Below are 117520 nucleotides of genomic sequence, written 5' to 3'. Positions count from 1 at the left end.
GAGGAAAGGGGGTTACTTTCATGTTTCACCCTCACATTCACACATATACACGCACACAAACTTCAAGGAAGTGTGGGGAAGACTTTGGCTCCCAGAACATCCTCCTCATGGACCTGTTGTTAACAACAACAATAAACTGAGAGACTGGCAATCATCACAGTGTTAACCCAAGAGCATAATGAAAGAAACTCACAGTGTAGTTAAAATAGTGTGAAAATATATTTTTTCCTTCTACTCCCCCTACAAATTGATACACATTTTGTAGAATCCACGAGATAGTATTTTTGGTGCAAGATTTCATTTAATGCTTGTTCTTTAGTCAGCAGAAGTGGTTGTACTTAGAAGAAATGAACAAGCCATCTTTGACTTGTTTCTAAACATCTTTTTTTTTCATAAAGGGAAAATGATTTCATGATCATCAATGTTAGAGTCATAGTCTTCAGCCTTTTCAGGTCTTTAAAACATTTTAATCCAGACAGGCATTTGGGAACTACTATTATGCCCACTGCTGCTGCTTCTCCTCCACCATTTACTTCATTATAGAAGTGGTGATGATGTTATGTAGATTCACTTTAGAATATGCTGCAACTCAGTACTCAATTCTCAAGTCATCTTAGAGGGTATCTACCATCTTTAAATTTGAGGATATAAGAGATAGTGGATATAAAACATCTTCACACCCCTGTTAAAATGCCAGGTTTATGAAATGTTTATAAAAATTAAGACAGATTAAATAACTTCAGTTTTTTCTCTACCTTTAATATAATATATAAGCTATACAATTCAACTGAAAAACAAACTGGAAAGATAACAAAAAAATGGACACCGTCTTTTAAGTAGGAAGGTGGCTGTGTGCAGAATTAACCAATCATACTCAAACTGATGTTAAATAGTAATTAATACACACTTGCCATCAATTAAAGTGACTCTGATCAGCCTATATAAGTTCTGTTGTGGTAGTAGAATTTGTCTGACATTACTCAGTTGCTTCTTGCAGCAAAAGCCATGGTCTGCAAATACGGTAGCTTACAAAGCAAAATAGAGCTGGAAGGGACCTTGGAAGTCTTCTATCCAACCCCCTACTCAAGCAGGAGACACTACAATTTCAAGCAAGTGATTGTCCAGTCTCTTGTTAAAAACCTCCAGTGATAAAGCAACCACAACCTCTGAAGGCAAGCTGATCCTCTGGTTATTTTTCTCACTGTTAGGAAGTTTCTCCTTAATTCCAGGTTGCTTGTCTCCTTGATTAGTTTCTATCCATTGTATTTTTGTCTTGCCTTCTGATGCTGTGGAAAATAAGTTGACCCCTTCTTCTTTTTGGCAATCCCTCAAATACTGCAATTATTGCTATCATGTCACCCCTAGTCTTTCTTTTCTCTAGACTAGCCATATCCATTCTTCATATGTTTTAGTCTCCAGGCCTTTAATCATCTTAGTTGCTCTTATCTGCACTTTTTCCAAAGTCTAATTTTTTTTGTAATGTGATGACCAAAACTGGATGCAGTATTCCAGGCGTGGTCTTAATTGAGGTTTCATAAAGTGGTACTAATACTTCATGTGATTTTGATTCTGTGTCTCTGTTTATACAACGAAGATTATTATTATTATTATTTATTAAAGAGTTTTACAGATAAATTTTAAACATAAAACCCATCCCTCCCCCACCCCCACCCAATTTCCCCTCCTCCCCCTCCCCCCCGACTTCCCAGAGCATAATACAGGGTATTGACCCTAACAATCTTAAACTATAATATGCTAACTATAATAACACTTTAAATCCTATCGCACTTTAACTCTCCTTAAAAATAACTAAATAATAATAAATCTTATAAATCTAATACTTATTCAAATGCTAAATGAAACTTTTTAGTCCCATATTTATTCTGAATGTAATCAATCCATCTTCTCCATTCCAAGATATATCTTTGTTGCGAATGGTCTTTCAAATACGCTGAAATTTTTGCCATTTCTGCCAGGTTCAAAACTTTTAAAGTCCATTCTTCTATAGTAGGCAAATCCTCCTTCTTCCAATATTGCGCTACCAAAAGTATTGCCGCCATTATTAAATTCAACATCAATTTAGTTTCTATAGCAGTACAGTCTATAGTAATACCCAGCAAAAATAATTGTGGAGAAAACTTTATCTTTTTCTTAAATATCTTCTGCATATTCCACCAAATTTTAATCCAAAAAGCTTTAACTTTTTTACAAGCCCACCATATATGATAATACGTTGCATCATCACAACCACACCTCCAGCATTTAAGCTGATAATTTGGATACATACATGCCAATTTCTTAGGATCTAAATGCCATCTATAAAACATCTTATAAAAATTCTCTCTTAAATTTCGTGCCTGTGTAAATTTTACATTTCTGACCCAGATTGTTTCCCAAGTATCCATCGTTATTGATTCTTGAATATTCTGGGCCCATTTTATCATACAATCTTTAACAAGTTCCGTTTCTGAGTCTATTTCTATCAATGCATTATATATCTTTCTTATATGTGCAGGACTTTGATCTCTAATTTGTTTACCCAAATTTTCATCTACTATGGAAATACCAATTTTTTGATCCTGTTTCCATCTAGCTTGTAACTGCCCATACTGAAACCAAGTTTGTACTATCTTCTTCTTTTAAAATATTAAATGGCTTTAATTGCCATACATTTCTTTCCAATCTAAGAATTTCTTTATATGTAATCACATCATGCTTAAATCCCACATTTATATTTTCTATCGCATGTTTACGTATTGCCCAAATTTGAATTTTAAAATTCAACTTATAACGATATTTTTTTCCAAACTCGCAACAGGGCATATCTTAATATATGTGTCTTAAAAACATTATCCACTTTTTTGTCATACAGTAAATAAGCATGCCAACCATATAACAAATCATATCCTTCAATATTCAATAATCTCCCTTGTGTTAAGTTAAACCAATTACTAATTGATGATAATGCTGCAGCCTCGTAGTATAATTTAAAATTGGGCATTTTAAGACCACCTCTTTCACGTACATCTTGCATTATCTTAAGTTTAACTCTCAGTCTCTTCCCTGCCCAAATAAATTTATTAATACCTCTCTGCCATTCCTCCAAATTTGAGTCTTTTTTAAGTATAGGTATCATTTGAAACAAGAATAAAAATTTAGGTAAAAAATTCATTTTCACAGCTGCAATTCTTCCCAATAAGGACAGTTGTAATTTTTTCCAACTATCTAGTTCTTTTTGTATTTTTAACCATAACAATTCATAATTATTTTTGTATAATTTTGCATTTGAAACTGAAAGATATACCCCCAAGTATTTAATCTTCTTAACTATTTCAAATCCCGTTAGTTTTCCTAAAACTTCCTTTTGTTCTGTAGTCATATTTTTAGACAATATTTTAGTTTTTTGCCTATTTACCTTAAATCCAGAAACTTGTCCATATTGTAAAATTATTTCCATTAAATCTACAACCGATTGAGTTGGTTGGATTAATGTAATGACCAAGTCATCCGCAAACGCTTTCAATCTATAATCTTGATCTTTAATTTTAATTCCCTTTATTTTCTTTGAATCACGTATCTTGATCAACAATATTTCCAATGTTAAAACAAACAATAATGGCGACAGCGGACAACCCTGTCTTGTACCCTTTTCAATTTTACAAGCTTCTGTTAAACTACCATTGTTTATTATTTGAGCTGTTTGTTTTTGATATATTGCCCTAATAGGTTGTAAAAACTTATCACCAGACTCCATCTTCTCCAAAACTTTAAATAAAAATGGCCAATTCAATTGATCAAATGCTTTTTCAGCATCCAAAAAACTCAGCACTGCAGGGACTTGATTATTTCTTTCCAAATATTCTAATAAATTTACAATATGTCTCACATTATTTTTAATTTGCCTACCACTTATAAATCCTGTTTAATCAGAGTAAATCATTTGCTGCATAACCTTCATTAATCTATTTGCTAAAATCTTTGCAAATATTTTATAATCATTATTTAAAAGCGATATAGGCCTATAATTTTTAAGTTGAACAAGATCTTGATCTTCCTTCGGAATCAAAGTTATAAATGCTGTTTTCCACGATGGAGGCACTTCTCCTCCAGATTGAATTGTTCTAAATAATTCTTTTAAAGGCTCCACCATTTCTGATTGTAATTTTTTATAATAAATAGCTGTTAAACCATCTGTACTGGGTGCCTTACCCACTTTTAATTGTTTAATTGCTAAAATAATTTGTTCAGCAGTTATCAATTGATTCATCCCTTCCCATTGCTCTTGTGTAAGTATTGGGATATTCACATCTTGTAAATAACTATCCATATCTAAACCTTGCTTTATATCCCTAGCATATAATTTAGAATAAAATTCAACAAAAGCTTTTTTAATAAGATTTTGCTGAAACATCTCTTTACCCTTATATTCTATCTTATCAATATTACGTGATCTTTGTTTTTCCTTAATAAATAAGCTAACCACCTACCCAGCATATTAGCATTGTTAAAAGTATTATGTTTGGCATATCATAAATTAGTTGCTACTTGATCTGCCATTAACATATCAAACTGTCCTGTTAGCAAATTAATTACTTCTTTCAACCTCTTATCAAATGGGTTCAAAATAAGAGCTTTCTCTTTCAACTTTATTTCCTCCTCTATTTCTTTACGCTTATATTCCAATCTATATCTATGTTTATTATTCAAATATATTAACACTCCTCTCATATAACCTTTACTTGCATCCCAGACCATTTCAATGGGAGTACCCTTATGCATATTCATAGTAAAAAATTCTCGCATATGCTTTTTACATTCTACCACATTTTCTTCATATCTAAACAAATTTTCATTTAACCTCCATGATCTTCTATCCCCCTTGCCCTTGTCCAATTCCATCCAAACTGGACTATGATCTGATAGAGTTCTTGGGCATATCTTAATCTTCTTAATCCTAGAAAAGAAATCATTAGTAGTTAATACAAAATCAATCCTAGAAAAAGATTGATGTCTATCAGAAAAAAAAGTTAAATCCTTTTCTTCCAAATTTCGTTCTCTCCAGACATCTCTCAATTCCAAGTCATCTTTCAAATCAAAAAAAGATTTTGGCAATCTAGCGTGGCTTGGAGTATTTTTAAAAGATCCTTTTTTATCTTTCTGAGTATCCAGCACTCCATTCCAATCTCCCATTAAAATACACGATTTATAATCCCATTGAATTATTTTGTTATGTAACAGTTTATAAAATTCTCCTTGCTGTTGATTAGGTGCATATAGTCCAATTAAAAGTGTTTTCTTCCCTTCTATTAATAGTTCAATTATAATATATCTTCCTTGTTTATCTGCTTCAATTAAATTAGCTGTTAAGTCTTTCTTTACATAAATAACTACTCCATTTTTCTTCTCTGGAGCAGATGCAATAATTTGTATACCCAGTCTAGAATTTATCAAATATTTTTGATCAGATGCGTGAATATGCGTTTCTTGCAAACATATAACATCATTTTTAAATTGTTTCAAATACTGAAATACTTTCTTTCTCTTTTGTGGTGAATTTAATTCATTAACATTCCAAGTTAGAAACTTTGTCGCCATCTTTTGCGATTTGAAGCTTTCGGAGCGTTTCTTGCAAATCCACAAGCATCTGCCTCTTTGGTCTAGTTCCTCCCACTGCTTCACTAGAAGTAGATTCCTGACTTGTAGTTATAGAACACTGTTTCTGTTGTTGTTGTTGTTGTTCCTTACATCTAGATGCAGCCCGTGTCACTCTTTGAGTCTTAGATTCGTCTAATAAAACCAGGGGTTGCACGGTTTGCGAAATTTGCTGTATTTCTTGTAACTGTCGCTCTCCTTCTTCTTTTCCTCTTTTAACTTCTGAAGATGGCAGTGAACCTGCTTTCAATACATTAGAATAAAATTCACATGCCTTCAGGACTGTATTAAGACGATATCTTACTCCAGCATAATTCACCACAATCCCCATTGGTATCTCCCATCTGAACTGAAGCTGTTGTTTTTTTAATTCATCTGCCAGAAAAACAAAATCTTTCCTTTTTCTCAAAATTCTTGGGGGAATCTCTTTCAGAATCAAAACCTCTTGATTAGCCACTTTAAATCTATTATTGTAAAAAGCTTGAATGATCTCATTTCTGATCTTTCTCTTTGTAAAATACACAACCACATCTCTTGGCAGTTTCCTTTGCCTAGCAATCCAAGAATTAACACGGAATACTTTATCTATCTCCACAAAAATATCTTCCGGTTGAATTCCCAAAATAGGCGCCAGAGCATCCACCAACATCTCCTCCAGATTTTCCTGTGGATTTTCTTTTAAACCTCTTATCCTCGGCAAACTCCATGTCTCTATATTGTATCATCACTACATCATCAATTTTATCCATTTTATTCTCAACTTAACACATTTTAGCCTCCAGCATCAGATTATTTTGTTTCACTTCTTCCACACGTTCATCCAGACTCTCCATACAACCTGAGAGCCCCTGAAATGCCAACAGAATATCCTCCCATATTTCCTTATTTTTCTCTTCAATAAGTTCTGCCACCTGCTCAGATACTTTTTCAGACTGAAGTTTTAAAGCATCTTTTAAAGAATCTTGTAAATCTTTTAAAGTCAATACAGGTGCAGCAGCTGCAGAAGATGACATCAAAGATTGAATTCCAGATTGCTGAACAGGCAATGCCCCCGGACATTTAGAAACCGGAATTCTAGGCGGTTTGGAAGCCATTTTAACACCTAATTAACTTTCGTTACACACTTTCACTTTTCTGCCCCACTTGCTATTGTAGTTTAACTATTAAATATCCAAGTCTTATAATCACTTTTAAACAGCTCCAAAGTTTAACAAAATCTTTTAAAGTTTTGAGAATCCACTTTGCATATTCCTCAATATCCAAACAATCACTTTCACTTTGAGAAAAAAACACCAACCAAACACTTTCAATTCTTGTTACAAAAAAAATCATTCAGGCGCCATCTTCCCCTTCTTTTTTAAAACCATCGTTGAAACAGGAAAAAAGTTGAAGTTCCAGAGTTAAAGTCTTATACTTGCTATTTATACAGCTCCCGCATCCGCTCTGCCTGCTTCAGTTACTCAAGATAACAATCAAACCCAGCAGGAGTGGATTCAGCGTCTTGTTCTGCTTATAGCAAAGAAGTCCTCCCGATCCAGAGTATCTCCGGGCTTCGGGGGACCTCCCACCCTTCAAGCCCCAGAATAAATAAATAAATATAACCAAGATTTTTTAGCTTGTTTTTTTTGCTGCTGCTGGCTCATATTTAAGTAATTGTCCAGTAGAACTCCAAGGTCCCTCTCAGTTACTGTTTTTGAGCCAGGTTTCATCTGATTGGTATTTGTAGCTTTGGTTTTTTTATTCAAGTCTGTCAAGATCCATTTGGACCCTGAACTTGTCTTCTAGGGTGTTGGCTATTCCTGCCAGCTTAGTGTCATCTGCAAATTTGATGAGTCCTCCTACTATTATCTCATCTAAGTCATTTATGAAGATATTGAAGAGTACTGGGCTTAAGATAGAACCTTGTGGTACCCAACTACTTACTTCCCCTCATGTAGATGTAGTACCATTAAGGACGACTCATTGAGTATGCTTTGTCAGCCAGTTACAAATCCATCTGGTGGTGGTGCTGTCTATCACACATTTTTCTAGCTTACCAAGAAGTAGGTTGTGGTCTACTTTGTCACATGCCTTACTGAAGTCTAAATATACTATGTCCACAGCATTTTGCTGGTCTACTAATTTAGTCACTTTGTTAAAGGATGAAATAAGATTATTTATTTATTTATTTATTTATTTATTTATTAGTTTTTATAAACCGCCCTTCTCCCGAGGGACTCGGGGCGGTGTACAGAGGAAGGGAAGGTATACAGACCGAACAATAAAATAATAAGAAACACTAATGAACACAAACTGGGACCCCAATTAACGCTATCATGCCAGGCCAGCCTGCTGGAACAAAAAAGTTTTTAAGTCGCGACGGAAGGTACGGAGGTCAGGGGCCATCCGGATTTCGGTAGGTAAGGTGTTCCAGAGGGCTGGCGCACCCACTGAGAATGCCCTCCCCCTGGGGGCCACCAGCCGACATTCCTTGAGCGGTGGCACCCTGAGGAGGCCCTCTCTGTGGGAGCGCACAGGACGGTGGGGTGCTGACATCGGCAGAAGGTGCTCCCGTAGGTAGTCCGGACCCATGCCATGTAGGGCTTTGAATGTCATTGTTAGCACCTTGAACTTCACACGGAAGGCAACCGGAAGCCAGTGCAGCGCACGGAGGAGAGGTGTGATATGGGAGTATCGGGAGGCTCCCAAGAGTGTCCGCGCCGCCGCACTTTGCACCAGTTGAAGCTTCCGAGTGGATCTCAAGGGCAGCCCCATGTAGAGAGCGTTACAATAGTCTAGGCGAGATGTCACAAGGGCATGGGTGACTGTACGTAAGGAATCCAGGTCTAGATAAGGCCGTAGTTGGCGAACTAGTCGAACCCGGGAGAAGGCCCCCTTGGTCACAGCTCCAATGTGGTCTTCCAGGGAGAGCTGCGAGTCTAGGAGGACACCCAGGTTGCGGGCCCTATCAGCAGGGGGAAGTAACTTGTCCCCAATGTTAAGCAGTGGGACGTTCTGACTCTCCTGGCTTGCCGGTACGTACAGCCATTCAGTCTTGTCCGGGTTCAGTTGAAGCCTGTTTCTCCCCATCCATTCCCGGACCGCTTTCAGGCAGCGGGACATCACGTCTAGGGCATCACTGATATTGTTAGGAGTTGAGATAAAAAGCTGGGTGTCATCAGCATACTGATGGTACCCTACTCCAAAACTGCGAATGATCTCACCCAGCGGTTTCATGTAGATGTTGAACAGGAGAGGCGAGAGGACCGACCCCTGAGGGACTCCGCAAGCGAGAGGCCTCGGGGTCGACCTCTGTCCCCCTGTCAGCACCGACTGCGAGCGACCCTGGAGAAAGGAGGAGAACCAACGTAGAACCGTGCCTCCCACTCCCAGTCCCCTGAGGCGTCGCAGCAAGATACCATGGTCGATGGTATCGAAAGCCGCCGAGAGGTCTAATAAGACTAGGACAGAGGAATGGCCCCTGTCCCGGGCTCTCCAGAGATCATTCATCAGAGCGACCAATGCCGTCTCCGTGCTGTAGCCCGGCCTGAAACCCGATTGGTACGGGTCTAGATAAACCGCTTCATCCAGGATCTGAGGAAGTTGGTGCGCCACCACGCTCTCAACAACCTTCGCAAGGAAGCGAAGATTGGAGACTGGACGAAAGTTATTCAAAGAGGATGGGTCCAAGGTGGGCTTCTTGAGGAGAGGTCTCACCACCGCCTCCTTCAAGGCGGTGGGGAAGTGACCCTCACTCAGAGAAGCAGAGATGACCGCTAGGAACCAGCCTCGTGTCGCCTCTCGAGCTGTATAGGCCAGCCAGGAAGGGCACGGGTCCAGTAAGCATGTGGAGGAGCTCAACCTTCTCATAATCCTGTCCACTTCCTTAGGAGTTACAGGATCAAATTCTTCCCAGATGACGTCGACAAGACTGTCCATGTCTTGTTCTTCCATCTCAGCCCAGTTGGAGTCCAGACCAGTTCGAATCCGAGCGATTTTATCCAGCAGATATTGACCAAATTCCTCGGCTCGACCCTGCAAGGGTTCCTCCCTCACCTCTTGGTTTAATAGGGAGCGAGTCACCCTGAACAAGGCAGCCGGGCGATTATCTGCGGACGCGATGAGTGTAGCATGATCTGTTTTTAGCAAACCTGTGTTGGCTTCTAATTACAATTTTGTTTCTAGATATTCACAGATCTGTTTTTTATTATTTTTTCCAATATCTTCCCAGTTACTGATTTTAGGCTGATGGTCTGTAGTTTCCTGGGTCTGTTCCCCCCCCTTTTTTTGAAGATGGGAAGCACATCAGTTCTTTTCCAATCCTCAGGTAGAGTTCCCCAATGCTCTGGCCCTGCCAGAACCTGGATCTGAATCCAACTGAAAATCTATAGGGTAACCTGAACAGGTTGTGTATGGAAATCTCCTCCCAATCTGGCAGATTTGGAGTGCTTTTACAAGGAAGAGTGGGCAGATTCCCAAGGCAAGATGTGCCATACTGATGAGCTCCTACCCCAAAAGACTAAATCCTGTCAAAAGGTGTTTCAACAAAATATTAGTTTATGGGTGTGCATACTTATGCAACCACATTATTGTATGTTTTAATTATTTCCCCCTAAAAGATTTCAATTGTTTTTCAATTGAATTCTACAGCTTATGTTACAGTAAAGGTGGAAAGAATTCTGAAGTGATTTAACTTGATCTGATTTTTAAAAAATATTTCAACAGGTGTGTGCGGACTTTTTATATCTATTATATCCATTTATGGATTTCACAATATCCTAGTTCACATGCAACTACAAGCTATAATATGGTTATGTAAATCTGCCTCAAGAAAATCTGAGTTTATTTTTGTAAAAGGAAAGAATTTGAAACTATATTTGGTGGCTTATGATTGCTGCTTCATTTTAGCCATGATTTATGTCAAATTCAGGATCCTAATTTATTCCTGGATTTTTTAAAATCCTACAAAAGATTGTGGGGGAAAATTGAGAAAATGGGAATTGAACAATTTATTATAAATCCCACTTCTGAATGAAATTTACTAGGTCACTCTTGTTTTTCAAGAAATCATGGTTAAAGTATTTGCATAAATGTGATTATGTGGTATTCCTATGAAACTCATAACCTGTAATTTTTTTATTGCCATTTTCTTGTTGATATATTTTCTAAAGGAAATAGAATTCAGCCATATTCTTAACTCTGATTAAAGGACCAGTGAATGTTTTTTGTTAAGTTATGTTTTAGCAAATTTTAATTTTTTGCTAAAATTTATACCAGGGATTGTCAAACATTTGTATTTATAGATATTTGGAATTTTGTCAATGAATGATAGGCTTTAACAATGTAACAGTCAGAAATAGGTCAGCTTGCTAAATCTGGCAGGAGAATCACAACATGGTCATTTGGAAGGAAATTGGTGAGGTTGTTCTCCTTTCTTCCTCTACCACCTTGTCTTTATTTGTCCTTGATTCCTTGATGCAACCATGGGTTGCAACCATATTTCATTTTTTGTAAAATGCTGATAGCATTAATGGGGCAAGGTATTCTGTAAATAAAAATATTATTTTAAAAGTTTTGATGTAAAGGGATTTTTAAACAGAATATCTGATGAAGGGACTCTAGAATAACCCTAGTCTAATTTTTCTTCTGTTTGTTCAATTATTTCTGTCCTTATAAGCGAGCTAAAACAGTATAATTACTGCATGATGGGATCAATTGTTGTGTATGTCAATATGATTGTAGTCCAGAACTAAATAAACTATAATTCCTTTGCTTGCAGTATTTTTTTTTTCTTTCATTCATGGGTCACAGGCATGCCTGAAAATATCAAACTTCAGAATTTAAGCTAAAAATGTAAATTTGACTTATCGTAAGTCTCTGAAAGGACTTCCATCCATCTCTCATTTGTACTGCAAGCAATACCAATCAATATTTGGAACTTGATAGGGGCAGCTAGTTTTAAAACAGCCAGATGAGAGGTAGTGTGACATACAACAAGAAGGGATTTACTTGTCCACTGGAGGTCCACTGGAGTGATGATAGAGAATGCCAAAACCACCTGAATTAGGATAAAGTGTGAGTTAAGAGAAGGATTAGCTTGTAAAAAATCAGATGAGAAAGATTTATTTAAAAAATACCCCACTGAAATCATGAAATAGTTGTGATGGGAATTTCAGCTACACAGATATTTAACAGAATAACAGAGCTGCAAGGGACCTTGTCCAACCACCCAGCTTAAGCAGCCATTTCAGACAAATGGCTGTCAGAACCCATTCCTATTTCATTTCATTTCTATTCTCTCTGATCTAAATCCCACCTTTCCCTGGGTTCCGCCATGCTCCCAAGGGGGAGGGGGGATGTGCCTGCAGGGTTATTACTTTCACTTCCTCTATTTGCCACAATGTAATCCTTTACATTGTTTAATGGATCTGTATCCTCCACCTGCCCGCTGAAATGTAACAACTTGTTTCCTGCGTTATCTCTCTCTGAACTCTGTCTTTTAAATTGTCAGTTAAGAACAAAGGAGGCAATAAGGAATGTAACCTCAATACCTGGTTTATGTCTACGCTCTCAGAGGAAGATGTGAAGAAGCTGCCGACCCTCGCTGCTGTTGTGATTCAGGGTCAGCCTGTGGGTTCGGCATTTGGGTCGGACGACTCAGAGGAGGAGGGGGGTGTTGAAGAGTTTTCTGAGCGGGTTGGAGAGCTTGCTGATGAGAGCCCTCAGCCAGGCCCCTCCCACCTGGTCACGACGGAGACCCAGCTGTGTGAGCCTGACAGCGTGGATGAAGATGACCCACAGCTGGCCCTGTTCAAGGACACCCAATGCAGGAGGCAGTCAATCAGGAGTAAACAGAGGAAGGCAATGGGGCACCTCGGAAGGAGGCAGAGATAAGCCACGCCCTGAACTGTATAAAAGGGGAATGCATGGGAGGGCTGGTTTGCTGAAGGTAACTGCTTGAATAGCTCCTGTTTCATGGTTCGTGTCTTGTTCTGTTTGCTTTTGTGTCCATAAATTTGGCAGGCTTAGTTCCAGCCTCTTGCCTTCTTGTAAAAGGGGTTGTCCCTGCCTTTTCTGCAGGGCCGGTAGCAGGCTGGTACAGAACAGCTGCATGAGCTAGAGACAGGCTGATGTTATCTCCCCGGTTCCCACAACAGACTTAACACTTGGGGATTGGCCATCCCACATCGGGTGATCTATCTATGGGGTGGGGTCTTGCTTGGGGATACTATAATCTACTGTGCTATGTAAGAAATCTCAGATCCTGTCTGTTATGCCTTCTATCAACTGCTCTTAATAAAAGTTCCTATTGGAAGAAATTGTTTCTAAGAGTTCTGCTTACTTAAGATGTGGAGTTGAAGTGGGTCCTGACAGGCTGTCTAATCTCTTCTTTAAAATGTCCAGTAATTGAAAGGAAGGAGGGGAGGGAGGAAGGGAGGGAGGAAGAAAGGAAGGAAGGTATTGGGAATGAAAATGAGGGAGGAAGGAAAGGAGGGGAGGGAGGGAGGATGGAAAGAAGGAAGGAAGGAGATGGGAATGAGAAGGAGGGAGGCAGGGAAGGAGGGGAGAGAGGGAGGAAGGAAGGAGAGTGGGAGGGAGGGAGATTGGAATGAGAGGTAGGGAGGGCCTGAGGGAAGTCCAGTCTTAGTACTTGGCCACTAGCAGCCCTGTGGCCCTTTTGCTATCCCCTGGTGATCTCCCATACTATTGTTGAGGATGCTTTGGTTACAAAGCCAGGTCTCCTCACATGGAGAGGGAGTGGGCCTCCCTCTGATCCATACACTTTGCCCTCCTACACCCACCATGCCTGCACAGGCACCCTGATGTGAGTGACGTTGAGCTAGCCACGCCCATCCAGTGGGCCATGCCCACCAACAGGGCCATGCCACCCACCCCTCCCTGAGGGCATCCTAATGCTGATGCGGCCCTGGCACTTTGCGATAAATAAGTGGGTTTGGGGTTGCGGTTTGGGCACTTGGGCTCATCACTGGTCTACTTTATCAAATGTCTTACTGAAGTCCAAGTAAATTATGCCCATAGTATTTCACTGGTCCACTAATTTAGTCACTTTGTCAAAGAATACAATAAGATTTGTCTGGAATGATCAGTTTTTGACAAACTTGTGTTGGCTTCTGATTATAACTTTGCTTGCCTCTAGGTGTTCATAGATTCATTGCTTGATTATCTTTTTCAGGACCTGCCAAGCTGATAGGTTTAGTTTCCTGGATCCATTTATTTTCTTTTTTTGGAAGGAAAATAAATGTGTCAGATCTTTTCCAGTCCTCAGGTAGTTCCCCAGTATTCCAGGATATTTAGAATAGAATAGAGCTGGAAGGGACCTTGGAGGTCTTCTAGTCCAGCCCCCCACTCAAGCAGAAGAACTATACCATTATTCTATTCTATTCTATTCTATTCTATTCTATTCTATTCTATTCTATTCTATTCTATTCTATTCTATTCTATTCTATTCTTCAATTCAAACTTGATAATGAAGAGTTGATAAAAGCAGTAACACCAGAAGAAGGGTAAAAGTACTTAGGAGTTTTGGAAGCCTCTGATCTGTTGCACAACCAAGTAAAGGAAGCTTTTTTGTTGTTGTTGTTAGCTGCGAAGTCGTGTCCGACCCATCGCGACCCTATGGACAACATTCCTCCAGGCCTTCCTGTCCTCTACCATCTTCTGGAGTCCATTTAAGCTCACGCCTACTGCTTCAGTGACTCCATCCAGCCACCTCATTCTCTGTCGTCCCCTTCTTCTATTGTCCTCGATCTTTCCCAGCATTAGGCTCTTCTCCAGTGAGTCCTTCCTTCTCATTAGGTGGCCAAAGTATTTGAGTTTTAGCTTCAGGATCTGGCCTTCTAAAGAGCAGTCAGGATTGATCTCCTCTAGGACTGACCGGTTTGATCGCCTTGCAGTCCAAGGGACTCGCAGGAGTCTTCTCCAGCACCACAGTTCAAAGGCCTCAATTCTTTGGCGCTCAGCCTTTCTTATGGTCCAACTTTCACTGCCATACATTGCAACTGGGAAGACCATAGCCTTGACTATACGCACTTTTGTTGACAGGGTGATGTCTCTGCTTTTTAGTGTGCTGTCTAGATTTGCCATGGCTTTCCTTCCGAGGAGCAAGCGTCTTTTAATTTCTTGGCTACAGTCCCCATCTGCAGTGATCTTGGAGCCCAGGAAAATAAAATCTGTCACTACCTCCATTTCTTCCCCATCTATTTGCCAGGAATTGAGAGGGCCAGATGCCATGATCTTGGTTTTCTTAATGTTGAGTTTCAACCCAAGTTTTGCACTCTCCTTCTTCACCCGCAACAAGAGGCTCTTTAGTTCTTCTTCACTTTCTGCCATTAGAGTGGTATCATCTGCGTATCTTAGGTTGTTGATATTTCTTCCGGCAATCTTAATTCCAATTTTTGATTCATCTAGCCCTGCCTTTCTCATGATGTGCTCTGCATATAAGTTAAATAGGCAGGGCAACAGTATACAGCCTTGCCGGACTCCTTTCCCAATTTTGAACCAATCAGTGGTTCCATGTCCAGTTCTCACTGTTGCTTCTTGACCCGCATATAGGTTTCTCAAGAGACAAATAAGATGGTCTGGTACTCCCATCTCTTTAAGAACTTGCCACAGTTTGTTATGATCCACACAATCAAAGGCTTTAGCATAGTCAATGAAGCAGAAGTAGATGTTTTTCTGGAACTCCCTAGCTTTCTCCATGATCCAGCGTATGTTGGCAATTTGATCTCTAGTTCCTCTGCCTCTTCGAAATCCTGCCTGTACTTCTGGTAGTTCTCGATCCACATACTGCTGAAGTCTAGCTTGTAGGATTTTAAGCATGACTTTACTAGCATGAGAAATGAGTGCAATGGTGCGATAGTTTGAACATTCTTTGGCACTGCCTTTCTTTGGAATTGGGATGTAAACTGATCTTTTCCAATCCTGTGGCCACTGTTGAGTTTTCCAAATTTGCTGGCAAATTGAGTGTAGCACTTTTACTGCACTGTCTTTTAAGATTTTGAATAGCTCAGCTGGAATACTGTCACCTCCACTAGCTTTGTTGTTGCTCAGCTTTTCTAAGGCCCACTTCACTTCACATTCTACTGTAGGATGTCTGGCTCGAGGTCAGTGACCACCTCATTGTGATTATCTGGGATGTTAAGCTCATTCTTGTATAGTTCTTCTGTGTAATTTTGCCACCTCTTCTTAATCTCTTCTGCCTCTGTTAGGTCCCTGCCATTTTGGTCCTTTATCATGCCCATTTTTGCATTAAACGTTCCCTTCATCTCTCCAATTTTCTTGAAAAGATCTCTGGTCCTCCCTATTCTATTGTTTTCTTCTATTTCTTTGCACTGTTCATTTAAGAAGGCATTCTTATCTCTTCTAGCTATTCTCTGGAATTCTGCATTCAATTGGGCATATCTATGTTTTTCTCCCTTGCCTTTCGCTTCCCTCCTTTCCTCAGCTATTTGCAAAGCTTCCTCAGACAGCCATTTTGCTTTCTTGCATTTCTTTTTCTTTGGGATGGTTTTGGTTGCTACCTGTTGTACAATGTCGCGAACCTCTGTCCATAGTTCTTCAGGCACTCTGTCTATCAGATCTAATTCCTTAAATCTATTTGTCACCTCTACTGTATATTCAACAGGGATATGATTTAATTCATACCTGAGTGGCCTAGTGCTTTTCCCTACTTTCTTCAGTTTAAGCCTAAACTTTGCAAGGAGAAGCTCATGGTCTGAGCCACAGTCAGCTCCTGGTCTTGTTTTTACTGACTGTATAGAGCTTCTCCATCTTTGGCTGCAGAGCATATAGTCAATCTGATTTCTGTGTTGACCGTCTGGTGATGTCCATGTGTAGAGCCGTCTCTTGGGTTGTTGGAAAAGAGTGTTTGCTATGACCATCGTATTCTCTTGACAAAATTCTATCAGCCTGTGCTCTGCTTCATTTTGTACTCCAAGGCCAAACTTGCCTGTTATTCCAGTTATCTTTTGGCTTCCTACTTTAGCATTCCAATCCCCCATGATGATAAGGACATTATTTTTTGGTGTTAGTTCTATAAGGTGCTGTAGGGCTTCATAGAACCGGTCAATTTCATCCTCTTCAGCTCCGGTGGTTGGGGCATAGACTTGGACTACTGTGATATTGAATGGTTTGCCTTGGATTCGAACTGAGATCATTCTGTCATTTTGAGGATTGTATCCCAGTATTGCTTTTCCTACTCTTTTATTGACTATGAAGGCTACTCCATTTCTTCTGAGGGATTCTTGCCCGCAGTAGTATACCTGATGGTCATCTGAATTAAATTCACCCATTCCTGTCCATTTTAGTTCGCTGATACCTAAGATGTCGATGTTCAGTCTTGTCATCTCTTGTTTGACCACGTCCAGCTTTCCTTGATTCATGGATCTTACATTCCAGGTTCCTATGGAGAAAAAATCTTTACAGCATCGGACTTTCCTTTCACCACCAGACACATCCACAGCTGAGCATCCTTTCGGCTTTGGCCCAGTCGCTTCATTCTTTCTGGCGCTACTAGTACTAGCCCTCTGCTCTTCCCCAGTAGCATATTGGACGCCTTCCGACTTGAGGGGCTCATTTTCCAGCATCATATCGTTTTGCCTTTTGGTACTGTCCATAGGGTTTTCATGGCAAAGATACTGGAGTGGGTTGCCATTTCCTTCTCCAGTGGATCACGTTTTGTCAGAACTCTCGGCTATGACCTGTCCGTCTTGGGTGGCCCTGCACGGCATAGCTCATAGCTTCATTGAATTACGCAAGCCCCTTCGCCACGACAAGGCAGTAATCCATGAAGGGGTGAAGGAAGCTACTTCAACAATATAGATAAAGCAATTCCGGAAAATCTTGAATGAATGAACCTTTGTTTTCAAAGTACAACCATGTATACATTGAGATTGGCTGAGCCTCACTTTGTGCCCCCCTCACCACAACTCACAGTGACAACAAATCCACCATCTTGTTGCCATGTGAGCTAAGTGCACAACACACCGGCCTCACAAATCAATCATCAAAGCTAGGTGGAGGTAAAGGCAATTAACATCTGGCAGTGCCTGTAATATGATACTCAACTGGAATAATTGGACTCCGCTAGAACTTGATAACTTTGATTGAAAGACTAGAAAACTAATGACAATGCACCATGCTCTCCATCCAAAAAGTGATATTGATTGATTGCACTTGCCTAGATGTCAGGGTGGCAGAGCAAAAAGCAAAAGAGCTTCTGATGAAGGAGGTGAACGCAGAATATTGAAATGAAACAATAGAGCATCCAGTTTCTAACTGGGGAAAAAAGAAGTCTATACCTGAAGGACATTGAAGGAAAGGTAGATACAAAGCTAACATGGAGATGGTTGGGATCAGGGATGCTGAAGAAAGAAACTGAAAGCTTCCTTTTGGCTGCCCAAGAACAAGCCCTGTAGACCAATTCAATGAAAGCAAATATGTCAGTAACAACAGCAAATGTCACTTATGCAATGAGAAAGATCAAATAGTGGATCATCTTATAAGAGTCTGCAGCAAAATTCTATATAATCAGTGGCTGCAGGCAGTAGGGAGAAAGCAGAGCTGCTTAACTCATTCTTTGCATCAGTCTTCAGACAAAAAGAAATTATAGCCCAACATACCAAAAAAAACTACTGCAAAAGACAAATGAGAAACATAAATTAAAATAAGCAAGAAAATGGTAAGAGAACACCTATCTGACCTTGATGAATATAAATCACCGAGTCCCAACAGATTACATCCCAGAGTTCTGAAGGAGCTGCCAGATGTTATCTCAGAACCATTGCACCATATCCTTCAAAAATCCTGGAGCACCAGGGAAGTACCTGAGGATTGGAAAAGGGCTGATGTGGTTCCCATCTTCAAGAAAGAAAAAAGAACAACAGACTTCCAGTTTGCCATTGCAGCGCCGCAGAAACTGGAAGACAAGCTCCATCTATTGCGTCCAATTTCATCCTGCTGGGGGACACTGGAAAGGATCAAAGGTTGCCCTGTAGGGGCAATGAGCAAGGAGGGGACCCCCACTTGATCGTGGGAGGGCGGTGGCCCTTCCGTTGGATCCAGGGAAGCCCGCCAATATGGTTCATCACTAAGCTGCTGACAGCTGAAGTCAAAATCAGCACCAAGCACCTTTAAAACAATGTAGATGAACCTGAGTGAGATCTGATCTTCTCTCTAAGACTAAGTATTTTTTCCTGTAAAAGCTGTCCAAAGTACTTTTTCCCCTGTGAGGAGAGAGGGAAGGGAATTTCTACCCCACCTTCTAAGAAAAGCGGAGACTAACTACCCAGGGGAAACAGAGCAACTATAAGAACAATTTTAATCTAATTGGATGTATGTGCTTTTGAAACTTGGGGACTTGGGGACTAAAAGTGTTCCTATTCTTACTGGAGATGTTTGTTTTTATTTTAAAAAAGAAATAAGATTTGAAAAACTATCATAAAAACTTTGGACTTAAAAAGCTTTAAACCACATTGGTGACATCTTGTGGCAAAGTATGGTATTACAACTTGTTATTGCCTAAAAGAGACTTGGCTTGAAGCAATAACAGGACATTGATTGTATTTAAGGATTGAATGCAAACACAATTAAGATATGTATAAGCTAAAAATTATTGATAAATGTAACAAAGATGTTTTTACTTAGTTAATAGTAACTATATTAGCCTAATATGAGAAGTAGACATTAAGGGAATAAGAGAGGAAATATCTGATGTTGTAACCTGAGATTTATACTAAAGATTTATGTATGTTATTGAACTATTGATTAACCCAGATCCCACATTGTTTTTTAAATACTTAATAGTAAAATTAGAAAACTAATAAAATATTATAAAAAAGAAAGGAAAAAAACAGACCCAGGAAACTACAGACTAATCACTCTAACATCAATACCTGGGAAGATCCTGGAAAAGATAATAAAAAAACAGATCTGCGAACAACTAGAAGCAACTAGAAGCAAACAACTAGAAGCAAACAACTAGAAGCAAACAACTAGAAGCAAACAAGTGGGTTTGTCAAAAAACAGATCATGCCAAACCAATCTTATTTCATTCTTTGAAAAAATGACTAAATTAGTAGACCAGAGAAACCCTGTGGATATAGTATACTTAGATTTCAGTAAGGCATTTGACAAAGGAGACTACAACCTGCTGTTTACTAAGCTAGAAAAAAGTGGGATAGACAACATCACCACCAGATGGATTTGTACCTGGCTGACAAACCATACTCAATGAGTAGTCCTCAATGGTACTACATCCATATGGGGAGAAGTAAGCAGTGGGGTATCACAAGGCTCCGTCTTAGGCCCAGTATTCTTCAATATCTTCATTAATGACTTAGATGAGGGAATAGAAGGGGAACTCATCAAATTTGCAGATGACACTAAAGTGGCAGGAATAGCCAACACCCCAGAAGACAAGCTCAGGATCCAAAACAATCGTGACAAACTTGAACAATGGGCCCTATCCACCAAAATGAATTTTAATGTTGAGAAAAGGAAAGTTTTACATTTAGGAGGAAAAATCAAAGGTACAAGTGCAGATTAGGTGAGACCTGGCTCAAAAACAGTACCTGTGAGAGGAACCTTAGAGCCCTTGTGGACGATCACTTGACTATGAGCCAGCAGTGTGCAGCAGCAGCCAAAAAAGCTAATACAATCCTGGGTTGTATTAGCCACGGACAGGGGGTGACCATGCTCACACTGCCTCTCTCTCCGGCTGGGCATTCGGGTGGGCCCAGGGGGGATTACGTAGTTGCAATACCGGGACAGACAGGGGGGCGTATGGAGGCGGAAGGACAGAACTTACCTGAGGAAAGGCCCGGCAGGCCACAGCAACGCACGCGGTGGGTGGTGGCTGTGGGGGGTGATGGGTCAGGCTTTTATGGGGAGGTGGGCGGATGTTGGTTTGCTCTGAAGGGGTGGGGTTAAGGTGTAACTGCATGATAAAAGAGCATTGAGGCTGGATGCCTCAACGCTGACTTTATCACAGTTTGTTTTGTGAGAGTTGAAGAATAAACCTTGTCACCCATACCTTTGGTGTGTTCGTGATTCTTCACAGAGGACACTGCCATTTGGACTGCAAGGGCCCCTGCAGTTTTTATGCAATTAATCAATGATGTGCTAAGACAGCATCTATATAAGGGGGTCCTGGTTTACCTAGATGACATCCTTATCTTCACTGAGACTAAAGAGGAACATATTAAGCTAGTCACAGCAGTTCTGAAAAAGTTGTGGGCTGCCCACCTATATGTTAAACTATCGAAATGTGATTTCCACCAGGAAAGAATAGTCTCTGAAGTGGACAATGCAATGTCAAGCAGCATTTGAGAGGCTAAAGAGACTTTTTTCTGCCGAACCTGTCCTGAGACCCCCAGATCCCGATAAACCTTTTGTAATACAAGCAGACACAAGCGATGTGGTGGTGGGAGCTGTATTATTACAGGAAAATGATGAGGGGGCATTGCAACCATGTGCATTAACATCCAGGAAACTCACGGAGACAGAACGTTGGCCCGTATGGGAAAAAGAGGCATATTCTGTGCGGTGGTCATTACTTACATGGCGCCAGTTCCCTGAAGGAAATAAAATCCCCTTCCAAGTCTGGACAGACCACAAAAATTTGGAGGCACTAAAAACACCCAGGAAACTCACTCCTAAGCAAGCCCGCTGGTCCCAACATTTTCACTGATTCCATTTCACCCTCAAACACTTACCGAGGGGGGGAAAGAATTTTTTGACAGATGCATTATCTCGCATGCCCCACGGGTTACTGACTCTAAACCACTCATGCCCGAACAACAACTGGCAGCACCAGTCACCACCAGGGCCCAAGCTAAAATGAAGCCGCGGGTGGATAGCCAAACTGGAATAAAATTCCGAAAGTCTTTGGAAACTGATGAATGGTTCCAGAAAAATAGACATGTGTGCACAATCAAAGATGGACTACCCTGGGTGGGTGAGAAGTTATACATACCTGCCACCCAGAGGATCAATTTCATGCAGCTGCTTTTAACTAAAAGGCAATTTTGGTGGCTATCCATGAAAAAGGACATAGAAAGCTACGTGGGCAGCTGCCAAATTTGTGCGACGGCTAAGAGGCTGCAAGGGAAATCGCCAGGACTGTTAAAACTGGTGGCGAACCCCTCAGCCCCATGGCAAGAAATAGCCATGGATTTTATAGTGGAATTACCAGAAAGCAATGGGAACACTGTAGTCTGGATGGTCACTGACTTGTTTTCCAAACAAGTGCAATTCATTCCCTTTCCAAAAGATCCCCACCACAAAAGCCTTAGCAAAACTTTTCATGCAGCATATTTACAGATTGCATGGGGCACCACAATGCATCATATCTGATAGGGGGGTGCAATTTATGTCGGCATTTTGGAAAAAATGTTTATCCCTTTTAGGAACCACCCAAGGACTGACATCTAGTCATCATCCTCAATCGAACGGTCAATGTGAAAAATCAAACTCAGTACTTGAACAATATTTAAAATGCTTTATTAATTTCCAGCAAACAAACTGGATGGACCTACTACCTTTCGCAGAAGTGGCATATAATAATGCAGTCCACTCCAGCACAGGTTACACTCCATTTCAAATAGCTACCGGTTAAAGTTTCAACCCCATGCCAGAACTAATCCCAAATGAACTGGTAATCCCAGCACTGAAGGAATGGATTGCATAATTACAAAACACCTAGTCAATCATTAGGAAAGCTTTAGACAAAGCTACACAAGCATACAAGACACAGGCGGACAAAAAAAGAGTCGATCCCAAACCATTCAGGGTAGGAGAGATGGTATATTTATCCACAAATTACCTTAAATCACTACAACCCTGTAAAAAACTCGGACCAAAATATATTGGACCTTTTTCAATTAAAAGAATCATAAACCCAGTAACAGTTGAATTAGGACTAACCAAAAATCTTAGGCAGATGCACTCAATTTTTCACTGCAGAGAACAACAGTCACCCCTACAAACAAAAACCCACCACCACCACCACCTCCCATCATGGTGGAAGGAGAACAACACTTCGAGGTGAAGGAAATCCTAGATTCCAGGAAACACCATGGAGCAATTCAATATCTAGTAGCTTGGAAACACCTCCCCTCCTCAGAAAATGAGTGGGTCAATAAACATCACATTAGAGCACCAAAGTTGCTTAAGAAGTTTCATACTGAATATCCTAACAAACCGGGCTAACATTTATATTTTATTTCCTCTACAGGTTGACCTATATTTCTTTTAAGGAGAGCAGATTGTCAGAATCCATTTATATTACATTCCTAAACCCCTATCTGTGCAAATCTAAATCTCACCCCCTTACTGGATTCTGCCATCCCAAGGAGGGTAAGAATTTATTCAGCCTGCCTGTGGGCCATCATCAAAGACCAGGGAAAGAACCTTTGAACTGAGAAGAACAAAGAAAGAGGGAGGGGGATTCTGGTTTGTATCTCCGATTGGAATTTGAAGGGGAGGAATCAAATGTTGTAAATGCATGGAAGATCCCTTTTCCCATGAAAGGTTTTGACACATGAAACTTAACCGATCCAGGACTGACCAAATGGACTGAGGGGATGGGTTTTTACTCAGGGACACTTTAAAAGTATCAATCTGCGACACAGTTTCCAGATCCTGTCTAGATTATCCACTGTCAATCATGTTTTAGTAAAAGTTCCTATTTGGACCATCCTGTCTTCAAGAGTTCTTCTTTCCTAAGATGTGGATTGGGGGAGTGAAGAGATGTCAGATGAATTCATTTCAATGATCTTGGATCGTCAAGATCTATCAAGTATATTTATCCTCCCAGCCTTTCATACTTCCTTCTTGATGAAATTATACAATTTACATTTTGCAGCTAACCTCAAAGAGGGAGGCTGCTGAATGCATCCGGTAGAAAATGGAAAAGGGCATTGCAAGATTCACCATAATGATCCAAGGTTCAAATCCAAAAACCATTTCTTCCAGGCCATTGTCATATTCAGGGCGGCAACCAAAAGCTTGTGGAATCCAAAGCTATAAAAAAAGAACATTTTTTTAAAAAAAATATCTAGATGACACTATCCCTGTGAGATTATGCTGGGAACAATATTTTTCAGCTTGATTCATATAATTTAGCTAAAAATTCAGTTGCAGAATTTTACATTTTATTTCATATTATTTTTGTTCACATTGTCATGTAATCATTTTCCTGGTTTCAAACCATTTTCTTAGGTTTAAAATTATAGACTGAAAAAAGCAATAAAACTTAATATTAATTGGACAAAATAAATAATTTTTAAAATAGCTATGAGAAGGGGACTCATTTAAAACTTATCTGCCAGCTGGCTAATATGGTTGAGTAGCCCCTAGTGCCTATAGATCTGGAGTGTCAAACTGCCAGCCCACGGGCCGGATGCGTCATGCCAAAACCACACCCACCCCATTGCCGGCAATGGAGAAAAAGTCGCAATACGTCACGACACATCACATGACATTGCGAGTTTGACACCCCTGCTATAGACGATAATAAAGGAGATAAAATCTTCTTTTGGGGGGGGAGAAGCATTTAATACAGTAATATGCTTTGCCTAGCAGAACTGTCTGCATTTTGTAATTTCTAGACCACCCTCTTCCTTCTCAATTCCTCTCTCTTTTGATGCTTGTTTGCTAGTTTGTGGGCAGAAATTGAGAGGGCTTTTTATTACACTAATTTGGCTCTTTATTGATTGAAGAGCAAGCAAGTTCAATCTTTGCTTACTCTTTGGAAGAGAAAAAGTTCATCTGGCCTCTGGTGGTTGTGCTCATACAGCTGCTTGACAAGTTACATGAGTAGGAAGAATTTCATCTTCTGATTTCTGCAGACCAACTTAATGTTAAAGACAAAACACACTGAGGGCAATTGTCCCACTATAGAATAAATTGCATTATTTTAAATACTTACTGAGAGATTACACAAGAACAAAAATACAGCAATATTCTTCAAGATAGTTCTTTTGCTGTTGACAGAGAATTTTCTCAGAGTGAATGAGAAATCTGGAGAGGATGGAGGGACTGGAATCTTGCTGTGATCAATGTTTTCATGGAAAGCACAAGTGGAACTGTTCTCAGATGGATAACTATTTCCATAATATATGGATGACAACTCTCCATTTGTTCCATTATAGATTTCTTTGTAGGAAGCTGTAGGGGAGAAATTGCTTCCACTGGACACTGTTAATATTCGCAGAGTTTTAATGTCATCATTACTCTTGTCATGCTCACGATGTATAGATTCAATTATGAAGAGGTTCTGAATGTATTTCTCAATAATAACAAGGACAGAGTAGGGCAAATTGAACCATGTATATGCAGGATGGGACTGAGCAGAGATAATTGCAAGAATAGAACCCCACGAAAGAAGCCAGGAGCCTGAGGCTGTCCCCACCAAGAGATCAGCATCAAGTTTTCTAGCTGGATTTTTAGACACATCCAGTGATTTGTCTTCAAGTCTATAGATTAGAATCGCCACAATACCAGCTGCACACATGAGTGCCAGTACTGTGATGGCATACAAGTAAAACATAGTAAGTGCTAGTTCACTCTTTAATTTTGAACGCCCAATCTGAATAAGATAAACAACTACAACTGCTATTGTTGTAATAAATACTACTAGACCTAAGATGTTGCCTATTGCTTTGCCTTGAAACTTGAATGGCATCTTGTGTGGCTGTAAATATTCAACTTTACGCCCAATGTTTTTCCAGACCACGTACAGCATTGTGGATGCTAAAATGTGATACTCAATATTGAAGGGGTATAAATAATATATTCCTTGGGAAAATATGGAACAGAGGGTGGTGGAGGTACAGTTGCAAAGTGGTGTATGATCATCCAGTTCTATGCAGAAAGAAAAGGAAAAAAAGAATGAAAACATTTCTTATTCAGAGTGCCTAAAATCCCTACTAAGGAAATGCAGGATACAAATACTATTATATTTTAGTACAATATACTAGGAACTTATACAGGCAGTCCTTGAATTACAACAGTTCATTTAGTGACTGTTTGAAGTTACAACCACATGGAAAAAAGTGACTTTTGATCATTTTTCACACTTATGACCACTGCAGCATCCCCATGGTCACATGATCAAAATTCAGATGCATGGTAACTGACTCATAGTTATAATGGTTGCAGTGTCATGTGATCACCTTTTTTGACCTTCTGACAAAGTCAAAGAAAAAGTCAGATTCACTTAAAAACCATGTTACTAAGTTAACAACTGCAGTGATTCACATAACAACTCTGGCAAGAAAGGTTGCAAAATAGAGTACAACTCACTTAACAACTTAACAACCACACTCAATTTAGCAACAGAAATTTTATGCAAAATTGTGGTCATAAGTGAAGAACCACCTGTAATAATAAGTATTACATAGGGACAAATAATATTCATATCTTAAATAAGAAATGGCAACTCTTAATATGATATTTTTCCCAAATTGATATGTTCAGCTGTGACAAAAAGTTAACAGAATAATAAAGTTGGAAGGGACCTTGGAGGTCTTCTAGTCCAGGGCTTTTCAACCTTTTCACCCATTGTACCACTTTTAGGATATGGCAATATCACCTAGCAAGATGTCAAAAACTTGATGACCAAAAAAACATAAAAAGGAAAAAAGTGATAAAGTACAGGTAGTCCTTGACTTACAACAGTTTGCTTAGTGACTGTTCGAAGTTACAACAGCAGTAAAAAAGTGACTTATGACCATTTTTCACACTTATGACCATTTCAGCATTCCCGGGGTCATGTGATTTACATTTGGATGCTTGGCAACAGATTCATATTTATGATGGCTGCAGTGTCTCAAGGTCATGTGATCCCCTTTTGCAACCTTTTGACAAGCAAAGTCAATGGGGAAACTAGATTCACTTAACAATCTTTTATATCAGGGGTGTCAAACTCAATTTCATTGACGGCCACATTAGCATTATGGTTATCATGTGTGGGGGGTTCCTTCCTTCCTTTTTCCCTCCCACCCTGCCTCCCTCCTTCTCATTCCCATCTCCTTCCTTCCTTCCTTTCCTTCCTTTCCTTTCTTCCTACCTTCCTTCCCTCCCTCCCTCCCTCTGTTGTTTTCCTTCCTTCCTTCCTTCCTCCCCTCCTTCTTTCCCTCCTTCTCATTCCCATCTCCTTCCTTCCTTCCTTCCTTCCTTCCTTCCTTCCTTCCTTCCTTCCTTCCTTCCTTCCTTCCCTGATCCTGGCGCTTCTGCTGAGCCCTCACAGCTGATCCATGCTTCTGCATGGCTGTCAGGACTCAGCGGAAATGCCAGGATCAGTGGTGGGCTCCAGCTGATTGGCGCTTCTTTGGGGCTCAGCAGAAGCGCCAGGATCAGTGCTGGGCTCAGCAGAAGTGCCAATGAGCTGTAGCTGCATGTGCCGATCCTGGGGCTTCTACTGAGCCCCCATAGCCCTGCAGAAGCACACACCGATCCTGGAGCTCCTGCCCAGCTCACTCACTTGCCCTTCCCCACAAAACATGTCACTTGCTAAAGAGGCCACCTGCTCATGCGCCCTTCTCCTGAAAACATGCCACTCACTAAAGAGGCTGCTCGCTCATGCGCCCTTCCCCGAAAACACATCACTCGCTGAACAGGCTGCTTGCTCACACGTCCTTCCCCTGAAAACATGCCGCTCACTAAACAGGCCGCTTGTTCGCTCACTCTTCCTCCGAAAACAGTCCACTTGCTCTGTCTCTCCTCACTGCTCCCTCTCCTGCCAAAACCTGTCCCTTTTACACTTCTCTTTTCTCCGCCCTCCTCCTCTTCTCTTCTGGGTGTGCCGGAAGCTCCAATTACCATGTTGCCGTGTGTGTCCATCCTGGGGCTTCTGTCAAGCTCTGCAGTTCCAGCTGATCTCCTCCATGTCTGTGCAGAGCCACTTTAGCTGGTTCCCACCCCCGCTACACTTGGCTAGGGGTTGCATACCACCTGCCAGGTGCTAAAGTACCACTGGTGGTATGCGTACCACCAGTTGAAAAGCCCTGTTCTAGTCCCCTGCTCAAGCAGGAGATTCTATACTATTTCAGACAAATGGTTGTACAGTCTCTTCTTTAAAAACGCCAATGATGGAGCACCCACAACCTTTGAGGGGATCCTGTTCCACTGGTTAATTGTTCTCACTGTCAGGACATTTCTCCTTAGTTGTAGTTTTTTCTCCTTGATTAATTTCCATCCATTGCTTCTTGTGTTGCCTTTTACTGCTTTGGAAAATAGGTTGATCCCCTCTTCTTTCTGGCAGCCCCTCAAAAATTGGAACACTGCTATCATGTCACCCCTAGTCCTTCTATTCACTAGACTAGACATACCAAATTCCTGCAACCATTCATGTATGTTAACCTCTAGCCCTTCTTCGTTTAAGATGCAATTTTCTCTGCACTTTTCCAGAGTCTCTTTTTTTAATATCGTGGTGACTCAAACTGGATGCAGTATTCTAAGTGTGGTCTTACCAAGACATTATAAAGTGGTATTAACACTTCATGTAATCTTGATTCAATCCCTCAGTTAATGCTGCCAAGGATTGCATTTGCTTCTTTGGCTGCCACTGCACACTGCTGGCTCATATTTAAATGATTGTCCATTAGAACTCCAAGATCCCTGCTCACTGTCACTGCTCGAGCAAGGTTCCACATATTCTATACCTGTGTACATTTGTTTTTTCTTGCCTAAGTGTAAAACCTTACTTTTCTCTATACTGAATTTCATTTTATTACATAGGGCCCAGTGCACAAGTCTGTTGAGACCATCTCGATCTTGACCTCTCTTTCGGGGTGTTGACTATTCCTGACAGTTTAGCATCATCTGCAAATTTGATGAGTTCTCTTTGTATTTCTCGTCTAAATAATTTGTGAAAATGTTTAAGAATATTGGGCTTAAAATGGAATTACTTACTTCCCTCCATGTAAATGTAGTTCCATTAAGGACTATATGTTGAATGCGGTTTGTCAGCAAGTTACAAATCCATCTGGTGGTGATGCTGTCTAACCCACATTTTTCTATCTTATCATGTAGTAGGTTGTGGCCTATTTTGTCAAATGCCTTATGAAGTCCAAATAAATTATATTCACAGAATTTCGCTGCTCCACTAGTTTTGTCACTTTGTCAAATAATGAAATAAGATTTGTTTGACATGATCCAATTTTGACAAAGCCATGGTGGCTTCTCCTTATAACTTATAACTTCTCAGAACTATTGCGTGATTATCTTTTCCAGGATTTTCCCAGGTATTGATTGGTCTGTGGTTTCCTGGATCTATTTTTTCCCCTTTTTGAACATGGGGAATCACATCAGCTCTTTTCCAGTCCTCTGATAGTTCTCTGGGGCCCCAGGATCTTTGAAAGATATAGTTCAATGGTTTTGAGATCATGTCTGCCAGCTCCTTCAGTTATCTGTCTAGTCCTGGTGGTTTGAAGTCATCTAGTCCTGGTGGTTTGAAGTCCTCTAGAGTGGACAAGTGTTCTCTTACCATCTCTTACTATTTTAATTTATATTCTTAGTCTGTCTTTTACGTTACATTTTGGTAGGTTGGGCTATTTTTTCCTTTTGCATGGAGACAGATACAAAGAATGAATTAAGCAGCTCTGCTTTCTCCCTGATGCCTGTCACTTCCTTGCCATCTTTCTCCATTAGTGGCAACCACTTTTTTTCTTGACTTTTTTGTTTTTACATGTTGCAAGAAACATTTTTTTATTGCTTTTGACATTTGTTGCAAGTCTTAGTTCATTCTGAGCCTTAGCTTTCCTGACTTCATCTTTGTACATTCAGAATATATGCTGATATTCTGCGTTAGTTATGTGTCCCTCTTTCCATTTTTTTATACTTATCCTTTTTTCTTTCAGTATATCTGAGAGTTCTTTATGTAATCATGCAGGTTTCTTCTTGGATTTCTTATTTTTCTTTTTTAGTGGTATTTTGCTGGATTGTGCTTTTATAATCACATTTCTCAGAATTTCCCAAGCTTCTTGAATTGTTTTCCCCTTTAAGATTTTCATCCATGGAATCCTCCCCAAGGATCATCCCCAAGCTCTCTCTACATTTGCTGAAATCATCAGTTAGGAACCAGGCCACACAAGCAAGTGAAGCTTCATCTGCACATGTGCGGGATCTAGGTAGTGCATGAAACTTCCCCACCACCATGGAAAAAATGTCTTCCACAAAGCCAGTCCCTGGTTTGCAAAAACGTTGGGGACCACTGGTCTAAAACCTAGTTTGATTTTGTTCTATTGTTTTTCCCTGCATTATATTGAATACCAATATGACACAGCCACTCTCCCCCAAAGTTCCTGCAACTTCAACCCGTCTATCATTTCTTCTCTGTTAGTAAGAATTAAGTCCAATATAGCTGACCCTCTAGTTCCCTCCTCTACCTTTTCGATGAGAAAGTTGTCAGCTAAGTTTGTCAGGAGCCTATTTGATCTCCCACCTGATGCAGAGTTTGTCTCCTAGTTGATGTCAGGGTAGTTAAATTCTCCTGTTACTGATGTAGTGTGTTTTCGACAGACATTAGTTAACTGGTTAGTAAAAGGTTCATCTATTTTTTTCCTGCTTGGTTGGGTGGCCTGTAGTATACATCTATGGCAATGGTATTCTTTTTTAATCTATTTTTATTTTCATATTTACCTTTAGTTAGCAGAGTCTATGTACATATTTTTAAAAAGAATTTAATAGAATAAAAAAAGATATTTATAATAAATATTTGTAAGCAATAACAATAATTCCTCAAGGTAATGAATAATCCCTCAACTACTTTAACATCTAGAATCAGAAATAACAGAACAGACGCTAACAGATCAATGTCAATTTATAATATAAAATAAAGTATTCACAGAAGCAGAATTGGAAGAATTGCAAAGGTCTGCTCAGGGCAAAGAAACCAAGGCCTTGCCAGAAGTAAGTCAGACTATAGAGGCAAACCAGGGGGAGTTGGCAGTAGGGGAAACCTGAACAGCTACAGGACCAGGCCCTCTCTCCTCTGCCTCAGAAAGAACAAACCCCTCAAACTAAAAAACTAGAAAAACTGAAAAAAATGAATAATTAAGCATCTAGAACAGCACAAAAACAACAGAATAAGGTTACCTGCAGTGAAGGTTGCCTTTCTTTGAAGCCTATTTCAAAGAAACAGCTGGCAAAAGCATTAAAAGATGCTAATAGTGAAATGACAAATAAATATAAGCACCAGCTCACTGCAAGAAATCAACCAATGTACAGAACAGCTGCAGTAATAACTGAATACCTGGGATGTAAATCCAAAAAGAAGAAAAAAAGCCAAACAGTGCACCACCAAAATGGAAGAACAGGCAAAAAAATAGGATTAGCAAGCTGAGATCAAATACAAGTAAGCTAGAGCAAATGAAGGAAAATAAGCTGAAGAACAAGACTATCAAGTAATACCACTTAGAAACGGAAGATCAAGAAAGCACTGGAAATGATAAAGCAGCAAACAGTAGCTATAGCCAAAAAGATCAGCATATACAAAGCTAGAATTGCAAATTATAGGCAGAATCTCCAATTTCAATCCAATCAGAAACTATTTCTATCAATCCATCCAGTGGTGCGATTCAGCCAGTTTGCACCAGTTCGGCAGAACCGGTAGCTAATTGTTTGTTGCCCAGGCTCAGAATGGACTTCCGGAAGTGGCATCCACACAGAGAACCGGTTGTTCACATATTTGAATCCCACCACCACTGAATCCATCCATGGAGAGACTGGAATGAATCCATGAGCATATGACAAAGAAAAAAAAGTGTGATTTGGAGTGAAGATATAGGATAGTCCAGACAAATATAAGAAGAACAAGCTTGGTTGAAAAAGGTAGATATGAATAAAAAAGAAGATGAAATGAAAGAATTTCCAATAACAGGAGAAATAGTTAAGAAAAGGACAAAGAAGATCAAGAATTGGTCAGCCTCAGATGAAGATAAATTCTATGGATTTTGGTTGAAACATCTGACTAGTCTATACCCACTTGTTGCCAAGCAGTTTAAGAACATACTGCAAGGAGGTGAAATTGTGTAGAAATAACAAGAGTCAGTAGAAACATCAGAGGCGATATGCAAAGACCAATGGCACAATGAAAGACATGGCTGCAAGTCAATGGTGATAGACTGGGAGAGATTAATATCAATAAAGGAATCTTTCAAGAAGATTCACTTTCGCTACTACTGTTTATCATTACATTGATTTTTCTGTGAACATTAGTGAATAACCAAGGCCATGGCTATCAAACATCAAAAACATTTGCCAGACTATCCCACCTCCTTTACATGGATGATCTGAAGCTGTATGGAAAAACAATATCTGAAGTAGAATTGCTGCTCAACACTGTCCATATATGTGCCACACTCACTATAAAACAAGGAAAAATAGTGAAAACTGAAGGAATCAAGATGCCCCATGAAAATAACATTGAGTCTAGATGAAGATGATTACTACAAATACTTGGGTACCCTTCAAGCTGATAATATAAAGCTTACTGAAGTAAAAAAAAGATTAGAGGTGAATAAATCAAGAGAGTGAAGAAGATCTTAAAGTCCAAAATCAATGGAGGAAATACCAGCAAGGTAATCAATATTGGGTAATTCCAGTCATTAGATACACAGCTGGAGTACTGGACTGGGTTCAAGCAGAACTAAAAGCAATGGATAGGAAGATGAGAAAAATAATGACAATGAATCATGCCTTTCATCCTCCTAGTGACATTGACAGACTCTATCTACCAAGGCAAATTGGTGGGTGTGGAATGTTGTAAATACATCAGATGGTTGAAGAAGAAAAAATGGTTTTGGAAGAACATCTGAAAGACAATGAAGAAGATGCACTGGAGTTGGTACACCAGGAAGGCTTACTGACTACTGGAGAGAACAAACTGGCCTACAAGAAAGACCAAATGGAAAACAGAATGGAGGCATGGGAAGACAAAGCACTACATGGCCAGTACATTAAAAAAATAGTGTCAGAGCAAAAATATCCAATGTAGTAAACAATGCTGGACTGTTCTTTGATCTGTCTCATTAGTTGGAGACTCGGAACCATGACAAATAGCATGGAAAGCAGATAACAACAAGACCTGGCAATGGCTAAGAGCAGGAAAATTGAAGAAAGGGACTGAGGGAGTAATTCTGGCTGCACAAGACCAAACCTTAAGGACAAATGCATACAAAGACAGAATTGAGAAGACAGCAAGACAGTAAATGCCACCCCCCATGCAAAGAAACTGAAGAAACGGTAGACTGGTAAGCTGCTGTAAGACGTTTGCACAGACTGACTACAAGCAGCAGCATGACAAAGTAGCAATAATGGCTAATTGGAAGATCTACAGGAGATATCATTTGCCTGAAAGCAAGAACTGGTAGGACCATAAAATAGAGAAAGTCATAGAAAATGACTAAAGTGGTACCAAACAACCATTATACTAATGTATTGTACAGTTCTTAATACAACAAATATTGCAGTAGGCTATGTGCTAAAAAAAGATGAAATGTAGGGTACAATAATTGAAAATGTTTGCATCCCCTACAAATCTGGAACCAAAATGAAAGATGTATATAATGGAATCCATGTCTGTCAAAGCACTCCTCCATCAGCTTTACACATGGCAATGAAGCTGGCTCGATTATGGACCACTGCCCTAGCACGGTAGCTGGTTAGCAAGATCATCATAGACCTAGCAAATCCTTCACAATCAGCAAAATCAGGAAATATATAATATATATACTGTAAAACTCATAATGACTACTAAAGTTCAAGGCAAGATTAAAGATTTTTAAGAGCTGATTTCAACAAACTTAGAAAGAGCTTGAGAAGGATTCCATGGATGAGAATCCTCAAGGGGAAAACAACCTAAGAAGAGCTTGGGAAACTTTGAAAAGTGAGATTATAAAAGCCCAGTCTACCACATTTCCAATGAAAAGGAAAAATCTCAAAAGAAACTAGCATGGCTGCATAAATAACTCTAAAACTGAAAGACAAAAAGTATAAAATGGGAAAGATGGACACATAACTAAAGCAGAACATCAGGAAACAGTCTGAATCTGCAGAAATGTATAGTCAGGAAAGGCTCAAAATGAACTAAGGCTTGGGTAAAAAATAACAACAAAAAAGTTTCTTTCAACATGTAAAAAACAAGAAAAGGAAATGATTGGTTCATTAATGAAAGAACATAACAAGAAGGTGACAAGGAGCAGGGAGAAAACAAAACTGCTTAACTCATTTTTTGCATCTGTCTTTATACAAAAGGGAAAAAAACAGTCCAGGAAAAAAACAGTCCAACCTATCAAAAAAAACCAAAACCAAAACAAAACCCTGTAATATGCAGCTTGGGAATGCAAGTCAAAATAAGCAAGAAAACGGTAACAGAACACTTATCTATCCTAGATTAGTTCAAATCACCAGGAACAGATGGATTATATCCCCAGATTCTGAAGGCACTGACAGATGTGATTTCAGAACCACTGAATCATATCTTTCAAAGATGCTGGAGCACCGGGGAACTACCAAATGACTGGAAAAGGGCTAATGTAATTTCCATCTTCAAAAAGGGGAAAAAATTATCCAGGAAACTACAGGCCTATCAGCCTGACGTCAATACTTGGGGAAATTCTGGAAAAGATAATCAAGCTATGAATCTGTGAACACCTAGAGGTAAACAAAGTTATAACCAGAAGCCAACATAGATTTTTTGAAAAAAACAGATTATTCCAAATCTTATTGCATTCTTTGACAAAGTAAAATTAGTGGACCAGCAATATTCTATGGATATAATTTACTTGGACTTCAGTAAGGTATTTGATAAAATAGATCACAACTTACTACTTGATAAAATATGGGCTAGACAGCATCACCAACAGATGGATTTGTAACTGGCTGACAAACTGCACTAAACATGTAGTCATTAATGGAACTGCATCTACATGGAGGGGAGTATGCAGTGGGGTGCCCTAAGGCTCTGTCTTAGGCTCAGTACTCTTCATCAATGTAATTTATATGAGGGGATAGAAGTGGAATTCATCCAATTTGTAGACACCAAGCTGGCAGCCAACATTCCAGAAGATAGGCTCAAAATACAGAAGGAACTTGACCGACTGAACACTAGGCCCTATCTAACAGAATGAAATTCAATAGTGAGAAAAATAAGATTTTACACTTAGGCAAGAAAAACCAAATGCAAAGGTATAGAATAGGTGGTACTTGGCTAAATAATAGTAACTGCAAGAGGGATCTTCAAGTCCTAGTGGACAATCATTTAATATAAGCCAGCAGTATTCTTCAGCTGCCAAAAAAAGCAACCCAGTTCTAGGCTTCATTAACAGATAGAATCAAGATCACATGAAGTATTAATACCATTCGGTAATGCATTGATAAGACTACATTTGGAATATTGCAGTTTTGTTTGCCTTGTTATAAAAAAATGTTGAGACTCTGGAAAGAGTGCAGAGTGCAGAGAAGAGCAACAAAGATGATTAGGGAACTGGAGGCTAAAACATGGGGAATGGCTGCAGGAATTTGGTATGTCTGATGTAATGAAAAAAGGGGGGTCATGATAGCAGTTTCAATATCTAAGGGGCAGCCACAAAGAAGAGGAGGTTAACCTGTAATGTATTGGGCTTGCTTGTTAACACCACGTGGTAATGGCTGGTAGGTTGCTGGAGCAGGGAGTTAGCTAATGGCTCCCAGCATCTCAGACAGCCCATCTCCAACGCTGCTATTGGTTGCCCCTAGGCGGCAATAGGTTGCTTCAAACCTATTGGCCGTCGCCTAGGGGCCAGGGTATAAATTGCTGCATCTGAGCCCTGTTCTCTAGTTCAGATCCTGCAAGCAATAAACCATGATCTTTGCTGAACTCACTCGCCTCATCTTCATTCCTACACAACAAACCCAGTATACAACACTGGCAATGAAGGTGGGATCCTGCTTCTCCGTCAAAGCTGAAAGTCACTAGGGGAGAGGCAGCATTCACCTGGTGGGAAAAGCAAATTCCCCCCCCCCCTACGGTTGGCTAGCTAAGCCATGCACTCTGTTGTCCCTGGGCAACAGAGAGGCAGGATTCGAAGATGCTGAGATCCAGCCACGAAGACCAGCAGAATGCCCAAGGTTGGAAGGCTGCGAGAATTTGACATCAAGCAAGGATGGCCCTCATACCTGTCCCAGGTCGAGAACTAGCTTTGGGTGAACCAGGTCGCAGAGGACGGACTGAAGGCTGCCACGCTGCTTTGTGTGTGTGACCCAGTGATGTTCGATCTGGCCGAAAACCTGTTTGCGCCCACACCATTGGAATCCATCTACTATGCCGAACTGAAGAGGAAGCTTGGAGAACATTTCCAACCCAAGATATCGGTGATTGCATGGCGCTACACCTTCGAACAACGAATACAGCAGCCGGGAGAGACCACATCCAACTACATTGCAGCCTTGAGGCAGGCCGCATGCCTCTGTCTATTTTCAGACATTAAAGAGCGACTTCGAGACCGGCTCGTCTGCAGCCTCCGCAACTGAGAGCTGCAGCAGAGACTTTTTGCCAGAGAGGTTCTGTTGTTCGCAGATGCCCAGAACAAAGTCATGGTGGACGAAGCTGCTGGTGGAGCCATCTGAATGATCTGGCCTGCCAGAACAATGCAACGTGAAGAAGCCGTCCACCACGAGGACACAGAACTCACCGAGGACTCAAAAGAAGATGCCAAAGTCGACAAGTTGCACAGACAACCCTACCAGCAGCTCCACAGCAGCAAGCGACTACTTACAAGGCAGATCTCTTGCCTAGATGTCCAGGTTGTGGTGGTCGCCACCAATGCTTGGAGTGCAGGTTCCGGACAGCCACATGCCAGGCTTGCAGAAATACTGGCCACATTGCATCAGTTTGCAGAGGTCGCCAGAGGGACCGGCCATCGAATTGCCAGGAGAGGTACCAGGGCCCCGGGGCCGTTCAGCGTGGGGTTTTGCTCAAGCTGTAGAAGTGTTTGCCGTACCGGGGCCTGACGCCACCTTAAACCCAAGTATAGACTTCAGGTGGAGCTGCAAGGGGTCCACTGTAAGATTGAGCTGGACAGAGGCTCTGCCGTTACCATTATTTCTCTGGACACATTTAATTTTGTGTGCAGTCGCAGTAGAAGATGGGCCAAGCTGAGGCCCTCTGACATACTTTTAACAGATTTTCAGAACGCAAAAGTCGCAGTCAAGGGTGAAGCCACCGTGGCCGTTAAATTTAAGGGGTTTTCAGGGCACCTGGATGTTGTCGTAGTAGGGGGCCAGAGAATGAGCCTAAATGGGCTCGATTGGTTTGATGCACTAGGCATCCAAGTAACCGGTATCAACTGGACACTAGTTACGAGCCTAGTGTCAGTTTGCAAGGACTTCGCAGATGTATTTGATTCAGCCCTAGGAACTTACACGGGCCTGCCAATAGCATTCAAACTAGACCCAAACATGGTTCCCATCAGGATAAAGCCTTGCAGGGTCCCCTTTGCCCTCAAGCACAAAATAGACACGGAACTAGACAAGCTTGTGGAACAGGGCGTTTTGCAACCAGTAGATGGTGGGGAGTGAGAAACTCCTATTGTAACACCACTTAAAGCCAACAGGAAAGTCAGAATATGTGCAGATTATAAATGCATAATTAACTGGGCCCTTAAACAGCACACATAACCAATTGCCATGGTGAGCCACATCCTGGCATCTTTGCAGGGTGGCTCCATTTTTGCGAAATTAGATTTGGCGCAGGCCTATCAGCAACTATCTGTTAATGAGGCAAAGGGCGCAGCACAGACAATTGTGACCCACAGGGGGGCTTTCAGAGTAAAGCGCTTGCAATTTGGAGCCAGTGGACATTTTTCAGGGAATCATGGAACGCACACTCAAGGGCATTCCAGGGATTTCCCCTTATTTTGACAACGTGCTTATTGCTGGAGAATCCACAGAGGTGCTAGCAAGGAGGGTCAGAGCCATCCTGCAGAGGCTGCAGGAATCAGGCCTCAAACTAAAAAAGAGCAAATGCAGTATTGGGGTTCCCTCAACTGAATTTTTGGGGTTTCACATTGATGCTAATGGCATCCACCAAGCTGAGTCCAAAGTGAAGGCCATTCAGATGGCACCTAGCCCTAAAACAAAAGGAGAGCTGCAAGCATTCTTGGGCCTCCTCAACTTCTACCAAGTGTTCCTTCCTAACAAGGCCGCAGTGGCTGAGCCGCTTCACAGGCTCTTAGATAAAAAAGCTTCTTGGAAGTGGACCAGCATTCACGAAAAATGTTTTCAGGACCTGAAGGCACTTCTGTTGGTCAGTTCCAATATCACTCATTTCAGGGAGTCTAAACCAGTCTGTTTAACATGTGACGCATCCCCATATGGGGTGGGTGCACTTTTGAGTCACTTAGAGAAAGATGGAACCCAAGTTCCCATTGCATTTTATTCGAGGACATTGTCTTCTGCTGAGCGTAACTATGCTCAAATTGACAAAGAGGCATTGGCCATGGTAGTTGGAGTTAAAAATTTCCATGACTATTATATGGCAGGGACTTCATGGTCTTCACAGACCACAAACCGCTACTGGGGTTATTCACCACAGACAAACAGACACCCCATATATTATCCCCTAGAAGCTGATTCACAAACCCGACAAAGAAATGGGCCATGCAGACGGGCTGAGTAGGCTTCCACTGCCACAAATCGAACCAGATCTGGCCACAGTGGCCCACATATTGTCCATTCAGGACTTGCCAGAGTTTCCCCTCCATGCAGGGGACATAGCTGCAGAAACAGCAGCTGATAAGACACTAAGTAGAGTACTTTTTTGGGTGCACACAGGGTGGCTGGATAAAAGCCTAGGCCCTGAATTTCAGAGTTATATTACTAGAAGACACAAGCTATCAGCTCACAAGGGTTGCATCCTATGGGGGAACAGGGTCATAGTCCCCACCTCTCTAAGAAACAGGGTCTTACAATCACTGCATGAAGGTCATCCAGGTATTGTCCATATGAAAGCTTTGGCTAGAAGCTACTTATGGTGGCCAGGTTTAGACAAGGCCATTGAAGCCCAGGTGCATGGATGTTACACATGCCAACAATCAAGGCCTGAAATGCCACACACTCCAGTTCACAGGTGGGAGGAGACTCACACTCCCTGGTCTAGAATTCACATAGACTTCGCTGGGCCCTTTCAGGGACAGCTCTTCCTTATAGTGATCGACAGCCACTCTAAATGGCTTGAAGTAATTCCAGTTGCTAACATGACTACTGCTAGGACCATCCAGGTGCTTAGGAAACTCTTTGCCACACATCATAGTATCCGACAATGGAACCCAATTTACAGCGGCAGAATTTCAGGCATTCCTGAGAGCAAACCTCATCAGGCACGCAATGTCAGCCCCATTTCACCCTTCTTCTAATGGTCAAGCTGAATGCATGGTCCGGACCACAAAAGAGTCACTGAAGCATATAGTGACTGGGGACTGGCATCACAGATTGGCAGATTTTTTACTTTGCCAGCATTCCACGCCCTGCACAGCTACAGGGAAAAGCCCAGCAGAGCTGCGCTGGGGGAGGCAACTGATCACAAAACTGGACAGGTTGCATCCAGATAGGGTGGCAGCAGAAGCTTCATGCCCAAAACCCCCAAGGGGGCTGCAAGTGGGCAATGAGGTGTGGGCCAGGGACTATGGGCATGGGAATTTGTGGGTGCCTTGAAAAATTACTAAAACTTCAAGCCCCCTCTCTTCTGAAGTGGGGCTGGAGGGCGGGCAAGTTGTACAGCGCCACATTGATCAGCTTAGGAAGCGTTTCCCAGAATGGCCACAAAGTGAGGACTTCATCACAAATCCTTACCAAGGTCCACAAACCGGCAGCCAAGCCGGCCCATGCATAGGAATAAGGAGGGGAGCCCTGACGTGCAACATGGGTCCCCTGATGGAGAAACCCAACCCGATGGCTTCAGCCACTGTGCTAACTCTGCTGAACAAACTGACTCTGGAGTGGGCCATCCTGGAAAGGCCAGCCAGAGAGCACCGAGCCACTCTGAATCACTTGAACTAAGAGACACTGGTCTACTCAGCCTGGTGGGCAAGCTGGTAGGCCAGGATGTGCCTGGGTCCCCCAGGCATTCTGTTCTGTTCCAGCCTACAACCGGCCCAGCAGAAATGTCAGGGACAACCCCTTTGTTATATTCAAGAGGCTGGAATTAAGCCAACCAAATTTATTTACAAAAACTAAACAAAACAGTTCAAAACAGAGTAAAAAATACAGACTGAGACTATATCAGAAGCTCTGCAAACAGTTGCCTTCAGCAACCAGCACCTCCCACACATTCCCCTTTTAAACAACAGTCTCAGGGCGTGGCTTCTCTTTGCCTCCTCCCGAGGTGCCTCATTGCTTTCCTTTGTTCACTTCTGCTTGTCTGCCTCCTGCTTTGAGCATCCTTGAACAAAGCCAGCTGAGGATCGTCTTCATCTAATCTTTCAGGCTCACACAGCTGGGTCTGAGGAGGAACAAGACAGGAGGGGGCCGGCTGAGAGCTCTGCGATGCATCTGCAACCAAAGGCTCTCCAAACCCCTCCTCCTCCTCCTCCTCAGAATTGTCCGATTCAGCTGCTGAAACCACAGGCTGACGCTGAATCACAACACATTCCACAAGGCCACGCAAACCTCCTGCTTATCTGCAAGATTTTGTTCTGAAATAATAAAGCTATAATGTTGTAAGTACTTTATTGTGCTCCTAAGTGGAACCTATTCACACCAATGTTAAGTCTTTGTAAAGTGTATTGCTGTAATTACTTACTATTGTTGCTATAATGTTGTTCATTCTAAGGGGGGAGGGGTGTAATGTATTGGGCTTGCTTGTTAACACCATGTGGTAACGGCTGGTAGGCTGCTGGAGCAGGGAGCTAGCTAATGGCTCCCAGCATCTCAGACAGCCCGTCTCCAACGCTGCTATTAGTTGCCCCTAGCCGGCAATAGGTTGCTTCAAACCTATTGGCCACCGCCTAGGGGCCAGGGTATAAATTGCTGTATCTGCAGCCCTGTTCTCTAGTTCAGATCCTGCAAGCAATAAACCATGATCTTTGCTGAACTCACTCGCCTCGTCTTCATTCCTGTGCAACGAACCCAGTACACAACATAACCTATTCTCCAAAGCTCCTGAAGGCAGGACAAAAAGCAGTGGATGAAAATTAATCAAGGAGAGAACCAACCTAGAATAAAGGAGAAATTTCCTGACACTTAGAACTATTTGCCTCCAGAAGTTATAGGTGCTCCGACACTGGAGGTTTTAAGAAAAAATTGGACAACCGTTTGTCTGACATGCTTGAGCAGGGGCTTGTACTAGAAGACCTCCAAGGTCCCTTCCAACTCTGTTATTCTGTTATATCCTAATAGTTTAAGTGTAAAATACAGAAGTACACACTTGACATGCTTAGTAAAATTAATTTAGTGTAAAACCTATGTGTCAAAGATGATGGCTACATTTTTCTCCACCATTTTCTAGGAATAAGTCCCACTCTATTCAATCAGTTTCTTTTTATTATATACATACAATGGATTCCCACTGGACAATATAAAGAGCAAATACCAGGAACCAATATCAGAAGCAAGGAACTGGACATCTAAAACTATGAATCCAACAGCATTGTGAACCTGCAAACAAATCTCCAGCTCCCAGATTGTATCTGCCCAGCACATCCGGGTCAGGCTGCTAAAATGTAGCTGCAAAATGTTTACTATCAAAAAAATTAAGGGTAAGCAGGTGACTTAGAATTTGTTCAGTGCCAAGTGTCAGTAACCTTGGCATCAAAAAGTAGCAATAGAAATTTAAGATTTTTTTTCTTTTTCAATGGTTTAAGAGTGGAGTAGAAATGGTTTTTCTCCTGCTCCCATTTATACTCTTCAACACCATGCAAAATATGACCCCCAAATTATTTAACACTGTTTCTTCATCTTCTGCAGAGTTGGCTGTTGTATAGTTCTAGGAAACAACTAAGAAAGAAAGGACACAATTAAGGTATCGACTGCAATGCTTCAATTTCAGCCTATTTTCTAAAATTCCTAGTTATAGCACAGTTAAGATACTGGATAGAAATACTTTCCCAAATGTACTAAAATCATTTCTCACCTATTGATATGTTTCCAAATCCAAGAGTAATTAACCTTTCCTTGTGTTCATTAAGTTGATGCTTTGATTCAGCTAATATGCCATTTGTCCACAAAAGCAAATTTGTGAACACTGAGTGAATTACTCCAAACCTAAAAAATAAACAGTGCGAACACGTTATATTATAGACATAATTTTCCAGTATGAAATCTTGATGATACAACACTACATGTTTTAATGTACCTAAGTAAACACACTATACCAACATTGCTCTACCCCACAAATGCATTCCGCTGAAAGAACAGGTTCGGGAAAGTATGTTGAGCTGGTGTCTAGAGTCCAACACCTTCATCAGTAATGGGGGGATGTCTTCTGTTACTCTGAGGCAGCAGCCACTCTTTGTGCTTCTAGAATAGGAGAAGTCTTAGATCACCCTCTCTTCCAACAGAGAGAGAAGAACCAGCACTGATGAGCAACCTGCCCCACTTTACATCAGGGGGAGCTGTGTGGAGAGAGTTTCCTCCTTTAAATTCCTGGGAGTCTACCTCTGTGAAGATCTTACCTGGAAAGTCAATACAACCCAGGTGGCCAAAAAGGCCCAACAGAGACTCCACTTCCTCGGGGTCTTCTGGAAGAACAGGGTAGAACAACAGCTAATGACCTTTTTTTACCGGTCTACTATACACAGCATCCTCTCACACTGTATTGCAGTTTGGTATGCTGGCCTGACAGCCGCGGATAGGAAGATATTACAGAGGGTGGAGAGCACAGCACAAGACATTGTGGGCTGTCCCCTGACACCACTGGATGACATCGCCAGGGCTCACTGCCTTGGAAGAGTGAGGAAAATTCTCAGGGACGACTCACACCCTAGTTGGTACCTCTTTACTCTCCTACCATCGGGTAGGAGATACAGGAGTATAGCCAGCCATACCAACAAGCTGAAGAACAACTTCTATCCATGGGCTGTCAGGCTCTTGAACAGGAAATAACTTTATGTATGATTGACTTGCGAGGCCTGTGTTGTGTGCAATTAGCTCACATGGTGTAATAAGATGGTGGATTTGTTGGCACTGTGAGCTGTGGTGGTGGTGGGGGGCATGAAGGGAGGCTCAGCCAATTTCAATGTATACATGGTTGTACTTTGACAATAAAGGTTCATTCATTCAACAAAGGCTTTTTCTCAGACCTGCAAACCCATATTTCCCACAGAACTTGTTTCCCCATAAGTCAGACCCTTTCAGCTTCATAAATGAAAATGGAACATGAAATATAGTGAAGCTTTCCAAACTAACTCACCAGACAATCTATATTTATTTATTTGATTTGTATACCGCCCTTCTCCCTAAGGACTCAGGGCGGTGAACAGTGACATAAATGTCAAAATGCACAAATACAGAAAATTGAAAATAAATTAAGCCCTACTGCCCAAATCTAGAAGATAAATTAAAACCACAATTAAAATTAACCCCCTCAGACCAGACCGGATTGCTTAAATAGATATGTTTTTAGATCGCGTCAGAAGGAGCGAAGGTCGGGAGCCATCCGGAGCTCAACCGGTAAATGGTTCCATAGGTCAGGCGCGCCCACAGAGAACGCTCTCCCCCTGGGAGCCACCAAGTGGCATTCTCCGAACGGTGGCACCCTTAGAAGGCCCTCTCTGTGGGAGCGTACCGGGCGGAGGGAAGTTGATGCCGGCAGCAGGTGATTCCCAAGGTACTCCGGAACCATGCCATGTAGGGCTTTGAAAACCATTACAAGCACCTTGAATCTCACCCGGAGGATAACTGGGAGCCAATGCAGCTCACAGAGTAGAGGTGTAACATGGGAGTATCGGGAGGCTCCCAATATGACTCTCGCAGCTGCATTCTGTACCAGTTGGAGCCTCCGAGTGGTCCTCAAGGGCAGCCCCATGTATAGAGCATTGCAGTAATCTAAACGAGAGGTAACGAGCGCATGAGTGACTGTGCGCAGGGCATCCCAGTCCAGATAGGGCCGTAATTGGCGCACCAGGCGAACCTGGGCCAAGGCTCCCCTAGTCACAGCTATTATGTGGTCTTCCAAAGAAAGCTGTGAGTCTAGGAGGACTCCCAAGTTACAGGCCCTATCTACGGGGGGTAATAACTTACCCCCTATAGAAAGAGATGGAATGTTCTGAATATGCCGAGATGCTGGTACGTAAAGCCACTCAGTCTTGTTAGGGTTGAGTTGAAGCCTGTTCTTCCCCATCCAGACCCGAACCACTTCCAGGCAACAGGACATCACATCGAGGGCATCACTGAGGTGGTTTGGGGTCGAAATAAAAAGCTGGGTATCATCAGCGTATTAATGATACCCAACTCCAAAACCACGGATGATCTCTCCCAGCGGTTTCATGTAGATGTTGAACAGGAGAGGCGAGAGGACCGACCCCTGAGGTACTCCACAAGTCAGAGGTCTCGAGCTCGACCTCTGCCCCCTGTCAATACCGACTGCGAACGTCCCATGAGATAGGAGGAGAACCACTGGAGAACCGTGCCTCCCACTCCCAATCCTCTGAGACGCTGCAGCAAGATACCATGGTCGATGGTATCGAAAGCCGCTGAGAGATCTAGTAGGACTAGGACAGAGGAACAACCTCTGTCCCGAGCTCTCCAGAGATCATTTACCAGAGCGACCAATGCCATCTCCGTGTTGTGTCCAGGCCTGAAACCCGATTGGTATGGGTCCAGATAGTCAGTTTCTTCCAGAACCGAAGGGAGCTGATGCGCCACCACACTCTCAACAACTTTGGCAAGGAAGCAAAGGTTGGAGACCGGATGAAAGTTGTTTAATATAGCTGGGTCCAAGGTAGGTTTCTTAAGGAGGGGTCTCACCACCGCTTCTTTCAATGCAGAGGGGAATCAACCTTCACTTAAGGAGGCAGATATCACCGCCTGGAGCCAGCTTCGTGTTCCCTCTTGAGCCGAGTAAACCAGCCAAGAAGGGCACGGGTCTAATAAACAAGTGGTGGAGCTCAGCTTCCTCATAATTCTGTCCAATTCCTTTGGGGTCACAGGGTCGAACTCCTCCCAGATAACATCGACAAGACCACCCATGTCCTGATCGTCAGACTCTGCCCAGTTGGAGTCCAAACCTGTCCGAATCCGAGTGATTTTGTCCGAAAGATGTTGGCAAAACTCTTCGGCACGATCCTGTAAGGGATCCTCCCTCACCTCTTGATTAAGGAGGGAGCGAGTTACCCTAAACAGGGCGGCCGGGTGGTTATCTGCGGACGCAATGAGTGTAGCAAAGTAGGTAGACCTCGCTATCCTCATTGCTGTGAGATAAGATCTAGTAAAGGATCTTAATCGTGATCGGTCGTATTCAGATCGGGTGGATCTCCAACGGCTCTCTAGGCCCCGTCTCCGACGTTTCATCTCCCGGAGCTCCACGGAAAACCATGGAGCGAACTGGGATCTGAATCGGGTCAGGGGCCGCAAGGGAACAACTCGGTTAAGTGCATCTGTGGCAGCCTTTTCCCAGGCTTCAACTAAGGCATCAACCGAGCTGTGAGCAAAGGAGGCAGGTGGAGACCCCAGTGCTTCCTGGAACTTCTTAGGGTCCATTAAGCGCCTGGGGCGGAACAATCTTGATGGTTCAACAACTCCACAACGGGGGGTGGCATAGTGGAAGACCAGCCTCAGGAGATGATGATCGGTCCATGACAGGGGTATAATAATTGGAGAACCCCCACCAAGATCATCTAACCACCATCTAGAAAGAAAAACCAAATCAAGTGTGTGTATATTCCAATTGTCAGACCCTCATTTATTATATGCTTTTTCTTTCTATGTTTGGGTCTGCCATTCTGTTGGGAAGAGGGAGGAGGAGGAGGCTGTGCTATTCTGCTGGGAGGGTGGAAGGTATGTGCTTTGATGCATCAGGGTGTAAACGGAAGAAGGAATGTGCCCTGGGCCATCTGTCTTATCTCCATGCTGAGGAGAGGAGAGTGAGAGGCTGAGAGGAAACCAAAACCCTGAGAATGGTGCCTCAGAACTGCACTTATCAATTTGATTCCCATAACAACTTCACACCTGAGGATTGGATAAAATCAAACCAGACATTTGGCTGTTTGGGTGGGATCTGTAAGGGATACTTTAATGTAACATTTCACATAGGAAAATACTAGATCTTGCTTTGCTTTCTTGTTGTCACTACCTCTCAATAAAAGTTCTTCTTGAGATAATGTCTGTCTCAAGAATTCTGCTTTCTTGGGAGGACTAGCTGAGGTAAGACCTTACACCAATACTATTTTTCAGTCTACCTTTGTCCTATATCATTAAATTAACAGTAGAGTGCAATGATCCTCAGAATGTCAAAGTTAAATTTTCATGAGAAAAGGATGGTTAAGAAAAAGGTAGAGGAGGAAGTCCCACAACCAAGGCAACACTCAGATAACACATGTCTTAGTCCGTACCAGGAATGTAAGTTGAGAAAATATCTCAGGTTTGACCTTCCCTAGTTCCCTTTAGAACACAGAAATCAGATTGACTATATGCTCTGCAGCCAAAGATGGAGAAGCTCTATACAGTCAGTAAAAACAAGACCAGGAGCTGACTGTGGCTCAGACCATGAGCTTCTTGTTGCAAAGTTTAGGCTTAAATTAAAGAAAGTAGGGAAAAGCGCTAGGCCAGTCAGGTATGAATTAAATCATATCCCTGTTGAATATACAGTAGAGGTGACAAATAGATTTAAGGAATTAGATCTGATAGACAGAGTGCCTGAAGAACTATGGACAGAGGTTCGCAACATTGTACAAGAGGTAGCAACTAAAACCATCCCAAAGAAAAAGAAATGCAAGAAAGCAAAATGGCTATCTGAGGAAGCTTTGCAAATGGCTGAGAAAAGGAGGGAAGCGAAAGGAAAGGGAGAAAAAGAAAGATATGCCCAATTAAATGCAGAATTCCAAAGAATAGCTAGAAGAGATAAGAATGCCTTCTTAAATGAACAATGCAAAGAAATAGAAGAAAACAATAGAATAGGGAGGACCAGAGATCTTTTCAAGAAAATTGGAGAGATGAAAGGAACGTTTCATGCAAAAATGGGCATGATAAAGGACCAAAATGGCAGGGACCTAACAGAGGCAGAAGAGATTAAGAAGAGGTGGCAAAATTACACAGAAGAACTATACAAGAATGAGCTTAACGTCCCTGATAATCACAATGAGGTGGTCACTGACCTTGAGCCAGACATCCTAGAATGTGAAGTGAAGTGGGCCTTAGAAAAGCTGAGCAACAACAAAGCTAGTGGAGGTGACAGTATCCCAGCTGAGCTATTCAAAATCTTAAAAGACGATGCAGTAAAAGTGCTACACTCAATTTGCCAGCAAATTTGGAAAACTCAACAGTGGCCACAGGATTGGAAAAGATCAGTTTACATTCCAATTCCAAAGAAAGGCAGTGCCAAAGAATGTTCAAACTATCGCACCATTGCACTCATTTCTCATGCTAGTAAAGTTATGCTTAAAATCCTACAAGCTAGACTCCAGCAGTATGTGGATCGAGAACTACCAGAAGTACAGGCAGGATTTCGAAGAGGCAGAGGAACCAGAGATCAAATTGCCAACATATGCTGGATCATGGAGAAAGCTAGAGAGTTCCAGAAAAACATCTACTTCTGCTTCATTGACTATGCTAAAGCCTTTGATTGTGTGGATCATAACAAACTCTGGCAAGTCCTTAAAGAGATGGGCATACCAGACCACCTTATTTGTCTCTTGAGAAATCTATATGCGGGCCAAGAAGCAACAGTGAGAACTGGACACGGAACCACTGATTGGTTCAAAATTGGGAAAGGAGTCCGGCAAGGCTGTATACTGTCGCCTTGCCTATTTAACTTATATGCAGAGCACATCATGAGAAAGGCAGGGCTAGATGAATCAAAAGTTGGAATTAAGATTGCCGGAAGAAACATCAACAACCTAAGATATGCAGATGATACCACTCTAATGGCAGAAAGTGAAGAAGAACTAAAGAGCCTCTTGTTGCGAGTGAAGAAGGAGAGTGCAAAACTTGGGTTGAAACTAAACATTAAGAAAACCAAGATCATGGCATCTGGCCCTCTCAATTCGTGGCAAATAGATGGGGAAGAAATGGAGGTAGTGACAGATTTTATTTTCCTGGGCTCCAAGATCACTGCAGATGGGGACTGTAGCCAAGAAATTAAAAGACGCTTGCTCCTGGGGAGGAAAGCCATGGCAAATCTAGACAGCACACTAAAAAGCAGAGACATCACCCTGTCAACAAAAGTGCGGATAGTCAAGGCTATGATCTTCCCAGTTGCAATGTATGGCAGTGAAAACTGGACCATAAGAAAGGCTGAGCGCCAAAGAATTGAAGCCTTTGAACTATGGTGCTGGAGAAGACTCCTGCGAGTCCCTTGGACTGCAAGGCGATCAAACCGGTCAGTCCTAGAGGAGATCAACCCTGACTGCTCTTTAGAAGGCCAGATCCTGAAGCTAAAACTCAAATACTTTGGCCACCTAATGAGAAGGAAGGACTCCCTGGAGAAGAGCCTAATGCTGGGAAAGATTGAGGGCAATAGAAGAAGGGGACGACAGAGAATGAGGTGGTTGGATGGAGTGACTGAAGCAGTAGGCGTGAGCTTAGATGGACTCCAGAAGATGGTAGAGGACAGGAAGGCCTGGAGGAACATTGTCCATAGGGTCGCGATGGGTCGGACACGACTTCGCAACTAACAACAACAACAACAAGTTCCCTTTAGAATAAAGAGGAGGTCATTCAGAGTTGCATGATTCACCCTGGCAAGCACCTAACACATTTTAATACTATATAGACCAGATATATATTCATCTGCAGATGCAACCAATAAACTTTTTAAAAAACCCTGCCATTTATGTTTTATTTTATTAGTTTATTTGTTTTATTTTACTTATTTTCATGAATATATGGCTACCTATCCCATACAATAACTCTAAGTGTCCATAAATCATAGTTAAAAGCAAAGGTACCTCCCCAATATGACAGCAGACCAGACATCCCCACAGCTCAACTCCCACTCTAGCCCTATGTTTGGGGGAAGAGCCCTTTCTTCACAGCCCTCCATAAGGCTAAAAGGGGCAGGATCCCCCCTGATTTCAAGTGAGGCAGGCTGTTCGAAAGGGCTGGGGCAATCACTAGAAAGGTGCTTCACCAAGGTCCTACCAGTTGGCAACAATTAAGGAAGGGGACCTAGAGTACATCCCCCCTGTCTAATGTAGTTAAATGGGCAGGTATCCTCCGGGAGCAGTGAACCCACAAGGGTTCCATGTAGGGTTTAAAAGGTGATATGTAGAGCCTTGAAATGCACCTGGGAAGCAAAAGGAAGTCAGTGCAGTTCACATAGCAGTAGCATTACTCAGGGCACCCAAAACTGTAACAAATGCAGCTCCTGGATGTCTTCAAGGGAAGTGCCATTTACAGCATTGCAGTAAACCAAACAGGAGGTAACAGGTCACTGTTACAGGTCACTGGACCTCATGGTCCAGGAATGGGTGCAGTTGGCATACATTTGTGCTAAGACCTTCTTGGCCACAGATGCCACCTGCTCTTTTAGCAAGCCCCAGAATCTAAGAGGACCTCTAAATTGTGCACCAGATCTTTAAGGGGGAGTTTTGCTGTCAGATCTGCCATCTTCAGCTTAAAGCTCTACTGGCATCTGCCATAAATTTTTAGGGGGCTGGAGGGAAGAGGAAATAGGCAATTGGCATGTGAAGAGTAGAGATGAGCCAAGAGAGAGGGGGTGGCACATTTGACCAAAGCCAGAGGTGTGAGAACCAGCTCGTTCCATTCTTAAAGGCCGTGGAGCCTGGGAAAGGAATGAGAACTGCACTGAGTGGCATCTAACATCTGAACAGTTCCCAAAACACCTATGCAGCACACCATTGGATGAAGACAAACTGGCCAAAGGGGAGAGGGTCAGAGAGAAGGGGAAATTCTGTTTCCATGGGAACTAGCTTGCTTTCACTTCAACTACTAATCTTTAGTAAAAGAATCTATAACCTCTATCAAATGGAGTCAAGGGTCTTTCTTTCCTAGGGACCTACAGTAGTTTGGGCATACCTGACAGTTACCCTGTCCAGAGTTAGAGATATCAATTCTTCTGATACTGGAGATGGGGACAGGGGGGACTAAGTTGTAGTTGGTTTCTCCCCATCCAGGCTATCTCACCTCCAGACACTGAGCCAGGATCTGAACAGCAGTATCTGCCCATTCTGGGTACTAATGTATAATTAGTTATCATTAGCATATTGATGCTATCGAACCACATGCCAGCAGATAATCTCTCCCAGTAGCATCATATGGATATTAAATAAGAGGAGGCAAACTTAAGCTCTGAGGCACCCCAGATAACAGGGGCCTAGGGCTGGTCCTCTCCTCCCCTGCCAACACTGACTGCCATTACCAGAACCCATATATTGTTAAGGGGAACTCTTCTATTTCTTTTACTTCAGTATTCTGGGTTCTGTCATACTCCAGAAGGGGAGGGGGGAAGACATTGCAGGCTGTCTCTTTGTTTCTCACTATCGCTACAATGTATACCTTTCACTGTTCTGCATTTTACTCTTTGAACTGTCTCTCCCTTGATGTTACCTTGGGATGAGAAAGGAATGTGCCTCCGATCATCTGGCTTATCTCCCGTTTCGGAGGGGAAGATGTGAAGACCCCACAACAGCACCGGCATTATCAGCTCTTTCCCACAACAGACTTAACACCTGAGGATTGACCCATTCAAACTGACTGGATGAACTATTGGGGTGGGGTTTGCTTGGGACTCTTTTAACTTATTGATCTGAGCAGGAAACCCTCAAATCCTGCCTATTATGCCTGCTATCAGCTTCTCCTAATAAAAGTTACATTTGGAAGAAACTGCTTCCACGAGTTCTGCTTTCTTGGGATGAGGTTTTGAAGTGGGCCCTGACACCATGGCAGAACAGTGTCCTCAAATGCCTAATCCTCAAGACTGGTCCAGCAAAATGGCTGATGATAGCAAAAGCAGCTGAGAGATCCAGAAGAGCCAGGATGAACACACCACCCACATCTCCAGCTCTTCAAAGATCATCCACAAGTGCGATCAATGCTGTCTCGTACTGTAACCCAGCCTGAATCCTGACTGAAAGGGGAGCTCATTGTGGTCATTAGAGCTTATGGGTGGGGAAAAATACTTTAGGATTAGCAGTAAACTAGAAGACATGACACTTTTTACAACCATACATGAAAAATGATTAAAATTAATATTGACATCAAACCATTATTTCTACTGTTTGATTGCAATAAATGGTTATACTCATAATTTCTTAGGCTTACTGATACATTTTAGTTAAACATTAAAAACATTGTATTACCCCACTCCCTGCACAGTGTTCATTTTACCTCTCCAGTGTTTTGAAGGACTGGATAACATCCTTTGCATGGCACCATAAAAAATATACCTGAAAACAAATGTGAATAAATTATGATGGGTCCCATGGAAAAAGTAGCACTCAATTAATCATATATAAAAACAAAAGTATCTAGAACAGGGTTTTTCAACCAGTGGTACAGGTACCACCTGTGGTACATTGGCACCTGGCAGGTGGTACGCAACCATCCTAGAAAAGTGGTAGCGGGGGAGGGGAATGAGCTGAACTGGTGGCTGCACCGCACAAGCCTAAGCAAAAGATGGCTGGAACTAGGCGACTGGTGGTACTCGGGTGTTGCCATATCCTAAAAGTGGTACAATGGGTGAAAAAGTTGAAAAGCCCTGATCTAGAAAAATGTGCAAGTCATTTTCTTCATTTCTTCAATTCACAGACAGATATTCTGAGGGGCCCTCCCTATCCAACAGGAACCAAGTTTTCCTGAAAAGGGCTGTTGGATAGCTATCAGCAGATGCAATAATAGTTGATGTTTCACAATCCTTACCACCTAATATCTGATCAGACTCACTTTGAGTCTTCCTGCAATGGTGCTCCAGTGTCCTTTCTACTCCTGACCCATTTCCCATGTTCCCATTAGTTAACCATTCATATTTTAAGCATGAGGGTAATTTTTTTCAATACCAGGCATAGGGAAATAGAAGTTCAATTAGTCGTGGTTTTAATAAAAATAATTGGAAAAATCATGTAACAACCTTTTTAAATGTATACCAAATTTGATTCAGTGCCCCTATCTTCTAATGCATTCTAATCAATGCAGTGTAAGAAATTAATTCAGCTTTTAGTTATGAGGTTTATTATTTGAAAACTTTGGAAAGATAAGGTAGATTTTAATTGGATCAATAATAGTTAAGTGTGTTGAAAAACTGCTTTGTTTGAACACTGAGTTTTGAGAAGGAGACCCCCGCCTTATGAACAATCTCCACACCCCTATCCCTCCAAGATTTGCATGGCATGACTCTTTCTGAATGGCCAGCAGAATTGGGCCTTTCTCAGGTATGGGAATGTGAAGATAGCCTTTAACTGGGCATCAGATATCTTGATAAGGTACTTTTTTATAATTTGTTTTACAACTGCAATTTGTTTTTCTTAAATGAGCCCTGTATTATATTTTTATTGTCTGTCACCCAGAATTCCAATGGTAGATGGCAGCTATATAAATATGCTAAATGAATACCTAACTGTCTCCTTTATTAAACTACCTTTCCATATAATACAAAAAAAGTTATAGATAAAAATTGAAAAGAGGAAGCTAATGGCAAATCCACACAAGATCATGAAGGACAAGGCTATTTCTATGACAATAAAAAACTAGATTAGCTAAAGCAGATGTCTTTCCAGAAGTAAAGACTGGAGCAGAAAAAGAAAGAAATAAAATAGATGCTTTAAATTATGAATTAGTACATGATTAGTAAGAATATCATAGATTGCAAGAAAAACAAGCCAATCAAAGTCCCTGTCAGGCTGCCCTCCCCATCACTTGGGCGGCAGCCTGCCAAAATCCTGAGTGGGAGGGGGATGGGAGGGAAAGGGGGACTGTTGTAAAGGGGGAAAAGGGGGAAGACCAGTGCAGACATGAAGCAGAGGTGTGAACCAATCACATCAGGCCCACTTTAAAGACTTTTGGGCACAAAGGGAGGCTCAGCCAATCTCAATGTTGTACCTTGACAATAAAGGTTCATTCATTCACCCAGGACCTGGGAATGGAATGTTAACTGCTTCTCAATGTGTCTTGTTCTCAAAACATCCAGCTACCATCCTACTGGGCACTAACAAACTGATCAAAGAGGTGTGGGCTAAAGATTTGGAACAATGTAGCAATTTGCACGAGTTTTCTTCAGATCTGGCCTTGTTTAGCTGCATCCAATTGTCTCTAGTAAGTTACCAATCAGAACAGAGCCGGAAGGAACCTTGGAGATCTTCTTGTCCAACCCCCCTGCTCAATCAGGAGGTCCTATACCACGGGTCGGCAACCCACGGCTCCGGAGCTGCATGCGGCTCTTTAAGCTGTCTCCTGCAGCTCCCAGTCCTCCTCCACCATTCTGGAAAAAAAGTGGGAGTAAAAAAGTCCCATTGAGAGAATGGGGTGGCAGAGGTTTGGGGAGCTGCGCGCGCAGCTCTCCAAACCTCCACCACCCTGTTTGGAAAGCTGCTGCCTTTGTCCATGTTTGACGAAGGCAGCAGCTCTCCAAATGGGTGGCAGCGGTTTGGAGAGCTGCGTGCGCAGCTCTCCAAACCTCCACCACCCCGTTTGCAGAATTGCTGCCTTTGTCCATGTTTGATGAAGGCAGCAGCTCTCCAAATGGGGTGGTGGAGGTTTGGAGAGTGGCGGGTTGGAGAGCTGCATGCGCAGCTCTCCAAACCTCCACCACCCCATTTGGAGAGCTGCTGCCTTCGTCCATGTTTGACAAGGCAGCAGCTCTCCAAACGGGTGGCAGAGGTTTGGAGAGCTGCACGCGCAGCTCCGCTGCCACCTCTGCAAGCCTCCGCCGAGAGAATGGGGTGGTGGAGTCTTGCTGCCCATTCTCTCGGTGGAGACTTCTTTTGGGGGATCCAGCCTCTGCCGCCCCTTCTCTCAGCTGCCCAGCTTAGTGCCAAGGGTGCTTGAGGGCTGGGCTAGGCATTTGACCTCCGTGCCACCATCCAGCTCCCCCCCACATGGCCTGAGAGGAACAGTGAGGCTGGACCATGCCTTGGCACTTGCCCTGGTCCCATCTCCTTCTGCCAGAGACTCTCAGAACTGTCCCACTCCTGCCCAGGCCCCCATAGGCACCCTTGATGCAAATGATGTAGAGTTGGCCATGCCCACCCAGTAGGACACACCCACCCTGGCCACACCCACCCGGCCCACTGAGGGCAACTGCAATGCTGATGCGGCCCTCAATGAAATTGAGTTTGACAACCCTGCTATAGGGTGTCTTGCGAGGGACTGGAAATGGACCTGGAAATGGCAAGCTCCCTGAACCTGTAAGCAGCTGCAAAGCTTTCTACGGTTTGCAAATTTCTACTGCCAATTTATCCCATCTTTCACATTAGCCTTGCTGATCATGGAGCTTTTGAAAATGGGCCCAGAAGGAGGGAGACCCTGACCCACCCAGCCATTGAATTGGACAATGGAATGCCAAATAGCATTTGAAAAACTTAAAGAGACTGTTCACTACTCAGCCTGTCCTAAAGCATCTAACCCTGAGGAGCCATAATTCAAATAGATGGCAGTGATGTTATGGTGGGGTTGTGCTACTTCAAAAGAACAGAGAGGGACCTCTGCAGCTGTGCGCTTACACTTCTCAAAAGCTAAACAAAACTGAAAGGCAATGGGCAGTATGGGAGAAGGAAGTCTTCACCATACGATGAGCCCTCTTGGTGTAGAGGCAATTTTTGGAAGGGAGTATGGTCCCCTTTGAAGTTTGGACTGATTACAAAAACTTGGAGTCTCTAAGGACCCCACACAAACTCTCCCCAAAACAATTTCAGTGGGCCCAATACTTCAATTGATTTGATTTCACTTTGAAGTACATCCCCGGGGGGGGGACTTTCTGGCTGACACAATCATACTTGCCCAAATACAAATGTTCCCAAGAGGAAGTGATGAATCCTATTATTATTAGGTAGTTGGTGGCACAGGTGACCACCAGACAACAAGAAAAGAAGAAGACCCCCCCTTTCTGGGGATGCATTCATGCAGCAGATGAAACAGGAGCTGCAAAGTGATGCATGGTTTGGAGCCCACACAGGAGAACTAATGTTGAGGGAAGAGTTGGCCTGGAAGGGGAGCAAACTGAATGTCCCTGACAGCCTATGACTACAAGTTCTACAGAGGAGTCACAATGCTAAGCAAGCTGGCCACTTTGGATTCTTGAAGACTTTGCACTTGACTAAACAAGAATTCTGGTGGCTGGGTATGAAAAAGGACAGAGAGAGCTCTGTGAAAAGCTGTGCTGTGCGTACAGCCATGAAGTGGAGGCCAGGGAACAGTCCAGGATTGCTGCAGTAAGTGGCCGACCTTGGAAAGTAATAGCCATGGACTTTATAATTGAATTCCCAGAGAGTGGGGAGAGCACAGTCATATGGACAGTGGTGGGTCTGTTCTCTAAACAAGCCCACTTCACAGCATGCTCCAGCCTCCCATTAGCCCAGAAGCTGGCCAAGATGTTCTTGCAACATATTTACCGACTGCATGGAGTGCCCAAACACATCATCTCAGACCACGGGATTCAATTCATGGCAAAGTTTTAGCATGAATTCATAAAACTGATAGGGTCCCCACAAGGTCTCAGCTCAGCTTTTCATCTGAGTACATATGGGGCCACAGAATGAGCTAACACAATGGTGGAACAATACCTACATTGCTGTGTTAACTATCAACAGTCTAATGGACAGAACTCCTGCTGTATGCTGAGGTGGCATACAATAACATACTGCATAGTAGTACGGGGCTCACCCCTTATAAGGTAAACACATTGTTGGAGTTTGTGCCAATGCCAGAATACCCAAGAGAACCTACCTCATCAGTAACACTGACTGAGTGGGTGGATTCCATCAAGAGCACCTGGAGTAATGTGAAAAAAGGCCTAGATAAGGCAACAGAGAGTCAGAAGAGACAGGCTGACAAGAAAGGGGCTCCCCAAGGGACGTTTCATATGGGAGAAAAAAGTATCTATTTACCAAATACCTAAAATTGAGAATCCCCTGGAAGAAACTAGGTACCAAATACATAGGACCTTTCCCATCTGTAAAAGTGTTCAACCCAGTTACAGTAGAACTGAAACTTCCTAGAATATTGGGTAAAGTGCACCCAGTTTTCCATTGCAGGAGATCTAGGTTGAGGCTGGTTGGAAAAAAAAGTACCCGGAATAGTACAGGGAGAAAGGCATTACAAAATCAAACAAATTCTGGATTCTAGGATACATAAGGGAAGTTATAGTATCTAGTACAGTGGAGAGGCTACCTCACCTGGCCATGTGGGGCTAGTCCCCATCAGACCCACACATCTGCCAGGAATATTGTGACTTGAGACAAGTGTTCAGTGAAAAGATGAGCTCCTCCTGCCAACAACCAACAAACTGCTCCATTAAAATCCTCCCAGGAGAAAAATTACCCAAACCAAAGCTGTATTTGATGACCCCAAAAGAACTCACATAACTCCACGTTTTCATAGACAAAAACCTAAAAAGCAGTTTCATCCAACCTGCTAAGCCGCAAGTAGCTGCCCTGGTACTTTTTAGGGGGGGGGGGGGAGAGAGTTCTCTTCATCTATGCATTGACTATAGAGGGATGAATGACATTTGCATTGAAAATGTTTACCCCCTTCTAAGGACATGTTAGCCCATTTGACTAAAGGAAAAGTTGTCACTAAATTGGATTTATTGGAAGCCTATTACTGAGTGAGAATCAAAGAAGGGGATGATGGAAAAATATATTTAACTGTCCCCTGGGATGCTTCAAATTCCGGCTTCTCCCCTTTGGGCTCCAGGGTGCCCCTGCCATGTTCAGTCAACTCATAAATGAAGTCCTGTATGAAAACCTATACAATTGGGTCCTGGTGTATTTGGACGACATTGCAATTTACACTGAAACCATGGCAGAGCACATGAAATTGGTGTGAGCAGTACTAAAGAAACTCCAGGCTACCCAACTGCATACTAAGCTTTTCATATGCAAATTTCACAGGGAACAAATGACTATCTACATTAAGGAATAGAAATAGACCCCAAAAAGGTGTGGGCAGTTCTTGATTTGGCCCCAGCCCAGACCCGGAAGCAGCTCCAAAGGTTCTTGGGGTTTGCAAACTTCTATTACCAGTTCATACCTTAAATGCCCAAATAGCCCTAACCATTATGAACTTGTTAAAAATGAAAGGGGACAGTAAGTCTAAACCTAGCCAACCTTTTAAATGGTCAATGGAGTGCCAGGCTGCTTTTGAGAAACTAAAGCAGCTGTTCATCACTGAACCGGTGTTGAAGCATTTCAACCCAAATGCTCGTTTTGTCATGCAAGCAGATGCCAGCAATACAGCAGTGGGGCTGTATTACTACAGAAAAATGAACTGGGGACTGGTCTGTGCCTGCACTTCAAAGAAACCCACAGAAAAAGAGCAGTGAAGGGCAATATGGGAAAAAGAAGCTTACACAGTATTATGGGCACTGGAGGCACTTCCTAAAGAAAAGCAAAATCCCCTTTGAGGTTTGGACAGACCATAAAAACCTGGAGGCCTTTAAACCCCCTAGGAAAATGTCCACAAGCAGATATGCTGGGCACAGTTCTTTAGTAGATTCAACTTCACCTTGCACAATATTCTCAGAGGGTCATATTTTTTGGCGGATGCTTTATCTAGAATGCCACAACACAAAAGTGCTAAGCTGGAGCTCGTCTGGCCAGTTATCCCTTCAAAGCAAGTACCATCCCCAGTTGTCACAAGAGCTCAAGCGAAGCAGCCAAAAACTACACCTCAAGAAGTAATCAAAGCTCTGAAAATAGCCCCAAAAGATGATGACTTATTTAACAACCATTAAAATGAATTCACCTTACATGAGAGCCTTGCACGGGTTCAAGGGAAACTGTATGATCCTAAGAGCAATGAATTTTAGTCCTGGGGAAAAAACATGATTCAAAAACAACAGGGCACTTTGGGTTTGTGAAAACCCTGCACCTGATAAAATGCCAATTCTGGTGGCCGTCACTGAAGAAAGACACTGAGGCATATGTGACTAGCTGCCCAGTATGCATAGTGGCAAAACAACAGCCAGAGAAGGTGCCAGGACTCCTACAACCTGTGGCAAGATCTCAGGCTCCTTGGACGGAGGTCTCTATGGACTTTTCCTGAAAGCTCAGGAAATTCTTGTTTGAGTCCTGACAGACCTATTTTCCAAACAGGTGTACTTCATACCCTGCCCAAAGATCCCTTCAGCCAGCACTCTAGCTAAACTCTTCAGACAGCACATCTACAGGCTACATGGGGTACCAGAGCACATGATCTCAGACCAGGGAGAATTGGCAAGAATTTCTAAAATTATTAAGCACCAAGCAGGGACTCAGTAATTCCCATCAGCCACAGACTAATGGGGCATGTGAATGAACTAATGAGGTCCTAGAACAATATTTAAGATGTTTTATTAATTACCAGCAAGACAACTGGTCAGATCTCCTCCCATTTGCAGAAGTGGCATATAACACTGTGCATAGCAACACTGCTTTCACCCCTTTAAGGTGGCTACAGGGCAAGAATTCATTGCCATACCAGAACTGCCCCAAAGCATGTCCCAGACTGTCTCACTGACTGATTGGTTCATCCATCTCACCTGGCCCTTGGGCCACAAAGCACTACATGTTGCATGTACTGTACATAAAAATCAAGCTGACAAAAATGTTCTAAACCAAAGGACTTTAAAGAGAGACAAAGTCTCCCTTTCCACTAAATATCTCCAATCTAAGATATCCAAAAAACTGAGGCCCAAATACGTTGGCCCTTTTCCCATTTGTAAACTCATCAACTCTATCACGGTACAGCTAACACTTCCCAAAAACCTCAGACAAATCCTTGTAGTATTTCATTGCAGCCTATTGAAGCCAGCACTAACCTCTTCTGTATGGCCAGAGCTGGGAACTCCTCCAATTCCCACCCTGATCGAAGGGGAACATCACTATTTTTTTTTCTCTCTTTCTCTGTTCAGGACTATTGTCCCTGTGAAGAGGAGCAGTATGTCAGGCTGCCCTCCCCGTCACTTGTGCTGCAGCTTGCCACAATCCTGAAGGATGGGGATGGGGAAGGGGGCCTGTTGTAAAGGGAGAAAGGGGGAATACCAACATAGACAGGAAGGTGTGAACCAATTTTATGTGGCCTACTTCAAGGATTTTTGGGTGCCCAGGAACTGGGAATGGAATGTTAACTGCTTCATTCTCAAAACATCCAGCTACCATCCTATTGGGCCCTGATGTAACTCAAGCACTTTAATTGACTGGCACAGAAAAACATGCAGGATTACCAATGCTTTAAGGAAGCCACTTTTCATTATATAGGAATTTCTTTGCCAATCCAATAAGATAATTAGTCCTAGTGGACAATCACTATGAGCCAGCAGTGTGCTGCATCTGCCAAAAAAGCCAACACAGTTCTAGGCTGCATTAACAGAGGGATAGACTCAAGATCATGTGAAGTGTTAATACCACTTTACAATGCCTGGGTAAGGCCACACTTGGAATACTGCATCCAGTTTTGGTCACCACGATGTAAAAAAGATGTTGAGACTCTAAAAAGAGTACAGAGAAGAGCAACCAAGAGGGTTAGGGGACTCGAGGATAAAACATATAAAGAATAGTTGCTGGAATTGGGTATGTCTAGTTTAATGAAGAGAAGGACTAGGGGTGACATGATAGCAGTGTTCCAATATCTCAGAGATTGTCACAGAGAAGAATGAGTCAAGATATTCTCCAAAACACCTGAAGGCAAGACAAGAAGCAATGGTTGGAAACTAATCAAAGAGAGAAGCAACCTAGAACTAAGGAGAAATTTCCTGACAGTTAGAACAATTAATCAGTGAAACAACCTGCCTCCAGAAGTTGTGAATGCTCCAACACTGGAAGTTTTTAAGAAGAGACTGGACAACCATTTGTCTGAAATGGTATAGGGTTTCCTCCCTGAGCTGGGGGTTGGACTAGAAGACCTCAAACGATATTAGTTATTATCATTATACTATTTTTAATGGACTTTGAGGAAATACAATTAGAGGGCTGAAAAAAAACTTGAACCAAGTTAGTTTATTTTAAGGTTCTTACACAACAACAGTACAATCCTGAAAGAGGCATTTACATCTGGAATAATAAGAGACCAAATGGCTTTCTTTACCTGCAAAAGTGTATGAATTGCATGTGCAACTGGAAAAATGCCTTCTGTAACTGATAAGCAACTTGAAAATCCAACAAAGTATCCAATTTTGAAAGAATCCATAATTAAAGTAATGATTGCAAACAAAGTAATTCCACCTGGAACAAATGTTAAATGAAAGAGTTATACTAAAAGTAAGAATTTTCACATAGCTCAGCTGGTAGCTTTTTTCAACTTCATTCACAGGAATTATTCCAGACCTAACAGGCAAACAGCAATATTTCAAATACTGGGTTGTATATGTAGAAGAATAGGAATAGAAACAAAATATTCTTTATTGGTCAAATGTGACTGGACACACAAAAATAAAAAATATTCTAACTCCTCCATTATTATTCACTTGACATAAACATTTGCTCACCAGGTTATCAGGCTGTATAGATCAGTTTAACTTCCCCCTACCATTCGGAAACTTCAACTCCTTCAAAACATGTAATGTTGCCAAGATGTGTTGTAGCATTCCAAATCTGGCAGGTGGGAGGTAGATGAAATATTTTCACTATTTGGTAAGCCGTAACTTATCATAGGGACACCTGGCATTCTTTCATTTTTTCTGTATAGATTCAATTTATAACCTACATTTGTATTTATATTGCACTAAAAATAACTGTCTAAAAGTAAGCATCAAAAGCCCAGTAAATATATACAGAAACAGCTAGTAATTTGCAGTAATATATTTTGCACCCTTCCAAAAAAGAATGGCTAAAAATAACAAGAAATTTTCTCAACAACGTGTTGCTGCATAATTCCCCTTTATCCACACAGTGGACACTAAGATATGCAAGAAAAATGGCTTTTGGATCTCAAAATGGTCCACCATTAAACAGTGGTGAGGTGGGATTGCCTGGAATTGTCCTCTTCTCCTATGCCCAAGATATTAATTCCCCTCAGTTGTTTTCAGATTCTGTATGACTGGTCATGTTAAGTCTTTCTGCACATGCAAAAACTACTGAGGAAAAGCAGATCATGCTCAGAAGACATGAATTCTATTTGGCAGATTTCCATTTGGTGGAAAGATGGTTGCAAACTGACAGAAAATTATGTTGAATTAATACATTGGCATATCTTTCTAGCAACTATAGAAAATATATGAAGAAAACAATTATTACTAGCTTCACTGTGGATAGACCAAAACTGTTATCATACAGGGCATTTTAAAAAGTGAGATATACAGACTTCCGGTGGCGACGCGATGCTGAAGACAGCCATTTCTAGGCTGTCCGCTCCACGGCTTTGTAGAACTGCCGAAAACAGTGCCGATCAGCTGTTTCGGCGGTTCGGAAGCCCCCTCCTTGGGAGAAGAGGAGGGAGTGAGTACCCAGGTAGGGGTTGAGCTCTCCGGGGCCGCCTGAGCTTAAAGTTCGGGCGGCTGAAGGATTGAGCCCCCCCCCGAAGCCTGGGTTTGCTCCGGGCTGCGCAACGTTTCTGATCCGTGTTTTTGGGAGCAGAACAAGGAGTTAGCAACCACCCCTGCCAGCAGGAAAGGGTTTTGGAGTGCAAAGATGCAGGCAGAGCGATACAGGAGATCAAGGTGAAAGTGGACTTTTGTTCTTTAGCTCAACGGATTTTGCAGACTCTGAAAGTGAAAGTGCGTAGCAAGTAGAAGTGGGGGAAAATGGCGGCTAAATCTTCCAAAGTTCTCAGCAGTGCGGGGGCTTCCCCGGTGCAGCAGTCCTCGTTGCAAGCTTTATTGCCCCCTGCACCTGCTCCAGCACTGACAGTTAAAGACTTGCAGGATGCTTTGGAAAAGCACTCACATCAAATAGCAGATATTATAGATGAATAGCTGGATGACAAGCTGCCAGAAAAGTTAGCTGAAGTTATGGATGAAAAGCTGGAGGAGAAGTTCACAGAAATGAGGGCAGACATCTTGCTTGCACTTCAAGGTATGGCTTTATGTATTGAACGCTTGGACGAAAGAGTGGAAGATCTCAGCCAAAATAATTCCAGATTAGAAGCAAAAATGTTAGAGACTGAAAATGTGGTGGATAAAATTGACAGCGACTTGACCTTGGTCCAGTACCAAGAGATGGAGTTTGCTATTAGGATCAGAGGCTTAAAAGAGAATCCTAAAGAAGATTTGAAGCAAATAGTCTCTGAGGCTTTGGAAGGGGTACTGGGACAGTCAGCAGCTGAAATTGTGGGAAACATAGATAAAACCTTTCGTGTTAATTCATGGATTGCAAGACAAAGGAAGTTACCTAGAGATGTGGTTGTTTATTTTACAAAGAGAGCAATCAGGAATGAAGTCATCCAAGTTTCTTATAATACTAAGCTTGTGGTTGCTGAGCAAGAAGTCCTGGTTCTAAAAGAGATCCCTCCAAGAATCTTAAGGAGAAGGAAAGATTTTGCTTTTTTGGCACAAGAGCTTAGGAGACGTGACATCAAGTTCAGATGGGAGATACCAGTGGGTATGGTGGTGATGCATGAAGGCACAAGACATCGTCTTATTACAGTGATGCAGGCACGTGATTTCTACAGTAACATTTTAAAAGCAATCCCCTTACCACTTTTGGAATCTACAAAGAAGAATGGCGAGGGAAAGCCTCAAGATGCTGAAGGAACAACGCAGACAGATGGAAAAGCTACAGGAGTGGATCAAATTACAGTTTCATCGGAAGACCAGAGGATGACGTGTGCTGCTTTGAGACGAGCGAGACGAGAGCAAGAACAGGACCAGCAGAAAGTTATGGAACCTCCCAAGCGTACCTATAGCGAAGCTGTGGGAGGGGCACGGCCTAAGAACGTCAAGGGACTTCTGGAAGACGCGCTCCAAAAGCTTTGGGTCGCTAAGGATGGCGACTAAGTTTTTAACTTGGAATGTTAATGGCTTAAACTCACCACAGAAGAGAAAGAAAATTTTTCAATATTTAAAACAATTGAAGACTGATGTTATTTGCTTACAAGAAACACATATTAGGGCTCTGGACCAAAAGTACTTATTGAACTCTAGATTGGGTACACAATTTATTGCTTCTGCAATGAATAAGAAGAATGGAGTGGTTATTTATGTTAAGAATACTATGACAGCGGAGTTAATAGAAGCAGATAAACAAGGAATATATGTTATAATAGATTTGTTGATAGAAGGCAAAAAAACGCTTTTGGTTGGACTGTATGCTCCTAATCAACAACAAGCTGATTTTTATAGTTTATTACACAGCAAGATCACTCAGTTGGATTATAAATCTTTTATTTTTATGGGAGATTGGAATGGAGTCTTGGATGTACAACTGGACAAGTGTAGTTCTTTTAGGCGTACTCCAAGTCACGCTAGATTGCCTAACATTGCTTAACATTGGGGACAAGTTACTTCCACCTGTTGATAGGGCCCGCAACCTGGGTGTCCTCCTAGACTCGCAGCTCTCCCTGGAAGACCACATAGGAGCTGTGACCAAGGGGGCCTTCTCCCGGGTTCGACTAGTTCGCCAACTACGGCCTTATCTGGACCTGGATTCCTTACGTACAGTCACCCATGCCCTTGTGACCTCTCGCCTAGACTATTGTAACGCTCTCTACATGGGGCTGCCCTTGAGATCCACTCGGAAGCTTCAACTGGTGCAAAGTGCGGCGGCACGGACACTCTTGGGAGCCTCCCGATACTCCCATATCACACTTCTCCTCCGTGCGCTGCACTGGCTTCTGGTTGCCTTCCGTGTGAAGTTCAAGGTGCTAACAATGACATACAAAGCCCTACATGGCATGGGTCCGGACTACCTACGGGAGCACCTTCTGCCAATGTCAGCACCCCACCGTCCTGTGCGCTCCCACAGAGAGGGCCTCCTCAGGGTGCCACCGCTCAAGGAATGTCGGCTGGTGGCCCCCAGGGGGAGGGCATTCTCAGTAGGTGCGCCAGCCCTCTGGAACAGCTTACCAACCGAAATCCGGATGGCCCCTGACCTCCGTACCTTCCGTCGCGACTTAAAAACTTTCCTGTTCCAGCAGTCCGGCCTGGCATGATAGCGTTAATTGGGGTCCCAGTTTGTTTTCATTAGTGTTTCTTATTATTTTTATTGTTCAATCTGTATACATTCCTTCCTCTGTACACGGCCCCGAGTCCCTCGGGAGAAGGGCGGTTTATAAAAACTAATAAATAAATAAATAAATAAATAAATCTTTTTTTGAGATGAAGGATGATTTGGAGTTGCGAGACATTTGGAGAGAAAGACATTTACAAGAAAAGGATTATACTTTTTTTTCTGATAGACATCAATCTTTTTCCAGGATTGACTTTATATTAACGGCTTCAACAAAGATAGGCGCTCTTGGCGTCTAAATGAGAACCTGTTTAGAAATCAGGGAAATGTGGAAGAATGTAAAAAACAGATGAAGGGTTTTTTTGAAACTAACATGAATAAGGGTACTTCTATGGATATGGTTTGGGATGCTAGCAGGGCTTATATGAGAGGGGTGTTAATATATATGAACAATAAATATAGACGTAATTTGGAATTTAGGAGGAAAGAATTAGAGAATGAAATTAATGAATGAATGAAAAAGAAAAGGCCCTAATTTTGAATCCATCGGATGTGAAGATTAAAGAGGTTATTAATTTGTTAAGAGGACAGTTTGATAAGTTGATGGCTGGCCAGGTGGCAACTAACTTACGGTTTGCTAGGCATAATACTTTTTGTAATGCCAATAAACCAGGTAGATGGTTAGCTTATATGTTAAGGAAGAGGCAAAGGGCTTCCAATATAGATAAAATAGAACATAAGGGTAAGGTTGTGTATCAACAGGATTTTATTAAGGAAGCTTTTGTGGACTTTTATTCTAAATTATAAGCTAAAGATAAGATTAATGAAGCAGACATTGATGCATATTTGAGGAATGCTAATATCCCGGTTCTTACACAAGAACAAAAGGAAGAGATTAATCAATTGATAACTGAGGAAGAAATTCTTCTAGCAATTAAACAATTGAAGGTGGATAAAGCGCCAGGCACGGATGGATTGACTGCGGTGTATTATAAAAACTTACAGTCGGAGATGATAAAGCCATTAAGGGAATTGTTTCAGACAATTCAAAGGGGAAGAGGGGTGCCTCCGTCTTGGAGAACTGGCTTTATTTCTCTGATTCCGAAGGAAGATCAGGATGTCACTCAAGTAAGAAATTATAGACCAATATCACTTTTGAATACGGACTACAAAATATTTGCTAAGGTTTTAGCTAACAGATTGATGAGGGTATTGCAACAGATAATTCATGGTGATCAAACTGGGTTTATTAGTGGTAGACAAATGAAAAATAATGTGAGGCATCTAGTTGACTTGTTGGAATTTTTGGATAGGAACAACCAGATCACTGCGGCGCTGATCTTTCTGGACGCTGAAAAAGCCTTTGATCAACTGGATTGGCAATTTTTTTTTTTATTGAAAAGTTTTAAGATACAATTTTCCTTTAAAAAAAAACCCCTTCCCCCTCCCACCTCCCCCCCTACCTCCCCCCCTCCCCCCTCCCTCCTCCCCCCCTCCCTCCCCCCCTCCCCCCTCCCCCCCCGACTTCCCAGAGCTAAATACAAGGTATATATATAAAAAAGCAAACATAAACAACCATATACTAACAACTATAAATTCTAAAATCCATCACTCTCTAGCTTATATAGGATAAAACAAACCTTAGCAATATTAAATATATATAAAAAACTAAAATAAAAAAGAAACACTCTCTAGCTTATATAGGATAAAACAAACCTTAATAGTATTAAATATATATTAAAAACAAAAAAAGGGAAAAAACCCAAGATAGAAAGAGAAAAAGAAAAAGAAAAAAAAGGAAAAAAGAGTTATTCAAATACTACATAATACTTCCCAACCCTATACTTATCCTAAATAGACTCCATCCATTTTGTCCATTCCATGATATAACGTTCTTACAGATAATCTTTCAAATTAACCAAAATCTTCACCACCTCAACCAAATCAGAAAACTTTAAAGTCAACTCTTCTATAATCGGCCGTTCCTCTTCCAGTGCCACATCTATAATTATTCCAAACAAAAAAAAAAATTGCGAACAAAACTTTAACCTCCATTTGAGAATCTTCTGTATATTCCACCAAACTTTAATCCAAAAAACCTCACCCTTTCCACAAAACCACCACATATAAAAATATATTGCGTCTACACCCAAACCTTTTCCCACCTCCCATACTTGACTATAAATACGTCATAGAAATTCCATAGACTTCTGCAAATTCTGCTATTTTCTCTTCTTAGATCATTTTACAGCAGCACGCGTCACCCTCTGTTCTATAGGATCATCCAACGAGGTTATATCTTGATCTCCTCCAACACCGTTGTCTTCTATCTGACCATCTTCAGCCTCTTGATGCACTCCTTCTCCAGATCCCTTTTCAGCTTCCAGAAGTGTTAATGGCGTTGCATTTAAAACATTATTGTAGAAATCACGCGCTTGCATCACAGTAACCAGACGGTACCTTTTACCTTCGTGCGTCACCATCAACCCAACTGGGATCTCCCATCTGAACCTTATATCTCGTTGCTTGAGCTCTTGCACAAGAAATGTAAAATCCTTCCTTCTCCTTAAAATCTTTGGAGGAATTTCTTTTAAGACCAAAACTTCTTGATTAGCAATCACAACTTTAGTATCATAAGCAGCTCGTATAACTTCATCTCTAGTTTCCCTTTTTGCAAAATATACCACCACATCTCTAGGCAACTTTCTCTGTCCAGCAATCCATGAATTCACACGAAACACTTTATCCATGCCTCCTTTTATTTCAGATGCTGGCTGTTTCAATACTACTTCGAAAGCCTCAGAAACCAGCTGCTTTAGATCTTCCTTAATATTCTCCTTTAAGCCTCTAATTCTAATGGCAAACTGCATCTGGTAATATTGAGCAAGACTCAGTTCCTTTTCCATTTTATCTTCATTCTCCAATACTTTTGCTTCTAATATAGCATTCTTTTGAGTCAAATCTTCTAGCTTTTCCTCCAATTCTTCCACACAACGAGCCACTTTACACACTGAAGACAAGATGTCTACCTTCATCACTCTAAACTTCTGTTCCATCCTCTCCTCCATTCTCTCCTCCAATTTCTCCAATTTCTCCTCCATCTGTGCAAATCTATCATTAATTGATTCCAAAATTACCTGGGTGTGTTTTTCAAGAGCATCTTGTAAGTCCTTTGATGTCAATACATCAGGAGGATGCAGCGCCTGCAGTAATGATTGTTGCACCGGCGAAGTTCCAGCACTCCGAAGAGTTTTAGGGGGTGGTTTAGCCGCCATCTTTTACCAATTGTGACGCACTTTCACTTCAGATTTATAATCCAAAAAAGTCCATCAAGCTGGAGAGTAAAATATAATAATCCTCTTCACCTTTTCCTCTTGTATCGCTCTGCCTGCTCCTTTAATCCATAGTCATTCCTTCAGGCAGGGGTGGTCGCAGACGCCTGGCTCTGCTCCAAGAAATCAGGAGCAGAGGCGCTGGCCAGCTGGGAGCAGCCCAGGCTACGGGGGAGTTCAATCCTTCAGCCGCCCAAGCCATAAGCTCAGGCGGCCCTGGAGAACTCTACCCCTACCTGGGAGCTCACCCCCTCCTCTTCTCCCGAGGAGGGGGCTTCAAATTCGCCCGAACAGCTGATCGGCGCTGTTTCGGGCGAAAATAACTCAGCTGAGCCACGGACAGCCCGGAGAGGCTGTCTTCGGCGCCGCGCCGCCACCAGAAGTCCTGGATTGGCAATTTTTGATGAAAGTATTAGATAAACTGAATTTTGGGGACAAATTTTTACAACCAATTAGGACATTATATCAAAAACAAACAGCCCGAATAATAGTAAATAATAGTTTGACTGAAGTATGTAATATTGAAAAGGGCACAAGGCAAGGGTGTCCGTTATCACCTTTATTATTTGTTTTAACATTGGAGATATTACTGATTAAAATACGGAATTCAGAAAAAATTAAGGGAATTCAAATAAGAGATCAGGATTATAGATTGAGGGCATTTGCAGACGATCTGGTTGTTACGGTGACTCAGCCAGAAAATTCTGTTGTGGACCTGATGGAGATAATAATGCAATATGGGAATGTTTCTGGATTTAAGGTTAACATACAAAAAACTAAAATATTGGCTAAAAATATGACAGTATCGCAAAAGGCTCTTTTAGAAGGGGTAACTGGATTTGAAATTGTTAAAGGGGTTAAATATTTGGGGGTGTATTTGTCACCCTCAAATGCAAAGCTATATAAAAATAATTATGAAAAGTTATGGGGAAAAGTTCAAAAAGAATTGGATAGTTGGAAAAAATTACAATTGTCCTTATTGGGAAGAATTGCAGCAGTGAAAATGAATGTTTTGCCGAAATTTCTATTTTTATTTCAAATGATACCTATTCTTAAAAAGGACTCAAATTTGGAGGAATGGCAAAAAGGTATCTATAAATTTGTATGGGCAGGAAAAAGGCCATGAGTTAAATTTAAGATTATGCAGGATACGCGTGAAAGAGGTGGTCTTAAAATGCCCAACTTTAAACTATACTATGAAGCTGCTGCGTTGTCAGCGATAAGTGATTGGATTAATTTAACACAAGGGAGATTATTAAATCTTGAAGGCCACGACTTGTTATTTGGTTGGCATGCATATTTATTGTATGATAAGAAGGTAGATAATGTGTTTAAGGTGCATATTTTAAGACATGCTTTGTTGTGAATTTGGAAAAGGTATAGATATAAGTTAAATTATAAGATACCTTTATGGGCAATACCAAAACATGCAATAGAAAACATAAATGTTGGGTTCAAACATGATGTGATCACATATAAGGAAATCCTAAGTTTGGAGAGGAATGTATGGTGTTTGAAGCCGTATAACCTTTTACGAGAAGAGAAGATTGTTCAAACCTGGTTTCAGTATGGGCAACTACAGGCCAGGTGGAAAGAAGATCAGAAGATTGGTTTTTCAATGACTGATGAAAATCTGGTAAAGCAAATTAGAAATCAGGGTCCAGCACATATCAAACGGATATATCTTGCATTGATCGAAACTGACTCAGAAACAGAACTTGTTAAAGATTGCATGATAAAGTGGGCTCAGAATATTCAAGAAGTTATTACAATGGATACTTGGGAAAAGATCTGGGTGAGAAATGTAAAATTTACGCAAGCCCAAAATTTAAGAGAGAACTTTTATAAAATGTTTTATAGGTGGCATTTAGATCCTAAAAAGCTTGCAAGTATGTATCCGAACTATCAGCCTAAATGTTGGAGGTGTGGTGGCGAAGACGCAACGTACTTTCATATATGGTGGACCTGTAAAAAGGTTAAAGCATTTTGGATTAAAATCTGGTGGAACATGCAGAAGATATTTAAGAAAAGGATAAAGTTTTGTCCACAATTGTTTTTACTGGGCATAATTACTGATACTATTGTTGTGGACACTAAGTTGATGCTGAATTTAATTACGGCAGCAAGACTTTTAGTAGGTCAATATTGGAAGAAGGAGGAACTGCCGACTATAGAAGAATGGACTTTAAAAGTTTCAAACCTGACGGATATGGCAAAGATATCGGCGTATTTAAAGGACCATTCGCAACAACGTTATATTACGGAATGGAAAAAATGGATTGATTACATCCAGAATAAATATGGGACTAAAAAGTTTCATTTAGCATTTGAATAGGTATTGATATGATATTTGTATTGCTTGTAGTCATTTTATATGAGCTAGAGTGCTATAGACTTAATAGTTTATTGTTGTTAGCATTGGGTTGTTTATGATTGTTTTTACTTTTATACCTTGTATTTTGCTCTGGGAAGTCAGGGACAGGGAGGGGGGGAGGGTGGGAGGGTTGGTAACGGTTGGGTAGGGGGTGGGGGGGAGGGGTTGTTAAAGATAAAATGTATTGAAAAACTTTTCAATAAAAAAAGTGAGATAAACTTCCTAATTTTCATATACGAGGTACCCCCAGCAACCTAACTTTTCTTGTACTAAAAGAATGGCAAAAAAAGCTTGTTCATCCTGTTCAACTTCCTGCACTGATGCGTATCTTCCATCCCTACCCATCCCTGAAAAGAGCTACCAGCTTCTTAGGGATGATGGACAATTTTAAGCAACAGCATGAGGGAAACGATTAACCCCCTCACTTTTATGATGTTCATTGATGTAATAGATCTTAAATCTTGCTTTCTTTCTTAAAAAGAAAATTGTTTCATCAGCCCATTTCCACTCCAGAAGTAGTTGGAATGCCATCTTCTGCTGAATTTTGCGATGGGTTTTCTAACTTACCTTGAGGAGGATAATTATCACAATAAATGGGATGCTTGGAGTCAGTAATGCAAAGATATGTGATTAGTGACTTTACAGGCTATCCTAAAATACTTGCTCCAAAATATTATCATTCTGGTGGTTCCCATGAAGGAAGATAACAAACAGAAAAATGTGTACAGTATGTGTACATTGGATTCAATGGTCCTTTCTCTGGACAGAGAGTGAAAATTTTTTACATGTTACATTTGTGCAGAGCTATCACAGTTCTGAGACTTCCTATCTTAAGCCTTACCAAACATTTAACTTCTTCCAAAACATCTACTAAAGTATACAAAAAAATCTATGGATTTTGCATTCTTGTTTCTATAACCATTTTCTTATAAAATTTGGAATCATGAAGCATAATCTCATGCTGAAATGGGGATGCATATGCTAAAGCATCAACAACATGTAATTCCCAAAAATCCTCAGGAAAAGGTAGTCCCTTACCTGGGATGGCACACTACTAAAATCAGGGCTCCAAGGGCCTTTGTTTTGGATTAGAATCCAGAGTAGCAACTCTAAGTACACTGGTTATGAACAAACTACCTTATTCTCTTAAACAAAGTATTAAATAAATTTTCAGTTTTATACACTGTTTGGGAAGAGAGGATGGTTAGTCAATAGTGATTAAGAAAAGTAAATAAATGCCTCATCAAAAGTATATTGTATTTGTCCATCATTGCAGGGAATGTTCACATTTCTTTGTTGTGTATAAAGTATCCCTAATGGGACTTGTTACATGGCCATTTTATTGAACTTGCTTAAAAATAAATCAAGTTTAAATCAGTATCATATTTATTATAGTTGTTACAGTTATCTAGTCAAAACAAATATGCAAAGGGTCCTAATGACACAGCCAATGATTTTTTTTTTCTAGAATGAGTCTTAGAGGTCACATAGTACATACTTGGTGCAGGATTCTCAAGGAGAATAATTTTCATATAGTACTGTATTAGTTTGTCTGAGAGATTAAGGGGGAAAAGTTAACTCAAATGCAGCCAGTTTTCTACCGAATAACTACAGTTTTGTTTGGATGGGGCATCCAAGGAATTTTAACTGTTCCACGGCCTCCAAAAGAGCACCTTGTTCTACCACCTCTGTCAGATGCCAACCGGTCTAGACCCTCTAGCAAGGAGAATGCCAGCATTTTGTGTGAGAGCCCATTCTACCGGCCCTTGTTTTTATAGTCAATATGTTCTTCCTGACATCAAGAGCAGTGTTCACATGGGGACCCAAGGCTCCATTCCAAATGTTACCCTGGAGGTCTCCAGCGGGGATCCTCCATCCTTAAATGGTGAGCTTCATTGCCTACACCGAGAGAAATGTGTGGTTTTCTGGGCAGCAACAAAGGCGGGAAGGGCTCCACCGTTGCTTCCTCCAGGACCTGTTCCTCCCTCCCGGGGTAGCCGGCTAAGCGGCTCCCCGCTTTTCCCAGCTGGAGACACTCTCTCCGCGGCGCCCCCCCCACGCCCCGCCCCACTCACACTTGAGCCAGCGTGCTCCGGCTTGGGTGTCCTTGTCCTGGATGAGCCTCTTGTGCGCACAGCGGCGGCACAGGTACCAAGCCATCCAGAGGAGCTGCAGTGCCATGAGGGAGAGCAGGTAGGCCAGGACGGCGCTTTTGGCCACCCCGACGGCGTGGACAGCCCAGGCGAACATCAACAACAGCCCGGCCAGCAGGAGGTGCAGCCCGTACTGGCTGCTCAGCGTCTCGGCGCTTTTTTGCGGACAGCTTCGTCCCACCTTAGCCAGCTGAGGCCAACGGCGGTCCTCGCCCCCTTTGGCCCGCTGGATCGACAGAGGCCGGGGTTCCTCGGCCGCCCTCTCCAGTTCCCAGCCATCCGCCGTGGGGCTGGTATGGGGGCAGATTTTTGGGTCCGTCGAGGCGGACTCGAAGGGACTTCCCTGTAGACCCATGGAGAAGAAACGCTTTTGCCCGGAGGTGCCCACTGTTGGAAGGCCGGCGGGTGCGCGTCAGCTTAGCACGGAGGCATCTCTGGAGCGGAGAGGAGGAGAGGCGAGCAGGCGCGCACCTGCCGATGTTGCCAGGGGCTGCGCTTCGTTAATTGCTCCGAGCCGAGAGCCGCTCTCCGTTCTTTGGAGCCCCTTCGAGGTGGATTGACGGACGGAAGGTGCGCTCGGTTCCGGCTCTGCAGCAAGACCTCCTCTTCGCGGTCGCCTCCCTGCTCTATTGCCTGCTATCCTCCTCAAAAGCTCCCTTTCCCAAGACCGTCTCCGCGGAGTATTTATGGGGTGGACAAGCCGCAGAGCCATTGGGCGGGTCGCCGAAAGCATCGGGTTTCATTCACCGTAGATTCTGGGCTGCGACTCTTCTCGTCGGCTCGACTGCACCTGAAGGGAGCGTGCTCCCAACGTCGATTGAGTGAAGGCGGCGCTCCGGAGAATCTGCGCGGCTAAGTCTCCGCAGCAGAGAGGGAATACCTGGAAAGAAGACAGTAGTTGGTGCCCTCGGGCGGGTAGATTGGTCTTTCTCGAAGGATCTCGGAAAGCGGGGAGCCGTTGGTAGGCACCGAGCTATCTTCAGCTAACAATACTAAATACGACTTCCACTAAACATCAGATGTGACATGGATATTTGTAACTTAAGTATTCCCCAAATTATAGAAGTTAAGGAACACTACAGCTTCATATGACACAAATACATGTAGGCAGGAAAAACAAGTACAGGTTAGGCGAAACCTGACTCAAAAACATTGTCAGAGGGACCTTTGAGTCCCAGTGGGCGATCCCTTATATGAGCCAACAGCGTGTGGCAGCAGCCAAAAAAGCTAATACAATTCTTGGCTGTATAAAAGAGGCATTGAATCAAGATCACATGAAATATTAGTACCATTTTATAAAACCTTAGTAACACCACACCTGGAATACTGCATCCAGTTTTGGTCACATTACAAAAAAGGTGTTGAGACCTGGGGACTAAAACATAGGAAGGACTGTTGCAGGATTTGGGTTTAGCTAGCCTAGGGAAAAGAAGGGACTAGGGGGGACATGATAACAGTATTCTAGCATTTGTGAGGCTACCACAAAGAGGAGGGGGTCAACTTATTTCCCAAAGCACTAGAGGGGATGACAAAAAACAATGAATGGAAAGGAGAAACTCAAGTGAGAACAATTAACCAGAGACTTGTCTGAAATGGTATAGGGCTCCTGCTTGAACGGTGTTGGACTAGAAGACCTCCAAGGTCACTTCCAGCTCTATTATTATTATTGATTGATTGATTGATTGATTGATTGAAAATCAGTGCTTCCCAATCCACGGTAAATAACCCAACACTGAGTAAAAGTGGTTTTTCTTGAGTAATGACACACAAATCCATTACACAATCACAACAGAAACATTTAAATAGATTTAAAAGTATTTTACCTATGTCAGGTAAAAAGGATTTCTAATAAGTGGTTTGGGCTAATGAAGGAAAAAGTTTGGGAAATATTGGTCTAAATGGTCTTGAGCAGCAGAAATTTTAGATGTGCTCCAAGCCAGAGGCGAATCTGGTTCTTCCTGATGACTATCCAAGATAGATTTCTTCCCTTCTCTTACGGAATGTTTTTGAATTTTGACATACTGTAGTATGTCAAAATTCTGTATACTGTAGGCACGCGGTGGCTCAGTGGGTTAGGACGCTGAGCTTGTCGATCAGATGGTCAGCAGTTTGGCGGGTCAAATCCCGAGTGCCGCATAACAGAGTGAGCACCTGTTACTTGTCCCAGCTTCTGCCAACCTAGCAGTTCGAAAGCATGTAAAAATGCAAGTATTAAAATAGGGACCACTGCGGTGGGAAGGTAACAGTGTTCCGTGTGCCTTTGGCATCTAGTCATGCTGGCCACATGACCATGGAGATGTCCTCAGACAAACGCTGGCTCTTCAGCTTTGAAACGGAGATGAGCACCAGCCCCTAGATTTGGAAATGACTAGCACGCATGTGCAGGGGAACCTTTACCTTTACCTTTACCTAGTTCTGGGTATGTAAAACCACCTGTTGTTTGCACAGAAGGCTGTAGGGCCTCACAGGGATGTGGCAAGAGTATATCAGCTTCCTCCTTCAGTATCCTTACTGATGATGGTGATTCTTGCCAAGGAAGGACAGAGTAGCAGTCAGCTGAGGCTCAAGGGAACCAGTCAAAAAGAGATGCCCTAGCAATAACCTAGTGCTGAAACAGCAAAAGAGCCACTCAGAACTGGTTCCGTCACACACACAAAAAAGTGGGAGCCGCAAAATGTGCATGCGTGCGTGTGTGCAGGCACATGCGCAGAACAAGGCAAAACGTGCATGGACAAAGGCAGCAGCTCTCCAAACGGGACAGCGGAGGTTTGGAGATCTGCCTCTGCTGCCACGTTTGGAGAGCTGCTGCCTTTGTCAAACACGGACAAAGGAGAGAAGCTCTCCAAATGGGGCGGTGGCAGTTTGGAGAGCTGCGTGGAAGGTAGCAGCTCTCCAAACCTCCGCCGCCACATTTGGAGAGCTGCTGCCTTTGTCAAACATGAATGAAGGCAGCAGCTCTGAAAACAGGGCGGTGTAGGTTTGGAGAGCTGCACGCGCAGCTCTCCAAACCACCGACACCCATTTGGAGAGCTGCTGGCTTTGTCCCACTTTTTTCCCAGAACGGTGGAGGAGGACTGGGAGCTGCAGGAGACGGCTTAAAGAGCCGCATGCAGCTCCGGAGCCGCGGGTTGCTGACCCGTGACCTAGTGTAATAAAGTAGAGAAACCATAACTGGGGCTGCCTGGTAATTCAAGCATTGTTTTAAAGCTCCCTGTGTGGCTACCTTTTAATTAAAATACTAACTTGAAAATATAGGAGATACTATATAAAAAGTGATAAAGTATACCCACTTACCACACTTTTAATGGGAAACTTGTGCCTGTTTCTCTGACATTGCAGTACTGCAATTATAATAAACTGGACATACTGTAAATTATGAGAAAACAAAGGTTATGGCTTTTGCAAAAAGGGCAAAATTGTACTCATGATATTTAAATAGCCATAAAATAGAGCAGGTTAAGTACCTAAGAGTGGTCATCCATGCCACTGGCTCACGAAAAGCACATGGAGAATATGCAGCTGCCTCTGGCCAACGATCAGCGAATGCCATCCTTAAATTTTTCCACACAAAGAAGGATACTATGTTCCAGCCACAGTTAAGCTCTTTCTGACCAAGTCACTAGCACAGCTTCTCTATGGGACCCTGCTCGGACCCTCAGCTTTGTGTTTCACACTATTAGAAAGAGTTCAATCCAAATTTATTAGAACAATTCTCCAGATGCCACGTTGTGGCTCCAATGCACTTCTACACCTGGAGACAGGATTGATAAAAGTTGAAGCAAGAATCTGTATGGCTTCCTTAAATATCTGGCTAAGGCTTAATTGATTTCCTCAAGGCCTTGCTCCATTAATCCTCCAAGATAAATTATCTTATTCATGGATCAAGGCAGTCAAGTCCAACCTTGCCAAACTAGGCTTCTCTTCAGCCTCAATACTCAAATTGGACTATGACCAAGCAAAACAAATTTTGTGACAAAGGGTTTAGTTCCACTGTTTCTGGCTCCAGACTCTATGTTGTTACACCTGTCTGTTATCTTACTCAGTTGGAGTCAGTATCCCACCAGAAAGCATTTCTGCTCGCAAGATGCCATGCGTTTCCATCAACTGTCCTGTATGGCAAGTATAAAAAGACACCATTGTGTCTTTTTATACTTGCCACTGTGGCTCAGGAGAGGTGGAGACCATTGGACACATACTCCTTCGATTTCCTTCTATAGAGCTATTCAGAAAAACCATATCCTCCCCATAATTGATAGGTACCCTGGTCATTCGGAAAATATTTACCTACAGTGACTTCTTAAGGATGAGCAGGCAGTGATTATGGCTCAGGTGGCTAGATTCTGCACAGCAGCACTGGGGATTCACCAGAAACATAAATAAATATTTTAGATCTTTTTAATAATCTTTTATAATTAATTTTATTACATTTTTTATTCAGTATTAGATCATATTCAATGTATTTTTATTGTCAGGTCAGTATGACTCAGTCTCTCTGAAGGTAGATAGTTTTTGTTATACTGTCTGTGTCAGAAGAGTAAACAAACTCTATCAGAGGGTGATGAACCATGGTTCATTTTGATGCATGATAAACAAAGAAAACCTGAAGCATTTATTCTACTATTAATCTTTTACTTACAAAAGAAACTTGTAAAAACACAGAAAGACTCATGGCTACATGACTATCTCCCAGAGAGCACAAAGGAAAGGAAAAAAAGTAACTTTTTGCTTTGGACATGCGCACACAGTAATAAATATAAAACCAAACAAAATACTTGGCTGAACATGTGACACCCACCATGGTTACAATGATAACAATTCAACTTGCATAGAAACAGACTGCAAGGAGCTTACTGACAAAAAATAAAAACACAGTGACATCCCCTTCTTTTGTCAGTAAGGCAGAACTCAGATAAGACATATTTTCTTACGCAGACACTTGTGCTGGGCTGCAGGAAGTGGCTTGTTCAGCATATCAGCAATCTGATCATGTGTAGGCACATACTGTAATTTAACAAAACCTTGTTTAACTACTTGTCTTATATTTTGATAATAGATGTCAATGTGTCTAGACCTAGACCCTGTAAATCGATTCTCAGATATGTAAACCACAGATTCGTTGTCTTCCAACACAGTGATCGGTCAAATCGGCTGTGTCCAGATATCTGTGACTAAAGCATCAAACCACATTAGAGAATTACATGCATCTGAAACACAAGCATATTCAGCTTCAGTAGATGAACAAGAAACAAAATTCTGTTTATGCACAAGCCAGTAAACAGGACATCCATTTAAAAACAGCATATAACCTGAAGTACTTTTACGTGATTTCTTATCGCTCGCCCAATCAGAATCTGCATAACAACATAACTCTGCATAGTGAGTATGTGTTGGTTCTAATAATAACTTCAAGTTTTTAGTGTGCTTTAAGTATCTGAATAATTTTTTAACTCATGTCCAATGAAACTGTTTTGCCTTGCCTACGTGTCGTGATAGGAGGTTAACACTAAGTTAATAAATATAAAATATATATAAATATAAGGGCAATGTCGGGTCTAGTCCAACTACTAATATACAGCAGCGACCCAATGACTGAGCGATAAAGTGTTTGATCTTCGAACTCAGGACTTGGTTCATGTGCCAAGTTGTGAAAATCGGTTTGCATGGGTATACTCACTGTTTTAGCATCCTTCATGTTGCAGTGGTGCAATAGTTGTTCAATCTTATCTTCTTGTGTGAGACTGAACCCCTTCTGAGTTTTGACAACTTGAACACCCAAATAAGTGTTAATATATCCTAAAGACTTCAATATGAAAAACTTTTGTAAAACTTTAGCAAAAAACTCACTCATCTGCTTATTTGGACCAATATAAACAACATCATCAACAAAAACAAGAACTATCTCATACCTATTATCAGATCTTTTAGTAAACACGCATTCGTCTGTTTCGGACTTAATAAAGCCCATTGAATTTAGTTTGTCAGAAAGACATAAGTACTACATTAAACCAGACGGTTTCAGACCATAAAGACTTTTATGTAGAAACCAAGTATCCCCTTCTTGTTGTCGGAAACCTGGAGGACCTTTCACATAAATTTCTTCCTCAAGATCAGCGTGTAGATAAGCTGTTTCAACATCAAACTGGAAAACCTCTAAACCAAAGATAGTTGCAGTGGCTAAGGCGATTTTCACACTTTCAGTCTGTACTGTGGGTGAATAAGTATTTGTATAGTCCTCAGGATAATGTTTAGAGAAACCCTGGGTTACAAGTCTGGCCTTATACAACGACTCACCATTTGGCTTCTTTTTAATTCTGTGGACCCATCGAGTGCCAATAACTTTCTTGTTTGCTGGAGGGCTTGCAGGTGTAAACACTTGAAGTTTCTTTAGACTGTCTATTTCAGCCTGCATTGCCTCATACCATTTATCTTGCTCTGATTCAGGAAGATGTTTGATTTGTGTGAACTTCTCAGGAGGAAGTGTAACATTACAAATCAAAGGTAAAGGTGCTTTCGTTACTTGCCACGAATACCGTTTTGGAGGGATTACCTTTGTGGTCCTCTTGGAATGTCTTGGAACAACCATCCATTCTTCTTCCATTTCGTCCTCATCTTCATCGTCGCCAGCGGCAGCATCGGCAGCTTGCAAAGACAGAACAGTAGATTGAGAAGAACTAGTGGAAGGAACATTCACCTGTGAATCTTGATCATCAGGCTGTGTGGCATTAGCAGCAGCATCTCTAGGAAAAAAACTCCAGGATCGTTAGAATGAATCCTGGACCAGTCAGCATCTTCCTCAAAAGTAGCAGATTGTGAAATCACTATTACATGAGAAGAGTCAATGTATTTGCTCCATTTTGACTTATCAATACTCATAAATCTCATTCTTTTTGCTGCAGGACGCCCTTTCTTTCTTTGAGCTAAAGGAACCAAAAATATGGAGATGCGAGAGATCAGGCTTGTGTTCATATAACATGAAATAAGGGGTCTGATTTATTACACTACTCCAAGTACGGTTGATGATATGATTAGCATATTTAATAGCCTCACCCCAGTATGGGAGACTGAGGTTAGCATCTTCAAGTAGGCAACACATCATTGTTTGCAGAACCCCATTACACTCCATTTTCCGCCGGAGTGTAAGGAGCTGAGGTCTGGTGTAGTATGCCATTCTTACGTATCCAGTCCTGAAAACGCTGAGACATGAATTCAGCACTGCGATCACTCTGAATTCTGGTGATGCTGACTTTGTGTTGGGTATATACAAGAGCGGCAAAGTCTTTAAAGAGCTGAAAGGTGTCAGATTTTTCTCTCATAGGAAATACATATCCATTTCTAGAGTAATTATCAACACTTGTCAAGAAATATCTTTTACCACCAATTGTTGGTGTAAAAGGACCCACTATGTCAGTGTGTACCAAATCAAAAATGCGTGTTGACAGGCGTGTAGCGTGCTTTGGAATTGCTGCTGCTTTGGATTTGGATTTTTTGCAGACAGCACAATCCAAGAACACCTTATATGTATATTAAGAATGATGTAACATAATATGTATGGATGTAGTAATAAGAAATAGAATTATAAGCTTAAATATGAGAAAGTGGACACAAAGAAAAAGAGAGAGGATGTATTAAGTGCTGAAATGGGAGAAAGTTTGATTATTGAATCTACAATATTTGGAAATTATAATGAAAATAAGAATATTATACTGTATTACTAATGTGTTGATATGGAAGTGAGATAGATATGTATGTGGAACATTAGATGTTGGGGGGAATTGTGACAAAGGGAATTGGGGTCATTCAAAAATTTGGAAATGATAAATATTAAATGTTTAATTTAAATATTAATGTAAAATTAAAGCCGGGAAAATTTATAAGGTTATTGATGGTCCAAAAGATGGAATATCAAAATAAATAAGATATATAAAATCATTGATAAATCTAAGAAAACTACTAAGTAGCTGAAGGATAGAATAAGAAATATATTGATTTAGATAAGACAGTATGTATTAAAGGAAAAAAGAGAGGAAATATTGGTTGTAATAGTTGGAGAATTGTATTAATGTATATTTGTATGTAATGGAATTACTGTAACCTAGACACCACGTTGTTTTTCAAAGATATAATTGTAACATTGGAAAATTAATAAAAAGTTGTATAAAAAATTGTGGCAGCACATCAAAGAAGCAACAGGATAACTGAGAAGACAAAAGATTCTCTCGCTTTGCCCTCACTCACCAAACCAGAGTAACAATTTATACAAAACTTTTGCTTTCAGAAAACAGTCCTCAAAGTTTCCATATCATTTACAGAAGTGGCTTGCCAAAGCCTCCCTCCTAGAGCTGAACAAAATGAAACCAGCCCCAAAACACTCAGCCATCCCGCATGGCCAAGGCAGGATTTGAACTCACAGTTGTCTAGCCTTGCAGCTGTGGCTGCAATCCTGAAACCACATTGGTTCTCCATAAAGGTTTCCCTTCCTCTCCTTGGCTCCAAGGAAAAGGAAAACAAATTGAACAGACACAGTATGCAGCAATTAATCATATCTTTTGCAGTAGCAAGGAGTCTCAAAGACACATATTTATCAGATGTTAAATAAAACATCTATAGGGACGCGGTGGCTCATTGGGTTAGGACGCTGAGCTTGTCGATCAGAAGGTCGGCAGTTTGGCGGGTCGAATCCCAAGTGCCGCGTAACAGAGTGAATGCCTGTTACTCGCCCCAGCTTCTGCCAACCTAGCAGTTCGAAAGCACGTAAAAATGCAAGTAGAAAAATAGGGACCACTACCGTGGGAAGGTAACAGCGTTCCGTGCGCCTTTGGCATCTAGTCATACCGGCCACATGACCACGGAGACGTCCTGGTCATGAAACGGAGATGAGCACCAGCCCCTAGAGTTGGAAATGACTAGCACGCATGTGTGGGGGAAACTTTACCTTTACCTAAATAAAACATCATAGGATTGTTCCTTTGATGTGTATACCCTCAAATGCATTATTAGGGATAAATGCAAAGGAAAATCACTGAAGCATGCCACACATACAAAAACAAAATATCAGAGTTAGATGGGACATTAGAGGTCCTCTAGTCCAACCCCTTAATGAAACAAGAAACTGTCCATTTCAGGCCCTATCAATTTTTAACCTCCTCCCAAAAACATCCAGTAATGAAGCACCCACAGTTTCTGGAGACAATCGTCCCACTGATTCTTACAGTCAGGAAATTTTACCCAATTTCTGTTCTTTAAAAAGACAAATATACAGACAAAATCTGCTTCCCCCCTTTTTTTCTTTTTTTGTTCTTCCTCATCTCTTACTTTCCCAAGGCAGAAATTCTTGGTTTAAAAAATTAACAAACTAAAAATGTTTAAAAGGATTGCTCAAAAATTTCACCCCCCTTCAGCAGTCCTTCCACCATGGGCTTTAAACCCATTCTTCCTTCCAATGTAATGTTATATACTGTTTCTGGTGAATTACTTCACCAGGGTTCTTTAAAGTCACCTTTAAATGATCCATGTGTACCCCTCCTCTATTGCCCTCTTGGGCCCATATAAGAGCTTCCTCGCTCAAGGTCATATTTATAATTATTTCACTTTCACTCCCCATAACAATCCCCAATTTACCAATTAAGTCCCTCCTGGCCAAATTGCAGCTCCTTTCTACCAATACAAAGTTGCACCATAGTTCAGGTCCTTTTGCTACAGCCTGGGCCATATAGCAGGTTTAAATATTGTTGTTTCTACTACATATCCTCAGTTCCCTGAGCCTTAATCTATCCTTCCCCAATTTGCATTCCCGGAGATATATAGTTCAGGATAAATCTGGTGGCTCTGGAATCCACTAGGAATACCATTTTTCTCCATCGCTGATTCTGCTACTTCATTTCTTCCCTCCACAGATTCTGCCACCAATTTTCTCACAGCCACCTTTGTTGGATGGGTTGCTCCAGGCCCTTTGTCTTCTGCCCAGGACAAGGTTATAGGAAGACATATAAATAATTCCACAAAAAAGGTGCCAGACTTTGAACTACCACATCAGCAATGGACAATCCTGATTCGCACCTCAGATGGTGTCATTTAACTGCATTGATTCACTAAACTATGGCAAAAAAGGTCATAAAATGAGGCAAAAACTCACAACTGCCTTGCTTAGCAATGGAAATTTTGGGCTCAATTGTGGTTGTAAGTCAAGAACTACTTATAGATGTTACTCTGAAATCTCAAATTATTTTTTCTTCTATTCAGTTGTGGCAATTTAGTCACTGCCTGGACAAATCTGTAGTTTTCTTGGTGAGGTTTTTCAAAGATTGTTTGCAATTCCCTTCTTCCTAGGGATGTGAGAAAAAATGATGGTCCAAAGCCACTCTGCTGGCTTCATGCCCAAGATAGAACAAATGATTTCCTGGTTTCTAGCCTGATGCCTTAACCATTACACCAAACTGACTATGTGCAACTAAAACTCATCTGTCTCTACTCTTGAGATCAATATGCAGAAGCTTAGACACATTTAACATGAAAGTTGTATAAGAGTCCAGTAGGAATTGAACTGTCTTGGAGAAACTCATTTGGTTTTTCTAAAATATGTATTTTAAATTTAAAATTTCAGTACCTATAAGGTCTTTTAACAGATTTTATGAGACTTATATTATTGCATGACAGGTACTGGAAGCATTATATCTGGAATGACAGCACTGCTAAAGGAATCTGGATTTCACAGAGAGCTGAAAAACAGAACCATTGAACTGGAAACCTATTCTTAGTTTTGGTTATTGTACAGGAGGATTCCAACTGAATAGATTTAAGATTTCCAATATATCTTAGAAGAATTAATCGCATTGGATTAATTGCAGAAACTGAATTTTATGTCATAGAATTCTTCACTCATATTTGCTTGGCCAAGGTATCTGTGTGATACTTAACACAATTTTTTCTATTGTATTAGGAAAAAAATATAATCATCTGCAATTTTTTTGCTATAACACATTATGGAAAAAAGAAATTTTATGTTCCAAACTGAATACTGCCAGTAATCCAGGCCAGATAAGGCAATCTCCACATACCCCTCCCACAACCCTATCAAATATTTCTGCTGAGTTGAAGCTGTTATTTAACTGAACATGGGTGAGATACTGTGAAGGCCTTTATGCAAAAAAAGTGGAAATAAGTTTTTATTACAGTTTAAGATAGTAGAGGACAATATATAACTTCCCAGATGCTACTTGAAGTCATTGAAAACATGGCTGTATCTAAAGAAATGAGTCAGTCTAAAGCAGTTGGTTTGAATGTTGAGCTGGTTCTAAGCTAAAAACATGTCTCCAGAGTTTTCAAACAAAACATGCTTTGTTCTGTACTTGTTAACATGTGGCCATTAGTAATAGTTTTATTTTGCATGTCCCAGACTATTCAAACAATTTTCAAAATCCCAGGATAGTCAGATAGTAGCCAAGAGCAATCATGATTCTGGTATTGGCTTTGAGTAGATAAGGTGTTCTAGTGTTGATGTGGGTGTGAAAGCCTGGGAAGACTCCTGCCTTGAGCATGGGTTGGACTATTAAGAGCTCTGATGTCCTTTCCAGCCTTCTGATTCTATGTTCTATGAGCCACCAGTGTGCTGCAGCTGCCAAAAAAGCCAATGCAGACCTAGCTTCCATCAATAGAGAGATCACAAGAGTTACCAAGTGACATCAATATCACAAGTGATAATACTGTTTTATACACTAGTGATGCCACACTTGGAATAGTGTTCAGTTCTGTTCACCATGATAGAAAAAAAAGTAAAGTCCCTCATTGGAGGTTTTCAAGAACAGACTAGAGAACCATTTGTCTGGGATGGTATAAGGTCTCTTACCTTGAGCAGCAGGTGGGAATACGAGACCTCCAAGACCCCTGCCGACCCTATGATTCTATTCTACTTCATTTAAATCCAGGTTTTCTGATTTAACAGAGCCTGGCTATTCAAAATGCATGCTATTTTACGAATTTAAGCATTAAGCAGCAATAGCTTTTTCTTGCACACATCTTCAGCAAAGGGGGAACAAAGGGCAGATTTTTGTCAGACGGGCTGGTTACAAAAAATGAAAAAGCACGCTAAGCCTGCTACCACTTAGGTGAGGTGGCATCTATATGACATTGTACTTCAATTTAGTATAGAAGTCACTTTTGAAACTTTTAACATATTGCAAAAATGGAAACATATAAAGGCTGTTTTAAACAGGTTTTCAAAGTTTCCCATTTCTTCTTGACCTGATGTAAAAAATACAGCGAAGTAATCCCAATGCTTGCTATACACCTATAGCAATTGAAATATTTTTAAATGATTTGAATTTTGCTTTAACACAGTGTGGTTCTGATTTCTTCCCAGGTTTGAAATAAAAGATTTTTTGGAAGTGTCCTTATCTATCATCCAGAGGGCAGCAAATTCTCTGTTCAATTAATGGGATTGTTTTGCCTGCAGGCACTGCAGTCAGTATTAAAAACAGCCTACATTAAATCGTATCTTTTTATGTAGTATAAGAAACTACTGTTTACTCTATATATGCTTTTACATTTGCAAAACCATTAAAAAGCCTAATAAATATAGGTACAGCCATTTGAAGATTATGACTGTTCTCAATTATTGTTTCCACAAACATAAACATTTTTATAAAGTAAATACTACAAGGTTTTGTTTTGTTTTTTACATTTACTCTTTGACATCTCAGGATAATGCTGCAGAAGACTCCAAACTGAATGTGTATTAGTGGAAACAATATTGAACGCAAAAAAGGACTTTCCTTGGAATAAGGCAACTTCCTAAAGCTTGATCCTGAATAGCCAGACTAGTCTTTGAAAGTGAAGCACAGGAGAGAAGTGGTATTTTAAGTACACTAGATCCCAACAGCTAACTATCCTGTCAAGGGATTAAAATGATTTTGTTATACACATATTCTCCCAGTTGGGTTGCTGTTTAATAAAACAAACTGTATTTGTTGTCTTTCCATGAAATAAATTAAATAAAAGTAACTCATTACAATCCAATTTTTTAAAATTTCAGTTAGAACCCAAAGGCACGCAAACAATTTTATTTATAAATTACTTTTCCTTCCAAATGGAGCCTGCCACCATTTAAATTTTCTATTGCATTTTCAAGCATTCAAAGTACTGTATTTCATATCACTGGATATATATATTTCTTGGAGTAACAGAATAATAGAGTTGGAAGGGACCTTGGAGGTCTATTAATCCAACCTGATCAAGCAGAAGACCCTATACCATTCTAGATAAATGGCTGTTCTGTCTCTTCTTAAAAGCCTCCTGTGATGGAGCACCCACAACTTCTGAAGCCGGTTCACCGGTTAATTGTTCTCACATTATTTCTCCTTAGTTCTAGGTTGCTTCTCTCCTTGGTTAGTTTCCATCATTTCTTGTCTTGCCTTCTAGTGCTTTGAAAAATAGGTTGATTCCCTCTTCTTTGTGGTAGCCCCTCAGATATTAGAACACTGCTATTGTGTCACCTCTAGTCCTTCTTTTCATCAGACTAGACAAACCCAATTCCTACAACCATTCACGTTTTAACCTCCAGCCACCTAATCATCTTTGCTGTTCTTTTCTGCACTTCTTCCAGGGTTTCTACATCTTTTTTATAATATGGTGACCAAAACTGGACGCAGTATTCTAAGTCTGGTTTTACTAAGGCCTTTTTAAAGAGGCACTTATACATATATTATATATGTCAGCATTATGTTGAAAATCACTAAATATTGGGGACACTGGAATTGACTTTGATTTCACTAAAGTGATCTAATGGATTTATGGCAGAGAAGGGATCCGTGTATCTTAGACCCTGCAAAATATGTTCACCATTCTGTATAATACACATAGATGAAGAATAGAGCTTCAATTCAAATGCAATTATGCTGTTTCTATGTCAGCAATTAATATGATGTAAGTATCCTCAAACTTTAAAAACAGTTCAGAGAATATGACATGTCAATTTCATAACCATATTTTAGTTCAACTGCTTTGCTCAGTGAAGATGAGATTTTAGACAGTCCAAACTTTATTACCTGCAGGTTTGATCTTCAAATCCTGCTAGCTGGCAGTTCAGTCTGCAAACAAATGAATGGCATTTTGTTTAAACACAGCTTTTGGTTATCCTTTTTATAATGCAAATGGTTCAGTTTTGCTCAACAAGAAATGAAGAACAGAATGAGGAATAAGAATGAAGTTTGAAAATGAAGGAGACATGGCCAGGGAATCTTTATGTACTTCTAATTAAATATTCCCTTTTACAGTACTGAAGAAACTTGATGATGGTCTTGCTGATCCTTTATGTATTCTCTCTGAAGTTGAAGTGGCAGAGAGCAGGTGTTGCCCCAAACTTCAAAATGGGGAGAATGATTACATCTAGACCATTCACTCTGACATCAAGATTAGAAAGAACCTAAAACAAAACATGAGAGATTTCAGCCAAGAGATTATAAAACAATGCAACAATGAAAAGAAATCAGGAGTTTGTTAAGAACCATATCCCAGGTAGTCTCTTTCACAGATTACTATACAGATGGATCTTCCAAATCTTAAAGTCATCAAGCATTTGATGAAATACTTAAGGACATTTTGATAAGCAAAGAAGTACAGTCTGGACAATGTAACAATGAGTAAGTAATTTTCAGGTACTCAATATTAGATGAAATGGTAGGTAAAGGTAAAGGTTCCCCCGCACATGCGTGCTAGTCATTTCCAACTCTAGGGGCCGGTGCTCATCTCTGTTTCAAAGCCGAAGAGCCAGCGCTTGTCTGAGGACGTCTCCGTGGTCATGTGGCTGGCATGACTAGACACCAAAGGCTGGTACCTTCCCACCGCAGTGGTGTCTATTTTTCTACTTGCATTTTTACATTTTTACAGTTGCTTTCGAACTGCTAGGTTGGCAGAAGCTGGGACGAGGAATGACAATTAAATCTGCAGATGATATACTTAAGTTCTGCTTAAGTTTTTCAAGTTCAGCTAAGATCAATCAGCTATCAGGAGCTTTGGTGCTGATAGTAGTACTTCACACTGAGTGATGCAGCTACCAAAAAAGACAACAAAGTTCCACAAAAGACAGCTTCCAAACCACAGAAAGTAATAGTTCCATTTTATTTTGCTTTGATCAGTCTTGGAACATGAGTTCCAAGACTACAATTGTTTGAAAATGAAGAGATTTGGTCATTCAGAGAAACAGAGTTAAGCATCCATACAGTCTTACCGTGCAAGGTCTAGCCCAAAAGGGACACAAGCATAACTATACCCATAAACTGGATGAAGAGCACCAGAGGTGTCAGAAATGACCACACAGGCCATAAGGAAATGTTAAAACTGGGAATGAAAAAAAAGAATGATCAATTTTAGTTTAATATTAGCAATTTTACATGTAGTTTATCATACTTATGCTTAATCTATTATTTAAAAAGTCTCATTTATCTTGAAACATTTTCCAGTAAACTATTCATAAATATATGTTGATACACAGAAACACAAATATCTCTCTTTACTCTCACTAAGTCTCTTACCCTTTTCTCTGGATAGTATTCTAAATTTAAATAAATCCAAACTTACAAATAGAACCATGATAAATACAGGCTGTCTTCACTGACCGTAATAGGGACTGGCAACTCTATCACTAAGGGTCACAGTCATCAAGTACATCACAACTGTGATGACTTAACATCAGCTGTCAAGATAATTAAATGAATTGCCATGGTTCATTAAACACATTACATGACGACAATTCATACTGCTGGCTTCCCCATTGACTTTGCATGTGGAAGCACCTCTGAAATTCGCAAACTGTGATCACATGGTCACAGGATACTGCAACTGTCATAGTGTGATATGATTGCCAAGTGGCCAAATTGAGATTACATGACTGACCAAGGGGATTCTGCAATAGCTACAATTATGAAGATTCATCATAGCTATGAATGATCACTGAACGAATACTTGGTAAACAAGGACTATCTGTAATGGGTAAACATGTCTGTGCACTCTGAAAGTAGCTAGCAATTCATAAACTTTGTTCTTGAGATAATACAAATATAAATTTGTAGTTTAAAATATTACTTCATAAGATACATCAAGGAATTAAGCTTATATTAGACTTCTCCATCACTGCATGTCAGGGAATGTACACATCTGTCATTGATGATTGCATAGATGTTCAATTTATATTTCTGCATATGGTAACATTCTGGGTAGGGGATGGTCAAACAGCAAGGCACAGAACAGGAAGCAGGATCAACCAATCAGCATGCTGGATGCATACCTCCTTAGAATGTGCAACTGGAATTGTGAAAGTGTGCGCGTGGCCCATCTGCAGCCACCTGCAACCTCCACTTACCCATCAATCCCTTTGCAGTGTAGGTAAGAGGTGATGCCGACACACAGTTGCAGCAACTTAAATCAAGTTTTAGACTACACTGGTATTTAGGAAACATATGTAATATAAATTAACATCTAATTTAAACCAATGATTTAAAACCATCCCTTTTTCCTAGGTTATTTATAATCAATCTAGTTGAGAGCCAGTTTGGTCTAGGAATTAAGGCACCAGGCTAGATTCCAGAAGATGGTGAGTTCTATTTGCCAGACTGAGGCATGAAAGCCAGCTGGGTGACTTTGGGCTAGTCCCTCCCTCTTAGCCCATGACGTCAGGCTTGGGCAACAAGTGGGATGAGCAATTCCTATCACAACCAACGGAGCAACAATCAGTTGATCTGAGAAAAGTGGACCCTGCATTTGCTGGAAAATGCGAGGAAGAAAAAACGTATAATCACTCGTTTGTTTCACAGCAACACTATTAAGAAACAAGGGCAAGTACAATTACACCTATCTTTTACCCAGGGTGAATCTAGTTACAGCATGAAATGGCCCATTTTCAGAACTTTGAACAAGTTTCTGTATTCTTCCCTCACCTATTTCATGTACAATGAACCAATGCAATGTAATTGCAATTGGACAATGCAAAGTCACTCTTTATTTTTAATAAAAAGAGTGAACCAAGTACCCTTTTAATTAAATTAAACACTTTGGAAGCAATGCCAATCTGTCAATATGGCATACATTAAAATATGTTTTATTAAAGAAAAAAGCTTTATGGAATATGGATGACCTGCTATGAATATCCATGGATGTCTCATGGACCTGTATGGCTTCCAGATAGTTCCTGGGGAATGCCCCAAGTGAGTCAAGTGTGGAACAAGACTGCTTCTGAACAGCCTCATTCTGCTGACTCAACCTAGCAGGTTCTGAGGAGCCACAAGAAGTGAAACAACAGAAACACCTAGAATAGCAGTGGACAAAGAAAAAATATTCTATGTTCAACCCACTGGAATTAGCTTAACGGTGCAATTTAAAGTGCTGGCTTTAACACATAAAGAGCTTTATGGCTTGCTACTGAGGTACCTCTAGGGCCACAGAACTGGCCAACCTTTTGGGCTATCTGGAGAGAAACTGCTCCTAGTGCTGTACTGTAGGGAGGTTTGGTCAGGAGGGATGACAGCTTCTTGATAGCAGCAGGGTTCTGTGGAATAGCTTTCATGTGGAAATCAGTATGATCCCTTCCTAACTGCATTCAGAAAGTTGCTGAAAACAGCAAGCTCTGGAAGGTAGTGGTATTAGATCCATCCCTGGTGTTTTGAGTTACTTTATTCTTAAGTTACATTATTATATTATTATATTGTTTTAATTTTATGCTGATTTTATTCCTATTGGGGATTTTTAACTGTTTTTTCTATATTGTGCTAACCATTGAGAGTTGTTTGATTGCAGTGATGGAAATATATTTTTCTCTATACCAATTTTAATCCCTTTATCTAAGTTAGTAACTTAGGAGGCTCCAGTTCATTCTTTAACAAATCTATAGCTTCATCAGGACCAAAAGTCTCAATAACACATGATGAAGCTAAATAAATGGTTCTGAAACATCCTGAACTAAATTAAACATGTTAAATGTTACACAAGCTTTAAAAACTGCTTCAAGAGAGCTGAAGATAACATATAGAACAGCATTACAATAAACTGATTTTATTGTCTCCTCTCAATTGTTTTAACAGTTACCTTTAACTCAATCTCTCCATTAATATCAGTTTGTTCTATGACTGGTCAACTTACCTAACTGCTGCAGCAATAAAGCAAGCAGTTGTGATTGGAACGAGAGTGGGATAGCTAGTTTCATAGTCTGCAATTCCATGATACCATTCGAGATATATGATGCAGTAAAATGCCACTGACAGACTGACTGCTAATAAACAGCTGCCAAGAACAAACCACCCACTGCAAGACAGAGGAAAGGAAAGCTGAGTAAGTACCACAATAAGCTAGCTGATCTTGTATTAAGCATACATCAATGTTATAAACATTGGCTCAATTAGGAGGCTCATCCAGATCAGAACTATTCTTAATTAGCTGAGAAAGACACAAGCTTTACCAGGCTTGTGTCTTTATGGTGCTTCAGATGTCAACTAGTTAAGACAGGGGTCTTCAAACTTGGCCCTTTTATGACTTGTGGAGTTCAACTCCCCCATCCCCCCCGACCCTCCCCTCCCCAGCTCCCCCCTCCCTCTTCCCTCCCCGTACCTCCCCCCCACCCTCCTCCCCCCCCGGACTTCCCAGAGCTAATTACAAGGTATATATATATAAAAACAATCATAAGCAACCATATACTAACAACCATAAATTCTAAAATCCATCACCCTCTAACTTGTATAAGAACAAACAAAACTTAACATTATTAAATATATATAAAAAAGAAAATTGGAAAAGAAAAGAAAAAACACGAAAGAAGACTTATTCAAATGCTAGATAAAACTTCTTAACCCTATACTTATTCTGGATAAACTCAATCCACTTTCTCCATTCCATAATATAACGTTCTTGCGAGTGATCTTTCAAATAAGCCGATATCTTCGCCATCTCTGCCAGGTCGGAAACCTTTAAAGTCCATTCTTCTATGGTCGGCAGCTCCTCTTTCTTCCAATATTGTCCTATCAAAAGTCTTGCTGCCGTAATTAAATTCAGCATCAACTTAGAGTCCACCACTGTAGCATCAACAATTATTCCCAACAAAAAAAATTGCGGACAAAACTTTATCCTTCTTTTAAAAATCTTCTGTATATTCCACCAGATTTTAATCCAAAAGGCCTTAACCTTTTTACATGTCCACCATATGTGAAAATATGTTGCATCTTCAGCCCCGCACCTCCAACACTTAGGCTGATAATTCGGGTACATACTTGCAAGTTTTTTAGGATCTAAATGCCATCTATAAAACATCTTATAAAAATTCTCTCTTAAGTTTTGAGCTTGAGTAAATTTCACATTCCTCACCCAAATCTTCTCCCACATATCCATAGTAATAACTTCCTGGATATTTTGGGCCCATTTTATCATACAGTCCTTAACAAGCTCTGTTTCTGAATCAATCTCAATCAGTGCAAGATATATCCGTTTAATGTGTGCAGGTCCCTGATGTCTAATTTGCTTTATCAAATTTTCATCAATCGTTGCAAATCCAATTTTCTGGTCTTCTTTCCACCTGGCCCGTAGCTGAGTATATTGAAACCATGTTTGTACAACCTTCTCTTCTCGCAAGAAGCTATATGATTTCAAACACCAAACATTCCTTTCTAAACTTAAAATTTCCTTGTAGGTAGTCTCATCGTGTTTGAAACCAGCATGTATATTTTCTATTGCGTGTTTTGGAATTGCCCACAATGGTATCTTACAACTTAGCTTATGTCTATACTTCTTCCAAACTCTCAGCAATGCCTGTCTTAGAATATGCGTCCTAAACACGGTACCTACCTTCCTATCATACAACAAATATGCATGCCAGCCAAACAACAAATCATGGCCCTCAAGATTTAATAACCTCGATTGCGTCAAGTTAATCCAATCACTTATTCCTACTAATGCAGCAGCTTCATAATATAATTTGAAATTAGGCAATTTAAGGCCACCTCTCTCACGAATATCCTGCATAATCTTAAGTTTAACTCGTGGCTTTTTCCCTGCCCACACAAATTTATTGATACCACGCTGCCAGATATTTTACTTTCATTTGTTCTCTAATCCATGTGCTGGTCTTTCTATCTTGTACTGTGATACCAAGCATGTATCTTTTCCATAGCTCTTTGCACCACTCAAAGCTTTGGTATCAATTGTGAGGTTAGTGTCCATGTTTCACTGACATATGTTAGAACAGGTAGCACACAATGATCGAAAACTTTCCTCTTCAGGGGAGATTACACTTAGCTTGCTGAATATCTGCCAACCATGTTTAACATGGCATTCAATTTCCTATTATATCACCTTCCACTGAGATCTGTTGACAAGGTATAGATAGTGGTTTACTATGTCTTTATTTGGTGAATTTATTAAACATGATCTGGCTGTTTTTCAGGTTTATTTTTAAGGCAAATGGTTCTCCTGATTTATGCAGCTCTGTCTTTGTAACTCTTCTGGGTTTTGTGAGAATATATGTTTTATGTGTTTTATATAATTATCGTTATATCTATATAATAAACAAAATCATTTAAATAAGTCTTCTTGGCTAGTTTCCTATCCCAACTACTTCAGTTATTATCCTCTATGAAAACTTTGCAATAGATAGGAATACTGAGTTATCATTCAAACGATTTTAGAATAAGAAATTTATTTTCTCAAATGGTAACATGCATTACCATACTGAGGGGTGACAGGACCTACAAATAATTTGAATAATTATTTTTTTCCAAACTAAAATGTAAACTGGTCAAATAAAGTAACAACTTTTATTTGTATAGAAACAGATCTTTACCTTTCTTTTTGAATAATTTCCTTAACAGTTTTAAAAAATTCAACATAATATGTAATAGCTATTGATGACAATATCCAAAATGCAGAATGAATGTTAAGCCTAGGAAGAGGCTTATCCTTTTTCTCCATGCTTGTACCTGGAGCTGTAAAAATAAAGCCACCGTTATTCTATAAAATGCAGTAGCTGAAGTCTAATATTAATAAATAAAACAAAGCACTTTTGTCATTTCACTCTTAGTTACAATTTACTAAACCTGAACAGATTCTTCTCAAGGCTCCATGGCTTTCTTATATGCCTGTTAGAAAGTATATCCTGTGAGCACACAGCAGGATTCCAGACGAAGATTCAGCATGGCTGTACCAGGAAGCAGTAGAAACTTGTCTGAAGAAAAGGGATAACACTACAAAAAGAAACTACTTCCAAAGCCCATCCAACAACCCTTTTCTAACCAAATAATCTGTAAAATGTTTCTATCAAGAAATTGTCATTATTTCTTGAAAATCAGTAAAAATATAAAATGACAAAAAATACTAGTAAACTGTATTTTCAGTTTATAGTTTCATTCCACCAGTTAGTTTAGTTTCTATGATACAATGCCGTGCGAAAGAAATGCTACTCAATACTCTTAGACCCCACTAAACATTAAAGTAGCATATCTGTCTGCATAAAAGCTATGAGAGCCAATTCAAACCATGAGATCTGCTATCTTACATTTAATCTACGTTCCAGCAGTGCATATAAAATTACTGGTGGTACAATTCCTAAGATATTTTATCTCAACAACGGTATAATAGAGTTGGAAGGGACCTTGGAGGTCTTCTAGTCTAATCCCCTGCTCAACAAGACATACCATTTCAGACAAATAGTTGTTCAATCTCAAAAATCTCCAGTGATGGCACACCCACAACTTCTGAAGGTAAGCTGTTCCACTGATTGTTCTCACTGTCAGGAAATTTATTTCTAGGTTGGTTCTCTCCTTGATTGGTTTCCATTCACTGCTTCTTTTCCTACCTTCTCCACATGTTTTAAGCCTCCAGTCCCCTAATCATCTTCATTGCTCTTCTCTGTAGTCTTTCTAGACTCTTAATATCTTTTTTATATTGTGGCCACCAAAACTGGATGAAATATTCCAAGTTTTGTCTTACCAAGGCAATAAGTCTTATAAAGCAGTACTAACACTTCTCATGGTCTTGGTGCTGTCCCTCTATTAATGCAGCCTAGGACCGCACAGGCTTTTTTAGCGGCTGCAGCACACTGTTAGCTCATACTTAAGTGATTGTCCACTAGGACTTCTATTCCATACCTGTGCATTTGGTTTTTCTTGCCTAGAGAAAACAGAAATAATTTGCCCTAATTCTACAAATCAATGTATTGTTCAGCCATAACAAAACCAAACCAATACTGTGCTGTTTGTACAGTAATGTACAATGAAAACATATATTTGATCTGTATAGTAATATATATAATCTGGCCCATCTGATCCTGTCTGGCTGGGTTGGCATGTTTTGGGTTTCTTTGTTCATGCTGTTAATATGATCAATACAAACGCCCCTCTTTATTTTCCTTGTTTCTGTTTGGTGTGGGAAGTCAGCCCCCCTCCCTCAGAGATAGAAATACTTTTTTCAGAATATTAAAAGGAAGAATATATTTCCCCAAAGGATTTTAAAGGCAGAATCCCCCCCCCAATTATCTGCCCCAAACAGAAACCAGGTCTGTAGAAATGCAGATGTCATAAGCTTGTCAGAAAGATTGGAGTCAGGAAGCTGGGAAGATAAAGATCCCTAGAATCAACAATCTCTCAATTCAACAGTCATCAGCTACAGCCCCAAGGAAGCAGGGTATGACCTTTGGGACATAATAGGATTAACCAACCACCATCAGAATACCAAAAAGGCACACTCAGACTCAGGTCAAAATTCTTGCCACAGGAACAACTCCAAACAAAAGCCCAAGAAGGTATAAAAACTCACTCCCTACTACATGTGGTCAGTTTTTCCCAGAGCCATCTTTCTGTCTGGCTCTCCTCTTCTTACAACCTTCTTTCTAAAGCAGTCTCCATTTTGATTATTCCCAGCTTGGACTGGACCCTGATGACGATTTTTCTTTGCCATTTCTGCTTCTTTTTATTACTGTTATCTGCTCTTTTATGCTCTTATTTTTTTTTCCACCTTTTGTAAGTTGCTGGGAATTCGGCAGTCTATGAATTGAATAAACAAATGCAATTGTTACTTTGATATCAAATTCAGCTAAAAGGAGTTAGTGAAGTACAGGATACCGGGAGCCCGCCGTTTCCTGGGGACCTTCAGAGTCATTTTTGCCAGTCACCTCACGATTGGATTACCATGGCACTTCGCGGTTTGACTACCGCATACTGCTCTACCACCGCCCAGAGGCATGGGGTGGGGTGGGGAGGGGGAAGCATCAAGTCCGTTGCCTCTCGAGCTGCCAGGAACCTCCTAGGCTCGCTTCCAGGGGCTTGTCATCGCCCGGAAAACCTTCCGAGACAGGGCCTGGTTCCCTAAGGAAGCTCCTACGTCCAGCCGTCTTCCCTTCCTGACTCGGTCTACCACTATAGGGAGCGGATGCCCGGCCGATGGCTACCGATAAGTGGCTTCGGGGTCATCCTGAATTATCGTCCCCAGGAGTATTTGTCAGCGCCCGAATAGGAACTGCTGCTCGCGCCTCCCGTGCAGGCAGGCCGCATCCATCTAGAAAGCCTCCCTGTCCCCAAGTCAGGGCATTTCCGAGTAGAGCAGGGTAGAAGTTGAGGGGACTCTGCAGCCGCTGCAGGAGACGGCGAAACCCCTCGGTTCGTGCATCCGTCCGCTTCTTCGATTCAGCAAACACCTACCCGCTGTCCTGCTGTCCTGTCCCGGTCCGCGGCCGCTTCGTAGCCCCCGCCGGCGGCGGACCAACACCTCTACTTCGGCACCGTCCAACATCTAGGAGCCGGAGAAAGGAGGGCGGCGGAAGTGACCTGACCGGAAGCCAAGAGCGCCATCCCCCTTCTGTCGTTGTGTCGGAATGGGGTTGCTCGGAATTGTCAATAAGAAAGGCAGTTCCGACGCGACAGGAGCCGCCCAAGGTGCATCTCTCAGGCCTCGGCCCCTGGCGAATGGAGTTCCCGGGGTCCGCCAGCAGAAAGAGGCGTCCTTAGGGAAGTAGACCTGGAGAGCTGATGTATTTCTGTGTAGGGCTAGGAATCCCTATGATAAGGATATGTTGTTAGTTCTTTATGTAATATACTTAAACATTTTAAAGTATTTTATGTTGTGTATACTGCATGTTTTGTACTTTGCGGTGAGCCGGTCGCAAGATAGGGAATGCAGAAAAGCATAAAAGCAGACCGTTTTCACACAATCAGCATATAAAAACCTCAGTTTTGAAGTAGACGTGCTCATTGATCAACAATTTTTTCTTTACTAGGGATTACCTTAAAATGGTGGAGTATCTTTATTGTGTAGTGGGTTTTTGGCCGCATGGTCAGACAACAGACAAAGGATTCAGCATGGCAGCTCTTTATTGGTGGTAGTACTGAATAGAACAAAGGGGTTACCTGTATCCCTTTTATACCTGGCCGGTGCACTGGCAGCCAATCCCTTATTTGGGTTTTCCCGCCGGGCGTGTGCCAGCCAATCCTGTTACAACACAGCGCCACTCGATGGTCACAATGAATTGCTGCTTGTATTTTTATTATCCCCATACATAACAATCTTTTTTTTATTAAAAAGTTTTATAAAAGTTACAATACAAACTCACCCCCAAACCACCACCCCTCCCCCTCCCCCACTTCCCAGAACTGAATACAGGGTTACAAAAATAACAATCAAAATCTAAATAACATTAACCAACTATATATGTAACCAAGTTCCTAACTCCCCTTTAACATGAACACAAACAAGATAAAAGTAAACAAAATAATAAGAAGAAGAACATAAAAACAAGATAATATCCATATTATTAAACAATACTAATAATAATAATAATAATAAAATATAATAAAAACTAATAAAAATACCATAAAAACATACTAATATTAATATCATTCTATAATTCATTCATAAGCTAGATGAAACTTTTTAGTCCCATATTTGTTCTGAATATAATCTATCCATGTTCTCCAGACCGAAATATATCTTTCTTGTGAATGATCCTTCAAATAAGCAGAAATCTTAGACATTTCTGCTAAATTTGACACCTTAAGTGACCAATCTTCTATAGTAGGCAAGCTATCTTTCTTCCAATATTGACCTACCAAGAGCCTTGCTGCTGTTATCAAATTCAACATCAAATTTGTTTCTTTAGTATCACAATCTATAACAATACCCAATAAAAACAATTGTGTAGAAAATTTTATCTTTCTCTTAAAAATCTTTTGAATATTCCACCAAATTTTAATCCAAAAAGCTTTAACATTTCTACAAGTCCACCATATATGATAATAGGTAGCATCCAAACTACCACATCTCCAACATTTGGGCTGTAAGTTAGGATACATGCAGGACAATTTTTTGGGATCCAAATGCCACCTATAAAACATTTTATAAAAGTTTTCTCTTAAAGTTTGAGCCTGGGTAAATTTCACATTTCTAACCCAAATTATCTCCCATGTATCCAATGAAATTGATTCTTGAATATTTTGAGCCCACTTTATCATACAATCTTTAACTAATTCTGTTTCAGAATCCAATTCTATTAAAGCATTATATATTCTCTTTATATGCGCTCAGTTTTGATCTTTAATTTGTTTTACCAAATTTTCATCAGTTAATGTAATACTAATTTTCTGATCTATCTTCCACCTCGTTTGCAATTGAGTATATTGAAAATAAGACTGTATGATATTTTCTTGTTTTAACTCACCTAATGATTTTAATTGCCAACCATTCCCTATCCATCTAAGTAATTCCTTATATGAAGTCATATCCAAGCTCACACCCACAGATACACCCTCTATTGCATAACAATCTTAATATACATAACAATCTTGGAAAAAAATCACTGAGGTCATCTATTGAGATTATTTCTCATCCCACAATAGTATGCTCTTGTGGAAAGAATCCAGAGAAAGAAATATTTTGGGAAATATTAAAAAGGCAGAATATATTTTTCCCAAAGGATTTTAAAGGCAGAAACAACCCCCTCCCCCATTCTCTCCATCCCAAACAGAAAACAAGTCTGCAGAAATGCAGATGTCACAATCTGGTCAGAAAGATTGGAGCCAGAAAGCTTGGATTTGAAAGAAAGATCCATAGAATCAACAATCCCTCACACCAAAAATCCAAAAGGCATCAGCCACAGCCACAGGGAAGCAGGATATGACCTTTGAAACATAATAGGATTAACCAACCACCATCAGAATACCAGAAAGGCACACTCAGACTCAGGTCAAAATTCTTGCCACAGGAACAATTCCAAACAAAAGTGGGACAAGGTATAAAAATCTGACATGTGGTCAGTTTTTCCACAGCCATCTTTTTGTTTGGCTCTCCTCTTCAATAAACTGCAACCTTCTTTCTAAAGCAGTCTCCATTTTGAGTATTCCCTGATGATTTTTCTTTCAACACTCAAAATTAATGTTTATATTTCCTTAGTCAAAAGTTTAACCTACGTTACTATATTTAGTTTTTCCCTGTTTATTTATTCCCTAATCTTTTTTACTTTTTTCTAAATCTTAAAGCTCAGAAAAAGTTAACATACATAATTTCTTTTACTTAGCTTTTCAGGGAATGTTGTTATTTTCACCTTCTAATTGGGCCTACTTTCCACAGTTACACGCACACACACACACACACACACACACACACAAACTTCTGAAGGAGGAACTAGGGACTAGGGACCATGTGGAAAGTGAAAGCTAAAGTAGTCTCAGTGGTGGTAGGAGATTTTGGCTATGACTTGTAAGCTGGGGAGAGTAGCTCCAAAGATCCCAGGATCAACATCAGAGCTCTGTTCCGGTTTTGACATTGCGGAGATGCAGATGCAGGAAGACGGGGTTCTGTCTTTCGCATTTGATTTTGCCCTGCTGGGGGACCCTAGAAAGGGTCGAAAGTCGTCCTGTAGAAGTGGAAAGCAAGGAGGGGCCCGTTGATTGCAGTGGTGGCCGACAGGCCTCCTGTTTGATCCAAGGAAGCCCTCCAAACCAGTGGGGGGAAACATTGGCTACATTCGTGTAGGCACTCAGAAGCTGCTGTCAACAGAACACAATAAACACTATCAAGCAATCTTTCAGCAACATGGATGAAACTGGGTCAGACCTGAGCCTCTCTTTATGACTTTACAACCTCTTCCTGAAAATCTGCCCAAAGCACTCCCCCCAATGAGGAGGGAAAGGGAATTTCCGCTCCATTACTTCAGGAAAAGAAAAGCAGTGAATTAATTACTTGAGGAAAAAGGAGAAACCTACATATATAATTTTTTTTGGCTTGCTAACAAAGAATAAAGGGAGACCGATATGATCATTTCAAACTTATTTGTTCTTATCAGTCAGCCATACCCTTCTGAGATTCGAACCTGGGCCGACTGCATCTTAAGCAGTTGTTTTAACCCCTAGGCCACAGGCTCTCTGTCTCTCTCTTTGTTAGCTGAGAAGCAAGGAAGATATGTGTTAAATGTTTGTTAAGCATTCAGAATACACTTGCTTAGTCCCAGACAAGGGACAAATCTTATTTTTTGTTTTAGCCTAGCCCAAGGCCATCTACAGGAAGTAGCCACAGCAGTGGCAGCTCATATTTGTGTAATACTTTTTTTTTTGCTTGCTAACAAAGAATAAAGGAAGACCGATATGATCATTTTAAACTTATTTGTTCTCATCAGTCATCCATACTCTTCTGAGATTCGAACCTGGGCCGACTGCGTCTTAAGCAGTTGTTTTAACCCCTAGGCCACAGGCTCTCTCTCTCTCTCTTTGTTAGCTGAGAAGCAAGAAAGATATGTGTTAAATGTTTGTTAGCATTCAGAATACACTTGCTTAGTCAATAAGATTTGTCCCGTGTCTGGGACTAAGCAAGTGTATTCTGAATGCTTAACAAACATTTAACATATATACATATACATATACATATACATATACATATACATATACATATACATATACATATATATATATATATATATATATATATATATATATATATATATAGAGAGAGAGAGAGAGAGAGAGAGAGAGAGAGAGAGAGAGCGCACACTTGGAAATTTGGAGACAAAGTGTTTTTAAGACTTAAAAAAAGTTTACAATATAAGTTTTGGATTTAAAAATTGAAAAATGGCGTTGATGACATCTAGTGGTGAATTATAGCACTACAACTTGTTTATGCCTAAAAGAAACCTGGCTTGAAGCCCAGAATTAGATAGACTTTGGCTGGCCTTGGAAGCTTTTACTTTTGACAATTGCAGCTGAGAAAAAGGAACATACTTGGGGGCTGCTTATCTATGTGGCAGAGACGATAATATTACTCTAAAATTGGCCTGTCTGAACTATGAACACAAATACTGACTTTCAGAACTGTATTGTGGAACTATTTTCCTGTAGAAGAAACATACACTATTGCCTGATATGATGGAACACTTTGGATTATAAATCTTGATTGCTAAACAACCTTCAATGGTTTTTTTCTCCCTGGACGGAAAGGATATATTTCTCATTGGACAGAAAAAATTGAATTTTACTTACATGGGGAGGTTAGGGAAGGTTTAAGGAAAGCTAGTTGGTTGGATAAATTTATAAAGGCTACTTACAAAAAATAAAATTGATGTTCCATACTTAGCTCTAAATAGTAAAAAACCATCCTTAACATTTGTCTCCAGAAGCCACAGTTTGCCATATTACCAAGAAAATACTGATGAACTACAGAAAGAAATTCTCTCCATGTTGAAATTAATACAAGAAACAATTGTTTTAGCTCATGATATTAAAAATAACACAAAGTAGATAAAAGAACAATTTTCTAATTTAAATCTACAAACTCAGAAAATAACTACAGATTTCTTCTTGGGGTATCTTCATCTTTATATTTCCCCCTTTGCATGTTATGGTTGCTTGTAATTTACTAAGGATGTCTCATCCCAAGAGTGGGACTGAACATTCCAATAAATATAGGAATTGGTGAGTTAACACAGTGCACCCTATTTTACATTCTAAGTATTGTAAAATGGGGGCTGAAATAGCCTTTCCTGAAGCCCAACAATAGGTAACTCATCAGCAGTCCAAGGAGCAATAGGTCTGTTAAGGACAGATTTACTTGCTCCTGCATCTATTAACATCTTATGTTTAGATCCTCTGATTTGGACTTCCACCCATGGTTTGGGCATAGGGGGAGCAATAGCTTCTTGCCCTTGGCCTCTTCTTTCTTCTTCTGCTCGCATGGCTATAACCATTGAGCATTCACTCTTCCAATGTCCTTCCTTTCTTCATATAGCTCACTGGTTGGGTCCCAAGGGGATCTTTCCTCTTCTGTGCCCTCTATTAGAGGGGGGTGGGTGGGTGCCCTACTTTGGATTCCCTGAACTCCTCTTCCTTACCTGCCTCTTCCAAATTGTTTTCCCCTTTCTCCTATCGGTTAGGAAAATAGCATTTCGGTGAGCCTTCTGGATTTCTTTCTTATTATATTATCTAATAAACATTGTCTAACAATTGTTCTATTGATCTCTAGCTGTCCCTATTCCTAAGCCTTGGCTTATGAATGCTCCAGGAATTTTCTCATACACATTCTATTAGCTCCAGGCCATCCCTGTTCCTAAGTCTAGCTGTGGAATGCAGGATGTCTAAATTTTTGTTACTGTTATCAGTTCTCTAACCATTCAGAATTGATACAGAATTGATATATGCATATTTTCCTTTGTCCTTGACAGACAGGCTCTGCAATTACAGGCTTCCCAGTTTTCTTTCAAGTTTATGCCATAACCTAGCTTTGTTCTAACAGACAGCCCATCACTAGTTATCTCTTGTCTGGATTACTGCAATATGCTCTACATGGGGGCTACCTCTCAGTGCCCACTTCAAAACCTCATCCCAAGAAAGCAGGACTCTTGGAACAGTTTCTTTCCAAAAGAACTTTTATTAGGAGAAGCTGATAGCAGGCATAATAGGCAGGATCTGAGGGTTTCCCGCTCAGATAAGTAGGTTAAAAGAATTATTGGTGGTTAAGTCACTGCACAATCTATTATACATCAATTAAATGGAAGTTCTTATGAATAATTTCTCTTGTGCTTGTGAGGAATAAAATAAATTCCACTTCAAAGGTGTTGGAAAAACAAAACAAGTTTTGTTGAAGCATTTGCAAAGGCTGGTGGATCTCGGCAAATACAGTCCCAGAGACCACACCCAAATTAGTTCAGCATAAACCTTTATACATGTCCGATAGAATACACCACATCCTTCTTTTCCAGACCCAGTTGATAGGTCCAATCTATTCACATGCTTTCCAACCGCCTAGTAAAATTATTAGACACTGCAGCTGTACAATTAATAATTCCCCTTTGTTTTACCTTTATTTTTCCTTTTTCATGTTTGTGACATTCAACCAACTCTGCTCATAATAGGAGCCTGTTTGTCTAAGCTGGATGATACAAATATTTCAACTCCGTTCCCTTGCCTAGCTATACTAATACCTGCTTCAAACCAAAAGTTGTGTATGTCATCACTTTAGCAAGGTTAAATATGGCTGTGCTTTGGCTATATGATTATACCTTAAAATACTGGCTCTAAATAGTTTTTATAAAATTAAGCTAATCTATATTATGAAAAATTATAACATATACATTTCTTGTATACCTCCCAACTGAAAAACAATCTGTGTTTTTATTTGGGTGTTTGATTACTGCATAGGACACAGGTCTGCAACCCGTGGCTCCGGAGCCGCATGCGGCTCTTTCAGCCATCTCTTGCGGCTCCCGGTCCTCTGCCACGTGCAGTCCAAAAAAAAGTGGGACTAAAAAAGTTCAACCAATCAATTCAAATATGCAGGGTAGGTGCATATCTCGCCTTGGCTCCACTCTTCAGTCAAACCCTGTTTTGCGCATATGCGCATGTACGCGCATGCACACATATCTTTTGTGGCTCCCAGTTTTTCCTTTTGTGAGGGAATTGGTTCCGAGTGGCTCTTTCACTGTTTCAGTTTGCTGGTCCCTGGTATAGGAGATAAAAAAGGGGGGAAAATCACAGTGTGGTCATTTTTAGAGAGCAATTAATTCATGTAATTTACATTAAATTAATAAAAGGGACTTAGTGAATAAATCCTTTTGCCCTCTATAGATAATGTGGAATGAGGTGTAATAATGATGTTGATTGTAATCAATTTCTAATTGTTGTTGGTCTCAAGCAATTCTTGATATTTCCTTTTGTCTGAGTTATTCACTCCCTCCCAGCTTTTAGGAATACAAACTTACTACCTAGATGAATTTCATTGTATGCCACCACTGGAAACAAATTAGGATACCCTACATCATTCCTTGGGTATAGTGTCTAAAGTGGGGATTGATTGGCATAATAGAAAGATTTTGGTTGGCTAGATCTGCCTTCATATCTTACCCCCAATCTTTGTTTTATTTCATTGTTCAATTTATGTAACATCAGATTACTGAGTGATAAATTGATTGTGTAGATAATTTTCATTTTTAGTCTGAGAGGTGAGGGTGCATGGAAATCCCAAAATTGCAAATTGAAGATAAAATATTGATTAGTCATACATAAGGCATGGTTTTATGAATCATAATTGGCTTGACACAGACATTATGCTTACCTATAGACACAGGGGTATACTACAGGCCACCAGCCAAACAGAAGAAATAGATGGTTTTGGTTTATATGGCAAGGAAAGAAACCAAGAATTAGATATAAGTTATTGCAAGATGCTAAGGAAAGAAGGGGTTTGGGTTTACCAGATTTGAAATTGTTCAAGTCTAAGGAAGAATTAGAATTAGAAGGCTCTATTTGCCATTGGTTTAAAGGTAAAGGTAAAGGTTCCCCCGCACATGCGTGCTAGTCGTTTCCAACTCTAGGGGCCGGTGCTCATCTCCGTTTCAAAGCCGAAGAGCCAGCGCTTGTCCGAGGACGTCTCCGTGGTCATTTGGCCGGCATGACCAGACACCAAAGGCGCACAGAACGCTGTTACCTTCCCACCGTAGTGGTCCCTATTTTTCTACTTGCATTTTTACGTGCTTTCGAACTGCTAGGTTGGCAGAAGCTGGGACGAGTAACAGGCGCTCACTCTGTTACGCGGCACTCATACTTACAAATGAAAGAAAGATTTAAACTAGACAAAAAAATCATAGGTTTGATTTTTGTTAAAAATTAATTGTAAATTTTACTATGTGGTATTGATGATCATATTATTGCCAAGGTCTATAAAATGTTATTAAAATTGAATTTGGAAAGTGAACATGTAAAGCACTATAGTATAATGTAATGCTTGAACAAGAATAGGTGGATGAAAGGCTTAAAATTCACACTAAACTATAACTTAAAAGAAAACTTATAAGATGACGTATCTTATTTGGTTAACACCAAATAAGTTATGTAGAATGTATAAAGGTATTTCAAATGAATGTTAGAAATGTAAATATAAAGAAGGGACTTTTTATCATTTATGGTGGACATGTGATAGAGCAAAGTAATATTAGAGTAGGATTCATATTTTAATGCAGAAAATTCTTAAAGTGAATATAAAGATTAAATCAGAAACTTTCCTTCTGGGGCTAATGGAAAAAGACTTGGGGAAAAAACCTTGGAACTCTGATTATATGGTGATGGCAGCAAGACTGCTCTATGCACAAAAATGGAAGGATGTTTCAGTTCACACCATGGACAAAATGGCTACAAAAGCTGATGGAATTAGCAGAGTTGACAAAACAACTGTTTTGATAAAAGAAAAGAATATAAGTACTTTTGTTTCTACTTGGAAACCACTTCTAGACTTTATGCTTGAGATGGAAAAAATGATACTAAGATTTTGGGTTTTACTGATTAGATTGATTTGTTAAGATAGAAATGGCTAGTTCATACTACTATAGAAATATAAAAAGTTGAGATTCAAAGTTAATGCCTTATTCTACTGTAACAGAGGGAGGTGGAAGTCAACACTTTTTCTTTTCTTCCCCCTCTTTTTCCACACTTCTCTTTTTCCCCTTCCCTTACCATTGTACCTCACTATTTACTTTTGTATTTTTGTATTTCATATTACAAGTGAATAAAAAACTTTAATATGAGATAAGAAATAGATGGGTTTTTTTTGCTAATCAGTTAACTAATGTATGTAGGAAACACACAATAGTAGTAATGGTGGACTTTAACTAGCCTGACATCAACTGGGAAACAAACTCTGCATGAAGTGGGAGATTGAATAGGTTCCTTACGAGCCTAGCTGACAACTTTGTCATCTAAAAGGTAGAGGAGGGAACTAGGGGGTCCGCTATACTGGATTTAATTCTTACTAACAGAGAAAAAAACAGAGTGGATCTATGGAAAACTACAAAGAACAACACTGGATGGAACTGAGGAGTTGTACCTGAGTCTACTGAAAGCTGGGAAATATGGAAATTGTTGAATATACTGTGCACGGGTACAAAATACAGAGACACCTTGAAGAAATGGGGCTATCTAGTGGCTTCTGTTCTTTTTGACTGTGGTGACATGCAGACAATAACACATATGTATGCCTGCCCTTTGTGTCCCAATCAGTGTACACTTTAGGATCTCATGGCAGCGTGACAGAATGCAATTACTGTTGCTAGTTTCTGGGCAAGGTTTGTTTAATTTGAACGTGTTCTAATTTTGTATTTAAAATTTTTATCTCATATAGTATGCCTTATTTTAAATGTGATGCTCCTGACACAAATAAATAAATTGACAAAGTAGACCACAACTACTTCTTAGTAAGTTAGAAAAATGTAGGATAGACAGCATCACCATCTGATGGATTCATAACTGGCTGACAAACCATACACAACATGTAGTCCTTAATGGAACTACATCAACATGAAGGGAAGTAAGCAGTGGGGTACCCCAAGGTTCTGTCTTAGGCCCAGTATTCTTTAATATCTTCATAAACAATTTAACAATTTATAAGGTTTCCTGCCTGAGCAGGGGGTTGGACTAGATGATCTCCGAGGTCCCTTCCAACATTATTATTATTATTATTATTATTATTATTATTATTATTATTATTATTATTATTATTATTAAATGAAGGAATAAAAGGGGGACTCATCAAATTTGCAGACAACACCAAGCTGTCAGGAATAGCCAACACCCAGAAGATAGGCTGAAGAGCAAGAAAGATCTATCTAACAAAATGAAATTCACTGGTGAGAAAAGTAAGGTTTTATACAAGCAAGAAAAATCAAATGTACCAGTGTAGAATAGGTGGAACCTGATTCAATAGCAATAACTGTGAGAGGGATTTTGGATTCTTAGTGGACAATCACTTAAATATGAGCCAACAGTGTACTGCAGCCACCCAAAAGGCCAATGCAATCCTGCATTATCAGAGGAATAGAATAAAGTTCACGTGAAGTGTTAGTACCACTTTATAATACCTTCGTAAGATCACACTTCAAATATTGCATCCAGTTTTGGTTGCCACAATAGAAAAATGATAGAACTTTGCACTGGAAAAAGTGCAAAGAAGAGCGACAAAGATGATTAGGAGGCTGGAAACTGAAACATGAAGAACGGTTGCACGAATTGGGTATGTCTAGTTTAGTGAAAAAACGGATTAGGAATGACATGATAGTAGTGTTCCAATATTTGAGGGGCTGCCAGAAAGAAGAGGGGGTCAACCTATTTTCCAAAGTACCAGAAGGCAAGCGAAGAAACAATGGATAGAAAGTAATCAAGGAGAGGGGACTTCTGGTGGCGGCGCGGCGCCGGAGACAGCCGTTTCGGGCTGCCCGCTGCTCAGCTGAGTTGTTTTCACCCGAAACAGCGCCGATCAGCTGTTCGGGTGGATTTGAAGCCCCCTCACTGGGAGAAGAAGGGGTGAGGCCCCAGGTAGGGGTTGAGTTCTCCGGGGCCGCCTGAGCTTAAAGCTTGGGCGGCTGAAGGATTGAACTCCCCCGTAGCCTGGGTTGCTCCCAGCTGTTCAGCGTCTCTGCTCCGGGATTTTTGGAGCAGAGCCAGGCGTTTGCGACCACCCCTGCCAGAAGGAAAGACCCTGGAATAAAAAGGAGCAGGCAGAGCGGTACAGGAGGACAAGGTGAAGAGGACTTTTATTCTTACTCTCTAGCTTAATGGACTTTATAAACTTAAAGTGAAAGTGCGCAACAAGTGAAAGTAAAAAGATGGCGGCTAAACCTCCCTCAAAAACTCTTCGGAGTGCGGGAACTTCCCCGGTGCAACAGACATCGTTGCAAGCTTTGCTTCCTCCTGCTGCATTGACATCGAAGGATTTACAAGATGCTCTTGAAAAACAATCCCAGGTAATATTAGAAATGCTGGGTGATAAGTTGGCAAAGGTGGAGGAGAAATTGGAGAAACTGGAGGAGAGGATGGAAGAGAAGTTCAGTGCGAGGAGGGTAGACATTTTGTCTACAGTGGAAAGCGTGGCTGAATGTGTGCAAGGTTTGGATGAAAAAGTGGAGGACCTGAGTCAAAAGAATGCCACATTAGAAGTAAAGGTACTGGAGAATGAAGATTTAAGGGACAAAATGGACAGAGAATTGAGTCTTGTTCAGTATCATCAGATGCAGTATGCTGTTAGAATTAGAGGCTTAAAAGAGAATATTAAAGAAGACCTAAAGCAGCTGATTTCTGAGGCTCTGGAAGCAGTATTGGGTCAGCCAGCATCTGAAATAAAGGGATGCATGGATAAAGTTTTTCGTGTAAACTCATGGATTGCTAGACAGAGAAAGCTACCTAGAGATGTGGTGGTTTATTTTACAAAGAGAGAAACTAGAGATGAAGTTATTCAAGCCGCCTATGATACTAAAGTTGTGGTTGCTGACCAAGAAGTTTTGGTTTTAAAAGAAATTCCTCCAAAGATTTTAAGGAGAAGGAAGGATTTTGCATTTCTTGTGCAGGAACTTAAGCAACGTGATATAAAGTTTAGATGGGAGATTCCAGTCGGATTGGTGGTGATGCATGAAGGGAAAAGATACCGTCTGGTTACTGTGACACAGGCGCGTGATTTCTACAATAATGTTTTAAAAGCAACCCCACTATCACTTCTGGAAGCTGCAAAGGGATTTGGAGAAGGGAAATCTCAAGAGACCGAAGATGGACAGACAGAGGAAAATGGTGCTGGAGGGGATCAAATTACAGCCTCGTCGGTTGTTGCTGGAGAGCAGAGGGTGACGCGTGCTGCTTTAAAACGAGCAAAACTAATAAAAGAACAAGACCAGCAGAAGTTTATGGAACCTTTAAAGCGTACTTATAGTGAAGCAGTGGGAGGAGCGCGGCCGAAAGGAGATAGAAGGGCTATTAAAGATGTGCTCCAACAGCTTCGGGATGACACGCATGGCGACTAAATTTCTAACCTGGAACGTTAATGGACTAAATTCACCACAGAAGAGAAAGAAAGTTTTTCAATATTTAAAACAATTCAAGATTGATGTTATATGCTTGCAAGAAACGCATATTAGGGTTATGGACCAAAAGTATTTATTGAACTCAAGGTTGGGCACGCAATTTGTTGCCTCTGCAATAAATAAGAAAAACGGAGTGGTTGTTTATGTTAAAAGTGCTTTAACAGCGGACTTAATTGAAGCAGATAAGCATGGAAGATATGTTATGATAGATTTGTTGCTAGAAGGCAAAAAAATGCTTTTAGTTGGACTGTATGCTCCTAATCAACAACAAGCTGACTTTTTTAGTTTACTTCATACAAAGCTTACTCAGTTGGATTACAAATCGTTTATTTTTATGGGGGACTGGAATGGTGTTTTGGATGTACAGATGGATAAGGCTGGTTTTTTTAAGCGTGTTCCGTGTCATGCCAGATTGCCTAAATCTTTTTTTTAAATGAAGGATGATTTGGAACTGTGAGATATTTGGCGTGACACACACCTGCATGAAAAGGATTATACTTTTTTTTCTGATAGACATCAATCTTTTTCCAGGATTGACTTCATTTTGTTGACTAATGACTTTTTTTCTAGGATTAAGAAGGTAAAAATCTGTGCAAGAGCTATTTCTGACCATAGTCCAGTATGGTTAGAGATCAATAAGGACAATAGAGATAGGCGCTCGTGGCGCGTAAATGAGAACTTGTTTAGAAATCAGAAAAATGTGGAAGAATGTAAACAGCAGATGAAGGATTTTTTTGAAATTAATATGAATAAGGATACTTCTATGGACATGGTTTGGGATGCTAGCAAGGCCTATATGAGAGGGGTGTTGATATATATGAATAATAAACACAGACGTACTTTGGAAGCCAGAAGGAAAGAATTGGAGAATGAAATTAAGGAAAAAGAGAAGGCCTTGATTTTGAACCCATTGGATGTGAAGACTAAGGAGGTTATTAAGCTATTAAGAGGACAATTTGATAAACTAATGGCTGACCAGGTGGCAACCAATTTGCGGTTTGCCAGGCATAATACTTTTTGCAATGCTAATAAGCCAGGTAGATGGCTAGCTTACAGACTAAGGAAAAAGCAAAGGGCTTCTAATATAGACAAAATTGAGCATAAGGGAAAGGTTGTGTTTCAACAGGATCTTATTAAGGAAGCCTTTGTGGATTTTTATTCTAAATTATATGCTAAGGAGAAGATTAATGAAAAAGACATTGATGTATATTTGGAGAATGCTAGCATCCCGGTTCTTACGCAAGCACAAAAAGAGGAGATTAATCAATTGATTACAGAAGAAGAAATTCTTACAGCAATTAAGGAGTTGAAGGTGGATAAAGCGCCAGGTACGGATGGTTTGACTGCGGCTTACTACAAAAATTTACAATTAGAGTTGATAAAACCGTTAAAGGAATTGTTCCAGATAATTCAGAGAGGGGGAAAGGTGCCTCCATCTTGGAGAACTGCTTTTATCTCTTTGATTCCGAAGGAAGACCAAGATGTTACTCAAGTAAAAAACTATAGACCGATATCACTTTTAAATACAGATTACAAGATATTTGCTAAGGTGTTGGCTAATAGATTGATGAGGGTTCTGCAACAGGTGATTCATGGGGACCAAACTGGGTTTATTAGTGGTAGGCAAATGAAAAATAACATGAGGCATATAGTTGATGTGTTAGAATTTTTGGAAAGGAACAACCAGATCCCTGCGGCGCTAATTTTTTTAGATGCTGAAAAAGCCTTTGATCAATTGAATTGGCAATTTTTGATGAAAGTTTTAGATAAAATGAATTTTGGGGATAAATTTTTGCAACCAATTAGGGCATTATATCAAAAACAAACAGCCCGAATAATAGTTAATAATAGCTTGACAGAAGCATGTAATATTGAGAAGGGTACAAGGCAAGGGTGCCCGTTATCGCCTTTGTTATTTGTGTTAACATTGGAGATATTATTGGTAAAAATACGGAACTCGGAAAGAATTAAGGGTATACAAATTAGAGATCAGGATTATAGATTGAGAGCGTTCGCAGACGATCTGGTTGTTACAGTGACCCAGCCGGAGAACTCTGTTGTGGACCTGATGGAGATAATAATGCAATATGGGAAGGTTTCTGGATTTAAAGTTAATGCACAAAAAACTAAAATTCTGGTTAAAAATATGACAGTATCGCAAAAGGCTCTTTTAGAAGGGTTAACTGGATTTGAGATTGTTAAAAGGGTCAAATATTTGGGGGTGCTTCTGTCGCCCTCTAATACAAAGTTATATAAAAATAACTATGAAAAATTATGGGGAAAAATTCAAAAAGAAATGGAGAGTTGGGAAAAATTGCAATTGTCTTTGTTGGGGCGAATCGCAGCAGTGAAAATGAATGTCCTGCCTAAATTTTTATTCTTATTTCAAATTATACCGGTTCTTAAGAAAGATTATAATCTGGAGGAATGGCAGCGAGGTATCAATAAATTTGTTTGGGCAGGGAAAAGGCCACGAGTTAAACTTAAGATTATGCAGGATACTCGTGAAAGAGGTGGTCTTAAAATGCCCAATCTTAAATTATACTATGAAGCTGCTGCGTTAGCAGGAATAAGTGATTGGATTAATTTGACACAAGAGAGATTATTAAATATTGAGGGCCACGACTTGTTGTTTGGCTGGCATGCATATTTGTTGTATGATAAGGTAGATAATGTGTTTAGAGTGCATATTCTAAGACAGGCATTGCTGAGAGTTTGGAAGAAGTATAGACATAAGTTAGACTGTAAGATACCATTGTGGGCAATTCCAAAACACGCAATAGAAAATATAAATGTTGGTTTTAAACATGATGTGACTACGTATAAGGATATTTTAAGCTTGGAAAGAAATGTTTGGTGTCTGAAACCATACAGCCTCTTGCGAGATGAGAAGATTGTTCAAACTTGGTTTCAATATATTCAGCTACGGGCCAGGTGGAAAGAAGACCAGAAAACTGGTTTTACAATGACTGATGAAAATCTGATAAAGCAAATTAGAAATCAGGGTCCAGCACATATTAAACGGATATATCTTGCATTGATAGAGATTGACTCAGAAACAGAACTTGTTAAGGATTGTATGATAAAATGGGCCCAAAACATCCAAGAAGTTATTACAATGGACACGTGGGAAAAGATTTGGGTGAGGAACGTAAAATTTACACAAGCTCAAAATTTAAGAGAGAACTTTTATAAAATGTTTTATAGATGGCATCTAGATCCTAAAAAGCTTGCAAGTATGTATCCGAATTATCAGCCAAAATGCTGGAGGTGTGGCGATGAAGATGCAACATATTTTCACATATGGTGGACTTGCAAAAAGGTTAAGGCCTTTTGGATAAAAATCTGGTGGAATATGCAGAAGATTTTTTTTTTATTGAAAAGTTTTAAAAATACAGTTTTCCTTTAAAAAACCCCTTTCCCCCTCCCTCCTCCCCTCCCTACCTCCCCCCTTCCTCCCCCCTCCCCCCCTCCCTCCTCCCCCCCCTTCCTCCCCCCAACCCCCCTCCCCCCCCGGACTTCCCAGAGCTAAATACAAGGTATATATATATATAAAAAAGCAATCATAAACAACCATATGCTAACAACTATAAATTCTAAAATCCATCACTCTCTAACTTATATAGGATCAAACAAAACTTAGCATTATTAAATATATATAGAAGACTAAAATAGAAAAAGAAAAAAGAAAACGAAAGAAGACTTATTCGAATGCTACATAAAACTTCTTAACCCTATACTTGTTCTGGATAAACTCAATCCATTTTCTCCATTCCATAATATAATGTTCTTGCGAGTAATCTTTCAAATAGGCCGAAATCTTCGCCATCTCTGCCAAGTCGGAAACCTTTAAAATCCACTCTTGTATAGTCGGCAGTTCCTCTTTCTTCCAATATTGACCTATCAAAAGTCTTGCTGCCGTGACTAAATTCAACATCAACTTAGAGTCCACAACTGTAGCGTCAACAATTATTCCCAACAAAAAAAATTGCGGACAAAACTTTATCCTCCGTTTAAAAATCTTCTGCATATTCCACCAGACTTTTATCCAAAAAGCCTTGACCTTTTTACATGTCCACCATATGTGAAAATATGTTGCCTCTTCATCACCGCACCTCCAACATTTAGGCTGATAATTCGGATACATACTTGCAAGCTTTTTAGGATCTAGATGCCATCTATAAAACATTTTATAAAAGTTCTCTCTTAGATTTTGAGCTTGAGTGAATTTTACATTCCTCACCCAGATCTTTTCCCACGTATCCATTGTAATAACTTCCTGAATGTTTTGGGCCCATTTTATCATACAATCCTTAACAAGCTCTGTTTCTGAATCGATCTCTATCAATGCAAGATATATCCGTTTAATATGTGCTGGTCCTTGATTTCTAATTTGCTTTATCAAATTTTCATCAGTCGTTGCAAATCCATTTTTTTGGTCTTCTTTCCACCTGGCCCGTAACTGAATATATTGAAACCAAGTCTGAACAACCTTCTCTTCTCGCAAGAAGCTATATGATTTCAAACACCAAATATTCCTTTCCAAACTTAAAATTTCCTTGTAAGTAGTCTCATCATGTTTGAAACCAGCATGTATATTTTCTATTGCGTGTTTTGGGATTGCCCACAATGGTATCTTGCTGCTTAACTTATGTCTATACTTCTTCCAGACTCTCAGCAGTGCCTGGAATATGCAGAAGATTTTCAAGCAAAGGATAAAGTTTTGTCCGCAACTTTTTTTGTTGGGAATAATTACAGATGCTACGGTTGTGGACACTAAGTAGATGCTGAATTAAATTACGGCAGCAAGACTCTTAATAGGTCAGTATTGGAAGAAGGAGGAACTGCCGACTATAGAAGAATGGACCTTAAAGGTTTCTGACCTGGCAGAGATGGCAAAGATTTCGGCTTATTTGAAAGATCACTCGCAAGAACGTTATATTATGGAGTGGAGAAAATGGATTGAGTATATCCAGAACAAATATAGGACTAAAAAGTTTCATGTAGCATTTGAATAAGTCTTCCTTTCCTTTTTCCTTTTTCCTTTTTTTTCTATATATATTTAATATTAATAGTGTTTGTAATTATCCTATATGAGCCAGAGAGTGATAGATTTTAGAGTTTATGGTTGTTAGCATATGGATGTTTATGATTGTTTTTTTGTTTTTATACCTTGTACTTAGCTCTGGGAAGTCGGGGGGGAGGGGGAGAGGGGTAGGGAGGGGGGAGGGGGGACTGTTAAAGATAAAATGTATGTTAAAACTTTTCAATAAAAAAAAGAAAGTAATCAAGGAGAGAAGCAACCTAGAACTAAGGAGAAATTTCATAATAGTGAGAACAACTAACCTGTGGAATGAGTTGCCTTCACGAGTTGTGGATGTGCCATCACTGGAGGTTTTTAAGAAGAGATGATTATTCTGTTAAATTAAATACAGTTAGAGTTCCTATTTTTAACAACATTATTTAATGTACCTCCACTTTATGACATACCCCATGATAAATTTTACAGTTTTCTTCCTCTTTATATTTCAGCTAGTTCACAGTTTATGCTGGAATGTGCAGTGCTTCAGGATAGAAGGGGGAAAGGGCACTTTGAGAATGTCAAATGTTTGTAAAGGAAAAAAAATCCCAAACTCGTAAACGCAGACTCTCAAATGCCTCTTATGAACAGCAATAATTCTTGTCTTCTGTTGCTGAGCCCTCCTTGCTGTCCTCCCTTCTCCTACTCACTGGTCTCTGTTCCTTTCATTAATAACAGAGAGCACCCAGTAGTTCCTGAGATGGTGTTAGAGAAGCCAGTTGTCTCCTCCCATAGTGGTTCCTTCCATTCCCATAGGATCATAGTTATGACTTCTTCTCACAAGTTGTTGCCAAAAGCCCCAGAAGCAAGAAAGGTCCCAAGAATGATCTGGGGCCTCTGGGGAGGCCTACAGGCAGACTGCAGGAAGAAGGAGATAGACTTCAACCCTGATCTGTCAAGGTTTGACATATTAAGCTGAGAATAATCAAAATTAAGCAATATACATGGATATCAGTATCTGTTCCCTATGATAACTTAGAAATGAGCTCTGACCTAGTAAATACTATATCATTTTAAAATCAGTGTATTTTCATGCATTTACACTCTGGCCCAGTTTGAAAATCCTGAAGCTGCCAAAAATATAGAAAAATAAGCCAGGCGTGACCTTGATGCAACGTTTGAAATCAGGTGAAAAGACAACCTCTTGTAGAAGCAGTCTGTAGGATCGGGGAGCAGCATGTGCCTAGGAATAGAACTTGCTCAGTTGGCAAGACATCTTGCAGAACCATGACTGTGTATCTTGGAGGGAAATATCCCCACCTAGCTTAATACATGCCTTGAGCTGCAAAGCTGTTTCACATTGAAGTGGTGCTTTCAAAGACATGGAAATAATGGTAGGTTTCCATCTGTCATTCACAGACATGTTCCAGCCTAAATTATGTATTTATTTGGAGAATTTATATGGCCACCCACTCACTCTCAGTGACTAGTCAGCTTACAAACAATAGAAAATCCCAATATAAAAAGAGAAAAACAACACCCTCCCCATGGCAACAATAAGCACCCAAACAAGCCATTTGATGAGCTCCATCCTGCTCTGGGTTCCCCAGGCCCATTGGAAAAACCAGGTCTTCAGAGTATCAAAGGGGATGATATTTCCAAAGGGAGAGAGCCACCATGGAGAAAGTCTTTCTTCTGTGTCCTGCCAGTTGTACGTCATTAGGAAATGGGATACACAGCATCCCCTGCCTCTCTGCTATGGGTTAGGTGTATGTAACCAGGAAGAGATGGTCCTTCAGATAACCTGGTCCCAAGCTATGTAGGGCTTTAAAGGTGACAACCAATACCTTGAATTGTACCCGGGAACAAATCAGCAGCCAATGCAACTCCCACAACAGAGGTGACATGTGGACACCTGCATCTGCACAAAACCATGTGGGCCACTGCATTTTGAACCAATTGGAACTTCTGGATGCTTTTCAAGGGCAGCCCCATGTAGAGCATAGTTGAAAGTGACTACTAAATTGTCTTCCTTGGGTATTTTCAAGCTCTGCAGTGAAAATGTCACTACACAGTATTATAAAGTATCTAATAGCCAAGGAGGTTCCTCACAACCATTTCTATTTTTAATGGTTTTTGAAAAACCGGACTCTGGTTCTCTTACAGAGAATTGCACCTGTTACTTGGTGTGGTTTAGTGGATAATCTGGTGGTGGCAGCTCATTACCCCTTAGGTTGAGTGTTCCTGTATCCTTAGGCACTTTCATGATAAACCAGTTCCCAGGCAAACAGTGATTCAGTAGCAATTCTTGACATGCAGAACAACTAGTTTCTTTTCCTACTTCTGGTGCTATTACAAGGACAGATTATTGCATATCACCTTGGCAACATAACTCAACCAAATGGCAACACAGAAAAAGGCAGACTTTGATAATAATTTTTGCTCTGTGGTTAATCCACTCCAGAAATGCATTTCCATGTCTGTGTTCTAGGATGCATTTATGTGTATTGGAAAAAAATGATGATCCTAAATGGAAGATGAACAGTTAATAATAGTTTATAAATAGTACAGAATTTACACTGTATTTCTGTGTGCATTCTTCTTTAAATTACCACCAAACTCTTGAATGCACAAAGTCAGGAAACATAATCAGCATACCATCTGTTGAAATGCAACCAGATGCTACAGTCCAGTCTAAGCTTGACAGTGAACAACCAGTTGAGTTAAAGTGAGAATTCTCATGTGTATATTAAATTACTCTACAACCTCAAAATGACCCTTTAAGCAGAGTTCATGGATAATGGTGTGTTTGATGCAAGGAATGCAGTAGCTATAAGCAGGCATGCATTTGAACAGAATGAGAAAAACCAGGACAGCTAATCAACAAGAAAGCCAAGTGAAGTACACTTGGGAATCCAATTGAAATCTGAAAAAGGGGAAATAGTGTGTTATTACATCCTGGCCCACACACTGTGTTTACAAATTATACTAAAATAAGAAAAATATAAAGTGTCCAGCTAATAGTCCTGACAAAAGCTATGTTGTCCCTAATAGGAAAAATATAGAGCAAGACTATCAACAAAGAAGGCTGTGTTTTATACATAAATAAAGTTATGCAATGATAGATTTTTGTTCATGTTGTATTATAATTTTGTTTTAGTATGTCCACTAAGTATCACTTCTAACTGAATGAGTGAATTCAGTTATTCTATTTCTATTTGCAGGTCTTAAGGTTGCAGTGTGGTATCTAGTCTCCCTGAAAATTCCTCTTGAACATAGTGAGATTTGAAATCTATTTGCTTGCAAGCAAAAACTGGTGAGGCTACAAAATAGACAAAATGGCAGGAAAGGAAGAAGCACAAAATAGATAAAATGATACAAAGTGAAGAAGCTAAAGTGCTTCTGGGATTTTAGAATAAAAACAGAAAGGCACCTTCCTCATAGCATCCCAGATTTAAGTCTGGATAGTGGACATGCAAAAATACTAATAATAATAAAGTGCTTCTGGGATTTTAGAATAAAAACAGAAAGGCACCTTCCTCATAGCATCCCAGATTTAAGTCTGGATAGTGGACATGCAAAAATACTACTAATAATAATAAGCTCCCTTGGGTGCAATCCCCAAACAACTGGAACACCACTTGAGCACCATCAGCAATGACAAATTCACCATCAGTCAATTGCAAAAGGCAACTATTTGGAACCATCACTTACATTCTGAGGCAATATCTAACACCATCAAACATCCACATCTGCTTATCCCAGGTCCATGGGAAGGACTTGATAGTGGACAAAAATGCCAAATCCAGTCTGAACATCTGGCTGACTGTGTAATAAACCATGATAAAATTATTAATTTTTTATGCTATCCAACTCCCAGAGGAACTTCAGTTCATTTATGCTTCATTTGCCATGATGTAACATTTTTTTAAAAATTCCATAATTACTGATTATATATAGATAAATGGTTTGAGGCAATGCAGGCTGAAATGGACAGTCTAAAGAAACTTCAGGTGTTTACACCTGCAAGCCCTCCAGCAAACAAGAAAGTTATTGGCACTCGATGGGTCTACAGAATTAAAAATGGTGAATCGTTGTACAAGGCCAGACTTGTAGCCCAGGGTTTCGCTCAACGTTATCCTGAGGACTATACAAATACTTATTCACCCACAGTGCGGATGGAGAGTGTGAAAATCGCCTTAGCCACTGCAACTATCCTTGGCCTAGAAGTTTTCCAGTTTGATGTTGAAACAGCTTATCTACACGCTGATCTTGA

At 40.7% G+C, this 117520-nt stretch overlaps 2 protein-coding genes and 1 long non-coding RNA gene across 3 annotated transcripts; all 3 read right to left on the bottom strand.

Moving 5' to 3' along the window:
- Window positions 1-23502: 23502 nt before the first annotated feature.
- Window positions 23503-72005, bottom strand: OTOP1 (otopetrin 1; the record flags this gene model as incomplete). Its single annotated transcript, XM_083366936.1, has 6 exons — window positions 71816-72005; window positions 60019-60155; window positions 51133-51191; window positions 41762-41892; window positions 24581-25515; window positions 23503-23673 (listed from the first exon to the last, which is right to left on the bottom strand). The coding sequence occupies exons 1-6, from the start codon at window positions 71988-71990 to the stop codon at window positions 23503-23505; spliced, it is 1608 nt and encodes a 535-aa protein (XP_083223062.1). The 5' UTR covers window positions 71991-72005.
- A 3179-nt stretch (window positions 72006-75184) lies between these two features.
- LOC310642902 lies at window positions 75185-76218 on the bottom strand. The gene is made up of 3 exons (XR_014492984.1): window positions 76178-76218; window positions 75358-75444; window positions 75185-75259 (listed from the first exon to the last, which is right to left on the bottom strand). It is a non-coding gene; the product is annotated as an uncharacterized lncRNA (long non-coding RNA).
- Window positions 76219-84818: 8600 nt separating this feature from the next.
- On the bottom strand, window positions 84819-95695 carry TMEM128 (transmembrane protein 128). Its single transcript, XM_083366906.1, has 5 exons — window positions 95554-95695; window positions 92703-92844; window positions 90017-90178; window positions 87114-87223; window positions 84819-86309 (listed from the first exon to the last, which is right to left on the bottom strand). Exons 1-4 carry the CDS (start codon window positions 95642-95644, stop codon window positions 87124-87126), a joined length of 495 nt encoding a protein of 164 aa, XP_083223032.1. The 5' UTR covers window positions 95645-95695; the 3' UTR covers window positions 84819-86309; window positions 87114-87123.
- Between the last annotated feature and the right edge of the window lie 21825 nt (window positions 95696-117520).

Source organism: Vipera ursinii, assembly GCF_947247035.1.
Source record: "Vipera ursinii genome assembly, chromosome: 7".
Lineage (NCBI taxonomy): Eukaryota > Metazoa > Chordata > Lepidosauria > Squamata > Viperidae > Vipera > Vipera ursinii.
This window is presented reverse-complemented; position numbering and strand designations above follow the sequence as displayed.

Coding starts and splice junctions, on each gene's coding strand:
- TMEM128 (XM_083366906.1), bottom strand. CDS start 95,644: ATGTTGGACGGTGCCGAAGTAGAGGTGTTGGTCCGCCGCCGGCGGGGG. Junction 92,845..95,553: donor ACAGGACAGCAGGACAGCGG/GTAGGTGTTTGC, acceptor TTATTTTTACAG/CTCCAGGTACAAGCATGGAG. Junction 90,179..92,702: donor GAAATTATTCAAAAAGAAAG/GTAAAGATCTGT, acceptor TCTGTCTTGCAG/TGGGTGGTTTGTTCTTGGCA.